General features: G+C 43.6%; 2 protein-coding genes and 1 pseudogene across 2 annotated transcripts; all 3 read left to right on the top strand.

The window, feature by feature from the left end:
- The first annotated feature begins 3,138 nt into the window (after positions 1-3,138).
- Positions 3,139-5,728, top strand: LOC105496964 (52 kDa repressor of the inhibitor of the protein kinase pseudogene; annotated as a pseudogene).
- Positions 5,729-29,213: 23,485 nt separating this feature from the next.
- LOC105496941 (small ribosomal subunit protein eS7-like) lies at positions 29,214-29,917 on the top strand. The gene has a single exon (XM_071088975.1). The coding sequence runs from the start codon at positions 29,214-29,216 to the stop codon at positions 29,796-29,798; it is 585 nt and encodes a 194-aa protein (XP_070945076.1). The 3' UTR covers positions 29,799-29,917.
- Positions 29,918-40,413: 10,496 nt separating this feature from the next.
- On the top strand, positions 40,414-140,929 carry LOC105496940 (solute carrier family 16 member 2). The gene is made up of 6 exons (XM_011767581.3): positions 40,414-41,014; positions 127,720-127,864; positions 131,409-131,859; positions 132,800-132,943; positions 136,248-136,476; positions 138,357-140,929. The coding sequence occupies exons 1-6, from the start codon at positions 40,591-40,593 to the stop codon at positions 138,575-138,577; spliced, it is 1,614 nt and encodes a 537-aa protein (XP_011765883.1). The 5' UTR covers positions 40,414-40,590; the 3' UTR covers positions 138,578-140,929.
- The last annotated feature ends 3,250 nt before the right edge of the window (positions 140,930-144,179 follow it).

The raw sequence follows: 144,179 nt of genomic DNA, 5'->3' as shown, positions 1-144,179 counted from the left end.
TTATATTATTGATGTCACAAATTACATTTTTAAAGATATGGGCTCTCGCTCTGTCACCCTGGCTGGGAGTACAGGTGTGCATCACCATTCCTGGTTAATGCTTTTTAACTGAATTTGCTTCATAGAGATGGGGTCTCACTATGTTGCCCAGGCTGGTCTCAAGCTACTGGCCTCAAGCAGTTCTCCAACTTTGACCTCCCAAAGTGCTGACATTACATGCGTGAGCCACCATGCCTGGCCATGTTTACTGTATGTCTTATTACGGGCTGAATTGTGGTTCCTCAACATTTATATGTTGAAAGCCTAACCCCCAGTACCTCAGATTATAACTGTATTTGCAATAGGGCCTTTGGGGTAAGTAAGTAAAAATGAGGCTATTAGGGTGGGCTCTGATCGAATCTGACTGATGTCCTTATTAGACTAAGACACACTGAGAGACACCAGGATGTGCATGCATAGAGAAAAGACCATGCGAGGATGCAACGGGAAGGAAGCCATCTGCAAGACAAGAAGAAAGGACTTAGGAGAAACTAAACCTGCTAACGCCTTGATCTTGAACTTCTAGACTCTGTAAGTGTGAGGAAACACAATTCTGTTGTTTAAACCACCCTTTATGTTATATTTTGTTATGGCAGCCCTAGCATACTAATATGTGTCTTTTATATATATAGTATTTTATATATATAGTATTTTATATATACATATATATTTATATGCCCTAGCATACTAATACATTATCTTTTTTGTTTCTCACTTCCTCCATTAGTGCTTCCTTTTGTGATTAATTGATTTTTTTTGTTAGTGTACCATTTGAATCCCTCTTTGTTTCTTTTTCTGTGTATTTTCAGTTTTTTCCTTGGTGATTATCCTGGGGATTACAATTGCTGTCTTAACTTTGTAACACTCAACTTTGAATTAATACTTAGCTTCAATAGTACTAGAAAACTCTGACCCCTTACAGCTCTGTCTCTCTTTTATGTTGTTATTGTCACAAATTACACCTTTATACATTGTGTACCCATTAGCATAACTTTAAAATTATTAATTTATATCTTTGTCCTTTAAATTCTACGGAATAAAATGGTTACAAACCAAATAAGCACTACTACTGGCTTTTTATACTTACCTATTATATTAGGTAGCTAGGGCTGTCATAACAAAGTATCACTGACTGAGTGGCTTAAACAATAAAAATTTATTTTCCAATGGTTATAGAGAATAGAAGTCCTGGATCTAGGTGTCGACCAGGTTAGTTCCTTTAGCAGCCTCTCTCCTTGGCTTGTAGATGGCCATCTTCTCCCTGTGTCTTTGCATAGTTTTTCTTCTGTTGGTATCTGTATTCTAATCTCTGCTTCCTATAAGGATACTAGTCATATGGGATTAAGTCCAACTCCAATGACCTTATTTTAACTTAATTACTTCTTAAATACTCTTTCTCCAAATATAGTCACATCCTGAAGTACTGGAAGCCAGGACTTTAATACATAAATTTTGGTGGACACAATTCAGTCAATAACACTTGTGTATCTACCTTTACCATTGTTCTTTATTTCTTTGGCTATCCTTGAATTACTTTCTGTTTTCCTTTTATTTCAGTCTGGAAGACTCTCTTTGGCTTTTTTTTTTTTTTTTTTTTTTTTTTTGAGACGGAGTACAAAAAAAAAAGGTACATCTTTCTGAAATGTACCCTTTAGTAGAAATATATTATTATAATTTCTACACAAAAACTAGGTTCCTTGCTTTTCTAAATGGTGAGTCAAGTTCATTTTCCATCTAGCCAATTGTGTTCAGCAAAGAAATATTAAACAGGGTGAAATTCAAAGTGGATCTTGTGGCACAGTGGATAAGGACAAGACAGTTGTGGTCAAATAAATCTGGAGTTGAGTTCCAGGTCTACCAGTTATTTAGGGTGTGACCCAGAATGGCTTCTTCCATTTTTCAAAAACAATAGACTTTACTTTTTAGAACAGTTTTAGGTTCACAGCAAAACTGAATGAAAAGTACAGGGAGATCCCACATACTCCTTCTCACACACATGCATAGCCTCCCTCACTATCAACGTTCCACACCAGAAGTGGTATATGTATTTCAAATTGATGAACCAACCTTTACACACCATTATCACTCACAGTCCATAGTTCAAATTTTCATTCTTGATTTTGTACATTCTATGGGCTTTGACAAATGTATACACTACTATAGCATCATACAGAATGAGTGTTGAATTTTCTCAAATGATTTTTCTGCATCTATGGATATGATCATACAATTTTTTCTTTTTAGCCTATAGACGTGATGGATTACGTCAATTGATTTTCAAATGTTGAACTAGCCTTGCATACATGGGATAAATCACACATGGTCAAGGTGCATAATTTTTATTCATTATGGATATTTACTAATATTTTGATGGGGATTTTTTGCATCTACATTCATGAGATGTTGGCCTATAGTTTTCTTTTCTTTCTTTTTTCTTTTTTTTTTGGGAGAAAGTCTAGCTCTTGTCCCCCAGGCTAGAGTGCAATGGCACGATCTCGGCTCACTGCAACCTCTGCCTCCCAGGTTCAAGCGATTCTGCTACCTCAGCCTCCTGAGTAGCTGGGATTACAGGCGCCTGCCACCACGCCTGGCTAAATCTTGTATTTTTTTTTTTGAGACAGAGTCTCGCTGTGTTGCCCAGGCAGGAGTGCAGTGGCCGGATCTCGGCTCACTGCAAGCTCTGCCTTCCAGGTTCACGCCATTCTCCTGCCTCCGCCTCCCGAGCAGCTGGGACTACAGGCGCCCGCCACCTCGCCCGGCTAGTTTTTTGTATTTTTTTAGTAATGGGGTTTTGCCATGTTGGCCAGGCTGGTCTCGACCTCTTGACCTCCAGGTGATCCGCCCGCCTAGGCCTCCCAAAGTGCTGGGATTACAGGCTTGAGCCACCGCACCCAGCCGGTTTTCTTTTCTTGTAATATCTTCATATGGTTTTGGTTCTTCGGTAATGGTGGTCTCATAGAATAAATTAGGAAGTGTTCCCTCTGCTTCTACCTCCTGGAAGAGACTGTAGAGAGTTTATATAATTTCTTCCTTAAATGTTTGGTGTAATTCACCAGTGACCCCTAGTGCCATCTGTTTGGGAAGGTTATTAATTATTGATTCAGTCCCCTCCACAGCCCCGATGGGCAGGCGGACTGCCCTGAGGCAAACTTCTGCGCTGCCCACAAGTGCACGCGGAAGAGCACGCAGTACAACCTGGCCTTCTTCAGGTTCCCGTGGGCCCCGGACAGATGCCAGAAGTGGGTGGAGAATTGTAGGAGAGCAGACTTAGAAGATAAAACACCTGATCAGCTAAATAAACATTATCGATTACGTGCCAAAGATTTTGAGACCTCCATGATCTGCCGAACTAGTCCTTATAGGACACTTCTTCGAGATAATGCAATACTAACAATATTTGACCTTACCAGTCATTTGAACAACCCACATAGTAGACACAGAAAAGAATAAAAGAACTGAGTGAAGACAAAATCAGGACACTGAAACAGAAAAAAAATTGATGAAACTTCTGAGCAGGAACAAAAACATAAAGAAACCAACAATAGCAATGCTCAGAACCCCAGTGAAGAAGAGGGTGAAGGGCAAGAATGAGGACATTTTACCTCTAACCCTTGAAGAGAAAGAAAACAAAGAATACCTAAAATCTCTATTTGAAATATTGATTCTGATGGGAAAGCAAAACATACCTCTGGATGGACATGAGGCTGACATAATCCCAGAAGGTCTCTTTACTCCAAATAACTTTCAGGCATTGCTGGAGTGCCGAATAAATTCTGGTGAAGAGGTTCTGAGAAAGCTGTTTGAGACAACAGCAGTTAACACGTTGTTTTGTTCAAAAAAACAGCAGAGGCAGATGCTAGAGATCTGTGAGAGCTGTATTCGAGAAGAAACTCACAGGGAAGTGAGAGACTCACACTTCTTTTCCATTATCGGTGATGATGTAGTGGACATAGCAGGGGAAGAGCACCTACCTGTGTTGGTGAGGTTTGTTGATGAATCTCATAACCTAAGAGAGGAATTTATAGGCTTCTTGCCTTATGAAACCGATACAGAAATTTTGGCTGTGAAGTTTCACACTATGATAACTGAGAAGTGGGGATTCAATATGGGGTATTGTCGTGGCCAGGCTTACATTGTGTCTAGCAGATTTTCTTCTTCTTTTTTCTTTTTCTTTTTTTTTCTTTTTATTTTATTTTTTATTTTTATTTTTATTTTTTGAGACGGAGTCTCTCTCTGTCGCCCAGGCTGGAGTGCAGTGGCGCAATCTTGGCTCACTGCAAGCTCCGCCTTCCGGGTTCGCGCCATTCTCCTGCCTGAGCCTCCCGAGTAGCTGGGACTATAGGCGCCCGCCACCGCGCCCAGCTAATTTTTTGTATTTTTAGTAGAGATGGGGTTTTGCCATGTTAGCCAGGATGGTCTCGATCTCCTGACCTCGTGATCCGCCTGCCTCAGTCTCCCGAAGTGCTGGGATTACAGGCGTGAGCCACCTCGCCCCGCGGATTTTCTTCCAAAATGAAAGTTGTTGCCTCTAGACGTTTAGAGAAAGATCCCCACGCTATCTACACACTCTGCTCTTCCTGTGCCTTAAATATGTGGTTGGCAAAATCAGTACCTGTTATGGGAGTATCTGTTGCATTAGGAACAATTGAGGAAGTTTGTTCTTTTTTCCATCGATCACCACAACTGCTTTTAGAACTTCACAATGTAATTTCTTTTTCAGAACAGTAAAGAAAGGGGTAAAGAACTGAAGGAAATCTGCCATTCTCAGTGAGAAATATTAGATGGAATAACTGTATAGCTGGCCGAGCATTTGTACTCTGCAGCGCAGTAACAGATTTTAATTTCATTGTTACTATTGTTGTTCTTAAAAATATCCTTTTATAAGAGCCTTTGGGAAAAATCTCCAGGGGCAAACCTCTGATGTCTTCTTTACAGGCGGTAGCTTGACTGCAGTACTGCATTCACTCAACGAAGTGATGGAAAATGTTGAAGTTTATAATGAATTTTGGTTTGAGGAAGCCACAAATTTGGCAACCAAACTTGATATTCAAATGAAACTCCCTGGGAAATTCCGCAGAGCTCACCAGGAATCTCAGTTAACCTCTGAGAGTTACTGTAAAGAAACCCTAAGTGTCCCAACAGTGGAGCACATTATTCAGGAACTTAAAGATATATTCTCAGAACAGCACCTCAAAGCTCTTAAATGTTTATCTCTGGTATCCTCAGTCATGGGACAACTGAAATTCAACACATCGGAGGAACACTATGCTGATGTGTACAGAAGCGACTTACCCAATTCCGACACACTGTCAGCTGAGCTTCATTGTTGGAGAATCAAATGGAAACACAGGGGGAAAGATACAGAGCTTCCATCCACCATCCATGAAGCCCTCCACCTTCCTGACATGAAGTTTTTTCCTAATGTGTATGCGTTGCTGAAGGTCCTGTGTATTCTTCCTGTGATGAAGGTTGAGAATGAGCAGTATGAAAATGGATGAAAGCTTCTTAAAGCATATTTGAGGATCATTTTGACAGACCAAAGGTTGAGTAACTTGGCTTTGCTTAACATAAATTTTGATATAAAACACGACCTGGATTTAATGGTGGACACATATATTAAACTCTACACAAGTAAGTCAGGGTTTCCCACAGATAATTCTGAAACCATGGAAAACACCTAAGAGACTTTTAAAAATAGGCTTTCTTATATTTGATATTTGGAAGAAAAGTCATACAGTGTATGTAGGTCACTTAATCACTAAATATCTTTGCCTATAGGGCTCCATTGAATACCTTAGCCATTGATAATCTACCTGTTTAAATGTCCCTGTTTGAACTCTCATACTTTGAAGACCTACCTGTTCTTCCAGAAGAGAACATTGAAAGTGCCACGCTTCCTTCTGTGTGATCTCTGTTGACAGCACTCTGGAATTGTTTTAGTTAAGTCATTTTAGACATAGCATTTATTGTCACTGTGGATCTCTACTTGTTGGGCATTATGAATTCTTTGAAGAAATATATTTTGAAGAGGTGTGGGAGGAAGGAATACATTTTATAAAATGTTATAGTGAAGCCCACAATTGACGTTTGACTAATAGGAGTTTTAAGTATGCCAAAAATCTATATTGGACAGTTACAAGAAATTACTGGAGAAAAGCTTGTGAGCTCACCAAACAATGATTTCAGTGTAGATTTTGTCTTTCTTGAACTTAAAGGAACAAATAACAAAGTTTGAATGGAAGAGCCTGCCGTTCTTCCACATCTCATTGTTGCTGCTTACATTCCTTTGTGGAGCCTACATCTTCCTAAGCTTTTAGCAGGTATATGTTGAACACTTCTGTTTCATGGTTAAGAGAGAATCAGAGGCCATGGATACTGACAACTGATTTGTCTGTTTTTTTTTTCTGTCTTTTTCCACGACTCTTATCTACTGCCTCATCTTGATTTATAAGAAAAACCTGGAAAACCTACAAAACTAAGTGTTGTGGTTTATCTAGAAAAATATGGAAAATATTGGTGTTATTTTTGGTGAGGAAAATCAATTTTGTATAGTTTATTTCAACCTAAATAAAATGTGAATTTTGCTTAAAAATTATTGATTCAATTTCTTTAATAGAGACAGGTCTAGTCAGATAGTTTATTTCTTCTCCTGTGAGTTTTTGCAGATTGTGTTGTACAAAGAATTAGTTCATTTCATCTAGGTTATCAAATTTGTGGGCATAAGCTGCTCATAATATTCCTTTTTTTTTTTTAACTCTCTCTAGACCTTTATAATACTACTACTAACTATAGTAGTATCTAATTTTACTAGGGCACAAAAACTCACAAATTCAACTTTTTCTTTCTTTTAACTTTAATTTTAAGTTCAGGAGTATATGTGCAGGTTTGTTATATAGGTAAACTTGTATCACGGGGGTTTGTTGTACAGATTATTTCATCATCCAGGTATTAAGCCTAGTGACCATTAGTTATTTTTCCTGATCTTCTCCCTCCTCCCATCCTCCACCCTCTGATAGGCCCCAGTGTCTATTATTCCCCTCTGTGTCCATGTGTTCTCATAATTTAGCTCTCATTTATAAGTGAGAACACGTGGTATTTGGTTTTCTGTTCCTGCATTAGTTTGCTAAGGATAATGACCTCCAGCTCCATCCATGTTTTTGCAAAGGACATGATCTCATTCCTCTTTATGGCTGCATGGTATCCCATGGTGTCTATGTACCACATTTTCTTAATCCAGTCTGCCATTGATAGGCATTTAGGTTGATTCCATGTCTTTGGTCTTGTGAATGGTGCTGCAATGTACATACACATGCATGTGTCTTTATGATAGAATGATTTATATCCCTTTGGGTATATACCCAGTGATGGGATTGTTAGGTCACATGGTGGTTCTGTCTTTAGGTCTTTGAGGAAAAACCGTACTGTTTTCCACAATGGTTGAACTAATTTACACTCCCACTAATGGTATATAAGCATTCCTTTATCTCTGCAACCTCACCAGAATCAGTTATTATTATTTTTTGACTTTTTAATAATATCCATGGTCTGGGCATTGTGGCTCATACCTGTAATCCTTTGGGAGCCTGAGGAAGGCAGATCACTTGAGATCAGGTCAAGACCAGCCTGGTCAACATGGTGAAACCCCATCTCTACTAAAAATATAAAAATTGGCCAGGCGTGGTGGCTCATGCCTGTAATCTCAGCACTTTGGGAGGCCAAGGCGGGTGCATCACCTGAGGTCGGGAGTTCGAGACCAGCCTGACCAACATGGAGAAACCCCATCTCTACTAAAAATACAAAAAATTAGCTGGGTGTGGTGCCACATGCCTGTAATCCCAGCTACTTGAGAGGCTGAGGCAGGAGAATCCCTTGAACCTGGGAGGTGGAGGTTGTGGTGAGCTGAGATCATGACATTGTACTCCAGCCTGGGCAATAAGAGAGAAACTCTGTCTCAAAAAGCATAAAAATAAAAATTAGCCTGGTGTGGTGGCAGGCACCTGTAATCCCAGCTACTCAGGAGGCTGAGGCAGGAGAATCACTTGAACCTGGGAAGCAGAAGTTGCAGTGAGCTGAGGTCATGCCACAACACTCCAGCCTGGGTGACAGAGTGAGACTCCATCTCATAATAATAATAATAATAATGGTCAGGTGCGGTAGCTCACCTCCCAAAGTAATCCCAGCACTTTGGGAGGCCAAGGTGGGCGGATCACGAGGTCAGGAGATTGAGACCATCCTGGCTAACACGGTGAAACCCTGTCTCTACTAAAAATACAAAAAATTAGCTGGGTGTGGTGGTGGGTGCCTGTAGTCCCAGGTCCTCGGGAGGCTGAGGCAGGAGAATGGTGTGAACTCAGGAGGTGGAGCTTGCAGTGAGCCGAGATGGCACCACTGCACTCCAGCCTGGGCAACAGAGTGAGACTCCATCTCAAAATAATAATAATAATAATAATAATAATAATAATAATAATAGTAGCCATTCTCACTGGTGTAAGGTGGTATCTCATTGTGGTTTTGATTTGCATTTCTCTAATGATCAGTGATGTTGAGCTTTTCTTCATATGCTTGTAGGTCATACGTATGTCTTCTTTCCAAAAGTGTCTGTTCATGTCCTTTGCCCACTTTTTAATGGGGTTGTTTATTTTTTCCTTGTAAATTTGTTTAAGTTCCTTATAGATGCTGGATATTAGATCTTTGTCAGCTGCATAGTTTGCAAAAATTTTCTCCCATTCTGTAGGTTGTCTGTTTACTCTGTTGATAGTTTCCTCGGCTGTGCAGAAATTCTTTAGTTTAATTAGATCCCATTTGTCAATTTTTCCTTTTGTTGCAGTTGCTTTTGGCGTCTTCATCATGAAATCTTTGCCTGTTCCTATGTCCAGAATGCTATTGCCTAGGTTGTCTTCTAGGGTTTTTATAGTTTTGGCTTTTAAGTCTTTAATCCCTCTTGAGTTAATTTTTGTATATGGTGTAAGGAAGTGGTCCAGTTTCAATCTTCTGAATATTGTTAGGCAGTTATACCAGCACCATTTATTGACTAGGGAATCCTTGCCCCATTGCTCATTTTTAAATTTTAATTGAATTTTAATTTTTTTTTTCTGAGGTAGGGTTTTATTCTGTAGCCCAGGCTGGAGTGCAGTGGTGCAATCATGGCTCGCTGCAGCCTTGACCTCCCAGGCACAAGCAGTGCTCCTGCCTCAGCCTCCTGAGTAGCTGTGTGCCACCATGCCCAACTAAGTTTTGAATTTTTGTAGAGATGGGGTATTCTCATGTTGCTCAGCCTGGTCCATTGCTTGTTTTTGTCAGCTTTGTCAAAGATCAGATAGTTGCAGCTATGTGGCCTCATTTCTGGGTTCTCTATTCTGTCCCATTAGTCTACGCGTCTGTTTTTGTACCAGTACCATGCTATTTTGCTTACCATAGCCCTGTATTATAGCTTAAAGTTGGGTAGCATGATGCCTCCAGCTTTGTTCTTTTTGCTTAGGATTACCTTGGCTATTTGGTCTCTTTTTTGATTCCACATGAATTTTTTGTTGTTGTTGTTGTTTTGAGATGGAGTTTCACTCTTGTCACCCAGGCTATAGTGCAATGGTGCAATCTCGGCTCACTGCAACCTTCGTCTCCTGGGTTAAAGCGATTCTCCTGCCGCAGCCTCATGAGTAGCTGGGATTACAGACACCTGCCACCATGCCCAGGTAATTTTTGTATTTTTAGTAGAGATGGGGTTTCACCACGTTGGCCCGGCTGGTCTCAAACTCCTGACCTCAGGTGATCTGCCCACCTCAGAGTCCCAAAGTGCTGGGATTACAGGTGTGAGCCACCTTGCCCAACCCATATGAATTTTAAAATAATTTTTCTAGTACTGTGATGAATGTCATTGGTAGTTTAACAGGAATAGCATTGAATCTATAAATTGCTTTGGGCAGTATGACCATTTTAGCGATATTGATTCTTCCTATCCATGAGTATGGAATGTTTTTCCATTTGTTTGTGTCATCTCTGATTTCTTTGAGCGGTGTTTTGTCGTTCTCTTCGTAGAGATTTTTCACCTCCCTGGTTAGCTGTATTCCTAGGTATTTTATTCTTTTTGTGGCAATCGTGAGTGGGAATACATTCCTGACTTGGCTCTTGGCTTGACTGTTGTTGGTGTATAGGAGTGTTAGTGAATTTTGCACATTAACTTTGTATCCCAAGACTTTGCTGAAGTTGTTAATCAATGTAAGGAGCTTTTGGGCCAAGACTATGGGACTTTTTCTAGATATAGAATCATGTTATCTGCAAACAGGGATAGTTTGACTTCATCTCTTCCTATTTGGGTGCTCTTTATTTCTTTCTCTTGCCTGATTGCCCTAGCCAAGACTTCCAACACTATGTTGAATAGGAGTGGTGGGAGAGAGCATCCTTGTCTTGTGCCAGTTTTCAAGGGGAATGCTTCCAGCTTTTGCCCTTTCAGTGTGATCTTGGCTGTTGGTCTGTCGTAGATGACTCTTATTTTGAGGTATGTCACTTCAATACCTAGTTTGTTCAGAGTTTTTAACATGAAAGGGTGTTGAATTTTATCAAAAGCCTTTTCAGTTCTGTATCTATTGAATCTATTGAAATAATCATGTGGTTTTTGTCTTTAGTTCTATTTATGTGATGAATCATATTTATTTATTTATTTATTGAGATGGAATTTCACTTTGTTGCCCAGGCTGGAGTGCAGTGGCGTGATGTCGGTTCACTACAACCTCCGCCTCCTAGGTTCAAGCAATTCTCGTGCCTCAGCCTCCTTAGTAGCTGGGATTACAGGTGCTCACCAGCATGCCTGGCTGATTTTTTTGTATCTTCAGTAGGGACGGGGTTTCACCATGTTGGCCAGGCTGGTCTCGAACTCCTGATTTCAGGTGATCTGCCCACAACAGCCTCCCAAAGAATATCGTCTGCTGCAATGAATGTTCCATGTGAGCTTGAGAAGAATGTGTATCTTGCTTTTGTTGGTTGAAGTAGTCTGTAGATGTCAATTACACCTATTTGATGATGCTCTTGGTTCAAGTACGTCCTTATTGATTTTTGACCTGCTGGATCAGTCTATTACTGATCGAGGGATGTTAAAGTCTGTAACTATAATAGTAGATCATCTATTTCACCTTGCAGTTCCATCAGTTTTTGACTCACATATTTTGGTGCTCTGCTATTAGGCACATACACATCAAGGACTGTTATTTCTTCTTGGAGAATTGACCTCTTTATCACCCTTCATCATGCTGTAATGCCTCTCATTATTCCTGACAATGTCCCTTGTCCCTTGGTTTGAAGTTGGCTGTGTCTGAAATTAATGTAGATATCCAAGATTTCTTTTTATTAGTTTTAGCATGATATATATTTCTTTTTTTTTTTTTTTTTTTTTTTTTTTTTGAGACAGAGTCTCGCTCTGTCGCCCAGGCTGGAGTGCAGTGGCCGGGTCTCAGCTCACTGCAAGCTCCGCCTCCCGGGTTCACGCCATTCTCCTGCCTCAGCCTCCGGAGTAGCTGGGACTACAGGCGCCCGCCACCTCGCCCGGCTAGTTTTTTTGTATTTTTAGTAGAGACGGGGTTTCACCATGTTAGCCAGGATGGTCTCGATCTCCTGACCTTGCGATCCGCCCGTCTCGGCCTCCCAAAGTGCTGGGATTACAGGCTTGAGCCACCGCGCCCGGCCGATATATATTTCTTTATTCCTTTACTTTTAATTTGTCTGTCTTTATGTTTCAGGTGGATTTCTTGTAAACAACATATAGTTGGGTCTCGTTTTTCTTTGTCCACTCCAAGTCTCATTGTTGTGATGATATTTGTTTATTTATCTGCCTATTTATTTATTTAAGAGATGGGGTCTTGCTATGTTGCCCAGGCTGGAGTGCATTGGCTGTTCACAGGTACAATCCCAGTACTGATCAGCACAGAAGTTTTGACCTCCTCCATTTCCAACCCGGGTCATTTCATCCCTCCTTAGGCAATCTGGTGGTCCCCTACTCCTGGGAGGTCACCATATTGATAGCAAACTTAGTGCAGACATTCAATCACCGTGCACACTATAGATCAGAACTCCTGGGCTCAAGGGATCCTCCTGCCTCAGCCTCCCAAGTAGCTGGGACTGCAGGCACATGTTACTGCACCTGGCTGTTGTGATGATTAAAGTGACTATTACTATATAGCTGGATTAATATTTATGATATTTGTTACTATTTTTAGTTTTTTACCCTTGTTCTTTGTTTCTATTTTTGTCTTCCAGTCTTTTTCTGCCTTTGATAGTTTTAACTGAGCATTTTATACTATTCCATTTTTGCTCCTTTCTTAGCATATCAATTATATTTCTTTTTAAAAAAAATTTTAATGGTTACCCTACAGTTTACAATATACATTTACAACTAATCCAAGTCCTCATTCAAATAATATACCACTTCATGGGTAGTGTAAGTACCTTATAAAAAGGATTCCTAATTCTTCCCCCCCATCCCTTGTATCATTGTTGTCATTCGTTTCACTTATGCATAAAGAATAAACATTGTGAACATTTTTGCTATTATTGTGAACAGTTTTTGTTAGATCAATTAAGAATGAGAAAAAGAAAAGTTTTTATTTTAACATCACTTATTCCCTTGCTAATGTTCTTCCTTTGTTTATGTAGATCCAAATTTATAACCTATATAATTTTTGTTCTTTCTGAGTTTCTTTTCTTCTAAGGAAGGTTTACCAGCAACAAATTCCCTCAATTTTTGTTTTTCTGAGAAAGTCTTTATTTCTTTTTCAGTTATGAAGAATAGTTTTATTGGATACAGAATTTGAGGTTGACGTTTTTTTCCCAGCATTTTAAATATTTCATCCTACTTTGTTCTTGCATGGTTTCTGAAGAAAAATCTAATGTAATTCTTTTTTTTTTTTTTTTTTTTTTTGAGACTGAGTCTCGCTCTGTCACCCAGGCTGGAGAGCAGTGGCGAGATCTCGGCTCACTGCAAGCTCTGCCTCCCGGGTTCATGCCATTCTCCTGCCTCAGCCTCCCGAGTAGCTGGGACTACAGGCGCCCACCACGACGCCCGGATAATTTGTTGTATTTTTAGTAGAGACAGGGTTTCACCGTGTTAGCCAGGAAGGTCTCGATCTCCTGACCTCGTGATCCACCTGCCTCGGCCTCCCAAAGGGCTGGGATTACAGGCGTGAGCCACCGCACCCGGCCAAATCTAATGTAATTCTTATCCTTGTTCTCCTATGGTAAAGATTCTTTCAAAAACATTTTTCGGTCTTTGATTTTCTGCAGTTTGAATGTTAAATGCCTACATGTAGATTTTTGGGCATTTATCTGGCTTGGTATTCTCTGAGTTTCCTAGGGTGGAGTTTGTTATCTTACATTAATTTGGGGGAATGTTTAGTCACTATTGCTTCAGATATTTCTCCTGTTTCTTTCTCTCTTTCTCTTCCTTTTTGTATCCTCATTATGCATATGTACACCCTTTATACTTGTCCCACAGTCCTTAGGTATTCTGTTCTGTGTTGTTTTTCATTATTTTTTCTCTTTGTTTTTCAGTTTGGGAAATTTCTATTACCATATCCTCAAGTTCACAGATTCCTCAGTTATGTCCAGTCTACTACTGAACCCATCAAATGCATTATTCACTTCTATTACAGTATTTTTTTGTTTCTAGCATTCCTTTTTTATTCATTTCTAGATTTTAATCTTTGGTTACATTACTCATCTGTTTTTGCATGTTTACTTTTTCCATTAGAGCCCTTAGCGTATTAATTATAGTTATTTAAAAATTTCATATCTGAGTCTGGTTCTGATGCTTGCTCTGTATCTTTAAACTGCAGGGACTTTTGCCTTTTAGTATGACATAATTTTTTATTGAGAACTGGAGATAATGTACTCTGTAAAAAAAATTGTGTGTAAATAGCCCTTGAGTGATGTGGTGGTAAGATGTGGGAAGAGGTGAATCATTCTGTAGACCTATGATTATATCTCAGTCTTTCAGTGAAATTCTTCCCCTGGACTGTGACCTTCCCAAATGCTTCTCAGGTTTTTCCTTCCCTCTGCAGGTCAGAAAGCCCAAAGGGTTATGGTGTTGGGTATTTCTCTCTCCCCAGGCTAGTCAGGCTCTTACAAAATTTTAGTAGGTTATATTCCGCTGAAATATTTGCTCTTGAAGGCAGGACTTGTTATGAAGAACAGAATATTCTGGGCATATTTCAAAATGGCTATTTTCATCCTTCCCCTATAGGAATCAGATGGGGATTTTTCTTCAGTTTTAACTGTGAGACTTTGGTAAGGCTCCTTGAGGTAAGACTAGTGAAAGTGTAGGGTCCCCCTAAACTGGGGTCTCAATGTGGACAAGTTTGAGAATTAAAAATTGTCATTGAATTTTCTCACTGAACCTCCAGCAATTCACCAATTAAAGTTTAGCATTTCCTACCCATGGGTGCTGGTTCACACGAAGGTTTCAGTGTGAGGGTTTCTGTAATTTGTATCTGTCAGTCTTTCCAATTTGGGGGCAGCATTTTGCCCCATGACCTAAATTCTCTGAGGAACCTAAGAATTGTTGGTTTTTAGTTTGTTCTACATTTTAATAGTTTTTTATTTGTTTGTTTCTCAGCTTCTCAGCCTCAGTCTGAGCTCAGTAGTAGACTGGACATGACTGAGGAATCTGTGAGCTTGAGGATATGGTAATAGAAATTTCCCAAACTGAAAAACAAAGAGAAAAAATAATGAAAAACAACACAGAACAGAATACCTAAGGACTGTGGGACAACTATAAAGGGTGTACATATGCATAATGAGGGTATAAAAAGGAAGAGAAAGAGAGAAAGAAACAGGAGAAATATCTGAAGCAATAGTGACTAAACATTCCCCCAAATTAATGTAAGATAACAAACTCCACCCTAGGAAACTCAGAGAATACCAAGCCAGATAAATGCCCAAAAATCTACATGTAGGCATTTAACATTCAAGCTGAAGAAAATCAAAGCTCTTGTCCCCTAGACTTGAGTGTAATGGCTCGATCTCAGCTCACTGCAACCTCCGCCACCCAGGTTCAAATGATTCTCCTGCCTCTGCCTCCCAAGTAGCTGGGATTAATGCACCTGCCACCACACCTGGCTAATTTTTGTATTTTTTAGTAGAGACAGGGTTTCACCATGTTGGCCAGGCTGGTCTCGAACTCCTGACCTCAGGTGATTCTCCCGCCTTGGCCTCCCAAAGTGCTGAGATTACAGGCTTGAGCCACTGCGCCTGGCCTACTTTTTAATTGTTTTAATTAAGACAAAGTGATAACTTCTAAGCTCCTTACAGACTGGACTGGAAACTGGAAGTCATTTTTATCTTCCTTCTTCTTCTATTTTTTTTTTTTCTTGAGATGGAGTCTCACTCTGTGGCCTATACTGAAGTGCAGTGGCATAATCTCAGCTCACTGCAACCTCCACCTCGCAGGATCAAACGATTCTCATGCCTCAGCTCCTGAGTAGCTGGGATTACAGGTGTGTGCCACCATGCCTGGCTAATTTTTTTGTACTTTTAGTAGAGATGGGGTTTCTCTATGTTGGCCGAGCTGCTCTCAAACTCCTGGCCTCAAGTAGTCTGCCTGCCTTGGCCTCCCAAAGTGCTGGGATTACAGGCGTGAGCCACCACACCTGGCCTTTTCTTAATTTTTAAAGTATAGTTTTGCTGGATATAGAATTCTTGTTTGATTTTTTTTTCTTTCAGCACTTTAAATATGCTACCTAATTGCCTTCTGACCTCTGTGATCTCTGATGAAAAACTGACTGTTAATATTATGGAAAATCCCTTTTATGTTTTGACTCACTTTGTTTTGTTTGTGTGTTTTCAAGAGTGTCTCTTTGCCTTTGGCTTTTGACAGTTTTATTAAAATGTGTGTCTGTGCAGATTTTTTTGAGTTTATCCTTCTTGGACTTCTTGAGCTTCTTGGATGTGTAGACTCATGTCTTTCCTCAAATTTGGGAAGTTCATGGTCATTATTTCTTCAGATATTTTCTCTACCTCTTTCTTGCTCTCTTCTTTTCCTGGGACCTTCTTCTCGGGCTATATGTAGGTATCTGACATGTCCCTTAGGGTCTGTTTATCTTTCTTCATTCTTTTTTTTCTACTCTCCAGACTAGATAATCTCAATTGACCTAACAAGTTAACTGATTTTTCTGCCTGTTCAAATCTGATGTTGAACCTCTCCAGTGAATCTTTCATTACAGTTATTGTATTTTTTTTTTGAGACAGAGTCTTGCTCTGTCACCCAGGCTAGAGTGCAGTGGTACAATCACAGCTTACTGCAACCTCTGCCTCCCAGGTTCAAGTGATTTTCGTGTCTCAACCTCCCAAGTAGCTGGGGTCACAGGCGTGTGACACCACACCCAGCTAATTTTTGTATTTTTAGTAGAGATGGAGTTTTGCCATGTTGGCCAGGCTGGTCTCGAACTCTTGGCCTGAAGCAATCCACCCTCCTCAGCCTCCCAAAGTGCTGGAATTACAGGTATGAGGCACCTTGCTCAGCCTGTTTTTTTTGTTGTTTTGTTTTTTGTTTTTTGTTTTTTTTTTGAGACAAGGTCTCACCTTATTACCCAGGCTGGAGTGCAGTGGCGTGATCATGGCTCACTGCAGCCTTGACCTACCAAGTTCAGGTGATTCTCCCACCCTCAGCCTCCTGGGTAACTGGGACTACAGGTGTGTGCCACCATGCCTGGCTAATTTTTTGTAATTTTTGTAGAGACAGGGTTTTGTCATGTTGCCCAGGCTGGTCTCAAACTCCTGGGCTCAAGCAATCTGCCTGCCTCAGCCTCCCAAAGTGCTGGAATTACAGGCGTGAGCAACCATGCCTGGCCAATTTGTATTTTTTAGATTCACAATTTATATTTGGTTTCTTTTTATAATTTCTCTATCTTTATCAACGGTCTCTATTTGTTGAGAAATCATTCTCCTGATTTCTTTCAGTTCTTTGTCCGTGGTTTCCTTGATCTCTTTGAGCATATTAAGAATGTAGGTCTAAAATCTTTGTCTACTTAAAAATAAAAAAACCATAAAATCATATGGCTATAGCCATTCCCACACTTACATTTCAAACATACTACGGCCACTTACATGTAAAATACTATATTATAATCAAATTGCATCCATCACATACATGTATGCCCCATAAACTTCAACTACACTAGGGCACAAGCTGATGACTAAAGAAAGAAAATATCATTACAAAGTGGCATTTGCTTAGGGAGACTGAGGCCATAAAATTGGGAGTGTGCTGGAGTTTCTACCATGACAGTATGCATGACCAAGAGGAAAAGCTGCCTTGCATTTTGTGCGGCATTGGTGAGGCTCTCTGTCTTCAAGGTCCAGTGGAGCATACCAGTTTCAGCATTGGGTGTGTAGATTTCCAGCACTATTAGTACTATAGAAGTTGAACTGTGTAGTAAGTTGGATTTGGGTAAATTTTCTATTTTATTTGTTTTATAAACTTAAAATATGTCAAAGTTTACACAGTCCTATAAAATTTTGTATATACATCCAACAGAAGGAGGAAATGTTACTCTTTTAGATTTTACCTTCAGGGTTTTTAAAAATATAAATGAAATTATTATGGTTAAAGTGCAAAAAAATAAATAAAGTCTTTGTCTAGTAAGTCCAATGTGTATGCTTCCTCATGGACATTTTCTATTAATTTCTCTTTTGTTTCTTTGCATGCTTCATTTTTTTTTTTTGAAAACTGGACATTTTGGGTATTATAAAATGACAACTCTGGAAACCAGATTCTTATCCCTCCCCAAGGTTTGTCTCTGTTGGCTATTGTGGGCTGTCATTGTATGCTTCTTTAGTGACTTTCCCAAACTACTTTAGTATTTTTTGTTGTATGTGACCACTGAGTTCTTTGTTCTGGTAGCCTACTGTTTGGCTGGTGTTTTGACAGAGTTCCCTTAAATGCCTAGGCTAAGAAATGAAAAAAAAAGAAAAGAAAAGAAAAGAAAAACAATCCTATTCAACAAATGGTTCTACAAGCCACATGTAGAAGAATGAAACTGGGTCCTCATCTCTCACCTTATACAAAAATCAACTCAAGGTGGATCGAAGACTTAAATCTAAGACCTAAAACCATAAAAATTCTAGAAGATAACATCAGAAAAACTCTTCTAGACATTGGCTTAGACAAAGAATTCATGACCAAGAACCCAATAGCAAATGTAACAAAAACAAAGATAAATAAATGGAATCTAATTAAACTAAAAAGCTTCTGCACAACAAAAGAAATTATCAGTAAACAGACAACCCATAGAGTAGGAGAAAATATTCGCAAACTATGTATCTGACAAAAGATTAACATCCAGAATCTGCAAGGAACTCAAACCAGCAAGGAAAAAACAACCCCATCAAAAAGTGGGCAAAGGACATGAATAGACAATTCTCAACAGAAAATATGCAAATGGCCAACAAACATATGAAAAATGCTCAACATCACTACCAGAGAAATGCAAATTAAAACCACAATGTGATATCACCTTACTCCTGCAAGAATGGTCATAATTTAAAAATAAAATAAATAGATGTTGGTGTGGATGTAGTGAAAAGGGAACACTTTCGCAATGCTGGTGGGAATGTAAACTAGTACAACCACTATGAAAAACAGTGCAGAGATTCCTTAAGGAGCTAAAAGCAGAACTACCATTTGATCCATCAATCCCATTACTGGGTATCTATCCAGAGGAAACGAAGTCATTGTATGGAAAAGACACTTGCACACACATGTTTATAGCAGCACAATTTGCAGTTGCAAAAATATGGAACCAACCTAAATGCCCATCAACGAACAAGTTGATAAAGAAAATGTGGTATATATACACCATGGAATATTACTTAGCTATAAATAAAATGAAATAATGGCATTTGCAGCAACATGGATGGAGTTGGAGACCATTATTTTAAGTGAAGTAACTCAGGAATGGAAAACCAAATACTGTATGTTCTCACTAAACTATGAGGATGCAAAGGCATAAGAATGATATAATGGACTTTGGGGACTAGGGGAATGGTAGAGGTCAGGTGAAGGATAAAAGACTACACACATTGTAAACAGTGTACACTGCTTGGGTGATGGGTGCACAAAAATCTCAGAAATCACCACTAAAGAACTTCTCCATGTAACCAAAAACTACCCATTGCCCCAAAACTATTGAAATAAAAATTAAAAAAGAAAAACCAAAAAAACAAGAAAGGGAAGAGTACTATCCCAATCTCTACATATTGGCCCTAACTCTGCCTCGGCTTTCCCTTCCTACATATGTGGAGCCTGAAGGCCTGCCTGAGGTGAAAGCTTAGGTTCTTCTCCGGTCTTTTCAAGCATGTGTCCTCCCCTGGGAGTGCATGTGGCTTTAATGATTCCCTGGTGTACACAGGAGCATTTAAAAATTCTTCTTCCCATACACATCTTCTGTCCCAATCTCTTCTTTCCCAGGCTTCTAGGTCTGTATATCATTTGTCTCAAGTGTTATCCCTCACCCCAGGCTGCTGTAGCCAATACCCGTGCCTTTAAATACTTTCAGTAACTGCCTCCCTGGAAGCCACTGGAGCCCTGCAAACACTCTTTAGTCAGGTGAAACTAAGGAAACCTTCCTAACAGTTTTTGAGGGAGCCTCCAGGCAGGTGGAGGCCCATACCACGATTCTTTGAGAGTAAGGTTCATATTGCTCCCTCTGGCACTAGCAACTTGCACCAAGAGTGCCATCTACTGTCCTCACAGCCACTGCTGATCTGGGGCATGGGGAATGATAAATGTGTGATTTAAAATGCAACACTCTCTTACCACAAAGCAACATCTTTCTTCACCAAGTATTCCCCTTGTTGTAAGTTTTTGACTAGATTCCAGCTTCCTTCAAAAGCTGATTCTGCTAGTTTTTCTAGCTCATTAGTTTCTTTTTAGGAGGAACGTAGACCTGGAGTTTCCTACTTTATTATTTTTGGTGGCTGATATACCCTAATCTTGAAAACATCTTGCTAGCCAAAGCAAAGAGTTATGAGTGCTACATGAAGCCTGAAATGGCTTCGGAATTTCCAAAGAGACAGTTTTTAAGGGTGGCAGGGGGTACTGGTTGGAGGAAGGGACTAGGGAATGATTTTTCAAGATATGTTTGCAAAAGCACATTACATAAATTTGAGAAAACACCAACTGTCGATATCATGGATATGTAAGTACTAATGTAAATTATGAGAGGAGGTGTTAAAACCTTCCCAGACCCCTCTTGGTGCTGTTGAACTAGCAAGTGGTTATTTGTTTGGAAATCTGCTTCTGAGACTACAGGTCAGGATGGGAAAATGAACCTGATGAGCCACCAATAGCCCCTTCTTGAGAGGACTTGGGAGTTAAGCAAACTGATCTGAATTTGGGGTTATGCCCAGAATTTACTGAGCCTTTTTCTATCATTCTGCTTTTGGGTTGAAGAAGGAGTATAGCCTGGTCAGGTATAATGGCCAGAACCATAGAGGGTTTTTAGGTTCATCCTCCTTTCCCCCTACCTACAAACTCACAGTCTCTGAGGCTGGTTGAGAAAAACCATGCTCTGGAATAGGTTGCCCTAAATGGATACCAATCTAGACCCAAAGGAACACTCTATCCATACCCCTTGATGCCTTTGGCCACTAGGGGGCAGCTGGACTCTGGAGACTATTACCCCACCCACACCCTTAAGAGTAACTTTGAAGGGCAGCTTCCTAATTTCTCCCCGTAACTTTGCCTGGAGCCTGTAGTGGACTGCAGGAAAGTGAGCAGCTTTCCATATCACTTGACTTAGAGTCATCAAGTTACCCCTCAGGCCAGAAGAACACCCAAGACGTGCTGTGGTGATTTAGTCTTAGAATGTCAGCACTGGAGGGACCTTCAGGATTTCCTGGGCCAAGGTTTTGGGGGTTCTTTTTGTTTCAGAGGATTTGTGTGTGTGTGTGTGTGTGCGCGCGTGTGATGGGGTCTCGCTGTGTCACCCAGGCTGGAGTGCAATGGCATGATCTCGGCTCACTGCAGCCTCGACCTCCAGGGCTCATGCGATCCTCCTGTCTCGACATCCCAAAGTGCTGGGATTATAGGCATGAGCCACCACGCCTGCTGCAAATGTTTTTTTAGCCACAAATTTCTTTCTTCAAATTAAAAGTGCGTGGTGGCCCCACGCTTGTAATCCCAGCTACTTGGTAGGTTGAGGCAGGAGGATCGCTTGAACCTGGGAAGCGGAGTTTGCGGTGAGCCAAGATCGCACCACTGCACTCCAGCCTGGATGACAGAGTGAGACTCCGTCTCAAAAAAAGAAAAAAAAAAAAGTTTAATTTGTGGCATTGGGAGGCCCTGGGCTCAACCCTGCTCTGAAGGGATGTTTCAGAATTCAAAAGCAGTGTTGCCTAACTTTCAGTTCTGCCCAAATCTCCCATATGATTTTTATATGTATATCTACCAGCCAGCGTGTTGTAGGGGCCAAGGGAAAGCTTCCCCTTTGCCCTCTGAAGGCCCGCAGAAAAATCAACTGAAAAAAGGTAGGTTAATAGGAGGAAAGGCATATGATTTACTAACGTGTAAGCATCACAGAGTGATTGCCCAACTCCCCCACTGGGGTGCAGAAGCTTGTATACCATCTTGAGGTTACAGAAAGAATGGGGCCCAGAGAATGGCCAAAAGAGGTAATGGTGGTAAATCAGTTTATAATGGCGAAATAGGTTATCGGAGGGAGAGAAGAGGAAGCCTGTCTAGCAAAAGTGTTCTCATTATGTAGATGAAACCTAACAGGTAGCAACCTCCAGAGAGAATAGATGGTAAATGTTTCTTTCGGATCTTTAAGGTGTCAGACTCTCAGTCTTTCCTAGATCTGGACAAGGGAAGGCCTGGCTGCATCAATGTAGATTCTCTACAAGTGCAAATCTCCCCCACAAAGGACAGCTTTGCGGGGCTACTTCTATTTGCTGGCCCCCTGACGGCCATCTCAAAATGTGTCAAAGAAATATATTTTGGGGTAAAATATTTTTAGTTCCTTCAGTGTTCATATTTAATATGTTTCTTTAAATTGACTCATTTTTTTCTTAAATAAATTCAGCCTCATCCTATGTAACATCACAGACTTAATGTTTTTGGTATATTTTTTTCTAATTCATATTAAAAATATATCCACAGCTATTGTAATTTAAAATTTGCTTCTGGCAAGAAGTTGTCTAATGTCCTTGTGTCACACTTTGAGAAATGATACTCTATGGTACCAAAGAGCACAGTTGGAAAAGTACTTAACCGAGTTCACTTTATTTTCAGGTGAAGACACCAAGAGATCCAGAAAGAGTAAGGGACTCACTCAAGGTCACTCAGTCAATGACAGTGGCAGTACTGGGATTTAAATCCAAGTCTACTGACTCCTAGCTCTTTAATCCTTTCGCTGTATTAAATTCTAAGGGCCTTAGGAAGCTCCTTCACCACCCAGACTACAATTGGAAGGAAGGAAAGAAGAAAGGAAGGGAGGGGAGGGAGAAAAGAACTATTTGCTTAGTGAATTGAAGCTGGTACAGAAGCTGTAGCTTAGGACGGCCAAGGTAAGATGTGGGGTAGAATGATTTCCCATGTCTCTTTGGACCAAAGTACTTATAAGGCTCCATCTTTCAAAGCCTAGGCTCATTTGCTTATACACACAACATGAACTTATTAGAGCACCCATCATGTGCCTGGGCACACAGAAAGGAGCTCACAATCCAGTGGTAAAACAGCTCAGCAAATAGCTGATTAGCTTGTAGTGGAGGAGGGAAGGACACTAGGCATAAGCCCTACCCTACACAAGTTCAGCAGCCCTAGTCCAAAGGCTCGATTTTCTCTTCTCTCAAGTATGGGAACTGACAGGTGTTAAATACCCTTCAGAGTCTGGGGGTGGCAACCCACTGCCAGCCAGAGGTCGTGGCCATGAAGTCCTTTGCTTTATTTTTTTTTAACTACTGACAATTGTCACCAATGCCCCGATCCTGGTCCATCATCTCATATGCAAACACAGAACCCACCCTCCAAAGGGGAATGGGCAAATTGAATATGGCCAGAAACTTAACCCCAACAGTACTGAGCTTTGGGCTGTGGTTCCTCCCGACCTCCTCTTCTTCCCAGACTTGTTTATGAAGCACTTCAAATAGAAAGTGTTGGAAATAGGTTTGTAACCACTTAGTGTTGTCTGATTCTTTTTTTTTTTTTTTTGAGATAGGATCTCGCTCTGTTGCCCAGGCTGGAGTGCAGTGGTGTGATCTCAGCTCACTGCAACCTCTGCCTCCTGGGTTCAAGCGATTCTCTTGCCTCTGCCTCCCAAATAGCTGGGATTACAGGCGCACACCACCAGACCCAGCTAATTTTTGTACTTTTAGTAGAGATGGGGTTTCACCATGTTGGCCAGGCTGGTCTCAAACTCCTGACCCCGAGTGATCTGCCTGCCTTGGCTTCCCAAAGTGCTGGGATTACAGGCGTGAGCCACCATGCCCGGACAGTGTTGTCTGATTGTGGTAGCTCTATTTGACTTCCCCTAGTTGGGTGAGGAACAGGAGACCCATTGCCACCTGCTTCACACATGTGGTGCTTCCCCAGGTATCTGGACACATGAACTTTGTTGCTGGTTGGTTGCTTCTAGTAGGGCCCCGAGGGCTATTTTTACCACCATCTCTGCCCCACACCTACGAAACAGAAACCCAGAAGCCCCTAAAGTTAAATCTTCTAATGCAAAGAAGGCTGGAAATATTGTTTCTTTCCCGAGTACCCGCTGGATTTGACCCCTCCCAGCCTGGCAAGTGTTCTCCCAGAGGGAGTTTTACTGATTGAGATAACAGGTTTGTCTTTGCCCCCATGACAAAACTGGTACTCATGAGGCAATGAGCAGGGGAAGAGGCGGACAAGCCACATCAGCACAAGATTAATCTTCAACTGTGCCTACCTCTCCCTTTAACATCCTTCTACAAGTTTGTAGTTTTCTCCCTTGTTCCTTCCCACTCCGTCCCCATCCACGGAGCCCTCAAGTACCCCCTACCCTAAACAACCTGAAAAATTCATTTGTGGTAGAAAAAGTTCTGGATGGAGATAAGAAAACCTGGGTTCAAGTATTAGCTTTTCCACCTACTAGCCAAGTAATGTGGAACAAAATAATCTCACCTCTCTGAGCCTCAATTTCCCCTCTGTGAATAGGCATGGTAATCCCTGACCTGCTTACCTCGGAAAATTGCTATACAGATCCAAAGGATACTGGCTATGAAATTGCTTTATGAAGAAACAATCACAATGCACATGTGAAAGACTGAGTGAGTGACCCACATTTGAAGAGTGGTATTTTGAAAGAGAATAACTTGAGGAAGAAGCCATTAATGCAGCATTTTAAATACAGGGTAAGAATAAGATCTATGGTGGAGGCTTGGGCCACTTTGTCAACTTTCTTATTCACTTAATAAACCAATTATTAAACATCTACTAGGTGTTAGGCACTCTTATAGATACTGGGGATAAAAATCCCTGCCCTCATGGAGCTGACATTCTAAGAGCATGGCAGGGGCCTAAGAAAAACAGTCCCTGTCCCTCCAGCCTAAGAAACAGTCTAATGTCCAGTTCAGAGCCTCAGGGCTACAGAAAAGCCTTCAGTGATTTGATTTTTCCCTTTTGCACAAAATCTGTTTCAGCATTAATTTGACAATATGAACAATTTGCTGAGGCCCTTTGCAGATCCAAAGTAATGTATGGCATGTATTCAACAACAAGCATTTCATTCAACAAATTTCTTGCTTCTTTCTTTCTTTCTTTCTTTTTTTTTTTTTTGAGATGGAGTTTCACTTTTGTTGCCCAGGCTGGAGTGCAATGGCGTGATCTCGGCTTACCACAACCTCCACCTCTTGGGTTCAAGTGATTCTCCTGCCTCAGCCTCCCTAGTAGCTGGGATTACAGGCATGTGCCACCACATCCGGCTAATTTTGTGTTTTTAGTAGACACGGGGTTTCTCCATGTTGGTCAGGCTGCTCTCAAACTCCTGACCTTAGGTGATCCGCCTGCCTTGGCCTCCCAAAGTGCTGGGATTACAGGCATGAGCCACCACGCCTGGCCTTCATTCAACAAATGTTTATTGAGTACCTACTATGCGCTTATCACTCTGTAAATGTGGGGATAATGAATAGAAAAGGTATACAGAATTAAACAAGGTCGAGTTTCAGCCCTTAAAGAGCTCCCATACCAGAAAGAAATAATTACAAAGAGATCGGCCCCATGACACAAAGCGGGGGTTGCTCTAACAAATATTCTAACCCAGTAATGGGTGAAAATAGATGCCTAGTAAGTGAAATATTACAATTAGTGAGAAGTGCTTATGTGAGCTCTGAGGAGATACTTATATGGCCTAGGATATGGAGAAAGCTTCAATGATAAGGTGACATTTGTGTAGGACCTTGAAAGTAGAATAGATTTTTAGTAAATAAAAAGGGAGGTGAATCACCTACCAGAACGGTAAAAAAGTAAAAAAATGACAATTCCAAGAGGATAACTAAATGTTTGATAAATACATGAAAAGATACTCAACCTTTTAATCAGGGAAATGCCACACTGTCATCTGCTACCAGCATAGATAAAATGAAAAAGACAATACCAAGTATTACCAAGGATGCGAAGCAACTACTAGTGAGGGTACATATTGAACTAATCACTTTAGAAAACTGTCAACATCTACTAAAATGCAGATATGCATGCCTTATGACTTAGTTGTTCTACTCCTAAATATACATCCATATGTATATTTATGCATACATGTGTACAACATACATGCATTGTTGTACAAATGCATACATATGTACAACAAAAGACGTGTTTATAGCTGCACCATTCATTACAGTCAAACACTGGAAACAACACAAATGTCCGTGTCCATGTAGTACATTCCTTCAATGAAAAATATGCAGCAATCAAAATGTATGAACTACTGCTAGACACGACATGGATGACTCTCATAAACTTAATATTGAGGGAAAGAAGCCAGACACAAAAGATTACACAATGTTTGATTCCATATATAAAGCATAAAAATTGATACAATCTATGCTATTAGGATAAGGAGGATGGTTACTGTTGCAACAGAAGAGGTTGTAACTGTAAGTAGGCAGGAAGGCGGCTTCTAGGATGCTGGTAATGCTACATTTCTTGATATGTTTGCTGGGATATAGGGATTGATTAAATGGGAGTGTTCCATTTGTGAAAATTGAGTGAGCTTACATATCCACTTTTCTATTTTTTTTTTTTTTTTTTTTTTTTTTGAGACGGAGTCTTGCTCTGTCACCCAGGCTGGAGTGCAGTGGCCAGATCTCAGCTCACTGCAAGCTCCGCCTCCCGGGTTCACGCCATTCTCCGGCCTCAGCCTCCCGAGTAGCTGGGACTACAGGCGCCCGCCACCTCGCCCGGCTAGTTTTTTGTATTTTTTAGTAGAGACGGGGTTTCACCGTGTTAGCCAGGATGGTCTCGATCTCCTGACCTCGTGATCCGCCCGTCTCGGCCTCCCAAAGTGCTGGGATTACAGGCTTGAGCCACCACGCCCGGCCTGAGCCACCGCGCCCGGCCCATATCCACTTTTCTAAATAAAAGAGCTAGAAATAAAAAAGTAAGGAGCGAAAACAATCAAATGGGGAAATGTAAGTCTTTTCAGCAAATGGTACAAGAATAACAGGCTATCCATATGAACAAAATGAACCTCAACTGTTACCTTAAACCATATAGGAAAATTAATTTGAGATGGAACATAAGCCCAACATAAAAGCCCAGACATAAAATCTGAAGTCATAAAGCTTTGAGAGGAAAACATAGGAGCATATGACTTGGGAATAGGCAGATTTCTGTATTTTATTTTATTTTATGTTATTTTATGTTTAGTAGAGACAGTCTTGCTATGTTGCCCAGGGTGGTCTCAAACTCCTGGGCTCAGGTGATCCTCCCTCCTTGGCCTCCCAAATTTCTGGGATTACAGGTGTGAACCACCACACCTGGCCGAAGATTTCTTAAACAAGTCACACCCAAACAAGAAAAATTAAAAGACTAAATTAGACTTCTTTAAAATTTAAAATGTCTGCTCATCAGAAGACATTGTCAAGAAAATTACTATTGAGTTTGAGAGTTCTTTATATACAAATTATTTGTCTGATATATGGTTTGTAAATACTGTATTGTCTCCTCACATAATTTTACTCATGTATTTGTGTGCTCTATGTCACTTTCTATCCTGTATTTTATTTTATTTTATTTTATTATTATTATTTTTTTTGAGACGGAGTCTCGCTCTGTCGCCCAGGCTGGAGTGCAGTGGCCAGATCTCAGCTCATTGCAAGCTCCGCCTCCCGGGTTCACGCCATTCTCCGGCCTCAGCCTCCCGAGTAGCTGGGACTACAGGCGCCCACCACCTCGCCCGGCTAGTTTTTTGTATTTCTTAATAGAGACAGGGTTTCACCGTGTTAGCCAGGATGGTTTCGATCTCCTGACCTCGTGATCCGCCCGTCTCGGCCTCCCAAAGTGCTGGGATTACAGGCTTGAGCCACCGCGCCCGGCCTCTATCCTGTATTTTAATTTTTTTTGAGACAGAGTCTCGCTCTGTTGCCCAGGCTGGAGTGCACTGGTGCAATCTCTGCTCACCGCAAGCTCTGCTTCCTGGGTTCAAGCAATTCTCCTGCCTCAGATTCCCGAGTAGCTGGGATTACAGGCACCTGCCATCATGCCCAGCTAATTTTTGTATTTTCAGTAGAGACGGGGTTTCCCCATGTTGGTCAGGCTGGTCTTGAACTCCTGACCTCAGGTGATCTGCCCGCCTCGGCCTCCCAAAGTGCTGGGATTACAGGTGTGAGCCACCGCACCCAGCCCTTGTATTTTAATATTAAATATATTTCTTCTAAAATAGACAAACAATAGACTGAGAGAAAATTTTTGTAAAACATATCTGACAAAGGAATGGTATCAAGTATATGTACAACTCAATAATATAAAACAAACAACCCAATTTTAAAATGCACAAAATATTTGAACAGATGCTTCAAAAAAGATGTATGAATGGCGGGCCAATAAGGATATGAAAAAAAATACTTAACGTTATAAGTCATCAGGGAACTGCAAGTTAGAATCACTACACCCCACTAGAATGACTACATTTAGTTTTAAAAATGAAAATACTATGCATTAGTGAGGATGTGGAGTAACTAGAACACTTATGTATTGCTGGTGGGAGTGTGAAGTGGAACATCTTTTTAATTGGTTCTGGCAGTTTCTTACATAGTTAAACATACACCTTAACCTATGACCTGATGGTTCCAGCTCAAAAGAAAACAAATGCAAAAGAAATGAAAATATGTCCATTAAAAGACTTGCATATAAATGTTCTTAGCAGCTTTATTTTTAATAGGCCCAAACTAGAAACAACTCAAACGTCCATCAATTGGTGAATGGATAAACAAATACAATGGAATTGTATTCAGCACAACATGGATTAACCTCAAAAACATTATGCTGTGAAGGATCTCAGACTCAAAATGCTACCTACCTACTGTATAATTCCATTTATATGGAACACACACAACTAATACATAGTGGTTCTCTCTGTAGGATGAGGTGAGGGTGAATTTGACTGAGAAGGGGCATGAGAGAAGTTTCTGAGGATGATGGTAATGTTTAATACCTTGACAGGGGTTTGGGTTATATAGGTGTATGCATTTGTCAAAATTCAGCAAATATTCCCTTAAGATTGTGTATTTCAGGCTGGACGCGGTGGCTTATGCCTGTAAACCCAGCACTTTGGGAGGCCAAGGCAGGCAGATCACCTGAGGTCAGCAGTTCCAGACCAGCCTGGCCAACATGGCAAAAACCCATCTCTACTGAAAATACAAAAATTAGCCAGGCGTGGCAGCGTGCACCTGTAATCCCAGCTACTCAGGAGGTTGAGGGAGGAGAATTGCTTGAAACCGGAAGGTGGAGGTTGCAGTGAGCAGAGATAGTGCCACTGCACTCCAGCCTGGGCAACAGAGCAAAACTCGGTCTCAAAATAAATAAATAAATAAATAAATAAATAAATAAATAAATAAATTGTATTTCAGTGTATGTAAATTTTAGCTCAAAAGAAAACAAATGCAAAAAATGGAACGCTAGTTAACAATATACATACACTCTTCCTAAGCCAGCGCTCAGCAAGGAGAAGACTATGTTCAGTTCAAGGGCCAAGATCGTGAAGCCCAATGGCAAGAAGCCGGACGAGTTGGAATCCGGCATCTCCCAGGCTCTTCTGGAGCTGGAGATGAACTTGGACCTCAAGGCTCAGCTAAGGAAGCTGAATATTACTGCAGTCAAGGAAATTGAAGTTGGTGTTGGTTGGAAAGCTATCATAATCTTTGTTCCCGTTCCTCAGCTGAAATCTTTCCAGAAAATCCAAGTCTGGCTAGTACACGAATTGAAGAAAAAGTTCAATGGGAAGCATATTTTCTTTATCGCTCAGAGGAGAATTCTGCCTAAGCCAACTCAAAAAAGCTGTACAAAAAATAAGCAAAAGCATCCCAGGAGTTGTACTCTGACAGCTGTGCATGATGCCATCCTTGAGGACTTGGTCTTCCCAAGCGAAATTGTGGGCAAGAGAATCCGTGTGAAACTGGATGGCAGCCACCTCATAAAGGTTCACTGGGACAAAGCACAGCAGAACAATGTGGAACACAAGGCTGAAACCTTTTCTGGTGTCTATAAGAAGCTCATTGGCAAGGATGTTAATTTTGAATTCCCAGAGTTTCAATTGTAAACAAAAAATGATTAAATAAAATATATATTCACAGTAAAAAAAAATACATAAGTATTGGGGGAGGGATGTGTGCTGATATCTTCAACTTACTTTGAAATGTATAAAAAATAAGTGGCTGGATCAATGGAAAGGTGGATAGATGGACAGATATGTGATGAAGCAAATATGGGAATTTTTTTTTTTTTTTAATTGAGAAGGAGTCTTGCTCTGTCACCCAGGCTGGAGTGCAATGACACGATCTCGGCTCACTGCAACCTCCGCCTCCTAGGTTCAAGCAATTCTCCTGCCTCAGCCTCCCAAGAAGCTGGGATTACAGGCATGTGCCACCATGCTCTGCTAATTTTTGTATTTTTTAGTAGAGGAGGGGTTTCACCATCTTGGCCAGGCTGGTCTCGAATGCCTGACCTCAGATGATCTGCCCACTTCGGCCTCCCACGGTGCTGGGATTACAGGCGTAAGCCACCGCGCCCAGCCAGGAAATTGTTAATGGTAGAATCCAGTGGTGAGTATATGAGTGATCACTGTAAATTTCTTTTAATTTGTTGCAGAGGCAGAGGGAGCAGTTAAGAAAAAGAAGACCAAGTAGACTTGGGGACAGTGACGTGGGAGAGAGCTCTGGGAGACTTGGGCTTAAATCTCATTATGGGAGGTAGTCTAGGAACCAATTGGAGAGTTTAACAGTGTCAGGATAATTAGGGTCCCAAGGTGGCACAAGAGTTCGTACTTTACCCTCTCAACAGTGAAAAATCATCTTAGATTTTTAAGCTGTGTATGACATAATAGGAGGCAGTATGGCATGGAGAAATGTAGGCAGTTAGGAGCTAAGGAGACAAAGGTTCTGGTCCCATTCACAGTATGTCCTTGGGTGAGTCAATTAATATCTCTAGGTTTCAACAAAATGTACTCTTCTTCCTTTGTCCCCTCCTCCATCCAAAAAGAGGCCCTGGAAAAACTAAGTCTAATTAGGCACAGAAGGAACTTTGTAAATATATACCGAAGGAGAAAAATAAACTACCTCCTCCTTGTCCCTCCGCTCCACGCGACTCTCTTGCCCCTGCCCCTTGCCCCCTTGCCCGGATCCATTTGAATGATTTTTCTTGCCCTTTAACTGGCTTTCCTCATCTGCAGGATCAGCAAGTTGGACTTGAAACATGGCCCTTGGGACAGAGCATACTAGTTACTCTACTCCAGCTCAGCTACTGATGCCTGATTCTAGATTCAAGGCCCAGCAATGTTTCATTCTTCTAGCTCTTGCTGTCTAGAAACTTACTGTACAAGGGTCTTGGGGTTCCTCAGGCCCTAGGTCTGTGGCTGTCTTAGAGCCAGAGAAGTCACCCTTAAAGAGGTGGGCCAGGGTCTGAGAATGCAGGCACACAAAGTACATACACTGCTAGCCTTTCCTCAGCTATCCTGAGCCCCACCGTGCCCCATCCCCAGGTCTCCCCTCATCGTTCCCTCCTATGGCCTGTTTAGCAGTTAGTGTCTACCGAAGACCTGGTACCAGGGGAGTTATCTTTCTGGATGTATATAATGACTGGTCTTTTTATTTAGACTGTGACTTCTTAGAAGGCCAAATGAGTGGGAAATAGGCAAAAGGGTATTGTAAGGCCAGGATACTTCCTAAATTGAAAAAAAAAAAAATCCTGCCAAATGCAATACCCCAAAGCTTTTACTAAAAGAAACCTCTCCAGATGGTGAGGGACTCCAGATTTTATCATATCTCTGGCACTTCACTTTCCCCATGAAGTTTCTCACTGGCTATTCTCCTTTAACTGCCTGGCCCCGGCATGGGCACAGAACCTCGTGCTCCTTAGAACAGATAAGACTAAGCTGAGGCCGGGCGCAGCGACTCACGCCTGTAATCCCAGCATTTTGGGAGGCCGAGGCGGGCGGATCACGAGGTCAGGAGATCGAGACCATCCTGGCTAACATGGTGAAACCCCGTCTCTACTAAAAATACAAAAAATTAGCTGGGTGTGGTGGTGGTCACCTGTAGTCCCAGCCACTCAGGAGGTGGAAGCAGGAGAATGGTGTGAACCTGGGACGTGGAGCTTGCAGTGAGCTGAGATTGCACCACTGCACTCCAGTCTGGGAGACAGAGTGAAACTCTGTCTCAGGAAAGAAAAAGAAAAAAAGAAAAGACTAAGCTGAAACACTAAATAAGACATTAGTAAAGAGAAGGCGATAACAGAAGGCAAATGAACACTAATAGCATTACAGAGCTAGATAACCTGGCTTCAAAGATAAGGCCTGCTCTCTGGGGCTAGCAAGTCCTGGTGTATAATAGGTGCCGAATACATATTTGTTAAATAAATAAATAACTATCCACAGTGGAAATCACACACTTCCTGCCCTCAAGGAGCTTAAGTTCTAGTGGGGAGACGTGTCAAAAGGGGCATTTTAATATAATTGTATAAGTGCTGTAATAGAGAAGTATAATGGTTAAAATCACAGACTCTGAAGCCAGACTGCTATACTGTGAATCGTAGGTCCTTAGGAAAATTATTTAACTTTTTTCCTTGTCAATTTCCTCATTTATAAAATGATGTCCCTAGCTCATATATATGTCTGTATGTTGTATCACTTTCCACAATGATTTGAGGTAATTACAAGGAAAAGTGTAGATAATTTAGATGTAACGTTAAGTAAATCCCTTTCCCTCTTTAGGCTTCAGTTTTCCCATCTGTAAAATGAGGAGTTTGGACTTTGTAGAAGGTCCCTTCCAGCTCTGATGCACTATTTTAGATTTTGGAATTGGACCAATGCCAAAGAACATACCAGGTTTTCTTTTCTCTTTTCAATAAAAGCTATCTTCAAACTATCTTATTGCTAACATTTATTGAGCACCTACTACATGATGGGTGCTGTACTAGGTGCTTTCCATACTTTACTTCTAATCCTCACAACAAACCTAAAAGATAGGCCTCATCTCTATTGTTTCTCGATGAAGAAACCAGGGCTTTATTACATCAAGTAGCGACATCAATTTATTTATCTACATATTGAACACCTCCTTTGTATAAGGCATCATGTTAAATGCTAAGGATACAAAAGCAAATAATGCTGATTCTATGCCCAAGGTCAGTCTATCAGAAGAGATTGAGATGTAGCAAGGGCAAAGCCCATCTTTATACTGCATCGTAACCATGTACCCAAGACACCTCTGTTCCAGTCCTACAAGGGTTCCACTTTTCAGAATGGGGAAATTCTTAGCACAATATTTAGCACATAATCAGCTTTCAATAAATATCTCTTAAATTATTTTTTATTTTTTATTTTTATTTTTATTTTTTTGAGATGGAGTCTCACTCTGCCACCCAGGCTGGAGGTGCAGTGGTGCGATCTCGGCTCACTGCAAGCTCTGCCTCCCGGGTTCACGCCATTCTCCTGCCTCAGCCTCCTGAGTGGCTGTGACTACAGGCGCCCACCACCACGCCCAGCTAATTTTTTGGATTTTTTTAGTAGAGATGTGGTTTCACCATGTTACCGAGGATGATCTCGATCTCCTGACCTCGTGATCCGCCCGCCTCGGCCTCCCAAAGTGCTGGGATTACAGGCCTGAGCCACCGCGCCCGGCTGAAATTATTTTTTGAAATGAATTAATAAAAGGCTAAAATAGGCCGGGCGCGGTGGCTCAAGCCTGTAATCCCAGCACTTTGGGAGGCCGAGACGGGCGGATCACGAGGTCAGGAGATCGAGACCATCCTGGCGAACACGGTGAAACCCCGTCTCTACTAAAGAAATACAAAAAACTAGCCGGGCGAGGTGGCGGGCGCCTGTAGTCCCAGCTACTCTGGAGGCTGAGGCCGGAGAATGGCGTGAACCCGGGAGGCGGAGCTTGCAGTGAGCTGAGATCCGGCCACTGCACTCCAGCCTGGGCTACAGAGCGAGACTCCGTCTCAAAAAAATAAATAAATAAATAAATAAAAGGCTAAAATAATATTCATTAAATTTCTCCCTTGGATAGGGTCAAGAAACCAATACATCACACATTTTCTCTCACTTCAAGCTCTGCTGTTCTATACTACCCTCAGAGGGTTAAGTATTTTCTATCTCTTTCTTTTCCATAATGCTCCTGCTGCTTCCGTCATCTTTCCCCCTCTATGCCTGCTCTAATAATAGACAAACTATTAAGCAGACTGCTTCCTTGGCATTCAGGAAGCAGGCTCCATGCACATAGCCAATTGATTTGTTTTTAATGTACCTATTATTATGAATAGGCTTCTGGCTCAAGCTGAAATCCGGCTATGTCCAATATCCTTTACCCTCCATGCTTCCACTTTGGCCATCTAAAGGTGTTGACATTCGAATCCATTTCCCAGTAATGTGGGTTCCTATCAGTACTCTTCCTGATTACAGGTAACAAAACCAAAGCCTTCTCTGTCTTTGGACTTCTTTTGCCACTATCAGAGCATCCTGGCTCCTTCTCACAATCCATCCCACTTGGCTCTTGAATCCAAGGTGATGCTGTGTCATCAGAACTCTTAAGTTACTCTTATAAAGATGAATCAATAAAAGGAGTAAAGGATAGAAAGATTATGTACTCACCTTCTTGAGAATGCTCTCATCATCCCTTCTCAAGTAGTTAGAATGATTTAGGGACAGGGCAGGGAGATGATGTGAATGATCTAGTGAATTCCATTCCAGCCAGAAAATCCTATTGGAGAATAGGAGACGCCCAAAGCAAAGATGTGCCTTTTGCCTAAAATAGAGAACTTCAGGGATAGAAAGGACTTTCAGAGGTCATCTGGTCCATGGAATCCCAAGCACTAATCTGCATACCCATGACAGTCTGTGACATTTTCATCAGTGTGCTGACACCCACGAGAAAAATTGTTATCAACTGACATATCTTGAGAAAGGCTTTTCTGAGTAAAAGACTGTTCTTTCCACACTTTCTAGATTTTGATGTTAAAATATCATTTCAGTAATAACATGATAGTGAAGAAACATGTCTTTACATGCCAGAAAGTTGGCATTACGTTGGTCCCCAAAGTTTCTGGAGAAACTTTAGAGAAATTTTACTGATCTTTCAGATTGAAATTTTGGGGAAGCATTGTTTTGGTTTTCTGGTTTCCAAACCTGGCAGTGCATTAATATTACTAGGGGCCTTGTCCAAACTATGTATTCCTGGGTCTCACCCCAAGATATTCCAATTCAGCAAGGGTAGAGTAGGACCTAGTAGCTGGTGCTTTTAGAAAAGTCTCTAGGGGATTTTTATGTGCAACCAGGTTAGGGAACCACTGCTATGCTTTACCCTCTAAAGTGAATAATCAAGGGCATAAGTAATTGGAATGATTCCATTGCAGGCTCATTTCTGTTAGAGACAGAAGGAAAGCACATTCTGTAACCTGCAATATGAATGACAGACATCTGCTAGGGTTTTTCCAAGGTCCACAGTCAGACAAGTAAAATAATGTAAAGGGCTACAGAAACCATGCCTTACTTACTTGTGAGCATGAGCCAAGCTGATTAATCTACACATGGTAGTAGTATTCTCTAAAGATCTGTTGTTGATGATGTTTATTGATCAAGCATGAGTTAGAGATTTATAGAGGAAACTTCATGCATCTTAAGACACTAGCCCTATTTCTACAACTTTACTCTCAACCTTGTCTCATCTTTTATATACTTCTATCTCAAAATGTCTTCACCTAATTTAGTAGAGTTACATTCAATAAATGGCAGTTATAATTATTAGTAGTTTCTACTACAATGTAAGCTCCATGAGGACAAGAACCATTGTACGTCCCCAGTGCCTAATATAGTGAATGGTACACATAGTTGCTTGATAACTATTTGGGAAATGAATGGCTGAGTGGTATGAGAAAGGCAAGTGACATGCTTCCTCAGTTCAAGACTAACTCTGCTATCTGTTTTGTTTAACCTACTCTGGAGAGTCAAGAAAGGTATAGAATCTCAACTGGAAGATAGTTAAGGGAATGGTTGGTGAAGGCTGAGAGACCAGCAGGTGCCCATAAGTCATGAAATGGTGGCTAACCAGTGTGTTGTAGCATGGTATGAAAGGGAGAAAAGGATGGGAAGAAAATGACAGGGAGTAATGCTAGAGTGGTTGAATATGAGCCTATCAGAAACAGGCACAACGTCTTTTATGTTTGTGTTTAGTATACAGTACAGAGCCTGACACATAGAGGTTCTCAGTAAATGATGAATGAATGAATGAATGAATGAATGAATGAATGAATAAATGAACAAATGAGGTTGGTCCCAAAGCACAAAGGACCTTTCATGCCTGGCTGAGGAATTTAAACTTGAAAGTCAAATGGAGAATCATTGAAGATTTGTAAAGTAGAGGAGTGTCATGATTAAAATAGTATTTTAGAGTTATAATTGACAGGATTGTTTGGGGGCCGGGGGAAAGAGACAGGAGGCCACAGGCACTTCAGAACTAATTCAGCTCCTAATTCCCAATCTCCATTAACACTATACCATCCTTTCCTTTACTCAAGCAAAAAACGTCAGTTTCTTCCCTTTCTCTCATTACACAAATCTTTTCTGTCAACTCTACCATAACAATAATGGACAGAGATATCCCTTTGTCTCCATTTCCATAGTCAGTGCCCTATTTCAGATGATCAGCATTTTTTTATTTTTCTTTTTTTGAGACAGAGTCTTACTCTGTCATTCAGGCTGGGGTGCAGTGGCTTGATCTCGGCTCACTGCAACCTCTCCCTCCTGGGTTTAAGCCATTCTCCTGCCTCAGCCTCCACCATGCCCTGCTAGTTTTTGTATTTTTAGTAGAGACGGGGTTTCACCATGTTGGCCAGGCTGGTCTCGAACTCCTGACCTCAAGTGATCTACCCACCTCGGTCTCCCAAAGTGCTGGGATTATAGGCATGAGCCACTGTGCCCACTCCAGATCATCAACTTTTTTTTTTTTTTTTTTTTTTTTTTACTTAGTCTATTGGTTCATTTCCTTACATCTTGTCTTTCCATGCCATCATCTAAACCAGCAGTCGCCAACGTTTTTGGCATCAGGGACTGGTTTCGTGGGAGACAATTTTTCCACGAAAATTGTCCCAGGGGTTGAGGGGGATGGTTTCAGGATGAAACCATTCCACCTCAGATCATCAAGCATTAGTTAGATTCTCATAAGGAATGCGCAACGTAGATCCCTTGCATGTGTAATTCACAATAGGGTACGCACTCCTATGAGAATCTAATGCTGAGGCAGATCTGACAGGAGGCAGAGCTCAGGTGGTAATGCTTGCTTGCCTGCCGCTCACCTGGTTCCTAACAGGCCATGGACCTGGTATCAGTCTGTGGCCCGGGGGTTGGGGACCCCTGATCTAAACTATCACCACAATGTTCTTTCTAAGATGCAGTTCTGATGTTATTCTCCTACTCAAAAATCTTCAGTGGTGATCTTGCATTATATATCAATAATAAAGCCTTTACCTCTTAGCATGGCATTTAATAACTCTGCAAAGTAGTTTGTAGATAAACTGAGGCTCAGAAAGGGAAAACAAATTGCTTAGGATCATACAGGCATGCAGTGGTAGAACCAAGGTTAAAACCCTGGTCTCCTGATGCCAGTGATTTAGCCATTATAAAGCACCTTCTAAAGAGGGGAGAAATGGCAGGTATTGCATATGTTACTAGAATGGTGAAATGGCAGTTACATAATTCTGTCTTCTGGGTGGGGCACATACTTTGAAACTCACACAAATGAGCAAATATCCCTGTTCTACCTCTTACTAGCTTTGTAGACTTAAAACAAGTAACTTAGTCTCTTGGAGCCTGTTTCCTCATTTATAAAATGGGAACAAACCATCCCAATCTTATAGTAATGTTATGAAGATTATATAAGATCTCATATATAAAGGGCCTACCACAGTGCTAGATTCATAGGAGATTCTCAGTGAGGGTCATCACCCACCCATACTCCCATTCCAGTGATCTAAAAACCAGTTTAAATAGTAAGGGAAGTAGAATTAAGATAGTAGGAATCTAGATGGGTGCAAGATTCCAGGGTCTATTCCTAGTTCTGGGGTTGGAAATAACTATTTTTAGGGTCTCAATCAGGTTCTCTGCAAGTGGATACCAAACTAGTGCTCTCCTGGGGCAACAGGTGGTCATATGTATGGTGAGACCCCTGATCAAAAAGCAAACCTTAAGCCCTGGTACTTGTCACTTCTCATAGCTGAAGAATTATGGATTTTTATTAAAATGCAAATGTTTCCTAGGAGAGGCAGACGCCATACATATTAACTTTCTGGCCTGATTAGCCTTCACTTCCCTCTTTCTGTGAGTAGAGTCTATGGCTCTGTGCTTTGAGCTCAAGGCATGCTCTGATGTAGGGGACCACCTTCCCCCACCCTTGGCCTTTTAAAATCCTACTCAGCATTCCAGGCCTTGCTGGAACGGTGGCTCACACCTGTAATCCCAACACTTTGGGAGGCCGAAGCAGGTGGATCACTTGAGGTCAGGAGTTTGAGACCAGCCTGACCAACATGGTGAAACCCCGTCTCTACTAAAAATACAAAAATTAGCGGGCGTGGTGGAGCACGACTGTAATCCCAGCTACTTGGGAGGCTGAGGCAGAAGAATCGCTTGAACCGGGGAGCGGCGGTGGCAGTGAGTCGAGATCATGCCACTGCACTCCAGCCTGGGCTACAGAGCGAGACTCTGTCTCAAAAAGAAAAAAAATTTCCAAGCCCATCTTGAACATCACCTCCTCCAGAAGCCCACCGTGATAGTTCTGCCAGATCCTGCCTTCCTTCCTCTGTGATAGTTCAGCCAGATTCTGCCTTCCCTCCTTTGTCTCCTCCCAGGGAGCCTGAAATCTTAGAGTCCTTTGGTGAAACAGGGAGCATGAAGTTTCGTTATATGGAGACCTGCCTTGAATTCTAGCTTGTCCTTGACTTGGCCCATTATCTTAGGCTAATAAATGCCTTGACCTCGTTGAGCCTCAGTTTTCGTGCAAAAAAAAGCAGGCAATAATAAACCTTAGGGCAATAAGGGACGTGCTCTATTTGGGCGATGCCTTCCCTGCTGAGTAGTGTGGCCCTGTGATTTGTGAATTTGACTGATTCCTCTTATATGGCGCCGCAAGTCCCTCAGGACATCTATATCCTTCCTCCCAGCTGGGCCAGCCCTCAGGTGCTTAATGACTGTATTTACAGGCATCTAGCTCAGCCACGCATCCCCGGAGCTGCATCACCTCTGGCTATGCAGTCTTTCACTTATCAGGAGTGTTAATGAGATGCAGGGTAGAAAGGTCTTGCCACTCGCCCGCCCGCTCGTGGAAGCCGAGTAGATTGGTAACCACACCACGACTTCACGTTTACTGCATTAGACGCGCAGACCCTTAGGGGAGGCAGGGCTTCCCGGTATCGCCGAGCGGGCCCTGAGTGCAGAGGCTGGGCGCCCCTGCACACCCCTGCTGAGAGCCTGGCCACCCGAAAGACAGATCCCCCACCTTTCCTTCTTCCTGACCCGGCGCGCTTCCTGGGGAACAAACTCTCCCTTACCCTCAGCGGGGCTGGGGCCTCAGTCTGCGACATACAGTGGGACTCCTATGTCTGCATGCCTGAGGTGGGCGGAAGGGGGCGGTGGGTGCTGGGAAGACGTCCGTCCGCTTGCAGCTCCGCTGAGTCTCCAGCACCTGAAAAGCCGCGGCCAAGGCCCGAGGGACCAGCCCAGCCGAGATATTGGGGGCGGGGCAGCCCAAACCCAAACTGGCGGCTGGACCCGGCTCCAACTCGTCCCTCCCCAGTCCGGGACAGAGAGTCGGGAGGAGCTTGAACTGAGCTTCGGCTCCCGACTGGGCCTGGGCCCGGCTCCCACTGGTGCCACTGCACCTCCCTCCCTTCCTGGCCCAGCTCCTGGCCCACACTCGGCCCTGGCCCGGCCCAGACCCGGCCCTCTGCGGCTCCTCTGGGCTCCAGGTTGGCGCAAACAAAGCCCTGATTGACTGCCCGGAGGGGCGGGCCTCGCTGCATGGCCGCCTCCTCCCCTCCCAGGCCGCCAGGGATTTGCCGGGAAGGGCGGGGGCAGGGGTAGACACCCGGGGGTGCGCAGGACCGCAGGGGGCCGAGTCCTCTGGCTCAAGAAGATTGTGTTCACCCGCTGTCCGAGGCCCAGGCTGTCCCCTCAGGTCGTCCTCCTCAAGTCCAAGGAGGGACATGGGAGCTCCTGAGGGCAGGGTGGGGTTCCTCGCAGGCCAGCTGTCGTCCTAGGGTCCCCGGGGCCACCTCAGTTGCGGGCTGCTTGTGAGGAAGGAGGGAATGGGAGCAAAGAACAGGAGGGGTCTCCCCGAGGCTAGGGGTTGATCAATGTCGGTTCTAGAGCTTGCGGGGAAAAAGAGGACAGGAGAACAGGATAGTTTGTGCTCTTTCTTTCCATTTTAACTTTTCCTCTAACGGGCGTCCGGGCAAGAACAGGGTTCAGTAGTTTGGGAAGGGAGCTCGGAGAGGCAGTGGCGGCTGGAGTAGGTAGGCGAGTAAAAGGAGGAGGAAGGGCTGGGGAGAAGAGCGAGGCTCTAGCGGCTGCCTGTTGAGGGAGGAAGAGGTGGGGGGTGTGGAGGAGGGGGAGGAGAGAGAGATGACATGGGGAGAGGAGGAGGGGGTTGGACGTGGGAGGAGGAGGAGAGGGCTCGAGGGACCGTCTGTCGCGGGACGGGCTGGCCAGCTGGGGCGCGGAGCCTGGAGGAGGAGGCAGCGCCAGCGGCAGCAGCAGCCCTCCGAGCAGCAGCAGTTGCAGCAGCAGAAACAAGTACCAGCCACACAGCGGCTCCTCTGGCCCAAGCAGCCACAGTCCCCCGGCCGCGATGGCGCTGCAAAGCCAGGCGAGCGAGGAAGCAAAGGGGCCCTGGCAGGAGGCAGACCAGGAACGGCCGGAGCCGGTGGGTAGCCCAGAACCGGAGCCTGAGCCGGAGCCTGAGCCCGAGCCCGTGCCGGTGCCCCCGCCCGAGCCCCAGCCGGAGCCCCAGCCCCTACCGGACCCCGCACCTCTGCCGGAGCTGGAGTTTGAGTCCGAGCGGGTGCACGAACCCGAGCCCACGCCTACGGTGGAGACCCGCGGCACCGCGCGCGGCTTCCAGCCTCCCGAAGGTGGCTTCGGCTGGGTGGTGGTGTTCGCTGCCACCTGGTGCAACGGCTCCATCTTCGGCATCCATAACTCTGTCGGGATCCTCTACTCCATGCTGCTAGAGGAGGAAAAGGAAAAAAATCGCCAAGTGGAGTTCCAAGCAGGTGAGTGGCCCCGCACACCCCACTTGGCATTTTGGGCAAAGGTGGCTGCTCCCGCTGCCACCGACCCCATACCTCCCGGTCCAAGGCGCCCCTCCAATGCACTTCTCCGACTCCTCCCCTTACCCCTTGCCCCTTTCCCCTTTCCCATGACTCTGCTAGGGTGCGGGTTGCGGGGCTCTGGGCAGCCTCGACTGGGGAGACTAGGTGCAAGGCTTCCCGGGGGTACGAACTGGGACATTCATTGATCATTGGCAAGCAATGGACTTTTTTGGCCCTGGGACAAATCCAGATGCACCTTTCGGGTTTGTTTAAGGTACCTTTGCCCGTGTGTGCTGGGGGAAAATATTTGCAGGACTTTTTTTTTTTTTTTGGAGGTGGGGAGAAGTCATGAGGAGAGGAGAAAGTTGAGAGGCGGGGCGGGGTCTGAGAGAAGCACTGTAACGCGGATCTCCGCAGCAGCCCCCCACCCCCACCCCCACCCCCCGGTTCCTTTGGGGAAGCGGAGGTGTTTTCTGTTAAAAACACTTTAGGAATCCTGATGACTATGAGCGAAGAGTCAAACACATGGCAGGCGTGCGTGTCTGTAGGAGAGAAAGGGAGGGAGGGAGTTAGAGTGGGGGTGTGCGTGCTTCTCTGGCTGCTGCAGTTACGGCCCAGCCGTGCCCGGCAGTCCTCTGCCGCCCGGCGGGAGTGAACGGATCTCCGTGCCCTATGAGCCGAGCCCCAAAGCGGGTGGGGAGGCGGTCTCCGCAGTCTCCTGCCAGAGAGGCGTGAGGCGGCAGGCAGACTGGGCCCTGCTGCTCACTCCGCACCGCCCCCAACCTCAGCCCTGCCTTTCCCCGCACCCCGCGCCTCTCTGCTACCGGTGGGGTGCCTCGTTCGGCCTACAGCCTGAATGCCAGACCCGCCACTCCAGCTTTCGCCTGGGGCTGACTTGATCTCAGAGTTGGGGGGCATAGCCCTCGCTCTCCAGGCCAGTGGACGCAAGACCCCAGGCGTGCGCGCTCTTCGCATTGAGGCCGCCTGTGAGCTGGGAGAAGTCAGAGGAACCATCTCGCTTTCCCAGCAAAGCCGCTGGCGAAATCCCTCAGCAGTTCTGGTGAGGGACTCAGACGAAGACGGGGGATTGGGATGCCCTCTCTGGCAAGGCTTGCTCCCTCTCGTGGCTCCTCAGGACAGCTCGACTCTTGCCACCAGCTCCAACTTCACAACTCAGAATATGTGGCTTTTCGTAGTGTTGCCCTAGGACTGAGGGGTTCCTTCCTCTCGCCAACCTCCAACCTCCACGTATTTCTCCTGCCATTTGAGGGGACCTGGGAATTACTAAGTGAACATAGAAACCTTGAATTCTGTAGTGTCCACCTGTGGATTCCCTGGGCCTTCTCCCACCAATTTCAACTGAGGACTTGTGGTTTTAGTTTGCAGCTTTGCTGGACTTCCCTGGCGGAAGGGGCTTTGGGGATCTTGGTGCCTCAGACCTTGTTGATTCATTGGCACAGCAGCAGTGTGCAGGCCCCGCTGAAGATAGTTCAAGTGTGCGTCAGTGGCTGTCAAAGGAAGTCTCTTGACTACCCAGGCCCACTGTGATGCTGGAGTGGAGGGGTCCTGGGCCAGTGTAGAGCAACTTCTGCAGGGAAGATGGCTGCCACACTCACCCCTGGGATCACCTTTTTTCCTGCTTTGATGCAGTTCAGGGGCCCTTGGGAAAGCAGGCAGTGTAGGGACTCATGCTGTTGCCTAGGTTACCGCCAAGGGCACCTGCTGAGCATTGCCCTGTGGTTGAAGGCAGGCTGTTGGCCTTCAGGATCAGTGAGTGGCAAAGTCTGAGTGAAACTTGATGAGAAGCAGTAGAGGCTAGGCTGAAGCTAGGCCCTGGCATTTATATGGTGTGAGGAGGCCTAGATCTGTGATCTTAGGAGTGTATAATAAAACTTGGAAAAACCACTATTTTACCAGGAAGAGGCTCACTGCTGGGGAACAGACTTCAAAGTAGGTGATCATAGGGGACTCAGGGGGAGGGCTGGCTGGGACTTTCCGGTCAAGACCTCACAGTGCAGCTAGAGGGTGGGGGTGGTAGTGGGGGTGCAGTGGGATATGCAGAGGTGTGGCTAGTGCATACTCTGACACAGACCAGGTCCACTGAGGGGCTGAGGTCACTGGTTTAAAGTATAGTGAGTATAGGTCAGGAAGAAACAGAAAGGAATTTGGTATGTCCCTAGGGTCTCAAAATACTTTGACTTGGGTCCTTGCTGTAGTGTATCTTGAACTCACTGACATTATTTTTGATACTAGAGGCTCTCAGGGATACCACAGTTTTTATTTCGGAAAAGTCAGGAACACTCTACCACATTATGGAGCTCCTAGAAAATCTCATCCTCAGTACTACCTTTCTTGAGCCCTTCAACTTTCCCAAGCAACCATTCAGATCCTGAGATTCTGAATGTGTCTTTGCCTGAAGACACTTTCTGCTGTTTACTCAAAATTTTCCCAGCCATCTGTGCCACAGCACTGGTGTCTCAAAGGGATAGAAGAAGCTAATCGAAGTTTGTATCATTTTTATCAGCCAGTATTTGTCCAATAGCCATTCTGGGAGAAACAGAATGTACACCCCCACACTCAAAGAATTTGGTGTGTAGTCCATTTTTATTAATGTTTGACATGACTTCCATCTCTAAAAGTCTATGAATTTAGTGTTTGGAGGCACCTCGTAACTCAATTTCTCTTTGACTAGGCCTAATATCTTCACAGACCTAAAGCTGTGTTGATTGGCTTAATGGGCGGAAGGTCCTGCAGATGATTGGGATTGTTGTGAGGAAGCCCCACAGAAAGGTAGTTTTTTGTACTTTATTTTTAGAGATGGGATCTTGCTCTGTTGCCCAGGCTGGAGTGCAGTGGCACAGTCATATTTCACTACACCCTCAAATTCCTGGGCGCAAGCAATCCTCCCACATCAGCCTCTCAAGTAGCTAGAACTACAGGCATGCACCACCACCCCTGGCTAATTTTTATTTGTTATTATTTTTTAAAAAAACAGACTCTTGCTGTGTTGCCCAGGCTGGTCTCAAACTCCTGGCCTCGAGCAATCCTACTGCCTCAGCCTCCCAAGTAGCTGGGAAGAAAGGTAGTTTTGATGTTTGAGGAACAGCTCCACATCAGAGTGCCTCTGGGCATGGGAAAAAGCCACAGAAATTAGAAGGGAAATGGGATTCAGGCCTTACTAGAGCATACAATGTGCAGTTTTTGTGGATCCTTTGATGTATGCAGTTTTGTGGTGTCACCAGCTGTATATCTTGTCCCCTCTCTTCACCAGTTTTGGAGGAAAGCCAACTTTCCCTGGGTCCTAGGCTTGGGTGGATTGGCAGGCAAAAGGTTCCTGAGAGGGAGGCAAGTAATCAAAGTCTGGTTTAGTGAAAAAAGAGAAAAGATCAGGAGGGAAATGAGCCTGTATTTCTTGCCAAGATCATGGGAAATTTGGGAGTTCCCCAACCCAGACCAAATAGCAGACAGGACAGGAGACAACCAGGCAATTCTGTGGAAAGTAGAGGCCCAAGCATAGCTTCCTAGGGTGGTAGGGGGGCCTTTTTGGAGAAAAGAGGGGAAAGAGAAGCAAGATGCCATTGGTTGTAGGCCCCAGCTCAATATTGGGAGCCTAAGTGAGTTGGAGCTGCAATAGGGTTAGGATTGGGAGTTCAGAAGACAAGGAAGAACAAGCCAGAATTGCTAACATTGGCTCTATGCTTAAGTCTTTTTAAAAGTACTCCAGAGTAAAACTTGACTGCCAGTCCACCATTGAGCCATAAAATATGGAAGGCATTTTTTTGTTGTTGTTGGGCAGTTTATAAGCATGGTCCTTGTAAGCTCCCAAGGGGGGTCAAGGCTGAGGCTTTCATTACCAGAGAAAGGGACAATGGTCAGGAAGGTTCACTACTAGGCACAAGATAGTTCAGGCTGATGCTCCACTCTGATGGAAACAGAATTTTCTAGGCATAGGGAAGAATGATACACACTGCCTTTGGGTGAACCAAGGGTCCCAAGGATGGGTGGGGCCAGGTAGAGCAGGCTGTCTTTCTCCTTCCCACCTTAGGGATTCATTGCTCAGTGTCTCACTGGACTGTAACACTAAATTGCTGACTTTGGGAGCAAAGTATATTTTGAGCAAATCTGCCCATCTGTTGACTTCAGCTGAAGGCTCTTGACTACTGTCCAGCAGAGCTAGATCAGGTTGGCTTAGCACCTGCTGTGGTGCTTCAAGCCACACAGCCCTTGGCCAGGCATCTCTCAAGTTGTTCCCCTGCCTCCTTTCCAACCAAACGGGATCTTGAACTATGACCATGACTCATACTGAAAGGGATGAGAATAAGAGATTGGGTCATTTGGAGGCCAACCAGGAGGATGCTTGTTTGAGTTGGGGTAGCTGGTTGAGGCTGGATGCCTGGCTCACTGTCCAGTGGCCTCAAATGCTCATTCTAAGTCTAAAAAAGCAAGACCCAGGGCCAAATCTGGACTCCCCAAAGCTGGCGGTCTCAGTGATACCAACTAGGCAGTAACTATGACTTACACAACTTGTGCCCCTAACTTGTTCTGTGACTTTGGACAGGCACTTCACCTCTCTGTATCTCAGTTTATCTATCTATAAAATGAGAGGGTTTGACTAAATAAACTTTCTATCCTTCTAAAATTACGTGATATCTTATTCTTTACTATTCATATGTCATACATTTTGACTCATTTAAGCAAATAAAAGTTTGTTAAGCTGCCTGAATGACAGTGAGGATGGGTTGGGAGAAGATTGGGAAAGCAAGGAAAAGCCATCATTTCCCCACATCATTTGTATTTAAAGACTATGGGGCTGCCCATGGGTATAGATGTGTTTAAAATTTACCCATTCCTTTTTACTCAGTATGTAAGGGCAACCCTGCATGTGGAGCTGCTTCTTCTAGAGTGTCCTGGTTGGTATGGAGCTGGGTCTCCAAGAGAACTCCCTCAATTTGGCCTGCTACAGGCAAGCAGGGTGGGTCTGTATGCTGCTGTTTTCCAGCATTTGAACCTGTTCCTCAAAAGCATTAAATTATAAACATTTCCTCAAGCCTCAGTTTGGACCCCTCTTCTGAAATTTAATTTCTCACAGCACAGTCTTATTTCTCAGAAATGCATAGTCAGTGTGACCTTGATTTGCTGTTACTTCCAGCTAGCAGAGGAAACGGATTCCTAGATGGGGTTCCCTTCAGAGGTCTTCAAACAGGGCATTTTGTTAGCTGGCTCAGGGCCACTGCCTGGATCCTGCTGTGGTGGGGTTGGGAAAGGTTGCTACTGTGATCCTGGAGAAGGCCCCATTAGATGTCCACAATCCCTGGTCAATTGCAGCATCAGGGCTTAACTGAGAGTGTGCTTAGGGAAGTAGTAGGCACAGAAGTCTCTTTCCTTTTCCTTGGATGTCATTGGCAGTATTGCCTCAAGCCCATGAAGAGTAAACAAGCAGCTGGACTGTCAACATTTGTAGAATTACATAAAGCATGCCATCTCAACCTTTTGAGCAGAGCAGTTTCCCAGGAAGATGCACTGCTTTTCCCACCAGCCTCATTTTATGGTTTTGTTGCATTTTGAAAAGGTAAAAACTATTCTTTTCAGATTGTGTGAACTATGGAGTGGGACGTCCTGTCTTGAAAGGAGTTGTCTCACCTGAGATTGAATGATTGAACCCTAGAGAAAAGGCTTTGTTCTACACATACACACATGTGTGCACGTGCACACACATACATATACATCCTATGCCCTATACCCTAAGCCATAGATTATGAATATTCTATCTGAAATAAGTCATTTCTCATCTGTTCATGGAATTAGGTGTACCAGAGGCTTCTATAAAGATTATGCTGGGGCCGGGCGCGGTGGCTCAAGCCTGTAATCCCAGCACTCTGGGAGGCCGAGGCAGGTGGATCAGGAGGTCAGGAGATCGAGACCATCCTGGCTAACACAGTGAAACCCCGTCTCTACTAAAAAATACAAAAAACTAGCCAGGCGAGGTGGCGGGCGCCTGTAGTCCCAGCTACTTGGGAGGCTGAGGCAGGAGAATGGCGTAAACCCGGGAGATGGAGCTTGCAGTGAGCTGAGATCTGGTCACTGCACTCCAGCCCGGGTGACAGAGCAAGACTCCGTCTCAAAAAGAAATAATAAATAATAAACAAATTTAAAAAAAAAAAGGCCGGGCGCAGTGGCTCACGCCTGTAATCCCAGCACTTTGGGAGGCCGAGGTGGGCGGATCACAAGGTCAGGAGATCGAGACCATGGTGAAACCCCGTCTCTACTAAAAATACAAAAAATTAGCCGGGCGCGGTGGCGGGTGCCTGTAGTCCCAGCTACTCAGGAGGCTGAGGCAGGAGAATGGCGTGAACCTGGGAGGCCGAGATCGCGCCACTGCACTCCAGCCTGGGTGACAGCGTGAGACTCCGTCTCAAAAAAAAAAAAAAAGATTATGCTGTACTAGTGCAAAGGAACCAGACTAAGAAGCTTGCTAGGTGAGGGTGATGAAGAGTATGGCCAGCCTGGGTTGTACCTCTTGAGTTGGACCCATTTGCAACTCCCCAGCAGTGGGACTGGGAAACTTTATTGCAAGTTTTTTTCTGCCTTCATCCTCCTGTATCTCTCCCAGTATTCAAAGATTACTGGGAAGCGGGTTTAGGCAACCCCAGCTCTCTCTGGCTTTAGGGGTGACAGAAGACTAAACCTAGGGAGATTTCATCACCTGCCTGAAGTTGGGTGCTACGGTAGATAATGTGAAATCGCTTGACACCTCCTTGTGGGTGGGGAATGTGGCCTGTTTGGGTGGCTTGAGGAAGTGCAGCCTCTTCACCCTAGGAGTCTCACCCTCTTTTATCCTCTGCTTTGCTCCAGTTTCCAGCATTGGTGGGAGAAGGGATGAAATTGGCTGTCCCAATCACATATTTTCTCAGCTTCTCCTACTTCCACAATGCATTTTTTATCATGTTTGCTATATGTGCCATACCCTTTTCTCCCAGTATTGTTCTCTCTCTTCTTTTTCTTCCTACTGCTCAGTTACAGGAACAATTGGGGTTTGGGATGTTGTATAGGCCCAACTCCTGCCAGAGTCACAGGCCCACTCCTACACATCCGACAGAGGCCTCCCTTCCCCCCTTCCCCTTCCTTTCCTCTCTTACTTTCCATTTTCTGGGTGAAGGGTGACTTTTGATGGAGCACTCAAGAGTGTGGAAGCCATCACCTCTGGATTTTTTGCATTAAGATAGCTGCTATGACACCCTTTTTGTCACTTCCACACCTCTTTCCACAGCCCTAGTAACCCAGCTCAGGAGATAGTATTGTAGAAAGTCTTACTCAATAATATTCAACAAATGTCCTCATTACTTGTGTTCCTTTCTTTTCAAATCCTGACTATCATTGTCCCCCATCTCCTGGGCCAACTGAACTTCCAGAGATTTCATATTGGTTTTTGGTAGCTTCAGTGTTTCTGGTTCATTCTGTTTTGAGCCCCCAACATCTATTTTCTTGCCAAAACTGCTGCACAATTGGTTGTAGAGGGGTCAGAGAAGGGAGAAGACAGACATTTAAGTCCTAACTAGAGTCAAAAGTGCCTTTACAGGAAGACTGCTCCAGCCCAGGAGGTTGAGGCTACAGTGAGCCATGATCACACCACTGCACTTGTCTCAAAAACAAAAAGAAAGAAAAAGAAAAAAATAAGCCGGGCCCAGTGACTCAAGCCTGCAATCCCAGCATTTTGGGAGGCTGAGGCAGGAAGATCACTTGAGTCCAGGAGTTTGAGGCCAGCCTGGGCAACAAAGGGATACCCTGTCTCTACAAATTTTTTTTTAAATCTAGCCTGGCATAGTGGCACATGCCTGTAGTCCCAGGTATTTGGAAGGCTGAGATACTAGGATCACTTGAGCCCAGGTAGTTGAGGTTGCAATGAGCCATGATCACACCACTGCACTCCAGCCTGGGTGACAAGTGAGACCCTGTCCAAAAAAAAAAAAAAAGTGCCTTCAGGGAGGGTGGAGCTGGAGGAGCGAAGCTCCCAGTTTAGTTGCTGTTCTGCTTTTACACAGCTGAAGGGGAAAAGAAAGGGAAATGTTGCCAAACAAGCAGTGCCCACACCATCTTTTTCCTCAACTTAACCCATGGATCTGCTCACCCACCCGCTTATCCAGACTGGAAGGATATATGCATGCACTCATGTGTCCAGACCTATGTGTGTGTGTGTACAGCAGGGTGTGCGATGTCTGTCCAAGCCAATTAGCACAGTTACTTAGAATATGGTGCCTATGAGACTGAGGTCACAGGTTCAGTCACTTGTTCAAGTAACTGAGCTTCATACAAAGAAAAGAGCTATTCCTTTGTTCATGGCCCATGTCACTTGTGTGGAGCTGTCACTAATGCTAGGGGAGACCAGGTAGAAGAATAGAGATGACTTCTTATAAGCCTTCCCTGCTACTGGGAAAAAAATGTGAAGCACACAGCCTAATGATGGCTGCTCTGCTGCATTCCACGGTGGAGTTTTGCTGACATTTACCTCCTTACATCTGCCTAATATTCACTCTAATAAGTATAATAATAGTGGCGGTAGTAATAGTAATAATAATTGCTAACATTTATTTTACATTTAGCAATTAAGTCTGTGCAAGGCACTATACTAAGCACTTTACATGTACCAACTCATTTTAGTTCTCAACAACCTTATGAAGTAGGTACCATTATTTCCTCTATTTCACAGATAAAGAGAAGCACACAAATTAAGTAACTTGCTCAAACTCATAGCAGATAATGGCTGAGCCAGGATTTGGACCCAAACAGTCTGAGTTTAGAACTCTTGCTTTTAGACCTCACCTAAGACATAGTGAAGATGTAGGGGGCAACTACCAAGGGAGTTGCAGTTTTTCATTCCTGTACCTTCCGGCATCCTTATGACTCAAGGATAAAAAGAGATGACCAAGAAGGGGTTAATAAATCAAAAGATTGATAGTTTCATGATACATGGCATACTCCTCTAACTACCCAGTTTACTCTACCCAGATTTGTACGCAAAGGGTCATAATTCTTGAGTCCAAAAAGTCCATAGAAACTCTCTTCAAAATGCAAATCAAAACCGCAATGAGATACCATCTCACACCAGTCAGAGTGACTATTATTAAAAAGTCAAAAAATAACAGATACTGGTAAGGTTGTGTAGAAAAAGGAACATTTATACACTGTTGGTGGAAATGTGAATTAGTTCAGCTGGAAACAGTTTGGAGTTTGCTGTTGTTGTTGTTGTTGTTGTTGTTGTTGTTGTTGTTGTTTTGAGACAGTGTCTCACTGTCGCCCAGGCTAGAGTGCAGTGGCGCGATCTCAGCTCATTGCAGCCTTGACCTCCCAGACTCAAGGGATCTTCCCACATCGGCCTCCCAAGTAGCTGGGACTACAGGTGCACACGACCATACCCAGCTAATTTTTGTATTTTTTGTAGAGATAGGGTTTCTTCATGTTGCCCAGGCTGATCTCAAACTCTTGGACTCAAGCCATCCACCCTCCTTGGCCTCCCAAAGTGCTGAGATTACAGGTGTGTGCCACTGCACCCAGCCTCAGTTTAAAACAGAACTACCGTTTGACCCAGAAATCCCATTACTGGGTTCATAGCCAAAGGAAAACAAATCATTCTACCAAAAATGACACATCCCTATGTATGTTCTTTGCAGCACTATTTACAGTAGCAAAGACATGGAATCAACCTAGGTGCTCATCAATGGTGGATCAGATAAACCAATTGTGGTAGATATACAACATGAAATATTATGCAGTCATAAAAAGAATGAAATTATGTCATTTGCAACAACATGGATGCAGCCAGAGACCATTATCTTAAGTGAATTAACAAACAGAAAACCAAATACTGCATGTTCTCACTTATAAGTGAGAGCAAAACATTGAGTATACATGGACATAAAGATGGGAACAATAGACACTGGAGACTACTAGATGGGGAAGGTTGGGAAGGGGATGAGAGTTTAAAAACTACCTATCAGGTACCATGCTCGCTACCTGGGTGACATGATCATTCATACGCCAAACCTCAGCAACGTGCAATTTACCCATGTAACAAACCTGCACATGTACACCTGAACCTAAAATAAAAGTGGAAAAAGAAACTGTCTCTTCTTGTTTAGCCCTGAACAAGTCACATAACTTTCTGGGCTTCAGTATTCTTATCTACAAAATAAGACAAACAGTATCTACTTTAATAAGACTATGAAGGGTCAAATGAAAGTGTGAGTATGTGAAAGATCTTTGTAAATTACGAAGTGGTTATTATTATTATTATTATCCTTTTCCAGCCTCTAAAAACAGAGTCCCTATACATTTCTCTAAATGTTTCTCTAAGTATTTCCTCCCCATCTCCCACCTTCCCACTCCATATTTTCCATCTCCCCACTGTATTCTTCTGCAATTTGACCCCTGTGTCCTGTAGCTAAATACTAGCTGTTTTCTTTGTTCCTCAGTTCTCTGAGAGCCCAGGGAGAGGAGGGGCCAGATCCTAGGTCATATACATTCAAGGAAGCAAGGCATGTTGAAATATTTACAGCACTTGGCAGGAGCTCACAAACCTCCCTACAAGTCAAGGACTGAGTTTTTTTAGTAGGAGTTGCTAGGGGTTGGGGGCAGATGGTGGGGTGGAGTTAGGGTGTCACTTCCTCCCGAGGATCTCTCACAGAGCCTCTGTTCTCCTGCAGGTAATGAAGAATAAGGAAAGGGATATTTAGGGTCAGAAGGTCTGGGCCAGGGGACATCAAGCATAGAAGGAGCTTTGCTCCTTTGTATTCAGCTTTGGAGTGGGCCAGTTTCCTTGTGTTCTAAACAGGATAGCCCCAGAGAACAGAGGCCACAGAATTGTGGCCTTCACAAAGAAGGACTGCAAAAGCAGTTTTGATTAAGCATTTCAATGGCCACTAAGGGAGTTTTCATTAAGACAAGCTAGTAGGCAAATCAGAACAAAAATGTTTTGCTTTTTTGTTGCAAACAACAAAACAAAATTCCTAAACCCGTCTTTAAGACTAAGATTTCAAGTATACTAGGACTCACCATATTGATTTTCAGTAATTTAAATGCCTTCTGATCTGGAAGGCATTTTAGAGATCACATAATCTTACTCCCTCTGGTTCCCATCTTAAAGGTGGAAAACAGACCTGGAAATACGTGACTTTAATCAGCACTGTGGGTAGACGCTTGTAATAGAGGTTGGTTTGTCAGAGGACTGGGGAATAAGGGGTAGGCTGCTGTCACATTAGGAGTTCCCCAACTCAATCACTGGCATTCTTCTTCCCTTTCTCTCTCCCTGAACTTTTCAAAGTCAATCCCCAGACACTACTTTGTGGAAAGAGATGGAGACAAAATTCAAAAGGTATGATGGTGAAAAGTCTCTTTCCCAGTCCTATCTCCCAGCCACCCTGTTTCCCTCCCTAAAGGCCACCAGTGTTATCTGGTGTGTCCCTTCAGAGATACTCTGTATACGTACAAGTAATTGTGTGTGTGCACACATGTGTGTGTATACTCTACCCTTAATACTTTCAACTTTTACTATAAAGAGCACACAGGCCAGACGTGGTAGCTCACACCTGTAATCCCAGAACTTTGAGAGGCCGAGGTGGGTGGATCACTTGAGGTCAGGAGGTTCAAGACCAGCCTAGCCAAAATGGTGAAATCCTGTCTCTACTAAAAAATATAGAAACTAGCCGGGCACGATGGTGTGCACCTGTAATCCCAGCTACTTGGGAGGCTGAGGCAGGAGAATTGCTTGAACCCAGGAAGCGGAGGTTGCAATGAGCTGAGATTGTGCCACTGCACTCCAGCCTTGGCAACACAGCGAGACTCTGTCTCAAAAAAAAAAAAAAAAAAAGTACCCGTGCAGATTTCTTACGTGGGTAAATTATGTGATGCTGAGGCTTGGGGTCTTAATGATCCTATCATCCAAGCCATAAGCATAGTACACAACAAGTGGTCCTTCAGCCCATGCACCCCTCCCTCCCCTGTCTAGTGATCCCCACTGTCGATTGTTCCCATCTTTACAATCATGTGTATTCAATGTTTAGCTCACACTTATAAGAACATGTGGTGTGCCCTACTTTTAAAGTACAAATGGTAGGCTACCATCCACCTTATCCTCCAGCTTGCTTTTCATACTTCGAACTATATTTTGGTACATTAAGTTCATAAAGTTTTCACTTTTTAAATGATTGTACCATATTCCATTTTATGGCCATATCACAATTTATTTAATAAACACCTTACATTCAGGCTGTTACTAACCTTTGACTATGGGGCTTTAGTGTCAAACAGTGCTAGATTCTGCTTACTTTCCGAATGACTTGCCTTGACAAAGTTTTTTTTTTTTTTTTTTTTTTTTTTTTTTTTTTTTTTTTTGAGACGGAGTCTTGCTCTGTCACCCAGGCTGGAGTGCAGTGGCCGGATCTCAGCTCACTGCAAGCTCCGCCTCCCGGGTTTACGCCATTCTCCTGCCTCAGCCTCCCGAGTAGCTGGGACTACAGGCGCCCGCCACCGCGCCCGGCTAGTTTTTTGTATTTTTAGTAGAGACGGGGTTTCACCGTGTTAGCCAGGATGGTCTCGATCTCCTGACCTCGTGATCCGCCCGCCTCGGCCTCCCAAAGTGCTGGGATTACAGGCTTGAGCCACCGCGCCCGGCGACAAAGTTTTTAAACTTCTTGGAGTCTAAGCTTTCTCATACATAAAATAAGTATAATAATACCATCTGTCATTGCTGGTGTGGAGATTAAATGAGATGAGGCATGTAAAACATCTAGCATACAGCCTGGCATGTACTAGGTGTTCACTAAGTGTTTGTGCTCTCCCTGCTCACAAGCCCTCCCTATACCTTCCACCTCCAATTCAATTAATATTGGTTCAATTCAAGTCAATAGGTCTTTGTTCTATGTTAGGCTGGACCTTGGATGCACCAGAGAAGGAAAAGTGTCCCTCAAGAAGTGTATGATTCCTTTGAGAAGACATAACACACCAAACAACTACAGTTGTGCTAAGTAGTTAAAAAAAAAAGTGTGTATATTACACTGAATGCAATTTTCATGTGGTGATCTGGAAGAAGAGAAATGATTGTGAGGGCATGAGGCATCAAGGCCCTGGTAGAGTTGGAATTTGAAATAGGATTTAGCTAAGTGGAGAATTGGGCAGTGGCAGAGTCGGGGCTGAGAATTGGACAGTTCGGCTGTTGCTTGGATTCTGGGTCTTTGCCCTCTGGCAGCCTAGTGAGTCACTGTTCCCCATTAGGCCTTACCCAGCAGGTGGGGTGGAGTGGCATGAGGAGAGGAAAATACTGAGGACATTTGGGGAGAAGGACATGGGGAGGGGGAATGTTTGGGCACTGGGCCACAGAATGAGGTGCCTACAGATGGTTTGTGGCACAGCCCACTCAGCCCACACCACCTGCTCTTCCATGTCAGCCACCCAAGTGCATTTCTAAGAGGTCCAGGGAAAAGAAGAGCATAAGTAGCAGCAGCTCTCAACCCCTCACTCTGTGTCCCAAACAGGTCCCCAGACTCGTAAGCCCTAGGAGAGGAAAGAATATTGAATGATAATAATCCCCTCTGTGTGTGGGATATTGTAGTTTACATCTTAGTTTGCATTGATACTTGCAACAGAGGCAGTTATGAAATAAAATACCCAATTGAATTTCATTATGTGCCAACATCTTTGGTCACATCAAGTGCTATGTTGGGAGTTTCTGGAAAATGAAAAGTCAATGTGGTTTGTATTAGTTAGGGAAAAGTTCACTGCAGTGAAGGACTGTATAGAGATTCATATTCCCACTTTACGGTTGCAGAAAGTGGATAGCATTTTCATTGAGGGCAAGTGAGTGCCCTGAGGTAATACATTTAATATTTAACAGACTGAGCCCAGGAGTTTGAGGCTGCAGTGAGCTCTAATGATGCCACTGCACCCTAGCCTGGACAAAAGGGCAAGATCCCATCTCTAATATTGGATCTGGGACTACAACCCAGGCTTCCCAATTCCATGTTCTATTGGGGGAAGAAATGTAGAAGCTACCTGAAAGGTGTACTAAAATTTTTCCTAAACTTAGTAGTAGCTTAAAGTTTAAGTGTATGGGTAAGAAGCAGTATAGTATGATGAAACAAAGAACTGAGAGTCTAAAAGTTCAGGGGCTCATGAAAGGAAAGATCTGGGCATAAATAATGCCTGCTGGCTGGGATCAAGAAAGAGCACTGGACTAAGAGTCAGGAGACCTGGGTTCTTGTTCTGGCTCTGTTACTGGTTATTTTTCTGACCCTGCCAAGTCCCTTCTCCTTTCTCAATTTCAAATTTCTCCACTTATGAATTGGGAAAGTTGAACTTCCCAGAGACTTCGTGACACTTAGAACCAATGGTACCTGTAAACCAAGGAGGCCTTGGGAGCTTCCTGACAAGGGGCTGAGGGTGATGGAGAGTGGTGAGGTCGTGAGTGGAAGAGAACTTCTCTGATGAAAATGGAAAACAGATCCTCTCAAATTTGAGCAAAGGTGAGTTTTGGAAAGGGTATCTATCTCATAGTCTCTATCCTATATCCTTGGAGAATTCTATCCAAGAGAGGGGAAAAAGAAAGAGTGTGTGTGTGTGTGTGTGTGTGTGTGCGTGCGTGCGTGCGCATGTGCAAGTGAGCAAGAATCTCAATGCGAAGCTGATATTTGGTGGGACAGATTGTGATATGCTGAGTCAATATCTCTGGAAATCTCTCTTTAATAATCTCCACTTTAAGATCACTTTTCTAAGATGTTGGTTTTACTTCTAGAAAGGGGTTTGTGTCTTATGGGTAAGATACTATTGAAAGTCCCCCTTTCATGGAGCCCACTTGAGTGAGCCATGCTGTCTGGATTAATCCTGGCTCCACCATTCATTAGCTGTATGTTGTGGTAAGGCACTTAAACTCTCTGTGCCTCTATTTCCTCATCTGTAACAGGAAGATAGCAAGAGTACTTACCGTGTAGAGTTGTTAAATGAGTTGATATCTGTATCTATATATGTATCTTCAGCTAGCTAGCTTAGAACAGTGCCCGGCATATGCAAAGTACTATGTAAATGTTTCCTATTCTTATTATCTACTGAGTAGACTACACCTCATGCATCTATACAGCTGGGTTTCACAGAGCAACTATGACCCCCAAGTGAGCCCAAAGGAGCTCAGTATTACCCAGTCAGAAATTTAGGGGGTTGGGGCTTGCTTATCAAGGTACCTTCTGGGCTGTTCTGATGTTGGCCACACCTAGGACCAGATTAAGATCTTTAGAGGTTCTAAATACTGTTTTACTGACGGCCAAATTCTGAAATAATTAAATCTATGTTTTTCTCATTTGATGGTGGTCCTGCTTCACTGGTACCCTAAGCTCATGCTCATCCATCTATTGGATAATCCTGTACTGGCCACGCCAGCCTGTATGCTCCTCCCTATGCTCTGGAGGGAACCAATGACTAAGAGGGGCCTACACATTCACAAAGAACAGTTTTGAACCCAAGCAGCTCCATCCACAGCGGGGTGCCCTGCATCCCAGCTTCTGAGAGCTTAACCTGCCAAGCCTCGTGACCTTCTTGCCGGTTGGGACCTCCCATCCTGTTACTTGGAAGGATGGTTTATCTTCTGGGGCCAGGGGAAGAGAAGGACAAATGCCTGGAAGTCCAAATAAGGTCCCCTGCAGGAAGCTCTAAATATTAGCAAGTTAAAGTTCTAGTGACAAGTTCAGATGACTGAACATGGTCATGATACAAAAGAGGAATGTGTGAGGCTCTTTTGCCTCCACATGACAAGGAGATCAAGCTTCTCCCCTGAACCCTAACTTGTTCAAGGATTTCAGATCAGTGTTCCTGGAAAACTTGGAGTCACTATCAGTATCTTCATTACCCTACACATCTTGGCCAGGTTCTAACCATCCAAATGGTGAAGAGCACAGTTTTATGTTCCAAGAGCCAGTGTTTTTTGCCTTAACCTAGATATTTTGCCTATGGAAAAACTAGTCAAAAGCAAGGTTTCCTTAGATCCACTGACCAAATAGCTGCAGGGACCTGGTGGCCTGGATAAGGGAGGTCAGCAGGACTCCAGACAGGTTTATGCTGCCTTGCCCAGGGATGTCGCCACTTACATTCAGGCCTGCCTTCCTCACAGAATATCTCAAACACGGAAAGCTCAAGTGAAACCGGTCAGACCAGATGTTGACAGCCTGCAGCTTTTAGGAAGAGAAGATAGATAGATCCACAGGCAGCCAGAAGAGAGAATAGGGAGGTAAAAAACCTAGTGTTCCAGCTCCTAATCACAGGACCCCCACCCCCATCACACACCTATGGGCTCCAGCATATCACTTGCTTAAGAAGGCAATGGCTCATCTGTGTCCCATGAGTACATCTGGTTATTATCTTCAGGTGAGACCACCCAACCTAAAGGCTACTTTCCAGGCCATGGCTCAACAGAGACTAACATTTGCCTTGAGGCTCTCTTTTTAAAAATGGAATCTGTTTTTAGCACTAACGGAAAAGTTGGCCTTGGAGTGGGAAGTCATAAAGAAGACCCCAATGTTCAACTCTCCTTTGCCTCACTTTTCCACATGCTTTGTGGTATAGGGTAAGGCACAAGATCTTATAACAGACAGACCAGTGTTAGAGTCCTGGATTTGCCATTTACCTGATCTGCAATCTTGACCAAGTCTGAGCCTCACTCCCTATCTGTGAAAAAGGGACAACGGGAGCATCATAATCCCTACCTCACAGTCTTATGATGAGGTTCAAATGAAAAGATGGATGTGAAAGCCCTTTGAAAACAGCTTTGAATTATCATCATGATTACCACATACATAAGTTTATCTGTAGACTTGCACATGTGCTTATGCATGTATAGCCAGATTGATATACCACCCATGACACACACATGCATAAGCAACCACTTATATGTACAAAACTACACATACATCTGATCTTAAGCCTGAACTCATGACATAGACAATTAAAAGTGCATACACATACACATTTATCCACGTGGATATCCTTTCTCCTTCTCTCACACACATATACTCACACAGACAAATGTATATGTATCTCTGTAAGTGTGTGCGTGCATATGTGCATACATCTACAGCCTCATAGCTATACATGTGAGTGTACCATACCCTTCACCTTCTCCCTAGACAATCCAGTTTTCTGGGGGTCTGACAAAGGCCCTGTTTGTAAATTCCTCCACTTGATACTAATAATATTTCTTTTGCCCTTGCTGACGCTTCTTCTCTGCCTCCACTTTGTTTGCAGAGTAGCACAGCTGCTGCAAAAATTCAAGCTGTAGTATGTGACATACACATGTCTGGAGAACATGGATCCTTGTCCAGTTGCTCTTTGAATAGCACTACGATTCTAGCCTGCACAACATATTTATAGCCATGTTTGCAAAGAGCTGACAGCATTTTCAGACTTTTTTCAAAACGTTGTTAATCCAGCCACAAAAATAGTCACTGGCCCACATGCCCCAAAGCTAAAAGAAATTGGGCAGCATGCCTAATGAAAATTAGTCACAGAGCCTCAATGAAGTTGAAGTTGAATCAAGCTCTCTCTCTCTCTCTCTCTCTATCTGGCTAGCTCTTTCTTTTATTTTCCTTCCTTCTTTCCTTCCTTCCTTCCTTCCTTCCTTCCTTCCTTCCTTCCTTCCTTCCTTCCTTCCTTCCTTCCTTCCTTTTTTTTGAGACAGGGCTCACTCTGTCCCCCAGGCTGGAGTGCAGTGGTGTGATCATGGTTTACTGCAGCCTTGATCACCTGGGCTCAGGTGATCCTTCCACCTCAGCCTCCTTGTGTAGCTGGGACTACAGACATACACCACCATGCCTGGCTAATTTTCTTTTTTTCTTTTTTTTTTTTCTTTTTTTTTTTGTAGAGATGAGGTCTCACTGGTCTCAAACTCTTAGGTTCAAGTGATCCTCCTGCCTCAGCCTCCCAAAGTGTTGGGATTACAGGTGTCACCCACCACACCCAGCCTCACTCTTGCGCTCTCTCTCTCTTTTCCCTTCCTGCCCTCTCTTTGCCACTGCTTTTTATTCTAAGGATCTCTAAGCCTAGGGTGTGTGTGGTAGCGGAGTGGGGGTGGTACCATGAAGTATATTTGCTTCAAAGAGGTGCTGGGGTCATTAGAGCCTAATGTTTTGGAGAGACAGGGAGGAGGAAGAGGGAAAAAAGAGGGAAAAGTAAGGGTATTGAGGATTATAAACAAGAGGAACATAGTTGGGGCATTAAATGAGGTGAGACAAAAAGGAGAAAAGTTACACCCACTTTGAGGCCAACTAGAATTTTGGTGGCTGGATAACTTCTCAAACCAAATGGCAGAGTCCTTCAGCCTCCCCTCAATCACTAGAATGTGGGCTAGAAAATTGTTTTGCTTATTTGCAAGGTTGGAACAAAAAAGAATTCTTAGTGATAGAGCTGAAAAGTTAAGCATGGTTAGAGAGCAAGATGGTTTCTCAGGAAGAGAGAGGCCTGGGCTTCATGTAATAGGCTCATCTTAGATGGCCCAGTCATGACCAGGGTGAGGAGGGTTTTAGAGAGGGAGTAGGATTATCATATCATTTATTGTCCAAATTGGGACACTTTTGAGGGTAAAAGAGAACACTATTAATATTTTTGTTGGAACCACAGGCATAAACTAGAATTGTCCCAGGAAAACCAAGATGTGTGTTCACTGTAAGTTTAGAACAAATTGCTCCAGCTTGCCAGGAAAGGGCAAACTATAAGGGCTCCTCGCAAGACGTCCTTCAAAAAGGTGCGTATGTGTTTTGTTTTGTTTTGTTTGTGTGTATATGTGTGTGTGTGTGTTGGTTTGGGCAGTAGAGAGTAGGGCAGGGAGATTATTCAGCTTTTTCAGCCTTGGGACTGGAGATTGTTTACTCTGAATATAAATTTCTTTTTCTTTCTTTTTTTTTTTTTTTTACTGCTGTACATAAATATGTAATGGAGCTCTTAGCCAAGTGTGTTTATTTCCTGGTCAACTTCAGAAGAGAAGAGAAGAGAGAGAGAGTCAACTGTGGTGTGTGGTTTTGTGTATTGTGTGTATGTGTTTGTGTCAAAGCTGTGAAAGTATGTATGTATATGAATGGGATTATAAGTATATCCAACTGTGTGTAACTATGGGCATGCATGTAGATGTGGATGTGTGTGGACGTGAACATGGATGTGGTAAGAATAAATGAGGGTGTGTGTGTGTGTTTGTGTGTGTGTGTGTGCACCTGCATGAGCATGGATAGGGTAGAGTCAGGTCTGACCCCTGGTTCACTGAGTTGTGGACTCCTTAACTTTCAAAGAGCAATCACATAGACGACCACTTCATTTTACACGTGAGGTAAAAGGCATGTGTAACGAGACCTACACACTTTGTTTTTTTTTTTTTTTTTTTTGAGACGGAGTCTGTCTTTGTTGCCCAGGCTGCAGTGCAGTGGCACGATCTCAGCTCACTGCAAGCTCCACCTCCTGGGTTTTTTTTTTTTTTTTTTTCGAGACGGAGTCTGTCTCTGTCGACCAGGCTAGAGTGCAGTGGCATGGTCTCGGCTCACTGCAAGCTCCGCCTCCCCAGTTCATACCATTCTCCTGCCTCAGCCTCCGGAGTAGTTGGGATTACAGGTGTTCGCCACCATGCCTGGCTAATTTTTGTATTTTTAGTAGAGACGGGGTTTCACCATGTTGGCCAGGCTGGTCTCGAACTCCTGACCTCAGGTAATCCACCTGCCTTGGCCTTCCAAAGTGCTGGGATTACAGGCATGAGCCACCACACCAGGCAGAGAGCTACACACTTTTACAATTTGCTTGGCAGTGATTGAGAGTATACTAGCAGCAGTCACAATAATCCTGATTGGGAACCAGCTGCTAATCCATGCATTGGAATAAAAGCCCAATATTTATTTAAGGTTTCTGCAAACAATGGGTGCTTGTCAAGGTGGAGTGAGGGAGCTGCCTAAGAGTAAGCTTGAGGTGTCTATAGGCCTAGACTTGAGCAGAAGGAGATTTGACAAATGGCTGATCCACCAGGCCTGTCTCCCTGAAGGACCATGTCCAGCAGTGGAAACTTTCCAGGGCTTTGAATGTATTCAACTCTCCACCTCACCAACACCACCACCTAGAGATGTGGTTTGCCTTGGAGACAAACCTTGATCTCTATTAGAGATCCACTAGAGGCCTTCACAGGATGCAGGCCAGACATAAGCTGAAAGTGTCCCCAGACTGGGCAATAAGAGACAGGAAAGCCTCCCCTCACCTCCAGTCTCTGACCTTCCTGTACCTGTCCTCATCACTTCAGGTTCTGGGGCAGGGGAAATGGCTAGAGATGCCCCAGGAGTGTCAGGGTTGGCTGTTGAAATGGGAATTTGCAGCTGGGCGTGGGCATGCCTGTAATCCCAGCACTTTGGGAGGCCGAGGTGGGTGGATCACCTGAGGTCGAGAGTTCAAGACCAGCCTGACCAACATGGAGAAACCCCATCTCTACTAAAAATACAAAATTAGCCGGGCGTAGTGGCGCATGCCTGTAATCCCAGCTACTCAGGAGGCTGAGGCAAGAGAATCACTTGAACCCAGGAGTCAGAGGTTATGGTGAGCCGAGATCACGCCATTGCACTCCAGCCTGGGCAACAAGAGTGAAATTCCATCCCCCCCAAAAAAGAAAAAATAAATAAAAGAAATGGGAATTTGTGCCCCCAGGAGAAGGGTAGGTGGCAGCCATTAACCTCATTAGTGTTGGCCGAGGAATTGGTCATGCAAGTTAGAGTAGCCCATTGCTAATGAAGCTGAAATCCAAAACCACTGTTCATTTCTCATCTGAACAAATTCATCTTGCTTGAACCTCTGTTTGGGATGTACCCATTTGTCTGACCAGTCACGCAAAAGATGAGACAAAGGAGTGTGGGGTACTGCAGCATAACTCTGAGAAAATAGTCCAGGTCTCATGCCCTAGTGATACACCAGTTCAGGTTCAGCCAATATTTATTGAGCATTTACTATGTACCTAACATGATGTTAGACTTTTACGTGTATTAATTATTTCATTGAATCCTTACAATAGCCCTGTGAAGTAGGATTAGTCCCATTAAGACACTCCAAGAGACCCGGACACGGCGGCTCACTCCTGTAATCCCAGCACTTTGGGAGGCCAAGGCGGGTGGATCATGAGGTCAGGAGTTCAAGACCAGCCTGGCCAATATGGTGAAAGCCCGTCTCTACTAAAAATACAAAAAAATTAGCCGGGCGCGGTGGCACGCGCCTGTAGTCCCAGCTACTCGGGAGGCTGAAGCAGGAGAATCACTTGAACCCAGGAGGTGGAGGTTGCAGTGAGCTGAGATTGTGCTACTGCACTCCAGCATGGGCAATAGAGGGAGACTTCGTCAAAAAAAAAAAAAAAAAAGAAAGAAAAAAAAGAAAAGACACTCCAAGAGGTGAAGTGGCTTGCTCAAAGTAAAACAGCTGGGAGTGGGGAATTGAGAATTCAGTCTTAACTCTGCTTGACTAAAAGAAATTACTGAGAGCCTACTGCTTGCTAGACATTATGCTAAAATGTTTCCATGGGTTATCTCACTTAGGCCTCAAAATAGCTTTATGAGGGGATATTCCTCCCTTTTTTTTTTCCACACATTAGAATATTGAGGAACAGAAATGTTAAGTGACTCATTCAAGGTCAAATGCTAGTATTCACAGTAGATCCAGGATTCAAATACAGACCTGTGACTCTCAAGCCTAGGGTCATCTCTTCCTTGCTCCTCTGAATATCTGATTCCATATCTAGATGATTCCTAAGGCCCCTTCCAGCTTTGACATTCCAGAGGTCAGCAACTCTATGGTAATCCTTCCCCATGAACTCAAGCAGCCTTGGGTCCCTTGGCTGTAATCTGCCATTCTCTCCTTCCCACTAGGCTCTCTCCATGTGTGGTGTAGAAGAAGAGTGGGCGAGTGGCTCCCAGTCAGCTTGGGCTGAGTTGGCCTGGGGATCTGACTCAGCTGCCTCACTCCTGGCCCCAGGACCCAGGTGAGGTACTTCTGTAACAGTATCCAGAAGGTGCTCTGGGTTCTAGGCCTGGGCCCTGTAACTATCTCCTTCCTGAGAAAAACAGGAAATATCTCCTTAAATTGGCAAATGAGAAATTCCTGCAAAATGGGCCCAGAGAAACCACTCCATTCCTTGTGTGATTGTGCCTGTGTTTGTGTGCATCCTTCTGTGAGTGCATTATACAGCTAGGAGGACTTGCAGACAGAGGCTAACCTTGATTCTGCATTGTCCACGGCCCTCCTGGGTGGGCTGAGATGAATATTTCTTCCCCTGCCCATCCCATCATACCTTTTCCTCTTGGAAGCTGCTGATGGATTTTCTATCCCTTTCTGCATCTTGAGCAGAAGAGGAAGGCAGCTTGGCTCACAAAGTAATACTGACCAGAGTCTGGTACCAGGTGTGTATGTGTGTGCATGTGTGTCTGGGGGCAGGGGCAGGAGGAGGTGGTGGTATTAGGCTGGCTCCAGCAGAGCACTGCTTAGGGTCTGGAATAAGCTAAGTTGCTTGTGGAGGCAACATCTGAGGGAAAGGAGTTTCCCTGGGAGACCCCTGAGTAGCACTTAGAAAATTAATATGGGGAAGGGGCTGTGGTTCAGATACAAAAACCACTCCTTCTTCATCTTCCCTCATCCTCATGCTCTCTGTATTCCCTCTCCATACTGCCTCCCTCTTCAATCCTGGCTGTCCTGGCACCAGATCCTGCCCCTGACTCCTCTACCCCTGTTATTTGTTACAGGGGAAGGAGCACACCACCAGGAATCAGAAAGCTTGGGTTCTACCACTATCTGCAAATTTTACCACTATCTCCCTCCCTGACTTTGGGAAAGGTGCTTTACTGCCCTGAACCTCAGTTCTCTCATTTGTAAAGACCAGCCTGGTTTTTAAAGTTTGACACAGGGTTAAATGGGGAAAATATATGGAAAAACATCTAGGAGATTTCTGTTGCTTGTTTTGAAGATCAGATGAGAGAATGACCTTGAAATACTTGGTGAGCCCTAAAGTACTGTTCAAAAAGGAGGAGTTGTTATTGTAAATATTCCCTACTACCTGACTGCCCTTCCATATACACAATAATGCAAATTTACTCAACCTGGTTAATGTCCTGTCCGCCTCCACTGTTTGCTGTAAGGACGAGGTGATCATTTGCTTCTGTAATGTCTATGTCCATGACAGAGAATCACACAGGATTCACACAGAGTCCTCTTTCCTCTTCCATGGACAAACATAGCTGGGCTTTTCTGCACAGAAAGGCCTTGTCATCACACCCACAGGAGCAGTGACAACCTCAAATCTATGCAAACCAGTAAGAGAGATCTATTTGGGAAGATGCAACTTGTCTCTGGATATTATTATTAGCCTATTATTTCAGATAAGGAAATTGAAGCGAAGAGAAGTGAAGTAAAGGGCACATAGATAATAAGTGGCAAGTTCTAAGTTGCGTGTGTGTGTGTGAGTGCGTGCACATGTGTGCATGCATTGAGGTGGGTAGGAAGTTTTTCTGGAAGCATATGAGAGGCAAGGGATCTGGATTCGCTATTAAGATAACCATCAGTCTCCACGAATCAAATAAAACCAGGCAGCAAGCCTAATAAAAATTAGGCAATGGATCAAAAAGATACTGACTGTGCACTACCTTTCTGCCTCCTTCTCTATTCGACTTGTGTTCCTGCAAGAAGATTTATTTCATTTCACTATATATAGCACATTTTGCTAGATGCTATGATAGGAGTGGGTTAAGGGGAGATAGAGAACGATGTCTCATGTCTGTATGTCTTATGTTATACTCAGTTGTTAGCTCTTACTGTTAGAGCTAACAATTGAGTATAATGCTTTATAAGGAGAGATATAGTGGTTCTAGCACCTAACACAATACACTATACATCATCGATAAATTTGTATTGAAATGAAATGAGGGCCAGGAGTGGGAGAACATGGGCATGTTTCGGGAAAGGCATTGTGGGCGAGAGGGGCCAAGTGGTTCATGCCTCTCACTCCAGGCATGCTGGGCAAAGCCAGGATCCACTGCTGACTTCTCAGACCTTATTTGCAAGGCTGCTTTAACGGTGTTTTGTGTTTGGGTTTGTTTTCTGACATCATTGTTCTTAGCAACCAAGGTCAGATTTTTAGCTTTTCCTTTGACTGCTAACCATGCCCCTCTGCCTAAGAAATCCCACAGGAAACCTCCAAGCTTCACTTTGCTCCTAGACACCTGGCAAATGACTCTCCTACTTCCTTGCCCTGTCTACAGACTCTGATTTTAGTTGTGGGGGCCAAGATTTTTTTGCCCCCTCCTCTTCCCCTGGGACCAATCAGGTTTCTGAACTCCAGGGTAGAGCCACACTCTCACTGATCCTCTGTCCAATTCTAGAATTCCCAAAGCATGGTCTGCCTCATCTGTGCTCCAGGTGCAACTGGGCAGGATAAATTTCTCACACATTGGTCCTGTCCTTCCCTGGGAAGCCTGGCCTTCCAACTACCACTTAGCTAAGTCAATTCTCTGCTTTAAGCCTGGGCACGGTTGCTCACATGTGTAATCCTAGGACTTTGGGAGGCTGAGGGTTGAGCCCAGGAGTTTGAGAACAGCCTGGGCAACATGATGAAACCCCATCTCTGCAAAAAAAAATACAAAAATTAGCCAGGTATCAGCACATGCCTGTAGTTCCACCTACTTAGGAGGCTGAGGTGGAAAGATCTCTTGAGCTGGGAGATCGAGGCTGCAGTGAGCCATGATCGTACCACTGCACTCTAGCCTGGGTGACAGAGTAAGACCCTGTTTCAAAACAAACAAACAAACAAACAAAACAAAAAAACAACCAAATAAACAAACCAAAATTCTCTGCTTTATTCCCCTTCATGAGAAAAGCTGGCAAGGTGAACAGACTTCTCTCTTGCTAGCCCACTGCCATCTTTGGATAGGTCAGGCAGATAGAATCTTGAGTTCCAGTAGATTCTGCCACATAATTATCCAGGATTCAATAATTTAAGCTTACCTACCTCTTATGCAAAGACCAGGGTACTGATGAAGTAAACTTGCAGCAGAAGAAAATTAAGAAAAAGAAAGAACTTCTCAACTTAGGATTCTAAAGCACTGTGACAGATACAGCGCTCCTTAAGCCTTTGGGTTCAACCTTCTGCCTCTGGCCACGCCAGAGAGATGAAGTTCTCTGTGGGAAGTTCAAATTTTGGCCTAAGGCCTGGGTGAAGATGAGGATGACAGAATGACGGAGTTACCTGTTTGCAACAGAGAATGCATTCCTCCCCACCCTGTCCTGCCCCAACATGTAATTGAATATCTTTCCTTTTGCCACCCCTCAACAGGCTTTTGCCCTTCTCTTCCTAAATAAGGTTATTAAGTTATTGACTTATTCAAATAAAAGATTGTCCAATATTAAAGAGACATTAAGTATGTTATTTGAGTCTGAACACGTGGTCAATTTCAATCTTTGTGAGTTTTCACAGAGGCCCACTAACTCCCTGTGTGAAAAAAGTACCCAGACGTAAGTCATATGAAGGGAGTCGCATGATAAAAAGCTTTTTGGAGGCCTGGTGTAGTGGCTCATGCCTGTAATCCCAATACTTTGGGAAGCTGAGGTGGGAGGATCACTTGAGGCCAGGAGTTCAAGAGCAGCCTGGGCAACATAGCGAGACCCTGTCTCTACAAAAAAATTTAAAAAGTAGCCAGGCATGGTGGCTCACACACCGTAGTCCTAGCTACACAGGAGGCTGGGGTGGGAGCATTACTTGAGCCCAGGAATTCAAGGCTGTAGTGAGCTATGAAGGCACCATTGCACTCCAGCCTGGGCAACAGAGTGAGAACCTGTTTCTGTGTATTTAAAAAAAAAAAAAAAAAGGCCAAGCACAGTGGCTCATGCCTGCAATCCCAACACTTTGGGAAGCTGAGGTGGGTGGATTTCTTGAGGCCAGAAGTTCAAGAACAGCCTAGCCAACATGACAAAACCCCGTCTCTACTAAAAATACAAAAATGAGCCAGGCATGATGGTGCATGCCTGTAATTTCAGCTACTTGGGAGGCTGAGGTGGGAGAATCACTTGAACTTGGGAGGCGGAGGTTGCAGTGAGCTGAGATCCCACCACTGCACTCCAGCCTGGGCGACAGAGTGAGACTCTGTCTCAAACAAACAAACAAACACACAAAAAAACCTTTTGGACAGTGACAGTGACATTGATATGATAAAGTACTTGGTCCAAACCTGCCATACAGGGCTAGAAAGTTCTCAGCAGTCATCCACCCCAACAGTTCCCAACCCTAGCTGACTATCAAAATCATGTAAGGAGTATGTTGAACATACAGCTTCCCTGGGACTCATGAAACCTACTGAATCAGAATTTCTGAGTTAAGGCCCCAAAGTCTGTATTTCAAACAATCTCATCAGGTGATTCTGATAATAGGACAGATTTGGGAACTATTTGTCTGGTTGAATCCTTTGGATTTTTTTTTTTTTTTTAAATGAGGAAAGCAGCCTCAAAGGGGCAGGAGCCTACAGCAAAGTGGCCAGACGGGAAAGTAAGGGCAGAGCACGTCTGCCTTGCTTCTCATCATCTCCTCTTTGCATAGAACACCTATATTATGTTCTCTCACCCTTTCTGATCAATTACTTGTCCTTCCATGTCTCTAGAACTGTGAGTACTTTGATGGTAGGACCATGTCAGATCCATCTCTGAGGACTCAGTCCTTGAGCTTGATCCTTAAAGCTAGGCTCCCAACTTACTAGGCAGGTATACATTCTTAGACCCTATGCCTCTGTTTCCAGGGACTATGGGTTGGGGCAGGAGTCATAGTGTCCCCTTTCCTTCAAAAAGCAAGGCAGGCTGCAAAGTTTGAAGTATGTGTGCTGACAGATCTGTCCAGAGCTGTGTGGGAGCTGTGTGGGAGGCCAGTTTTTGTGCCGAGGGAGCTGGAATGTCCAGTGGCACCAGGTTACCTGAAGCTTGGGCTGGGGCTGAGTGTTGATCTCAGGGGAATTTTGGCGTCATTCCCGTTACTATCGCTGGCAGCAGCCTTACGGGCAAGGATAATGGCATGCTTTGAAGAATGCCGCAAATGTCAATTACCCAGCATTGAGACAGCCCCTAGGAGTTGTTCTTTCATGCCCACATCTTTAGCTGTGCTTATCACTCTCATAGCACTGTGTTTCACCCTGCCTAATTGTGCAGGCCTGTCCGGAGCCTTGGTCTTCTGTTCTTGGAGCCAGGATAGGAAGTAGAATAAAAAGATGGCTGTGGGTGGCAAGGCAGGACTAACTGTTCGGTAGTTTGCATTTTTGTGCGTTGAGATGAGCTTGTGCCAAACTGGGGAGGGAAGTATGAAAGAAGCATTGACTGTCATTAGACCTGGGTTCTTACCTGTCATGTTCATTTGCTGTATGGCTGTGGACTAGGCCCTTACTCCTCTAAGCCTCCATTTCTGCACCTGTGCAATGAGTAGCTTGGACTCACAACCTTTCTGTTCTAATTGAGTGATGCTTATTTAAGGCCAAGCTAGAGGGTCAGGGGTGGGTACCTAATGAGTGATGCTCATTCCCTGCCCTCATTCATCGCATATCTTGAATCCAGTCTTGGAAAAGATATGTTGTTAGCCCCAAAGTCTCAAGATATAACCTCCAAAGCAACTTGCATAGTATATTTGCACCCTGCTGTGCTGGCTTTGTGCCGACAATGTCTCAACACAGCCTGTCTCCACTGCACTCTGGTTATGTCAACTTCTCAAAGGCAGTCAGATGCAATTAAAGACTGCTTTTCCCACTGGATGTGGGAGCCTGACAATGTAACTAACTCTGCTTTTCAGGGTCTCCTCCCTGGTCCTCTCTTGTTCAGCTCTGCAGCATCTGTGGGGCTTCTCAGTGCATTGACTCCTTTAGCCACATACCCCTCTAAGTAGGTTACCTACTGGCACTGGCTCAGTGCCAGCAGGCTGTGGTTTCTCTGACTGGAAAGGCCTTGATTCATCCTTGTTATGCGGAACTCTTTTAAGTTTGGCAGCTGTTTTACTCTGGGAATTTCTCCTCTGCCTAACCCTTCTCCCCTCAACAACCTTCCTTCCCTTCTTCCTTCCCACCTCCCTCAAAATGCCCTAGGGATAATGGGATGATCTTTGTCTTGAAACAGGGCACCACAGACTACCAGGAAGATCCATCCTTCCTTCACCACTACTGACAGCAACAAGGCTAACTTGGGGAATTTTAGCAACGCTCAAAGCCATGACTAATAAATAGATAATTTAAGCAAAACTCATGCACTTGCTATGCTAGCAAGCATCAAGACAAGTCCTTTAGTCACCTCCTTCCAACCAAATTGCTTTCCCTAAGCCCTTTCTATTGATAAATTATGGACCCTCCACCCCCATTATATGCCCCAGGGCCTAGCACAAGGGCTGGTAGGCACATAATAGATGCTCAATAAATACTTGTTGAATGAATAATGGCTGAACAGATGAAGACTAAACATACCTAAAAGCTAAAGGAAATAATGCTAGCTGAGTCAGGAGACCTGGATCAGCCACTAATCCATCTTGTAACCTTGAGTATGTTCCTCTCTTTGGGTCTAAGTCTCTTCCTCTGTAGGATTTTGCACTGAACTCAGTGATCCTTTAGGGGTCTTCCATTTCTGGCAGTTCATAATTCTGTGATCCATACTCTTGTACCAAATATCACTTGGCGCCACCACCCCCACCCAAAGAAGTAAAAGAAACTTCCATCTAGTCATCAGATAGTATTGGGATCATGTTGATAGGGAAAAGAATATAACTTGGGGTTTTGGAACAAGCCAATATCAGAGAAGCCACTGCTTCTCATTATGCCAATGGGGATTGCTGATTAGGTCTCATTCCTATGACTTAAAGGCACAACATTTAAAGTCCTCCGCTCCTTGCCTCCTCTGCCTTGTCTTTGATGTCCCATGAGAAGTATGTTGACCAAACAATGTCCCCTGGGCTCTGGTAGTGGTTGGAGTCAGTAGGCTGTTGGAGATCTGGGAGTCCTAGTCATTGCAGAACAAAATTCTTGTCCACTGTTATAAGCACATAGGTCTTGATTTTAAAAGTCTTATGCAATCATAAAAATATACACAGACCAACCTGCCTGGGATTAAAGGGAACTAGGCAGAAAACCAGAAAAGGTAACAATCTCTCTTAGTTGGCCTTTCCCTTCTCGTCTCTCTGAATTGGGTTTCCATGGGGCCCTATGGGTAAAGCATATGAACTTTAAATACTTTTTTAAAAAACTTAAAACGACATTTAAGAGACCTCCAATATTGGAAATCTTTTATTCTCTGATTCAAAATATGTAATCAGTAGACAGGTGGTTTGTTTTGTGTGTGTTCTTTTAGTGTGATGAGTCAGGCTGAAGCTGGGATTGGGCAGTGACTATGTGAGTATGTGGTAAATTTCAGAGGGCAAGTGCTATTTCAGGAAAGGCAAGCATATTTATCAGACAAAGAATGTATGAAGCCTAAAACATGTGTTCAATAATTTGAGAAACTGGTCACTCATACCTCCCTCCTCCTTGACACATACAGTTAGGCTTCATGATCAAACATCAGATTTAGGCTAGATAATCTTTGAGGTTTGTTCCAGTTCTGATGTTTTTTCTCTGACTGTGTGCGATTATTCAGACTTGCAAGTGCACTTTTCCAATGAATCCCCTGTGGTTACTTTCAATGTTTTATTCCAGGCAAGGAACAAATGACTGTAAAGTGGCTAAACCTCAGTAGGCTTGGCCATAAAGTAATATGGAAAATTGATAGTTAGTGATGGGCCATGAACTATGAAGTAGGGAGAACCCTTTGGATCCTCAAGACCCAATAGCTCAAAAATAGATCAAGAAGGAAGTGTGAACATGAGGGAAAATTGCTTATAGTGATGTGCCTATTTGCATTGAAATGTCATCCCCTGGGGGGGTCCCCCCACCTGTCATGGGACAAATGTCTTATAGGAGAATGTGACAGCAAATGTGCCACACTGATCAAATGCTTTTGGCATACTTGAGCCTTCCTGGTGTTATAAATAGGAGGGAATGAGCCTGGATTTAAATATGTCATGCTTTCAGAAAGAGAAGGGATATACTACCATTAGTAAGGGGCTTAGAGGATCCTATAGTTAAGAACCAAAGAGGCCCTCTATTTCGAGAAGGGAAAAGTTCAATGACCCTGTCCACTATCAGAGCACAATACGAGCTAAATTACTAGCAGTGGGTTGGTCCTTAACCCCTTTGGATTATAGTGAAATGATGATAATAGAGTTGGCAAGCCCCCAAGGCGCCCTCCAGACTGGACATGCATTGAGGTTGGGTCAGCCAGTTTCCACCACACTTCCAATTGCCAGTGTACTCTCCTCCTTGAAGCATTACCACTACACTCTCAGCAGGGTGGATTTGGGAAGTGGCCTGGAGGATGGCAGGCCTTCCCTCTCATCCTGCTGGGAATAGTCTTGTCCGTGTCCATTCTAGGAAAGAGAAGCAGAGAGATGCCCATGGCTCAGGTACCCTGTTGAATCAGAGGGTGAGCAGTGAGCAACACAGAAGAGTGAAGGCCTAGAGCATGTGGGGACTTCAAAGGTTATCTGGTAAAATGTTTTCAAAAATGTCCATTATAACCCATGAAATTAATTTAGAAGGTCACAATAGGCATTTTAAAAATAATATGCATTAGAAAATTTCAGAGTTTGTCACGCAGAGTAGGGATAATTAGTTTTGTGAAATTTGCTTGAGGTATATATGAAGATTATATATATAGTTTTAAATATATATCAGTTATATATGTGTACATTTTACATCATGACACATACATGACATATACATATACATTATTGCATATATAACTATACACAGATATATAAATATACACAGGTCTTCCTTCACTAATGGTCACTGACATAGTTTCAAGTGTCCTCAGTTTACAGTTCACTCTCCTCTGAACACAGTCAAGTTGATTCTAAAGTATGGGGTCCCAGAACCTCAGTAGCCCTTCAAGGTATAGTCTACTCAGAGCAGAGGAAAACATGACTATCTCCTCATTTGTTCTGACCAAGTACATTTTGAACAAGTCAGTTCAAGATTTCCAATAAGGTAGAATCTCACAACTTGATACTCATTGAACTTACAGTTGCCTAAAACTCCTAGGTATCTCTCACACATGTCACTGCTAAGCCCGAGCTCCCTTATCCTACTGCTGTGCAGGTTGCTTTTGTTTTTTTGTTTGTTTGTTTGTTTTGTTTTGTTTTGTTTTATTTTGTTTTGAGACAGGGTCTCTCTCTGCCGCCCAGGCTGGAGTGCAGTGGTACGATCTTGGCTTACTTCCGCCTCCTGGGTTCAAGCGATTCTCATGCCTCAGCCTCCTGAGTAGCTGGGATAACAGGTGCCATGCCTGGCTAATTTTTTAATTTTTGGTAGAGAAGGGGTGTCACTACGTTGGCCAGGTTGGTCTCGAATTCCTGACCTCAAGTGATCCACTCACCTCAGCCTCCCAAAGTGCTGGGATTACAAGCATGAGTCACCATGCCCGGCGGCAGGTTGCTTTTTAATCCTAGTACAGAAATTGTCATTTATCTTTGTTAGAGTTTACCTTTCACCTTGACTCACCTTTTTAAAATCCATTTACACATCCCATCCATGACCACCTCTATGCTTATGTAAATCTGGTTTCATTGGCTCAGAGGGAGCTGCATTTAAACCCCACATAGCTCTCTCTCAGAAGGTCATATTTATTTTTTTCAGACCATTCCCTTTAAAAAAAAAACTGGTTTTTTTCTATTTATTTATTTAGAAATAGGGTCTCACTATGTTTCCCAGCTTGGAGTGCAGTGGCTATTTATAGGCACAATCCCACTATTGATTAGCATGAGAGTTTTGACCTGCTCCATTTCTGACCTGGGCAGGTTCACCCCACCTTAGGCAACCCAGTGGTTCCCCGCTCCTGGGAGGTCACCATAACGATTCCAAACTTAATGCAGAAACCCAATCGGCACCAAGTGATCTTCACATGCCTCCCAAGTAACTGGGACCATAGGCATGTGCCACTGTGCCTGGCTTTTAACTATTTTTTTATTGATACATAATAATTGTACATATTTATGGGGTACTTGTGATATTTTGATATATGCATACAATGTGTAATGATCAAATCAGGGTAATTAGGTCACCTAAGACATTTATCATTTCTTCCTATTGGGGACAGACCATTCCTTTTATTGCTCATCTACTATTTTTCTGACTACCACGATGCCCCCATTCAAGCTAAGCCAGTGTCCTCTCTGTTTTCTTTCCTGTACCCGAGACACAATTCTACCACTGGGCTTTTGACTACACTAAGCCTTCACTTATGATACCCTCTTTGCCATAATCTGTCTTTCATGACCCAACTTAAGTCATTATATCCTCCATGATTCTTTATTCAGTAGCTCTAGATCATATTGATCTATCCTCTGGATTTGTAAATTTCAACTGTATTTCTTGTATATTGCATCACATTTAGTTTTGTATAAGAATATATATATATATTCTTATAAAAAATACATATAAATGTCTTATTATCTGCATTGTAAGTGCATGGCTGAGTCACACAAGTGGGCACTCCAAAACCAGAACGCCTGGGTTTGAATTCAGATGTACAATTCTATAATTTAGTAGTTGCGTGTACTTGTGCAAATTACTTAATCTCTGTATGTCTCAGTTTCTTCAAAATCAGGATAGCAATAGTATGTGTTGCATAAGGTTTGCTTGGTGTTTAAGGGAATTGATATATCTGAAGTACTTCAAACAGTGCCTGACACATATAAACACTCAATAAATATTAACTATGATTATGATTATATACTATATACTTTCATATATTTTATCTCGGGGGATGTTAGAGCAGGGATTGTCATCCCTGTTTTACAGATGAGTAACTAAAGTTTGAAAGGTTAAGTGACAGTGTAAGGTTACATAAGTGAGCTGTCTCAGGGTTATGTAACTATAAAGTAGAAAATACTAAAGGCAAAAGACCCCTAGGAATTTAGAAGCTCTTCTGGCTGGGGAGGGTAGGGAAGGCTTGCTGATGTCGATGAAGAAGCAATGAAGAAGGGGCAGGATAGGGTCAGCCTTGGTAAGTGCCCATCCAGAAATTTTAGTCAGAGAGGGCTCAAGTGGAGTAAGGTGTAGTGGAGGAGGTAGAGTGTGGATCCTCCTACATTTCGCTTCCAGTATAGAGGGCATGGTCAGAGGCAAGAGGAGAAAAAATCTGAAGAGGAGACATCTGGGCATGGCAGCCATGTGGGGAGCAGTAAGTAGTAGTTTTGTGGTATGTGCAGGAGTATAGTGTGTGGGAGACAGAGGAGAGCCTGCAGTGGCAAGACAAGGCTTTGGGCCTGTGTTCCAAAATACCTATTCACAAAATCCATGAATATTTGGCTACTGCTCTGGGCCCTTAGAATCCTTGGTTGATTCGCTCTGGCAACTTTATCAGATGAACCAGCTGACCTCTTTGAATGGCACCCACTGTTCACTCAGTTGTGTTAGGCTGTGGGGAACTGAAGAGAAGGAAGAAGCAAGGTCTCTTTCCCAAGGAAGTCCCAGTCTAGGTAATTGACTATAGTTGATTATGTGTGAGTTATGGTTGTTGCATGGAGAAATTAATATTTCATGGACTGTGTTCTAATTCATAAGTAGGGCTATCAGGGAGAGACAAGAAGTAGATAAAGAAACTGCCAGGTGGCAGGAGGGCACTGGCTAGGGAAAAGAAAGTGCAGAGAAGGGAGGTTAAGAGTTGGATTGAAGGTGAGAGAAGACATTTTGCTTCCTTCCCAACTGGGCAGCTAGCCATCCTTAGAGTCCAGTGTGTGGGCCAAGATTCTTGACCAGGCCCGAGCTTGGAAAATGGTGAATTGAAATATGAATTTCCATGTACCTTTCTACCTTAGTTCCCTGGGTCTTCATCTGCCCAGAGGAGATAAAAAGAATGAATAAGAGAGCAGTTGAGGTGATTTCAACTCCGTGGGATGCTGCTGCAGACACACTTGAGCTGTCATTATTATGGGATGAGAAAACTGGATGTCAAATTAAAATTATTATCACTGTGCAACTACTATTACTACTACTACTACTACTACTACTACTACTACTACTACTAAGAATAATAATAAACTCATGTGATGCTGCCAGCATTCTAAAGAGCCTACCTTTGGGCACTGCCCCTGCTTCATGGGCTCAAAATTGAGGAGAACCTGAAGACTGTTTCCATGCCTTTCAATCATGGATCTGCATAGGCAATTCCTTAGGACTAGCCCTTCCTAGTGAGCTGGGTTAGAAGTGCTCTTTTGCAACCCCCTGCAAGCCAAGCCTTGTCTGTGCAAAGCCACCGGGTCCCTTCTGTCTGATAAATTTCTAGAATGTTAAAGTACTTAGAAGGACCCTTAGAGGCCATCAAGTCTGACTCCTTTATTATACTGATAGAGATCTGAGGGTTCAGAGAGAAACAGGGACGTGACTAGGGTCACACAGTAATCCAGTGGCAGAAACGGCCCTAATCCAGGTCTCCCAGCTGACAAGCCAGCATGCACTTTCCACAGTATCCATTTCTCTCTACTTCCCATCCCTCTATCTCCACCAATTTCAGTCACTTGAGTTGTTACTGGTGGTTCTCAGCCCCAGTAGCCCATCAAAATCCTCTGGGGAGCTTAAAAAAATACTGATGTCCTGGCCCTGCCCCAGACCAACCGAATCATTGTCTCTGAGAGATTGAGTGATTTTTTTTTATTATATTTTAAGTTCTAGGGTACATGTGCACAACATGCAGGTTTGTTACATATGTATACATGTCCATCAATGATGGAGTGATATTTTTAAAAGCTCCCTAGGTGATTCTAATGTACAGTCAAGATCAAGGATCACCGTTCAGGAGAAAATTAGCATCATGTCTATGAGGAGACATAAAGGACAGACTCCCAATGAAGCAGACTTCCCAGCCTCCATTTACTTTGGGCCACTCTGCACCTCAGTAGGTCCCCAAACTCTGGTATGTGGAGGACGTAGGATTCTGAAAGTATGAATTTCAGGGTCACCAATGCTATCCTTGAGCTCCATTGACCCTCTTGTCATTGCCTTTCCCCTCATGCTAGCTCAGCAGTATTTTATTTCCAGACTTTTTACTTTTTCTTTACCCATCACAAAGGCCTCTGAGGAGACTGCCTGCCTCCAGTAGGCACAAACAATTTGCCCCAGCTTCTGCCTTTTTTGGGAGACACACACACACACACAGACACATACACAAGGAATGTCTCTTCTTTGGCTTCTTCCAGGGGGCTTGTACTGAGTATCTAGAACCACCTGCCAGCCCCCATTCCATCTGCTTGCCATTCCCACACATAAAGCTTGCCTCCTAAGAACCAGTCTTTGAGAGACAGCCAGCACAAAGCAGAGAGAAGGGAGGCACTGGGCACTGGGACGCCTAATGCTGTTCAGCATTTTGCCTCTTGTCTTGCTAGCTATGGGCCCATAGTTATGTATAAACTTGACTTGCCCAAGGATGAGTAAGTACAGATGTGTACCTTTTTCCACACCACCAGTGGTCTTTCTTTTTTCAGAATATAGGATTCACTGAAATATTCCACAAAACTAAACATTAGTCGTACTAAAGAAACAAAACATCCTCTTCAACGCATTACATAAACCTGCCCTCAAATAATCAGGCTAGAGGGGATTATCAATAATGTTTGGCAATATATAGTCACTTTGTTTTTTTAAGTGGCCTCCCCCTCATCCTAGCTTTATTGGCGCATAATTGACAATTAAAATTGTATATATTTAAGTTATACAAAGTCATGATTTTATATACATATACAGTCTGAAATTTACCACAGCCAAGTTAATTAACACATCCATCACCTCAAATAGTATTGTTTTGGTGTGGTGCAAACACTTAAGATTTACATTGGTTTTTTTTTTTTTTTTTTTTTTTTTTTTTTTTGAGACGGAGTTTCGCTCTTGTTGCCCAGGCTAGAGTGCAATGGCGCTATCTCAGCTCACTGCAACCTCCACCTCCTGAGTTCAAGCGATTCTCCTTCCTCAGCCTCCCAAGTAGCTGGGATTACAGGCATGCACCACCACACCTGGCTAATTTTGTATTTTTAGTAGAGACAGGGTTACTCCATGTTGGTCAGGCTGGTCTTGAACTCCCGACCTCAGATGATCCACCCGCCTCAGCCTCCCAAAGTGCTGGGATTACAGGCATGAGCCACCATACCTGGCAAGATTTACACTTAACAAATTTCAAGTACACAATACAGTACTATTAACTACAGTCACCATGCTGTACATTAGACCTCCAGAACTTGTTTTATAACTGAAATTTTGTACCCTTTAGCCAATATTTCCCCATTCCCCACAACCACCAGCCTTCAGTAACCACCATTCTAAACTCTGCTTCTATTAGTTTAACTTTTTTAGATTTCACACATAAGTGAGATCATACAGTATTTGTGGTCGTTTGATGCCCTCCCTTGGTAAGATTTTTAATCTTCCCTCTACCTCTTTCCATCTATGACTCAGTGTTCAGGAATTTCCTTGTTAAATCTCCTGGACTGGTGTTCTATGGGCTTTAAAATGTAAAATCAAAACTAGAGGAATAAAGAAATCCCTTTGGGCCAGTGTTGTGAAAGAATAACTTATTCTGTTCAGTGCAGTGGGTGGTGGATGGACTGGAGTGCCCAGAAAGCCCAGCTGGATCCCCTTAAGCCAGTTATAGACCTCTGCTCTGGCCTTTACCTGTAACTGAGCCATGACTCTGGTCTTGATCAACTGTGTTATTTAGCAGGGTGTGGTGGCCCTCAGCATGCATATGTACGTGTGTGTGTGTGTGTGTGTGTGTGTGTGTGTGTGTGTGTATCTCAAGAGTGTTCCCTGCCTCCTATCAAGTCTAGAAACTGAGAGGTATCCTGGGAAGAAGAGGCTGAGACCAGTGCCGCCTCAGGGCTGGAGTTGAGCTGAAGTCATGGCTGTCAGCAGACAGAAATGCCAACTAGTGGTGGCCTCCAGTGCAGGCCTCCTCTTGCAGGGAGAGGCTGTACCCCTGCCAGTCCCTGGAGTTTTGGAAGAGAAAACACTCATTGAAGGACAGAGTTTGAGTTCCCCCTCCCCACTGGGGCTCTGCCACTTAGAACTGTGTGACTGTGGGCAAGTGGCTTAGATACATTCTGTTTTCTCAGTCATCAAGCAGGTACACTTAATACCTATCAGTGCAGTTGTGTGTAGTAACGCAGGTTAAATATATAAAGGGGAGGTGCTCAAGAAAATGTTAGTTTCCTAACCCTTCCCTATCCTAGTCCCAATAGTCACACCCACTGTGGGAAGAAAATGATTGCATCTGACACTCTCTCCAACTCCTACTCCACCTCCTTGGCCTTTCTCCAGAATCGGGTGATTAAGAAGATAGAAAAGATAAGGAATATCTGGAGCACATAAGGGTCCATACATTCAGGGTACCTGTAAGGGCTTCTGGAGTATAATGACTTTGGTCAACAACTAGCATGGGTGGCATGAGCATGTTAGCCCATAACAGAACAAGTACTGGGATGTCAGGGCCGTGGAAGGAAAGAACCAAGACTCAAGGTGGTCTGACTTCAATGCATCAAGCAGAGGCTTACTGGTCCCTGTCCTCTCCTGTTCTCCTTTTTAAAGACTAAAGGTCCCTGTGGGTATGGGGAAGGCAGCTGCATCTGAGAAAAGTAGTAATGCAGTAGAAGCTAAAGATGGAGTTCTGTGGCACCCATGAGAATGTTCCTGGAAGACTCCCAACTACAGGGAGCATAATTGACCAGGGGTCTTGGCTGCTGCACTCTGAAATCATCCCAGCATTGTACTGAGGTCACACCTGCTACATGGCCAAGATACTAAGATACTAAGGTGGGCCTGTTCTTGGGAGACACAGAACTCCTCTGAATGCCAACTGACCTTGGTTTCATGAATGAATGATGGTGTTGCCAAACTTTCCTTAGAGTGCAGGGCAGACTAGGAAGCTTCCATCCAACCTTCCCTGATCCTCTCTTTCACTCAGGGTCAGACTTACATTGCAGTCTCACGTCTTTCCTAGCTTTCGCAGACTTCCTCTCTATCTGCTGTCATTTCTCTTAATAAATCCCTGCATATGCAATCCCATTTTATTATCTACTTCTCTGAGGTCCCAGACTAACACAAATTCTGACCAACATGAAATCAAATGTATTGGCCTAGAGCCTGGCCTGTACCCAGGGTCTAGACTTGGTCCCACTTTTAGAAAACATTCAACAGGTTTTTGTTTGTTTGTTTGTTTGTTTGTTTGTTTTTTGAGACGGAGAGTCTCACTCTGTCTTCCAGGCTGGAGTGCAGTGGTGCGATCTCGGCTCACTGCAAGCTCCATCTCTCAGGTTCACACCATTCTCCTGCCTCAGCCTCCTGAGTAGCTGGGACTACAGGCACCCGCCACCATACCCAACTAGGTCTTTTGTATTTTTAGTAGAGACGGGGTTTCACCGTGTTAGCCAGGATGGTCTCGATCTCCTGACCTCGTGATCCACCTGCCTCTGCCTTCCAAAATGCTGGGATTACAGGCATGAGCCACTGTACCCGGCCAACATTCAGCAGGTTTCTAAACATTGGAGAAATATCCCTAAAGTTTGGAAAGACTTCGTGAGTGGTATAATGTATTGCCCTGCTTTACTCTGAATGAATATCTCAGACAAATAAGTTTCTTTTATTTAATGTAGCAACTCAGTGTCTTATATGCCTTCTTATGGAAGATATTTCTTTAATCTAACTATAGTATTTCCCAGGAAGCACTCATTTTCTCCTGTTCTCCATTTTGGACTGAGAGTCAGAGAAATCTAGCTCCAGGTTTGCCAGTGGCAAACCGTGTCATATTGGACAAGTCCCTGTACTCTCTATAACCTTCCCTTTCTGAACCTCAGCTCTTATTTTTTTGTGACTACCACTTTTTCTGTTTCCTCAGTACCATTCCTCAGAACCAGTGTTCAGGTTTTCCTAAAGGACATTGGTATGTTAGCAAAGGAGAGAGAGAGAGAGAGAGAGTGTGTGTGTGCGTGTGTGTCTGTCTGTCTGTGAAAAAGAGGGAAGGAGGGAGAGGGAGAGGAAGAATTGGAGAGAAGGAAAGAAGCGGAGGGAGAGAGAGGGTGAAAGACGTCTCTGTGCAGCTTATTCCCAGCTCTGCTTGGCGGTTCCCTCACACGCAGTGCTAGGCAACACACATGGTGACCTACTTTTGCAAGAAGGTTCTTTTTGGGAGTTACAGTCTTCTTTACCTTCCTCCTTTGCCTGGGATGGGTCTGCCACTAAACAGCAGCTATAGATGTAAGGAACAGAGGATTGGTGGCTCTGGTATCATTACCAAATTTTAAAAATTGTAAGGATGAAAAGCATTCCAGCTCTTAGCTTTGTGTTACCAGAAACCACTCCAGAGATTTGAAACTTAATCACTTACAACTCCTCCTAGGAGGAATTCAGGCTTAATCCCATCTCCATCCCCATCTAGAGAGGCCAGGATGCTTTGTTCCAAGCCCCTGAATCCCTCAAATCTAACCTTGTCCCCTGCTGTGGCCACCACTCTCTCCTATTTCTTTGGAGTGTCTCCTGAGCCTTTCAGCCCAGTCCAGGCCAGCTCCTTAATAACTGCCCCTCCCTGTGAACTCCTTCTTCCTGCCTCCTCTTCCCTCCAGTGGCAGAAATCCCACCTCTGTTGGCCCAGCGTCTTTGAAGAGGGTCCTGAGATGCCCCTCGGAGTTTGGGTAGAGCCCTTGCAGGCATCCAGAGAACAACTGGAATCAAGGCCCTTTGTGCTTTCTGGTTCCCAAGCTCCTTTGGGGCTTGAGGTTCTCTTCATTAGCAGTGGATCTGAAGTATTTGTTTCTCGAGTAGCCTGACTGCTAGTGTTTCACCTAGAGTTTTTGGTTATAGTTTGGTGTTTGTTTGTTTGTTTGTTTGTTTTTGAGATGGAGTCTCGCCTTGTCACCCAGGCTGGAGTGCAATGGCACGATCATGGCTCACTGCAACCTCCGCCTCCTGGGTTCAAACGATTCTCCTGCCTCAGCCTCCTGAGTAGCTGGGATTACAGGCACCTGCCACCATGCCCAGCTAATTTTTGTATTTTCAGTAGAGATGGGGTTTCACCATGTTGGCCAGACTGGTCTCGAACTCCTGACCTCGTGATCCGCCCATCTCGGCCTCCCAAAGTGCTGGGATTACAGGCGTGAGCCACCGCGCCCAGCAGGTTTGGTGTTCTTACCCAGCATCTCACAACTTCTGTACTGAGCCTTCTATAGATCTTTGAAAAATGGGCTTCTCCAGAAGGTAGGGGGAAGGTTCACAGCCCTGGGAGACCGTGACCAAAGGGAAACAGGATTGAACGGGACAGAGGAGTAATTGTGCTTAGGACTAGTGTAGCAGAAATTCATTAGGGGGCTCAAGACATCTGTGAAAAAACTGAAGCAAAAATCCCATCAAAATAAAAGCCCTTCAGAAACACTGCCCACAGACTCAACAAAGGAATCTGGCCTGAGAAGCCCAAAACACTTGGGCCACCAACTTCTGCTTCTTTCTTGTGAGACCACATGCAGGTCTCTTCATCTCTTTATGGTTCAATTTACCCACTTATAAAATGAGGGGCCTGGACTCTATCATCTTTTGGGATAGTGAAAAGGTAGCTTGCCTGGGAAAGAAGAGATATGCACAACTCTAGAGATTCTTCAGATTTTTCCAAGGACTACTGCAGAGGGAGAGGATGGGAGGGACAAAATAAGTGAGAAAAAAAAATCAGTGGAGTTTTCAGTAGGCTGACAAGTGCCTCCATCACATCAGAGCATTCCTGCTTTTATATTCTTTATGCAATGGACTTCAGTATAAAATCGCAATTGGAAAGGAAAGGGGGTTCCATGGATTTAGAAAGGTTTTAACTTTCTAACTTCTAGCTGCAAGTGAATCTGAAAAAGTAAGAGTGTAGTTTTTATAGCTTTTGTAATGATGTTAGAAATAGAGAAGAGGGTTGAAAATAAGAATATTGAGTTAGTTCAACAGGATCCACTGCAATTAATATTTTTTGCTCTAAATCTGATTACTTTTTAGAGCTTATTAAGGCGTAACTGATGTACAATAAACTGCATATATTTAAAGTACATTATTTGGTCAATTTTGACAAATGTGTACATTCATGAAATCATTGCAGTAATCTAGATAATGAGCATGTACATCATCCTCAAAAGTATCTTCATGTCCTTTTTTAGTTCATCCCTCCCTCTACCACCATCCTCCGGCAATTACTGATCTGCTTTCTGTAACTGTAGATTAATTGGCATTTAGAATTATTTATATGTGGAATTATATAGTATTTACTCTTTTTGTCTAGAGATTTTCCACTTAGCATAATTATTTTGAGATTCAGAATAAGGTGTGTATCAACATTTTAATTCTTTGTATTGCTAAGTAGTATTACATTATGTTGATAACACAGTTTGTCTTATCTAATTACCTGTTGATGGGCAGTTGGGTTGTTTACAGTTTGGGGCTGTTACAAATAAAGCTGTTCTGAACATTTATGTACAAGTTGTTTACAAGTACTTTTAAAATTTAACTAATGACTTCCATTTTCAAAATGTTTCCAGCAGAAACTGACTTGGGAAATGTTGCATTTGTGTGTCTCTTTGTACTCAAGCTATTTTTTGGCAGTTTTTGTTGTTGTTATTTTATATCCTTTGATGTTATTACACACTGTTGATCCTACAGTTGCACCTCCCCAAGCATTGTGAATAGGTTTCTGAAAGCCTGTGTAAGAAGAATTTCAGTTGAATAATGTAAGACTTGTATAAGGAGTGTTCTTGAGGGGGACTGAAAGGCAAAAGCCCTTGTAAATATTTTATATTTACTAAAACAAACCACTAAATATAATACCAAATAAAGATGGTATTAATTTCCTTTTAAACCCACTGGCCTAGACAAAGGCTAGAGTCTTCACCCAGCTAGGGGTGACTGGAAGTCCATAAGTGGACAAAAGACACAACTCTAAAATATTCTGTTTCAGACCTAGGCTAGGTGTGGTGGCCTGTAATACCAGCACTTTGGGAGGAGGCTGAGGTGGGAGGATCACTTGAGGCCAGGAGTTTGAGACCAGTCTGGGCAACATAGCAAGATCCCATCTCAACAACAGCAACAAACAGACCTATTGCTCCTCCATGGAGCCAGGGAACATGGCAACACAGAGGATTCCCATCTCTAGTACTGGGCTGGCCTATGGCCAGCAAACAGCTGTTGTTTCAGGAAAGGGGTTCAGAGAGAAATTGCATGGTGTGAAAAACTGTTAATGAAACAGGATATGAGGTCCATCTCATGTCTTTCTTCCAGTAATGCCCAAAGAAATGGCCATACTTGTATTTCACTCTTATTTTATTTTATATTTCCTTAATAAAATTTTAAAAGGTTTCATGGGGCTATTTGGAAACCAAGGATGACTCTTTAGTCCATGAGGAGAGTGTGGCATGAGATTTTGCCACAGTATGGAAAGGAGAAGCCTGGAATGAGGAACCAAGCACAAAAGCTTTGTCCTGGGATCTGGAGTTCCTGCAAGTGTCCTTGAGAATGAACTACTGCAGAGAAAAGCAGGGGCAGAACCCTTCAGAGAGCATTGGCTCATCAGCTGCTACAACCTGATGAGCCAATCAGGTTCTTGCAGCTCTTGTCCACCCTTCACACTCTTTACCTGAGCCTCAAGGCCAGCTTGAGCAATATTTCGCTCTTCTGGGCTGCCCAGGGAGTTGGGGGTGGTGCTGAGCCCATTTTGTGGCTTGGAGACAGTGTGTGTGCACCAGGGTAGTCCCCACTAGAAGGCAGGAAAGAGCTGGAGAGGGTTGGAGAGAGGCCCAGTAAGAAGCATGCTGCAATTTTCTTCCACAACCAACCCCCAAATTGGGGTGACAATTCCAGGGAAATGGGATGCATTGTTCTCTACTTGCTGCTAGCCTCTGGGCGATGAACAAAGTAGTAAATTGGCCCTGTGAGGGAGGGGACACAAGGGGGAGGTGGTGGAGGATATGGGGACCAGGAGCCCCTGGGGCTGACTGATCTGCTTACAAACATCAGAGCTTCCCCTCTGTGACCCTCCCAGCCCCCAGGGAATGAGAACTGTTTTGCTCTCCTAGATCAGAAGGAACAAGATGTCCTTATCTGGTGGGAGAGGGCTGGTCAATACCACCTCCAAGGAGAGAAGAGAAGGGAACCAAGAGAACTGCAAGCCCAGCAGGAGGCATCATTCTTGGGGAAAGCCTAGAAAGAAGCAGGCAGGCTCCATCCCAGGCCCCCAGGGTTTCAGGAGTCCGGATGGGCGGTGGATTCAGACTCCATACTCTCCCACCAATGCTTCAAAGCCCTGGTGCTTGTGGCTGGTATGAATTTTTTGCTTTTATTGTGTTTATGAGCTTTTTCTAGACCTGGCTTCTAAAAAGCTATGAAAGCCAAACAGCTGCTCAGGCTACAGCATTCTCCACCCCCTTTCCTGACTCCCTATTTGCCATTCCTCTGATCTTCCTTGAGCACCTGCTTTACTGTGGGAGAATAGCCATCCCTCGGTATATGTGGGAGATTAGTTTCAGGACCCCTTGCAAACATCAAAATCCATAGATGCTCATGTCTCATGTCCTTTATAAAAAATGGTGTAGTATTTGCATATAACCTATACACATCCTCTCATAAACTTTATATCACTCTAGATTACTTATGATACCTAATACAATGTAAATGCTATGCAAATAGTTGTTATACTATATTATTTAAAGAGTAATGACAAAATCTGTACATGTTTAGCACAGACACAGTCATCCATTTTTTGTCAAACATTTTCGATCTGCTGTTGGTTAAACCCACTGATGCAGAACCCACTGATAAGGAGGCAAAAGATTCTGTCTGGGGTCTGCTGCAGACCCATGCTTCTTCCAGGGCTCTCAGTCTCTGTGACTTTCCTCATCTTAAAGTTGCCCTTTTGTGTCTGGTAAAAACAACGTTGCCCTTCCCTGAATTAATTTACCAACCTTGGTCCAGAAGCCCATGGCTTTGTCACAATATTCAATACTTAGTGATGCGGCCCTAGAGAGGTTTTAGACCTTCAGTCAAGGTTCTGGTATTTTTGATCTGATTCTACCTACCCAGATCATTTTATGGCCACAGAACCAAATGGAGCTAGACACTTTTCTGGCACAACTGGTGAGTTTTGTTCAATTCAACAAACCTTTCTTGAGCACCATGTCACCATATACCCAGATAGCTCTCAGCCAGAGAGAGAGGTATAAAGCCCTTTAAGGGCCCACCCCTCTCCTCCATCTTCCTGCCTTTTCCTGCCTTTCTGCTCTTCTTCTGCCCACATAGGCTCAGCTCTATCTAGAGAAAGCTAAGCTGGAAAGTGTTAAGGGGCCTTAGATATAATCTTTTCAGAACCCCTCATGATATAGACAGAGAAAGCAAGACCCAGAAGAGTAAGAAATTTGACCTAGGCTACACAGCAGATTAGCGGTAGAGCTTGGAGTTGGGGGTCTAAGGCTAAGGGGGGCTTCTAAAACAAAGAGAATCTCCCAAGTTAGTATGTGCATTGGGGTGGATGTGGGAACATGTGAAAAGCAGGTCAAGACCCATAACCTAGACTTTGTGGCCAATCTAGGGTTGGTTTGAAGGTTACTTTGTAGGGTCCTAGCACTCCCGCCCAAAGTACGTCTCAGAAACAGAAATGGTACCTCTGGGTAATTCTTTTGGAGCTTGAAGGCTGTGCACATTTAGTTTTCAAAAAATAAAATCCTAGTATAGGCAAAGCCTTGTAGGAACAAAGCCCTGAGGGAGGCAGCTCAGAAAAGACAATTAAGAAAACCCCCAGGGAGAGCCTTTGTAACTACATAGTACACAAAATTCTACCAGTTTGAAAAAGGTTTTCTTGCCTCCTTCCATATATTCTACAGACTGATTGTTGTCAGGCATGCTCCATGACATAGAAATCTGACTTTGTCAATGCCCAGCCCAGAAACCAGTCATGAATCCCATAGTCCTGGTGAGATTAGATTCAAACTCCTGGCCATGCCATTCAAGTTCCTGGGCAACTTTCCCAGGATCATCTTTTCCCACCCAACTCTTACCTAAACCACCCACACATACCTTCTTCATTCACACCATATCATTCACATTTCAAGTCTCCAAACCACTGTTCATGCTGTTCCATCAGCTTGAAATGCCTTTCTCTACTTTTTGATTATTAGATTATCCTTCAGGGCTCAACTCAAAGATCACCCTCTATTCTGTTAAACTTTTAAAAAAATAGCTTTATTGAGGCAAAATTTATTTGCCACACAATTAACCCAACTAAAGTATACAATTCAGTGGTCTTTAGTAAATTCACAGACTTTATAACCATTACCACAATCAATTTTAGAACATTGTCATCACCCGCAAAGAAACAGGTACCCTTTAGGCATCCCTACCACCACAATCTCCCCATCACTCCCTCACAGACCTTGGCAAATACTAATCCACTTTCTGTTTCTATAAATGTGCATGTTCTAGACATTTCATATAAGTGGAATTATATAATAAATGGTCTTTTGACTGACTTTTTTTCACTTAGCATAACGTTTTCAAGGTTCTTCTATATCATAGCATGTATTAGCAACAAATTTCTTTTTATGGCTGAATAATAGCTATTGTATGGATAAACTGTACCACATTTTGTTTATGCACTTACAAATTCATGGACATTTCGGTTGTTTCTACTTTTTGGCTATTATGACTAATGTTGCTAGGAGAAGTCCTGTACAAGTTTTTAAATTAGATGAACATTTTTATTTGTCTTGGTTATATACCTAACAGCAGAATTGTTGGATGATATGGTACCTCAATTTTTTTAAATTTTCAGTTTAATTTTTATGTATACATAATAGTTGCACTATTTATGGGGTACACGTGATATTTTGATACAAGCATACAATCTATAATGAGCAAATCAAGGTAACTGGGAAATCCATCACCTTAAACATTTATCATTTATTTGTGTTAAGAACATTCTAATTCCATTCTTCTAGTTATTTGGAAATACACAATATTTTTTTTAACTATAGGCACCCTATTGTGCTACCAAACACTAGATCTTACTCCTTCTATCTAACTATATTTTTGTAACCATTAGCCAACCCTTCTTTACCCCCACTCCCCATTACCCTTCCCAGCCTCTGGTAACCATCACTCTACCCTTTACTTTCGTGAAACCAATCAACCTTTTTAACTCCTATATATGAATAAGAACATGCAACATTTGTCTTTCTGTGCTTGGCTTATTACACTTAATAGAATGACTTCCAGTTCTATTCATGTTGCTGCAAGTGACAGGATTTCATTCTTTTTTATGCCTGAGTAATATTCCATTGTGTATATGTTATCACATTTTCTTTATCCATTCACCTGTTGATGGGTACTTAGGTTGATTCGATGTCTTAGCTATTGCATATAGTGCTGCAACAAACATGGGAGTGCAGACATCTCTTGGATATACTGATTTTTCTTCTTTTGGATATATACCCAGCAGTGGGAATGCTGGATCATATGGTGGTAACTTTATGTTTAATATTTTAAGGAACTGCCAAAATGTTTTGCAAAACAGCTAACCCATTTTACATTCCTACAAACAACACATGAAGATTTCAATTTCTGTACATCCTCACCAACACTTATTTTTTGTATTTTTTTTTTATAGCTATCCTAGTGGTTGTGAAGTGGTATCTCATTTTGGTTTTGATTTGCAGTTCCTTGGTGAATAAGATGTTAGGTATCTTTTCACGTGCTCATTGGCCATTTGTATATCTTCTTTAAAGAAATGTCTATTGAAACCCTTGGCCTGTTTTTTGTTTTTAAAGACGATTTTAGGGCAGTTTTAGGTTTGTAGCAAAATTGAGCAGAAGGTGCAGACATTTCCTGTATACCCGCTACCCCCCAGCACGCACAGCACCCCCACTATTAACTCCTTCACCAGAATAGTACTTTTGTTACAATTGATGAACCTACATTGACACATCACTGTTACCCAAAGTTCATAATTTACATTAGGTTCACTCTTGGTGTACATTCTGTAAGTTTTGTCAAATATATAATAACATGTGTCTACCATTTTAGTATCATACAGACTAGTTCCACTGCTCTGAAAAGTCCCTGTGCTTTACCTATTCATCTCACCATCCCCTGGCAACCACTGATCCTTTTACTGTCTCCATAGTTTTGCTTTTTCCAGAATATCATCTGATTGGAATCAGACAGTATGGAGGTTTTTCAGATTGGTGTCTTTCACTTAATAATATGCACTTAAGATTCCTCTATGTGTTTTCATGACCTGATAGCCAATTTCTTTTGAGTGCTGAACAATACTCCACTGTCTAGATGTACCAGAGTTTATTCATTCACCTACCAAAAGAAATCTTGGTTGCTTCCAAGTTTTGGCAATTATGAATAAAACTGCTATAAACAATAATGTGCAGGTTTTTGTGTGTGTGTGTGGACATAGGTTTTTGACCCACTTGGGTAAATACCAAGGAGCACAATTGCTGGATTGTATCATAAGAGCATGTTTAGCTTTGTAAGAAACTGCCAGACTGTCCTCCAAAGTGGGTGTACCATTTTGCATTCCCACCAGCACTAAATGAGAGTTCCTGTTGCTTCACATCATCACCAGCATTTGGTGTTGTCAGTGTTTTGGATTTTGGTTATTCTAATACGTGTGTAGTGGTATCTCGTTTCCATCTGCAATTCCCTCATGACATATGATACTGAGCATCTTTTCATATGCATATTCACCATCCATATATATTTTCTGGTGAAGTGTTCATTTAGATTTGCCTTTTAAAATATCAAGTTATGGGCCGGGCGCGGTGGCTCAAGCCTGTAATCCCAGCACTTTGGGAGGCCGAGACGGGCGGATCACGAGGTCAGGAGATCGAGACCATCCTGGCTAACACGGTGAAACCCCGTCTCTACTAAGAAATACAAAAAATAGCCGGGCGAGGTGGCAGCGCCTGTAGTCCCAGCTACTCGGGAGGCTGAGGCCGGAGAATGGCATGAACCCGGGAGGCGGAGCTTGCAGTGAGCTGAGATCCGGCCACTGCACTCCAGCCTGGGCTACAGAGCGAGACTCCGTCTCAAAAAAAAAAAAAATAAAAAAAAAAAAATATCAAGTTATGTATTTTCTTTTTGTTGAATTTTAAGAGTTCTTTGTATATATTATTAACAATTCTTTATCAGATACGTCATTTGCAAATATTTTCTCCCAATCTTCTCATTCACTTGATAGTGTCTTTCACAGAGCAGAAATTCTTAATTTTAATGAAGTCCAGTTTACAAATTGTAACTTTTATGAATTGCGCCTTTGTTGTTATATATAAAAAATTACCACCCAAGGTCACTGAAATTTTCTTTTATATTATCTTCTAGGAATTTCAGAGTTTTGCATTTTACATTTAGGTCTATGATTAGTTTTGTGTGAATTTTTGTGAAGGGTGTAAGCTCTGTGTTGTTACTGTTATTTTAGGATTAGGAATGAATGACAGTTATAATCCTGTGACCTCATTTCTCTGATGGCTCTAAGAACAGTGGTTTATTTTTCAGTTTGTTTAGCTTTTTATTTGTTGTTAAGACAGAATGATAACTTCCAAGCTCTTTACATGCCAGACTGGAAAACCTTTGCCCATTTGTAAATGTTATTTGTCTTTTTATTGTTGAATTATTCGAGTTTTAAATATATATTCTGGATACTCAACCCTTATCAGATAAATGATTTGAAAATATTTTCTCTCATTCTGTGTGTTGTCTTTTCACTTTCTTACTGGTATCGCTTGAAGTACAAGTTTTTCATTGTTTTATTGTGGTGAAATATACAGAACACAAAATTTATAATTTTAACCATTTTAATTGTACATTTCAGTGGCACTAAGTACATTTACGTTCTTGTGCAGGTATCACCACCATCCATCTCCAGTACTTTTTCATCTTCCCAAACTGAAACTCTGTATCTTTTAAACAATTACTCTCCATTTTCTCTTCTTCTCAGTCCTTGGCAACCACCATTCTACTTTCTGTCCCTATGGATTTGATGACTCTAGGTACATCATGTAAATGGAATCAGACAGTACTTACTTGTCTTTTTGTAACTGGCTTATTTCACTTAGCATAATGTCTTCCAGGTTCACCTATGTTGTAGCATGTGTCAGAATTTCCTTCCTTTTTAAGGGTGAATAATATTTCATTGTATATACACACATAGATGCATACATATGTATACATATACATTTTGTTTATCCAATCATCCATCAGTGGACATTTGGGTTGTTCCCACCTTTTGGCTATTGTGAATGATGCTGCTCTGAACTTTAGTGGACAAATGTCTGTTTGAGTCCCTGATTTCAATTATTTTGGGTATATACCCAGAAATATGTTTTTAATTTTTATGAACTCCAATTTATCTAGTTTTTTTTTGTTGGTTGTGCTTTTAAATTATTTCTAAAAGACTACTGCCTATTCTATTTACTTCTATGCTTTCTTCTAGGACTTCTATATTTTTAATTCTTATATGTAGGTATGTACTTCATTTTGAGCTAATTTCTATATATGGTGTCACGCAGGAATTCAACTTCATTCTTTCGTATGTGAATATCTAGTTGACCCATCACCATTTGCTGAAAAGACTGTTTTATCTGTATTGAATTATCTTGGCACCCTTGCTAATAATCAATTCACAGTAAACATAAAGGGATTTTTTAATGGACTCTCAATTTTGTTTCATTAATCTGTGTGTTCATTCTTATGCAAGTACCACACGGTTTTCATTACTGTACCTTTGTAGTAGATGTGAAATTAGGAAGTGTGAATCTTCCAACTTTGTTGTTCATTTTTCTTCTTTCTTTTTTTTTTATTAAAAAGACATTTATTCAGCATCATAATCAGACTATTACATTTAGCAATTAACAGCATGGGTGCAAAAAAAAAAAACTACATTAAAACCCTTGGTTGGAATGCTTTTCACTTTCCACGGAACAGAAACTAAAATAACCTGTTATACAATTAGTCACAAATACAATCCTTGAGTTTTTTTCCCATACATTGAGTATTTGTCTAAAACATGTCTGCTTTGTAGCAGTTAGGCCCTGCCACCACTGTGCTTGGCTAAATTCACAAATCCGTTGTAACCTGTAGCTTCCCTGCCACTTCTCTGGCTCTCCTCTCCTGCTAAGCTTTGTGTCCTAATTAAAATCTGCCACTGCCACAGCTACGGCTACTACTGGAACCACCATAGCCACCTTGGTTTTGTGGTTTGGCAAAGTATTGGCCTCCACCACCATAGGGGCCAGAGCTTCTGCCTCCAAAGTTTCATGGGTCCAAAATTTGAAGACTGATTGTTGTAATTGCCAAAATCATTGTAGCTTCCACCACCTCCAAAATTGCTTCCATCATTACCAAATCCATTATAGCCATCCCCACTGCCACCATAACCACCACCACCACGGCTGCCACCAAAGCCACCACCACCACTGAAGTTTTCTCCACGACCACCACCTCCATGACTGTGACCAAAGTTTCCAGAACCACTTCCACCTCTGGCTGGATGAAGCACTAGCCATCTCTTGCTTTGACAGGACTTTCCTAACTTCACAGTTGTGGCCATTCACACTATGGTATTTATGAATGACAGTCTTATCCACGGAGTCATTGTTGTCAAATGTTACAAAGGCAAAACCCCTTTTCTTACCACTGCCTCGGTCAGTCTTGATTTCAATCACTTCAATTTTTCCATACTATTCAAAATAATCTCTTAGTTGATGTTCTTCAGTGTCTTCTTTAATGCCAACAACAAATATCTTTTTCAAAGTTAAGTGGGCACCTGGTCTTTGAGAATCTTCTCTTGAGACAGCTCTTTTTGGTTCCACAACTCTTCCATCCACCTTGTGTGGCCGTGCATTCATGGCTGCATCCATCTCCCCCATGGTGTCATATGTGACAAACCCAAAGCCCCTGGAGGGCTTGGTGTTTGGATCACTCATTACCACACAGTCTGTGAGCATTCCCCATTGTTCAAAATGGCTCAACCATTTTGAGCCATTTTCAGGTTGTTTCAAAGCTCAACCCTCCAATGAAGAGCTTCCTCAGCTGTTCGGGCTCTTTAGGAGACACTGACTTAGACATGATGGCAGGGAGAAGACAGACTATAATGATGCTTCCTCAGCGGCGTCCATGGGCAGAAAGCCGTTGTTCATTTTTCAAGATTGTTTTTGCTATTCTAGTTCTCTTGCACTTTCATACAAATCTTAGGATCAGTTTGTCAATTTCTGCAAAGAAAATGCAGCCAGGGTTTTTACAGGGATATTGTTGAATCTTTAGGTAAATTTACAGAGATTGCCATCTTAATAATATTAAGTCTTCTGATCCATGAAAATGTAATGTTTCCACTTATTTAGATATTTTTTAATTTCCTCCAACAATATTTTGTAGCTTTCAGAGTATAAGTTTTATACTTCTTTTGTTAAATTTATTCCTAAGTAGTGTATACTTTTTGATGCTTTTGTAAATGGACTTGTTTTAATTTTATTTGAAAATTGTTTATTGCTGGTATATAGAAATATAATTCATCTTTGTATATTGATTTTCTATCTTGTAACTTTGCTAAACTAAGTTATTAGTTCTAGTAGGTGTTTTTGCAGATTCCTTAGTCTTTTCTATATAAAAGATCATGTCATCTGCAAACAGAAGTAGTTTTATTTTTTTCCTTTTCCAATCTAGATGACTTTTATTTCTTTTTCTTGTCTAAATGTCCTGGTTGAAACCTCAAGTACAGTGCTGAATAATAGATATGATGACAGCAAACATTCTTGTCTTGTTGTTGATCTTACGGGGGAAGCAGTCTTTCAGCAGTAAGTATGATATTAGCCTTGAGATTTTCATAGATGACCTTTATCATATTGAAAAAATTCCCTTCTATTCCTAGTTTGTTGAATGTTTTTATTGTGAAAGAATGTTATATTTTGTCAAATACTTTCTCTACATCTCTTGAAATAATCATGTGATCTTCTTTGTCTTTTATTCTATTGAGATAGTGTATTACATTGGTGGATTATCAAATGTTAACTCAACTTTACATTCCTGGGATAAACCCCATTTGGTCATGATTTATAATTTTTTCTATATGTAACTGGAGTTAATTTCCTAGATTTTGTCAATGATTTTATTTTTGCATGGATTTTCTTAAAAGATATCGGTCTGTAGTATTCTCTTCTTGTGATATCTTTGGCTGACTTCACAGGATGAGTTGGGAAATGTTCCCTCCTGTTCTAGAAGAGTTTGTGAAGAATTGGTATAATTATTTTCTTTTTTTTTTTTTTTTTTTTTTTTTTTTTTTTTTTTTTTGAGACGGAGTCTCACGCTGTTGCCCAGGCTGGAGTGCAGTGGCACGATCTCGGCTCACTGCAAGCTCCGCCTCCTGGGTTCACGCCATTCTCCTGCCTCAGCCTCCTGAGTAGCTGGGACTACAGGCACCCGCCACCGCGCCCGGCTAATTTTTTGTATTTTTAGTAGAGACGGGGTTTCACTGTGGTCTCGATCTCCTGACCTTGTGATCCGCCCGCCTCGGCCTCCCAAAGTGCTGGGATTACAGGCTTGAGCCACTGCGCCCGGCCGAAGAATTGGTATAATTATTTTCTAAATATTCGGTAAAATTCACCAGTGAAGACATTTGAGTTGGGGGTTTATTTAAGGGGAGCAGAGTATTTTAATTACTAATTCTATCTTTTTACTTGTTACAGTTAAATTCAGATTTTCTGTTTCTTGCATGGATTTTGGCAGTTTCTGTCTTTATAGAAATTTTTCCATTTCATTTAAGTAATTTAATTCAGTAGCACACAATTGTTCATAGTATTTCTTTACGTTCCTTTTATTTCTGTAAAGTTAGTACTGATGTCTCCTCTTCATTCTTAATTTTACTAATTTGCATCTTCTCATTATTTTTCTCGTTAAGTCTAATTAAAGGTTTGCCAGTTCTGTGGATCTTTTCACAAAACCAACTTATGATTTCATTTGATTTTCTCCGTTGTTTTTTGCTCTATTTTATCTGTTTCTGTGAAGTTTTTATTATTGCCTTCCTTCTGCTTGCTTTGGGTTTAGTCTGCTCTTCTTTTTCTAGTTTCTTTAGTTGGAATATTAGGTTACTGATTTGAGATGTTTTTAATTTTTTTATTGAGATAAAATTCATAGACCATAAAATTCACCCTTTAAAAGTGTACAATTCAGTGTTTTAAATGTATTTTCAATATCTTGCAACCATTACCATGATCTAATTCCACAACATTTCAAAACCGCCAAAATAAACCCTGTAACTAATAGCCGTTTCTCCCTTAGTGCCCCAGACCCTAGCTCCTAATGACCAATATCTACTCTCTGTATCTCTGAATTTTCCTATTCTGGATATTTCATATAAAATATTTTTGGTTGACAGTTTTTTCCTTTCATCATTTTGAATATGTCATCCCTCTATGCCTTTTAGCTTCTATTCTTTCTGGTAGAAGTCAGCCATAAATCTTATTGGAATTCCTCTTATACATGATAACTAATTTTCTCTTGCTGCTTTTAAAGTTTCTCTTGGTTTTTGGCTTCTGACATTTTGATATGGTGTTTCTGAAGTGTTTCTCCTTATGTTTATCCTATTTGTTATTTGTAGAGCTTCTTAGAGGTGTAGATTAATAACTTTCTTCAAATTTTGGAAGTTTTTCTTATTTTTGAATATTTTCTTCTGTTTATTTCTCTCTCTTCTCTTTTGGAATTCCATCGCATGTATATTGGTGTGCTTAATAATGCCCCACATTTCTCTGAGTCTCTGTTCATTATTCACCATTCTGTGTCCTCAATCTTCTTCAATTTGCACAATACGTATTGATCTATCTTCAAGTTTGCTAACTTTATTTCCTGTCTACTGTTGATCTCTTCTATGAAACTTTTTGTTTCAGTTATTGTATTTTTCAACACTAGACTTTCTTAATTTTGATCTCTTTATTGATTTTCTATTTGATGAAAAGAATTTCTCACAAATTCTTTTAGTTTTTTTTTTTTTTTTTTTTATTAGACAGGGTCTCCCTGGGTCACGCAGGGTGGAGTGCAGTGGTACAGTCTTGCCTCACTGCAGTCTTGACTTCCTGGGCTCAACTGATTCTCCCATCTCAGCCTCCCAAGTAGCTGGGACCACAGCCATCTGCCTCCACAAACAGTTAATTTTAGCTAATTTTATTTTTTGTAGAGATGGGCACTGTGTTGCCCAGGCTGGTCTTGAACTCCTGGACTCAAGTGATCCTCCTGCTTTGGCCTCTGAAAAGTGCTGGAATTACAGGCATGAGCCACCCTGCCTGACTCTTTCAGTTCTTTAAGCATAGCTTCCTTTAGGTCTTTGAACATATTTATAGTAGCTGCTTTGTCCTCTAAGTTCAGCATCTGGCGTAGTTCAGTGAAGTCTATTTCCCTGCAGCATACAGCCTCTGTGTCACTCCTCAGAGGTCACAGTCTTGGGCATGTACACAGTATCTACCACCAGTGATACTGTGATTTTAACTGGGCTCTCTGTCTCCTTACCTAAGATCCTCTTTGAGTTTCTGGATGATCTATCTCTAATAATATCACAACCAGCCTATTAGCCTCCACTTCTTAATTCCATTAGTGTTTTTAAACAATGCCGTGGGATACAAATGTTTCCACATTAAAATTGCGTCTTTTCAAGTCTTCAAGGCTTGCCCAGACCCTAAAAGGGTTTTTCTTAGTTTTTTCTCTGGTTCTCTCTGTTAAACTTCTAGCTGGTGAACCATTCTGCAGCTACTACTAGAATCGTAGAACTTCTGGTGCCCTCTTGATTGCTCACCACCAAGATTGTTGTTGTTCCTGATAATACCATAGACAAAAACTTCTTCACTCTCTTTTCCAAATAAAGATAGACTCCTTGGGGAGAGCTAAGGAGCTCTCCATTCTTAAAACTCATCTCACCTCATGGACAGAATCTCTGCTGTACTACACTAGACATTAGAGGTAGGAAGAGCAGCTTCTTTCTTCCAGAATGACACCCCTGCTGTATGAGCAGGGTGCTGGGCAGGAATGGTAGCTATGGCTTTTCTCAACTTGTTTTTTCTAGCATTGAACATGCACCCTATGAGTGAGCTGGGGCAGAGTGATCAGAGACACAATATTATTGGCCCACCATGCTTGAGGTAGAGATTCCATTTTACCAATGGGAACTGACTGGGGGAAGGGCTTCCCACTCCTCTTGGCCTCACCTAAGTGGAATAAAACTTCTGCAACATGGAGCTCGGTATTAGACGATGAGAGATTCCAGCAGACTACCCTCCTAAAGTCAAACTGTTGCCCTGTACTAGGAGCTAGAGGAAGAGAGAGCTCCATGTTACTGACTACACCCAACTAGAATGGAATTTCCATCATGCTAAACTAGGGGGTAGGGGTGTGTTGATGAAAAGAGTCAAACTCTGTAAAATATTTGAAGATATTTATTCTGAGCCAAATATGAGTGACCACAACCTGTGACACAGCCCTCAGAAGGTCTTGAGAACATGTGCCCAAGATGGTGAAAGTGCTGTTTAGTTTTATTCATTTTGGAGGGGCATAAAACATCAATCAAATACATTTAGGATATACCTTGGTTTGGTTCAGAAAGGCGAAACAACTTGAAGTTGGGGCTTCCAGGCTATAGGCAAATTTTTAAATTTCCTAGTTGATAATTGGTTGAGTTTGTTTAAGAACCTGGGATCAATAGAAAGGAAATGTTTGGGTTAAGATAAAGGATTGTGGAGACCAAAGTTTTATTGTGCAGAGGAAGCTTTTAGCTAGCAGGCTTCAGAGAGAATAGGTTGTAAAATGTTTCTTATCGGACTTAAAGTCTGTGTTGATATTAATACCAGAGAGATATAATGAGGCATGTTCGACTCCCATTTCCCATCATGGCCAGAAACAGTCTCTTAGGTTAAATTTTAAAAGAGTCCTGGCTGAGGAGGAAGTCCGTTCAGATGGTTGGGGAGCTTAGAATTTTATTTTTGGTTTACATTTTCCCCTTTTTGGTCAAGATTTGGCAGAGGAAACATTAAAGACCAGCAAATCTTTATTTTATCCCATAGCGTTGTCAGGGTGGCATGGCTGCCTGCACCAGGTCCATCCTGTCCCTTTGTGGGGCTCCTTATGGCCCAGGGCCTTAAGAGTCAAAAGACTTATAGCCGATTAATTGTTCTAGGCCAGATAGGAATGGATGTGGACAGGCATTTATTACCTCTTAAAATTCTTATTTTGGCCGGGTGCAGTAGCTCAGGCCTATAATCCCAGCAATTTGGGAGGCCGAGGCGGGCAGATCACCTGAGGTTGGGAGTTTGAGTCCAGCCTGACCAACATGGAGAAACCTCGTCTCTACTAAAAATACAAAATTATCTGGGTGCAGTGGCGCATGCCTGTAATCCCAGCTACTCAGGGGGCTTAGGCAGGATAATTGCTTGAACCTGGAAAGCGGAGGTTGCAGTGAGCCGAGATCGGGCCATTGCACTCCAGCCTGAGCAACGAGAGTGAAACACCATCTCAAATAAATATATATAAATATATATATATATATATTTTTTTTTAAGGAAAAAGCCAACAAACAAAAAAAGGCAAAGTTACAAAACTGACTTATTTTTAACTTCTATGTGTTGAGCTACAGTAAGCTTAGTTTTAGTTACAGACTTTTAGTAATTCGCTAAAGAAAACATAAGCATTGTTCTAGAAAAACATAGATGGATATCTATATCTATATCTATATCTGTATCTATATCTATCTTTGCAACTTGTAACTGGGAGTATTATACCCAGGAGGCCCTGTCACAAGGTATCTTTATCCTAATGTTACCAGGGGATCTTTGTTCTTAGAGCTCCCAAGATGGTGGCGGGCTGCTCCCAAGATGGGGCGGCTGCTCCCAAGATGGCAGCAAGCCTTTTGTTCTATGACCTGGGGTTCTTGGCCTCATGGATTCCAAAGAATGGAACCTTGGGCCATGCGGTGAGTGTTATAGCTCTATTAGAAGCCGTGGGTCGTGGAAAAGAACTGTGGAACCCAGCGAGTAGTGTTCACCTCGATTAGGACGAAACCGGGCACTTAGCCATGCAGGAACAATGGCGAGCCTCTAGCCCGATCTGGAGCAACAGTGGGCGCCTGGCTGGATCAGAAGCACAGCAGACACCCTGCCAGATCTGGAGGGGTGGAAGTCAGTGGTGGGTCTGCGATGGTGGCAAACAGCATTGGTGGACGACGAGCAAAAGCTCAGCTTGAGCCGTAACAAACACAGACCAGAAGAGTGTGCAGTTGCAAGATTTAATAGAGTGAAAACAGAGCTCCCATACAATGGGTGGGGACCCAAAAGGGGTTGCCCACTCCCAGCTCGAATGCCTGGGGTTTATATCCCAATCATTGTCCCTCCTGCTGTGCTCTCAGATGATAGATGATTTGACTATTTCTTTACCTCCTGCTTTTGGCCTAATTGGTATTTTAGTGAGCCCTCTTTACTACCTGATTGGTCAGGTGTGAGCTGAGTTACAAGCCCCTTGTTTAAAAGTGAGTGCAGTCACCTTCCCCAGCTAGGCTTAGGAATTCTTAGTCAGCCTAGGAAATCCAGCTAGTCCTGTCTCTCACTGTCAGTAAATATTTTTCTTTAATTCTGTAGGAAGCAGAAAATTATTTATGGTTGGGGTGGATGCAAATGTGACACATAATAGTTTAGAAGGCTTGTTTTATCAGCTGTTTAGGCATCCTTGTATCCTCTTTGATTTGGAGGGTGTGACCTTGACCTAATTTTATCCCTCAAAACTGGCCCTTAAAATTCCATGTGCTCATCATCACTGGCCATCAGAGAAATGCAAATCAAAACCACAATGAGATACCATCTCACACCAGTTAGAATGGCAATCATTAAAAAGTCAGGAAACCACAAGTGCTGGAGAGGATGTGGAGAAATAGGAACACTTTTACACTGTTGGTGGGACTATAAACTAGTTCAACCATTGTGGAAGACAGTGTGGCAATTCCTCAAGGATCTAGAACTAGAAATACCATTTGACCCAGTCATCCCATTACTGGGGATATACCCAAAGGATTACAGATCATGCTGCTGTAAAGACACATGCACACGTATGTTTATTGCTGCATTATTCACAATAGCAAAGACTTGGAAACAACCCAAATGTCCATCAATGACAGACTGGATTAAGAAAATGTGGCACATATACACCATGAAATACTATGCAGCCATAAAAAAGGATGAGTTCATGTCCTTTGCAGGGACATGGATGAAGCTGGAAGCCATCATTCTGACCAAACTATCACAAGGACAGAAAACCAAACACCACATGTTCTCACTCATAGGTAGGCATTGAACAATGAGAACACTTGGACACAGGGTGGGGAACACCACACACCGGGGCCTGTTGTAGGGTGAGGAGGAGGGGGAGGGATAGTATTAGGAGATATACCTAATGTAAATGATGAGTTAATGGGTGCAGCACACCAACATGGCACATGTATACATATGTAACAAACTGCACGTTGTGCACGTGTACCCTAGAACTTAAAGTACAATAATAATAATAATAAATTACACTAAAAAAAAATTTCATGTGCCCACCTCTTCCATGACAGTTCCTGGGCCTAGAGGGAGGGTGCTTGTATAGTGTCAGCAGCTGGACATTTGCAGTGAATAACAGATCCGGGCCCAGTGGAATACCAAATGAGGGAGAAGCATCTCTGGTCTTTAGAATACAATGATTTTGGTTTCCTTGGAAATAAAACAAGGAGAGATAAGTAACATTTATAGTTTGACAATTAAAAGAGTATTTGTGTGTCAGAACAGAAAAAGGGACCTATTATATCAGGGTACCAACTAAAAATATGAAGAAAAATTATAATCTGGTACTCTCTAGGATTATTGTAGCCAAGAAATAATCCATGATTCAATCTGCACTTTAAAAAAAAGTTAGGGTTGAAAGTTTTACACTTTCCTTTGAAACAATTTTCCTAGCCCCCCTACTCTTTTTTGTCTATTAAAGATAAATTGTAGTAAGACCAATTTGTGTGCAAAGTAAGTTTTAGGCTTATTATACTTGGCCTGATTATTTACATAAAATGCAGCAAGAATTTATTGTCCATATAGGTTTTAGGTTGGCTTTGCTGGAACTTTACCTAAAAATATACTATTTTAGTTAAAGTTTTGGTAAAATAACAGGTGTCTCCAATTGTTCTGTTTTAAAGGACTTTTATTGAATGTATGCAAATAAGTATATTGTTATAAAATCACAATCTGAATTTTGGGAAACTTAGAAAGGTACATCTGGTTACAAAAACATACTTCACCCAGATAACTCAAAAGAAAAAAAATTTTCGACTCTTCTTTAATCAGAGCAGCAGCTTTCAAACAAGATGTTTGTTTATCTTGGAAATGCCATTCAGAAGCCAAATAGTTCATGAGAGCTGTCTATCAAGAACTGTAAAATCTAACAACTCCTCACAGAGTTAGAATTAGTAGTCCTAGGAAAGAGGCTCCCTTCTTATCAGTAACACCTCTTTATATTCCCAGGTAGCAAGATTCTATGTAAACCATTTTTATTTTATTATGGAACTCGTTTGGGCAACATTATCTCCATTAAAATAGGGATAGCTTCAGTTAACATTCCAGATTCAGACAGTAAATGCCCCTCTAATGGAAATTCTCTAGTTTAGTCATTGTCATTGGGAAGTACTCACAGTCTTTTGCCATTACCCCCAGGAAATGCTCCACGAAGGGCTTTAAAGTGGAGGATTTGTCTGGACTAGCACTCCAACTTCTATACTTTGTGGACTTAGGCAATTTTACTAGTTCCCATTTAGTGTGTCCAATTACCATTCCTCAAAAGAGGAGATTTACATGCCTTCAGTTTATAGTAGAAAACGGGAAACATCCCCCAGTCAGATGCAGTACCCATTTAGGTAAAGGGGTTGCAACTACGTTACATAAAGCTTGTTTAAACATCTTAAATTTTGTAATTCTATTAACCTGTAGGTTTTTATGTTCTGGTCCCAGGAACTTTATTTTATTTTATTTTTTTTACCCTGAGATCATTGTTCCCAGCAGAGAGTTGCATTTGTAAGACCCATTGAGGGACAACAAATTCTATAAGGCTTCTCAAACTGTTCTATGATTCTGTGGGAGGGGCACCCATGTAAAAAGGGGTCCCTTAACCCCCAAATTTACCATGACCTGGGTAACAGGCCTGTTCGGTGGGAGGATATCCCAGTCATTATAAAGCTAGTTCCACATGGCTACCATATGAAACATATTAACTGATTCATCTGGGGTGCTCTACTTGGTGTTTTATAGGGAGAGCTGGGTAATCCCCTTTACAGGGCAAACAGACCTTACAGTGGCATTTATCTGGCCCACTACACTGATCATTCTCTCAGAAATAACCCCCTGTGCATTCGGATCACATGTACTTATCAGTGATTGTTTAATAGTGAGTTGTGGGTCCTGCATTAACCCAAACAAGCTCTTAGTTTCTGCAGCATTTAAAATTAAGGATTTTGTCCTTAAAGTGGTTATTTTTACAATCCACTATAGTAAAGTTTTTTTTAAGAAGTAGATGATACCAATTTACAAAATGGAACAGTCCCTTTACATTATACTCTCTGATTTTAAAAGTGACTTGGTTTTGCCCTTCCTCCACATCGACTTTTTGGTAGCCACAGGTCTCAGAGTTAACTTTTGTTGCCCTGGCATAATTGTTGGGGGTTTTTTTCCGTTCAGTTTTATCTGTATAATTTTTCCTTCATTTTAAAGCAACTCTTAAATAGTTTAGAAACAAACACATTTTTTAAAGAAAAATCAACATCCTTGTGTTTTATAAACTTCACCAAAAACATATTTTATGCATTTACTATTTTAACTTGTAGTAACCAAAATTCCCAGTGAAAATTCTCAGTTATGTTTTAACATAACATGACTTTCAGATTTTAAATTACTGGAGAGAGTTGAGATTAAATTTACCAAAATAATTTTACCAAAGATTACCAAAGTCATGTGAATTAAAAGGCATCTGAGCTAGCCTCTACCAGTCTAATAAGCACTTACTTTCAAAAAAATGACTTGATTAGAGCTCTTCCGTGTAGTTTGGTAGTGAAATGTTACTTCTGTATGACACATATAAAGATAGAGATATAACAGGCATGCGGAATAAAAAGACAGGTCCAAAATATATTTTATTTGCCTGTTTTTAAAAAAATTATCTCCCTTACTTTAGGTAATTAATAAAAGTTACAGGAGCCAACAAAAGGTGAAGGAGAGAGCTATTATCCAAGGCCTTTTTAAAAGAGAAAGAGTTGAACCTTTGAGATGTTTTCTGAAGACTTTTAAACAGACAGATTATAGAACTTAAGAACTAAAAACTTCTTGCATTAAGAATAAGTCAATATTTTAAATAAAATCTTGTTTTAACCAATTATTTAGTTTTGCATTAGTGTATATTAGTGTATATATTTTTAATACCAAAGACTCATCTCTAGAAAGACTATTATAATTTCTTCTTAATCGTAGTCAACTAAATTATACAACCCTTTTCTTTAAACAAAATTCCTTTTTACTAACATTATTACGACTTGCATAGACTATTCACAACATGTTTGGATTTTCTGTTTTGTCCTACATGTCTCTCTTTCTTTCTTTTTTTTTTTTTTTTTTTTTTTTTGAGACGGAGTCTCGCTCTGTCACCCAGGCTGGAGTGCAGTGGCCGGATCTCAGCTCACTGCAAGCTCCGCCTCCCGGGTTCACGCCATTCTCCTGCCTCAGCCTCCCGAGTAGCTGGGACTACAGGCGCCTGCCACCTCGCCCGGCTAAGTTTTTGTATTTTTAGTAGAGACGGGGTTTCACTGTGTTAGCCAGGATGGTCTCGATCTCCTGACCTCGTGATCCGCCCGTCTCGGCCTCCCAAAGTGCTGGGATTACAGGCTTGAGCCACCTCGCCTGGCCTCTTTCTTGAACAACCCAGTAATTTTATTTTAGGACAAAAATTCACCACACAATCTTCTTTTTTTTTTTTTTTTTTTGAGACGGAGTCTCTCTCTGTCCCCCAGGCAGGAGTGCAGTGGCGTGATCTCGGCTCACTGCAAGTTCCGCCTGCCGGGTTCACACCATTCTCTTGCCTCAGCCTCCCAAGTAGCTGGGACTACAGGTGCCTGCCACCATGCCCAGCTAGTTTTTGTATTTTTAGTAGAGATGGCGTTTCACCATGTTAGCCAGGACGCTCTCGATCTCCTGACCTTGTGATCTACCAGTCTCGGCCTCCCGAAGTGCTGGGTTTACAGGCGTGAACCACCACACCCGGTCTCACCACGCAAGATTCTTATGTAAAATTACTTTCATTTTTACCTTCTTTACTGAAAAATACCTCTTTATATCTTTAACTTTCTTTCCATCTGTTATTTTCTGGTTCCTTTTACCTTGTTTTATACATAACCCTTAAATAAACTTAGAATTAGATGAAGATATTTACCTTTATATAAGAACACTTTAGGCCGGGCGCGGTGGCTCAAGCCTGTAATCCCAGCACTTTGGGAGGCCGAGATGGGCGGATCACAAGGTCAGGAGATCAAGACCATCCTGGCTAACACGATGAAACCCCGTCTCTACTAAAAAATACAAAAATCTAGCCGGGCGAGGTGGCGGGTGCCTGTAGTCCCAGCTACTGGGGAGGCTGAGGCAGGAGAATGGCGTAAACCTGGGAGGCGGAGCTTGCAGTGAGCTGAGATCTGGCCACTGCACTCCAGCCTGGGTGACACAGGGAGACTCCGCCTCAAAAAAAAAAAAAAAAAAAAAGAACACTTTAAAAAATGTTTTACTATAGTTTTTAAATTGGAAATGACTCAGATACTTAATATTTATTAATAACCTTAGATCCTAAATTATATGACGTTTGTTTACAAGCATTTCTTTCATTATCTTTACCTGATTGGTTGATTGATTTAATAGTTTACCTAGATTATTTACAAAAACTGTGACAGTCATTCCTTAAGTTACTTCCCAGTTAACCTTTTTGATAACTGTGAATTTCAGGTGTTTCCTTAAGTAACAACCTTAGGGTTAAATATAAGGGTATTTTTACCAATAACTCAGGATTTAGCTGTTTTCATTAAACCAGCAATATTCCATCTTACTTATCAAAAATTATACAAGCAAAGATCATTCTGTCTTTGACTGGGTTTTATAGTTTTATAACGCTTATAACTAATCGTGTATTCTGGAGGAATAAGCATGAAAGCACTTGATCAATAAACACAAACAAAATTGCTAACAATTCTTAAAACATTTCTAATGTTATTTTACCAATAATTTTAAAGCCAACTTATTTATTAAAGATTTTACTCAAGTGATATGAACTTCAAAAAGCATTTGACTAGTCTTTTTTGATAAAATATTTTATTTAAGCATTTGTTTTTCTTTAAGCCAATTAATTAGAGCACTTTTATATATTTTTAGTAGTGGAACATTGTTTACACAACATAGAAATACATAGATGTATTAGGCATGCCAATAGAAGTACATCTTATAGATTCATAAGACCTCACTGTTTCCTAACTTAGACTTTTAAATTCTTGATAACCTGTTTCATCAACCTAGACAGTTGTCAGCTAAATAGCCCTACATTTGCCTATTAAAGGAAACAACTCTTAGGTGAAAAATCAAATAGCAAAATTTACATCTCAAGGTACCAAGAGAGAAAGCCTGATGTGCTAGAGGAAAATTAAAACAGATTTAATTTGCCAATTAAACATAAAATTATAGAAGTCTATTATAAAGGTCTTTTAAAATACATATTCACATACATACACACACAAACACACACACACACACAAAGATCCTATGGCTTTTACTTCAGAACTTTAGCCATGAAATAAATACAAATTCTCTGGATTGCAATGAAAAAAAAAATAGTTAGATCCAAGTAGTGGTTGTTATCTCAGTAGAAAGGTAACAGCAGATTTAAAGCAGGCAGAAAAGAAAATAGAGGAAAAGAGAACTTAGGAACTTTACAGTTTGCAGATTGACCTTAGGATTCTTTTTCCTTAACATAAATGTGCACAACGACCATACTATTTTCATTTTACATAAACTTTAGCAAATAGAGGTGCCATAAAACCAATGGAGTGCCCCAAAGGGGTTAATTCTTGTTTTCTCCTCATTCTTAGATTATTTGTTTCCCACACTTTTTTTTTTCTTTTTTTTAAAAAGAAAGGAGGAACTGAGCTGTGGCCTGGGGCTTGTGTGGAGTGGGTTGAAGTGGGCTGCTTGCAGGCAGGACTTCACAGTGTGTCACCACTGAGTCATTGTGCCCTCTTACTTATCTCAGTTTTCCTCTCTGGAGGTCTAAGCCCCTCCAGGAGGGCTCAAATCGTGGAGTGACCAGCTCCTATAGGTGTTTCCTGAATAAGCCTTTTTTAAAACTAATTTTGTTGGGGATTCCCTGTAGGACCACTGCACATCATGGGGGTTAACCCCCACCAGACACTCCCATGAGGCCCCTGGTCACCCAGGGGCACCTTTTACCTGGGAGAAGCAAAAGTATTTTCTCTTCAACAGTTTCTCATTTACCTATAAAAACAACAGTATAATTTATCATGCAAATGCACACAGACAAGCCAAATTAAGATTAATTTTGGGAGAAAATGCAATGGAGAAGATTATTTAGAATGCACCTCTGAACTGGAAGTAGGATCTTTAAACAACTTCCTAGGAGAAAAATTAAAAAGCTCTGAATAAATCAAGTACCATTAACCAAAGGGAGGGTCAAGGCTCAGGAGGACTTACCAGTTCCACCATAGGAGAAGCTTGAAGTCAGGGAGGCTTCAATGGGCCTCTGCTGGTACCTTAGCTCTGGGTTTGGGCAACTTCCCTCATGGTCCTGAGTCTTCTCTGAGGTCCCACGTTGGGTGCCAAATTATTGTCAATGAAAAGAGTCAAACTGTAAAATATTTGAAGAGACTTATTCTGAGCCAAATATAAATGACCAGGGCCCGTGACACAGCCCTCAGAAGGTCTTGAGAACATTTGTCCAAGATGGTCTGGGTGCAGTTTGGTTTTGTACATTTTAGAGGGGCATGAAACATCAATCAAATACATTTAAGATATACATTGGTTTGGTTCAGAAAGGTGAAACAACTTGAAGCTAGGGCTTTCAGGCTATAGGTAAATTTTTAAATTTCCTGGTTGGCAATTGTGCTTAAGGACTTGTGATCAATAGAAAGGAAATGTTTGGGCTAAGATAAAGGATTGTGGAGACCAAAGTTTAATTGTGCAGAGGAAGCTTTTAGCTAGCAGGCTTCAGAGAGAATACATTGTAAATGTTTCTTATCAGACTTAAAGTCTGTGTTGATGTTAATACCAGATAGGTATAATGAGGCATGTTCGACTCCCACTTCCCATGGTGACCTGAAACAGTCTCTCAGATTAAATTCTAAAAGAGCCCTGACTGAGGAGGAAGTCCATTCAGATGGTTGGGGAGCGTTAGAATTTTATTTTTGGTTTACAGATGGGAGCAGGTTATGGCTCAAATACCAGAGACTCTTGCTATTCTTACCGAGACTTATTAGAGTTTCTTGAATAAATGTTCCTTCATTTGCTGTAGACAATTAGGACAATGTCCAGAAAGTTTGAGTAGTTGATATTTAAATGAATTTTGCCAGTTGCAGTTTTTCCTTTTGGGTCCACAGGGCTCCTCATACTCCTATTCTGGAACTGGAAGCCTCTCTGTTAAGTTTGTAAACACTTCCTCCCCCCCAAACACAGATTTCTTCAATCTCTCTAACCCAAAAACACTGCCCTGGGACAGGATGTCCCTACATAAACAGGACAGTGGCAGAAGCCTGGAATATTTAAGGCCCAAATTGGGTCTACACATTCTTGGCAAATGTATCTATCCTAGTGACTTGCCATTTAAAAAGGCTAAACACAAGGTGGGACACAGGGGATCAGAAGGGAGCAAGTGAGGCCACCCCCGCCCACCCCTTACTCCCTAACCTGAGTCTCTCCCCTAAGAGATGAATAGAGGTGGTAGGAGGGGGACTCATAGAAGAGAGAGGCTACAGCTCTCTATAGCAAAGCAGACTGGAGTAGCTCCGTTTGTCCCCTAGGCAAGGAGCCTCAGGGAGGCTGACTTGGGTTTCACAATCAAAAGTGCATTCTAAGGGTAAAGTACATAAAGGGCTGCCTCAGGAAGAAGTGAACTCCCTGTCATCACTGAGGTTATCTAAGTAAAAGGTAGAGGGCCACATGTCCAGGACCCTCTATCATTCATCTAGAGTTAGAATCCGAGGACCCTTGGGAGACCATTGACCCTAAAATGCATTGATCCTGTGTTTGGAGAAGGAACTCTGCCCAGCTTTGTCTAGCCAAGTCAGGTGATTCCCAGGATTTTTGACATAATAAGAGTTCAGAAACACCCCAGGGACCACAGGCCTTTCCTGGGGTTTTGCAAAAGAGCAGAATTAGCATTCATTACTCATTCATTACTGCTCTAATCAGCATCTTAATTGCCAGTCTTACTCTCAGTCTTTATACTGAGTACTTGGTGCATATTCACTCCCCACCCACGACATTCAGCTAAGCTTGGGGGCAAACATGAGATTCCCTAGACCATCTGCATTCCACCTTCTCTCCCTCCTGCTTTTAGAGAGCTCAGGAAATTGGTTTTAATCCAACAGGCTCCCGTTGCTTAGTAACAGAAGCGCCTGCTCCTAGCAACCAGGAGCCTCAAAGATGCTGCAGAAAGAGGGGGCTGTCTGGGCCCTGCTCTTGCTCAGCTATAGACAGCTGGCCTCCCCGATGTTTTCCTCATTCAGCACAGACACTCTGTCTCAGATGCCTGTTCTTGAAAAGCTGATCTCTGGGGCAGCTGCTGACCTCACCCCACAACCAGACTGCCTGGAGTCCCTCTGAATCCCACCTCCCAGGCCACCAGGAGGCAGCTCATGATCACAACAGGGTGGCTCTGGGACGTGCCCTCACTGAACAGGGACAGAGGTAACCAACTGTGTTGGTTTCTTAAGTCTGGCCTGGTGGGTGAGAGTAGGGTGTGCCACACAGTCTCCTATAACCCTGGGTGAGAGCGGTTCCTGCCCAGGGTGGTGGTTGGGAAGCATGTTGTAATCCAGTCCATTTGAGCGTGAAGAGAGGCAAGAGACCATATAAGATAATTCCCTCCTAGAGATCAGGAAACTGAGAGTCAGGACAGGCTCGGGCCCACACAGCCCTTCGGTGACAGCCGGGTCTGAAGCAATGCCAGAACGTGGGGCTCCCCAACCTAGTCAGCACCCATGAGACTGCCAGCCCACTGTGCAGCGCCAGAGGCTTCTGCTTCCCCTCCCCGAAGGACAGGAAGAACACGTTTCTCCACTGCCTAAGAAGACCCCTGCCCTCTTGCCTTCTGGGATGGCCCCAGTTCAGGGTGATCACCAATGCAGATTTTTCCATTTGACGAGCTGCTTTCCTAGAATTGTTGAAATAATAAGAGTTTAGAAGTACCCAGGAGAGGTCTGTCCAGAGCTCTCTGTGGACTGGTGCTAATTGGCATCTTCCTTAGTCACAGATCTCCCTGACCTTCACAGGAGGTGCAGGTGCGTGCATTCCCTCTCCGTCTCTCTGGGGCTTCAAGCTCTGAAAGTGGGGCTGTTCCCTAGGAGTAAACCACGGAAAGTGGGGGTTGTGAGGACCTTACCCCCATTCCCTTCCCCTCACCCCTGGGCCAGACTCTCAGGCGGGAACAAGCCTTCCGACTGTGAGCTTCTTTCTTGCTTCTCCCCTCCCTCTCCCCTTTCTTCCTCCCAAGAAAAGGGCTTCTGGTCTCTGCCTTCCATTGCCTGGCAACCAAACCAGCTGCCACAGGCTGAGAGGAGCAGCACAGATGCTGCTCAATGAGGGGCTGAAATGAGGGGGCACAGTTGCTGTCTCCAGTCACAAGCACCCATCGGCAATGGCGCTGGTGCTCACAAATTGGATACAAGGCTTTTCTTATATTTGCCAGTGTTATGTGTATTTGAAAAGTCTTCCAAAGGACAGTCATGCCACAGTTGGGTAAACTGCTCCACCATTCGCTATTTCATATTTAAAACATATCGTTATGGAAAATTTCAAGCCTATACACAAGTGGAAGGGCATAGTGAGCCCTTCTATACACAGCATCCAGCTTCAGCAATTATCAGCGCCTGGCCAGTCACACATCATTGGATCCATAAGTATTTCAGTATGGAGCTCTAAAAGATAAGGACCCCTTTCAGCATAACTACAGTGTCGCTACAACACCTAAAGTAATTAGTAATCATTTCATAATATCATCAAATACCCAGGGAATGTCTAAACTTTAAATGTTTCATGTCTCATCAATGTTACGGAGGGTTTATGTTATTGTGTTTTTTCCACTTTATTGTAGTCAGGATGTAAATAAAGTCCACACATTAATCTACGAGTTCCTCCTCAGGAATATCCTGAAATTACAAGGAACTAGGATTGTCCTGGAAACCATTGATCTGCAGGCTCTTCCTGAGACCCCTGTGAGCTCCACTTTGAGTTACAGAAGGTATTGTTAGTTCCCAAATATTGAGATGAGACTGAGATTCAAGACAGTGAAATGAGGAGCTCAGTGTCACCCAGCTACTGAGGGACTGGGTCAGGTTGTTAACTCATATCAGGAGTCCAAACTCCTATGTGTGCCGTGATGACCACACTCTGACACCCCTACCTGCCCTACCTCCAGAAAGGTGAGGGAAGCCTTTAGGAAGGGGGCAGTAAAGGCCTCCACCACTCCTGCCCCTACCCTCATACTAGTCCAGGTCCTACCCGGGATCTGTCAAGACCAGTGCAATCCCACCTTCTGTGATCTCCCTGGCCCATTTCTCTCCTCTCAGGTGACTGCCCTTGCGTGTGTGTACCTCAGTCTCCCTCTCACCCAGAAGAAGCCTTGATTCCTAAATATCTGTGCCCCACACCCCAGGTGAGCCCTTTGGAAGCAGCTCCTCAAAGATGTGCTGACTGCACGAGTGAGGGGCCTTCTGTGTGTGTGTGTGTGTGTGTGTGTGTGTGTGTGTGTGTGTGTGGCAGGGGAGGGTGCACTGCAAGTACAGGAAAGTCTTTGGGGAGAGATCCCAGACCCCAGTCAGGGAGCCAGCCATCAGACACCCCAGAGTGACGTGTCCTTCTTGTCCTCAGCAGGGGCAAGGGAGGGTCCAGGCAACATCCTGGGCCTGAGCATCCTGAGGATAGGGTCTTTGGCCTCACCTCTCCCTCCCATAGGCCTTTTACCCTCTGGGGGCCACAAGAAGTTCTCATCTGTACAGCAAAGACACTTGAGAAAATCAGCCGGGCTGTCCTGTGGTTGAAGGAAGCCTCTCAGCTTGGAGTAATGGAAACTGATCTGGCCAGAGAGTCCTAGCATCAGGTCTTGGTCTCTGCTCTTACATTATGCAGCTCCGTGACCCCGGGCAGGGACCTTCTTTTGTGGGTCTCAGTTTTCTTATCTATACAATGAAGGGGCTGGACCAGCTGCTCTCTGGGGGCCCACTAGCTTCCAGGTTTCTATAATCTCCAGGAAAAGGAGACCCATACTTTCCTTGGTAAATGGTTTCTGGTCTTAATTACATTTACTGTCAGGAAGGTCTTCCTGCCTGTTTCCTTCTGTCTCTGAGCCTTCTTTCCTTTGGCCAAGGCCCTTGTCTAGATAAGTATGTTTATTGTCCCAGAAGTGCCTGGGCGGGCAACAGACATTTTCCTCCCCACAACTCAAGTTACCATGGAGGGAGAGTGGGGTCTAGACCCCGCCAAGTCCCTGCTCCCGATCCCCAAGGTGTTCAGGAGGGGGCAGTGTTCAGGCCACAGGTAAATGAGAGATCATGGAACCGACTGGCTCCTTGCTCTTCAAGGAGCCCAACTCCCCGATCTTCCAGATAAGGAAGCAGGAACTTTCCCCAGGAAACACAGAGCCGGAGAAGGGAATAGCTGGGGACCCCTCAGGAGGGATCTTTCCTGGGCAAGGGTGGAGATGGTGAAGAGGAGAGTCAGTCACCTAAGGAGCAGAGTTGGGGCATTAACTAAAACCAGTTTATCAAACACATCCTCAGGGAGCTCCTGGGGCCTCCTCAGGGAAAAGAGAAAACACACACACACCCACCCCACAGGAGAAGAGATTACAAGCATATCTGACTACCAGGTACCTGAGATGGGACTCTTACTTGACCATCCCACCCAGGGGCCATGAGTCTCCCAGCAGCGTCATGTATTCGACAAATGGTGACTGAATTACTGGACATCAAACAGTAAACAAGAGGGACATGGTCTCAGCCCTCTCTCTCAGGAACTTGCAGCCTAGCTTGGCAGGGGGCAGGTGCTCAAGAGAGGATTCTGACCCAGGGAGCTACCCCAGGCTGAAGTAAGCCAGGGCACTGTGGGAACCCAGAACAGCCCATCTCAGGTGCTCAAGAACCATCCTGTGCTGCAGGCTGTGTCCTGGTGAAGCTCAATTAGACCCTCTGCTTTGTCACAAGGACAGAGAACTATCTGTGTCCTGGGTTCTTGCCTTGGTATACCAAAAGAATCGGATCACACCTGGGCTTGGAGAATGAATGCAAGGTTTTAGTGAGTGGAGGTGGCTCTCAGCAGATGGGGGAAGCCAGAAGGAGCTAGAGTGGGAGGGTTTTCCCCTGGAGTTGGGCCGCTCAGTGGCCTGGGCTCTCCTCTGAGTGTCCCAGCCAAACTCCGTGTTGTTCTGCTGGTCAGGGCTGGTCAGGGCCTGCCAGTATGCCACTGCCTGTCAGTGCATTCCTCTGGACTTCCAGCTACCGATGTGTTCCTCTGCTGATGTGCTCCTCTCTGTGTTTAGCTGCCTGTGTCTTTTTCTGCTGATCTGCTCCTGTGACGTCCCGCAGCTTGTGCCTGCTAGGGTCTCAGGGTTCTTATAGGCACAGGATAGGGGCATGGCAGGCCAGGGGCGGTCTTGGGAAATGCAACATTTGGGCAGGTAAACAAAAATGCCTGTCCTCTCTTAGGTCCATAGGCACAGGTCTGGGGTGGAGCCTTAGCCAGGGACGAGGCCCTTAACCCCTTGTATCATTTAAAGGGTCCACACTCTTTCCTTCTCAGCACTTCCATATCACTGGCTGTGCTCATTTCTGGGGGAGTCAGTTCTGGTTGCTTAGAGATGGTAGCCTTAGGGAGCAATTGGTCTCCCCTCTTCAGGACGAAGAAGGTTGAGGATGTGGATGACCTTCCAGCGCTTTTTGTCATCTCAGCGAGAATTGGGCAGTTTCTGGGGCTTGGAGTAGAGCTGAGGCTACCCTTCTTTAGACTAGGGGTTCTCAAAGTTTTTTGGTTTTGGTTCTCAACTTTTTGGGGTTGGTACCCCAAAGCTCATGGTTAAAGCTTCAGTAGTTTTTCCAAGCAGAAATTGCATATTGAAACTGGATGCCCTTTCTCTTGCTGGCTGTGGGGATGTAAAGTATGGGCTGTAGGGCCTCAGATAATGGCACAATTTCTGTCAATTGTTATGTAAAACATTTTCTTCTCCTCCCTGCTGATGCAGAGGGCCAAAATGTTACCTTCTTCAAACCAGTGTCTGTGATTTAGCTTTCATTGACATTGATAATGAACATAAAGGTCCCTGAGCAAGGCTGCCCCTTTTGTACATCCTTGCTGCTCTTCTCCTATGTATGGGGGTGGGGGGTGGAAAGACACTGGAAGGAAGGGGGAATGAATGAGAAAATGTCCTGTGGATTCTATATTTAATGTGTTCAGTGACATGCAGAGACGTTTAAGTGGGATTTTTGTAACCACCTTTGCAAAATGATGACAGTAAGAGAAATCTGACATAGCTGAGTCCATCTTGCTTCTAACCTCCAAGCAGTCCTTGGTCACTCCTGGGTATAGGCCAAGCTAACTTTGGGAGGAATTTAGTTTATGGTTTAACCTTAAAGCAAGGATGATAATAGCCTTTCCCAAAACTAAGCAGCCTTTGTAAAACTAATGAAAGGCCACAAGGTTAGGATTATGAGGAGCCTGACTTCTGCTAAGATGTAGGGTATAGTTAGACAATAACCAACCATTGTTCTGGAGGTCACAAGATTTGTAACTTCTCCAATTATTCCTGTGGATAACATCACTATTGTAGAACCTAAGATTGGTCTTCTGAGATATTTTTCAGACTTTTACATTCTGACAACCAACCGACTCCACCAGAAGTGGACTCGAGACTCATGACCTAACTGATCCTGTGCAACCCCCTCAACCAGAGGCAGTCTCAGCACATGACCATAGTTTTCCACACCTCTATGATTGGATCCCAAATCAGTCAGCAGCATGCATTCTCTAGTCCCCTGTCCACCAAACTATCCTTGGAAAAACTCTAACCTCTGAGCCTTTGGGGAGACTGATTTGAGTAATAACTCTGTCTTCTGCATGGCTGACCTTGTGTTAATAAAGCTTATTTCTCTACTGCAATAGCATGGTCTCAGTGAACTGGTTTTGTCTGTGTAATGGGCAGGAAGAACCCACTGGTTGAGTGCACTTTCAAGGAAATACTAAGGAAATGCCTTATTTTAGCTGCCTGGTGAGTCCCATTGTTTGGGTTTCTGGGTCTTCCTCTTTTCAAGGCTGGTTTGTAAATCCTGAGCTATTGAGGGGCTGTATGTTTTCTCAAAAGAGCAGATGGGCCCTCTGGTCCCCGGCATGACCCCCTCCTTCACTGACTCTTCATCCACCTGGGGGTTTTTGCTCTTGGCTACTGGGTCAGGTAAGAGGCCTGTGCCCATGGAAAACAGTGGGTCTCCAGTCCTTTGGGGTTCAGGGTTCCACCTCCCTTCTCTCTCCTAAGCCAGACTCCACCCCAGTCAGACTTTGGATGAGGGAGAAGGCACAAGCATGGTGGCATTGGCAACAAATCTCTTTGGAATCAAATTTTAGTCAGGCTCTTCTAAGTCCTCTTCTTGACTGTATCTGGACCTTGCCCTCATCCTTGCCACACCTGCATAGCCCCAATTTGCAGTAATCCGGCAAAGTCAGTTCAGAGAGAATCCCCTCATTCTTAATATCTAATTACTCTAGCCTGCTCTCAGAAAGAGTCCTGTTTGGTCAATCTAACAAGAATCCTCCCTATCCTTGATGTCTCTTATCAATTGCACCCCCTGGCTGCACCCGTCACTACTCTTCTCCTTGACCAAGCATTCCCAGCCCCACAGAATTCAATATTCAGCTCTTCCTCAATATTCAGAATTGGGCCCAGTTCCATACTGAGGTTTTCTTCTCTTGTAATAGTTTCTTTTTTCTTTTCTTTCTTTCTTTGTTTTGTTTTTTTTTTTTCCAGATAGAGTATCACTCTGTCACCCAGGCTGGAGTTCAGTGGCCCAATCTCAGCTCACTGCAACCTCCACTTCCCAGGTTAAAGCAATGATTGTGCCTCAGCCACCCAAGTAGCTGGGATTGCAAGCATGCGCCACCACATCTGGCTAAGTTTTGTACTTTTCGTAGAGATGGGGTTTTGCCATGTTGGCCGGGCTAGTCTCAACCTCTGGGCCTCAAGTGATCTGCCCACCTTGGCCTCCCAAAGTGCTGGGATTACAGGTGTGAGCCGCCACACCCCATCGTCTCTTGTAATAGTTTTTGAATAAAATATTTTTCGCTGGTATTATCCAAAAAACCACCAGGATGGCTACATAGTGGAAAGGACAACTTTATTAGCAATATCGGTCTGCAAGCTGGGAAGAGAAAGTCTCCAGCAAAGAGAGAGCTCAAAGGCACTCTCTCTCCAAAGAACGGAAGGACAGATTGGGTCTTATGCCTCACAGGACTGGTATTTTACATATTCAGTAGGTTTGAGGGGAAAGCTATACATATTTATGAGAGGAGCCAAGCGCATGCACATTGGCTAAACATATATGTAACATACATCCCGTGTTCAATGTGGGGTGAGGTTTTGGCATTAAAATGAGGTAGAATTTGGCTTTTTATGTCAAAATTTAAATTATGGGACACAAGACAGTTTGTGCACATTCTCCATAAACTGGCTAAAACTGGCGTAAGGTCTGCCCCACCCCCATCAGACTTTGGATGAGGGAGGAAACACGGGTATGGTGACATCCTGTCCCTTATTTCTCAGAGCTGATAATTGAGGTCCAGGGAACACAGGGCACTTGACCCTCTTCCAGAAACCAGAAAGCTGGAAACTCCTGTATTACTCAGTTGCTAGTAATTTAAAACAGTGCTTATTGCAGGGCTATTATCTGGAATAGAATGTACATTTTTAAAAAATTTTCCATGAGTTATTGGGGTACAGGTGGTATTTGGTTACCTGAGTAATTTCTTTAGTGGTGATTTGTGAGATTTTGGTGCACCCATCACCCAAGCAGTATACACTGCACCATATATATAGTCTTTTATTCCTCGCTCCCCTCCTTCCCCCGAAGTCCCCAAAGTCCATTGTGTCATTCTTATGCCTTTGTATCCTTATCGCTTAGCTCGCACATATCAGTGAGAACATACGATGTTTAGTTTTCCAAAAGGTACAAGTTTTTATGAATCTCTCAGAGGCAATTATCAACCTCAATGTAATTCTGAGCTTCCCCCTTGCACCCTGTTTACTTTGTTTCACAATTGGACAAAATGAGTTCTAGAGAACAAAGGTCATTTGCACAAAGTTCTACAGCAATCAATTGCAGAACTTAAAGTAAGGTTCTCTTAATAATAGGTTTCCTTTATAAATAGAATGACTGGATATTCCAGTTTATAAATATTGTCCCATTCTAATTATTAAAAGTCCTTCTCAAAATTAGCATGGTACATATAATAAAATATGTTTCCCCCCATTTATATGTCATTAATTTTTCTTCATATATTAGATTGGTGCAAAAGTAACTGCAGTTTTCGCCACTGTGAGTAATGGCAAAACTGCAATTACTTTTGCACCAACCTATATTGCTTCATATAGTCTTTATGATAACCCTACAATGTGACAATTTCTCTCTCTCTTTTTTTTTTTTTTTTTTTTTTGTGACGGAGTCTTGCTCTGTCGCCCGGGGGGAGTGCAGTGGCGCAATCTCGGCTTACTGCAAGCTCCGCCTCCCGAGTTCACGCCATTCTCCTGCCTCAGCCTCCCGAGTAGCTGGGCTACAGGCGCCCACCACCACGCTCGGCTAATTTTTTTGTATTTTTAGTAGAGATGGAGTTTCACCGTGTTAGCCAGGATGGTCTCAATCTCCTGACCTCGTGATCCACCCACCTCGGCCTCCCAAAGTGCTGGGATTACAGGCATGAGCCACCACGCCCGGCCCAATTTCTCCCATTTTACAGAGTAGGAAATTACATTTGAAACATTTTAGTTACCTACCTGAAGAAATATAAATGGTAAATGGTGAGCCAGGCTTCTGATTCAGGTTTTGTGGTTCTAGAACTGGGCACTCAGTTGCCATATTATTCTTTAGTGTCGACCAAACTCTCCCCAGAGAGACCTGTAGTATGACCAGAACAGTTTGGCCTCTACTTGTGCCCCAGTGGACATGATATTTACCTGAGATTGGCAGACAGTACAGAGAACAAAGAGCCTAAGGTGGGAGGAGGGCAGAAGGCTTACAATCCCCAGGCCTGGTGATGAAAAGACTTTTCAGAGGCAACTGATGACAAAACACTAGCCAGTTTCATGGGGAGGTTGTAGAAGATGTAACTATAACCCTGGAGCAGGTAGGGCATGGAACAAGAACCCAGTGCTGCCACTGCTGTTTCTGATGGGCCCCACCTCTGCGCCAGCAAAAGTTACCACGTGGACACCATTAGCCAGAGCCCAGACCAACCCCTGGCCCACTGCATGGAAAGTGCCTCTGGGGTATTCCATGCCTCAGGCCTAAGGGTACGGCCTCAGCAACTCTCTTCAAAGTGTTCCCCCAAATCCTGTCTGCCCTCCACAGGGACGGGAGGGTACAGAAAACATTTTTGGGGTCCTGTGTTCAAGCACTATCTGGGATCTAGGTATAGGCTTAAGCATTAGGAGATATACTTAATGTAAATGATGAATTAATGGGTGCAGTACACCAACATGGCACATGTGTACATATTAACAAACCTGCACATTGTGCACATGTACCTTGGAACTTAAAGTATAATAATAATAATAAAGAATATATTAACTTGAGCATAAAAAGAAAAACCTTGTAGTCCTTCTCAGCTATCACCTCTCCCCTCTGCAGACAGACTCTTGTCTCTTTTGATATCTTAAATCTTTGTGTAGTAGAAAAATACAGTGTGTTACTTTAGGTTCTGGTACTAACAGATTTGTGACTTTGGGTGATATCATTTAATCTTCCTGGGCCTCAGTTCCTCCACATGTAAAATGAGGAGGTTAGTCTAGACGTGCACTGTGTTGTTACTGCAAACTCTTGTGTATGTGATTCAGTCTTACCTCTGCTACCATTCAGTAGGTCCCCAGACCAGGCTCCTTCCTACCCTCCCTAAAAAATTCAGACACCAGCCTCGTCAGTGGCAGCTTCCAGTCCTGCCTCCATACCCTTGTGGATATAATAACCACAGTCATAGTTTTACATTCCACTAGGACTTGTGTGGGTTCTCCAGTACCTAAAGGTCCAAGTGCATTTCTTGACCTTGTCATTCAAAGATCTCTACACTCAGGAGTTGGTGGAAGGCTCACAACATGTTTATTTTGTGAGGTTCTCTGGATATATGTAAATGAAGAAATGCCAAAATACAGTCTCAAAAATTGTGGTACTTTTGAAATACTTACTTTTAACAACTAAACATTGTAACACATATCATGGAAATACAATGCAATAGATGGCATTCACAAGATAATTACAGGATAAAGTCTATACTAGAGATCTTTTGTGAATGAGAACTCTAGCCAGATGGTCCCTCTAACCTTCTTCTGCTACTCTTCTCATTCCCCACAATGGACCCTGACAATCGACAATAATAGTTGATCCAATCCATTGCCTCTCAAACCTGGCAGTGCCCTCGTATTACCCACATGGTGCAGATGCAGCTAGTCAAGCATGGTCCACGGGCTGGCATTTGGGATCACCAAACAGGCTTCCTTTACATGTGTGTTAGCCTTCTGCTTGGACTGGCCAGATCTTTGGATTACATTACTCCATAGTCACTATAACCCCTGCACTAGCCCCAAATCCTGGCAGGTTCTTAGTGTTGATTTCAGAGCTGAGGACCTGGGTGGAAATGTGTTTGTAACCTTTCCTGTACTCCTAATCTCTCCCCACCCTCTTTAGAGCCATGTAGTTACCAAAGTAAATGGGCTTAGAGTGTCTGAGTGCTGGAAGAAAGAGCTTTTCAACACAGTGTTTGTCAGAAAATGGAAAAAGGTTTGGAAGAAGCTTCCCTGAGCAAGAGTGTTTCATCTATTCACTGGACAGACAGTTATGTAGCACTTAACTCTGGGCCCTGCCCAAGGCCAGGGAAATAATTAATAAATGAAGCTCAGCTGGAGGTCACTCTTCTGGTGAGCCACAGAGATAAGGGCTCCTGTTATCTCAGTCCCCAAAGAAGAACAGAGTGTTGGGTTTCTTCCCTCTGGAGCTCCCCAGCTGATCCCTGAAGTGCCTTCACCTACATCCTCCTTTTAAATATGTTTCACCAATTCTTTCAGTCATCTGACTAATGTGTGCTCACCACCTGGCTGGATGTGCCAGCATAAGTCATCACAGTCCAGAGCTGCCTGCTACCTACTGCACACTGTCCCCATGCCGTACCAACACCATTCCAACTATCCCATTTCTCCAAACTAGATGTAGACACATCACCATGTTCTGGGAACTCTGAAGAGGTATGATGATGGGGCAGAAGCAGATGAATATTTCTGGCAACACAGAATCCAACTCATGGTGCCATTCTCTCCACTCAGCACTGGGTATAGCAGTTGGATAGCTTAGCCTTAGAACCTGGCCTCTTAATCCTATTTGCTATTCTTTCACTGTACTGTGCATCTTGTCAGGAAGTAGAGGCTCTTGAATAGAGCCATCTCTGCCCCTGTGTCACTCACCTTATCTCTCTTCCTATCTACCCTTGACCTAGCTTTGACCCTTATTTGACTTTGCACCATCATTCCCTCATTTGAGCTTTTGTTAGTTCCCCACAATAACAGGAATTTATGAAAGCTTGTAATGTATTTGGAGAGTTTGGCTCTTGGAGTACCCCATCTCTCTCTTACAACTAAGAGGAGGATAGCTCAGAGAGCTTGGCTTTCAGCAGCCAAGGAGTGAGGAATCTGGTCTCACACCTGAATTATTTTCTGAGAAGTCTGCTATACTACAAAGACATTAGCCTGAGTGTCTGGGTAAGGAGCCAAGGCACTAATTGAGTATTTGATTAAAAAGACTTTGAGGATGAGGAAGTTCGAGGGCCAACAGATCCAGGATAGTGCTGGAAAAGCAGAGTTCTGGCCTTGTGCTGCCCAGGTCCAACAGAAATCTAGTTAGATATGGGTGCTTTGAGGAGGAAAGTAGGGGTGCCTGCTGAATACAGACATATGTTCACTTAGATACAGGCCTTTTGGGGCCAAGTCTCACTCCATGATACCATAGGAGAGGGGTAGGCCTTGTTACTGCTGAGAGGGGAAGGTTAAGGTTGAAAATAACTCTGGGAACCACTGAGGAAAAGTGTGAATGGTATAATAATTATATCATTGAATTATGTGAATTATAATAGTTCATCCTCAAAATCCAAGGATCTGTTGAACACAAAATTTATTAGTCAGGAATCAGATACTTGCTCAGCACTTATGCACTGTGGGTTAAAAATAATGCTTTCTGCCTGATGGAATGTTATAGGGTTCCACCTCTGATTTTACCAAGTCTGTTTAGAAAGATAAGTCTGTACATTGCCTGTTGAAATCCACCCAACTCTCCCACATATCTAGCTGCTTCACTGAAATCTCTTTGTCTTCCCCATGTAAGAGCAGGGGTAATTACAGGGAAGAAAAGAAACTCCTAGCTTTGAGTCCAAGAATTGTTAGAATTCTAGAAAGCCTCTACCTACTCTTTGCATTTTCCAAAATGGGAAACTGAGTATAAGAAAGGCAAAGGATAACCAATAACACCCAATAACACCTATCTATTATCAATATGGTTATAATTGTCATCATAATTGTTATCATGACTATTAGTTCTTCTTTTTTAATATGGTCATTGCTTGATTATTTTTCTCTTACTAAAATTTTTTGATAACCTATCCCACTAACAGTCCCTTAAGTCACTTCTCTTATATAATGCTATTCTTCTTCAGTCACAATCTAGTTATTAGATTACCTTTCTCTCCCTTTATAGAAAATTTTCTCTCACTTGGAGTTTCTGACCTCTCTGAAAATCTTTAAATAAAAAATTTCATTCTGGCCTTGAACCATGAGGTTCATAAATTTTATTACCCTACTTTTAAAAAAAATGTGTTCCCTACTCTACTGTGAGATCCTTGAAGTCAAATACCATATGTCACTCATTTAACATCTTGAATGCCTATGGGATAGACATGTATCTGGGCCAGAGAGAATGTTAAATAACTGTTGAATAAATTAATATAACATATGAATTACTTCATTTTAAAATATATACATTTAGTATTAAAAACTATATTAAGGCACTTTTCTCTATAATTCCAATGAAGTACAGCTAAAAATGGTGGACTTTATATCTAAAACAAATGTAACAAGATTGAAAAGTGGAGAGAAGAAGGCAGATGGGCTAGGAAACTTGGGATCTAACGAAAAAACGTAACAGAAAACCTGAGTTTTCTTTTTGCTTCACATATCTTAGACCTGGAGCTGAAGAAGCCAGCAACCGAGAAATGCCAATGGAAGCAGACAAAAAAAAAAAAGTTTGATTTGTCTAGCCAAAAGACAGGAAAAGGGGCAGCCTAGCAAAACAAAAAACCTTTAAACAATAACCCCTCTACTCCAGCCAAACACCATGGGGAAAAATGCACCCCACTTGACCTTTGCCAACAAAGGCCTACTGGGGAGCCAAGACTTCTATGCTCACCCAGCTGTAACGAGGTGCTCCAACCTTCCCCCCTCCCATGCTGAGGTGGTGTCAGAGAAAACTTAGTAGGGAGCCAGGAATTTCTTCCCCTCTCAGCAGTAACAAGGCCTACCCCTCCCCCATGGTGTCAGTAGAGACCACATAGGGAGCCTGGACTTTCACCCTTGCAGAGTATAACCTCCAACCACCTCTCCCACTCCTGGCAAGGTGCCAAGGTGGTGTCAGTGAAAGCCAAGTAGGAAACTGGGACTTTCACCATCACTCACTGAGGTAAGACCACATGGGAAACAGTAACAAGGAACTCCTACTCCTCCCAACCAAGAAGATATCAAAAGAAGCCTAGTAGGGATCTTGAATACCCACCCCTGCTCAGCAATAACAAGGTACCCTTCCTTCTCAGAGTGTCAATAGAAGCTAAGCATGGAACCTGGACTTCCAACCCCATCTGGTAGTAACGAAGTGGTCCCTCAATGGCACAGTATCAGAAGAGGCCTGCTAAAACACAAGATTTAAATAAGATCCAGAGTCTCATATCTAAAATTCCCAGAATACAATAGAAAATCATGAATCACACCAAGGACCAGGGAAATCTTGACTTCAACAAGAAAAGACTATCAACTGACACTAACATGAAGATGACACAGAAATTGAATTATTTGGCAAGGATTTTAAAGCAGCTATCAAAAAATGTTTTAACAAATCATTACAAGCATACTTGGAACAAATAAAAAAATATTAAGTCTCAGCAGATAAATAGAAGATATAAAGATGAAATAAATGGAAAATTTTGGAGCTGAAAAATATAGAACCAAAAATAAAATAAGCCCACTGGATGGGCCCCACAGCAGACGAGAGAAGACAGAAGAGGAATCAGTGAACTTGAAGGCAGAACAATAAATAATTATCCAATCTGAACCACAGAGAGAAAATAGATTGAAACAAATGGAAAGAGCCTCAGATGCCTGTGAGGTTATAACAAAATATTTAACATTTCTGTCATCAGAGGAGTCCCAGAAGAGGAAGAAGGCAGGGCTGAAAAGGTACTTGAAGAAATAATTGCTGAAAACTTCCCAAATCTGGTAAAAACATAAGACTGTAGATTTAAGAAACTGAGCAAATCCCAAAGAGAATAAACTCAAAGAACTCTATGACACATCATAGTCAAACTTTCAAAAACTAAACACACACACATGCACATGCATGCACACACACACACACATCTTGAAAACAGTAAGAGAGAAATGACACCTTAACTCTAGGGGAAAAACAATTAAAATGACAGAAGATTTCTCATCAGAAACCATGGAAGGCAAAGTGCTGAAATAAAAACTCTCTTAGCTCAGAACTGTATATCCAGTGAAAATGTCCTTCAGGAATGAATGAGGAAATCAATACATTCTCAAATGAAGGAAAACTAAGAGAATTTGTCACAACAGACCTACCCTAAAAGAATAGTAAAGGAAATTATTTAACCAGAAAAGAAACAATAGAAGAAGGAATCTTGGAACATCAGAAAGAAAGAACAGTGGAAAAAGTAAAATTATAAGTAAATACAACAGATATTATAATTGATTTATTATAATAAAATAGATTTCTTCTCCTTTTGCATTGTTTTCTTTTTCTTTCTGTCACCCAGGCTGGAGTGCAGTGGCACAATCATGGCTCACTGCAGCAGCCTCAACTTCCTGGGCTCAGGTGATCCTCCCACCTCAGCCTCCTGAGTAGCTGGGACTACAGGTGTGCACCACATGCCCAGCTAATTTTTTGTAGAGATGGAGTTTTGCCATGTTACCCACGCTGGTCTCAAACTCCTAGACTCAAGTGATCTGCCCACCTTGGCCTCCCAAAGTGCTGAGATTACAGGCATGAGCCATTGTGCCTGGCCCCTTTTGTGTTTTCTAAATTAGGTTTAACAGTTGAAGAAAAATTATAATAATGCCTAATGTGATTATTAATAGATGTAGAGGAAATATTTAAGACAATTTTATTATAAATGGGGGAGGGTGAGGAGACATAAGGGAGGTTAGGTTTCTACACTCCTCTCAAACTAGTAAAATGTCGACACCAATAACGGATACATATGATGTGATACCATTATATACATATAATGTGATTTATTTGAGTACATTTTTCAGTGGCCACTAAAAAAGGTATACACTTAAAAGCACAATAAAGAAAGTGGAATTCTAAAAACTTTTAAAGTAACCCACAGGCAGGCAGGATAAAAGAAAACAGAGAAAGTAAAAACAGAAAACAAACAGTAAACAAAGATAAAATTGCCCTAATGTATCAATGAGTACATCAAATGTAAATGATCTATATGTATCAGTTCAAAGACAGAGATTGGCAGAGTGGATAGAAAAAAAAAATCGTGACACAGCTATATGTTGTCTACAAGAAACTCACTTCAAATATGTATTTCCAGGGAATTATGCTGGGTAAAAAAAAGAAAGTCAATTTCAAAAGGCTACACATTGTATGATTCCATTTATATAACTTTCTTCAAATTCATGATTGCTAGGAGTTATGGGTGGTGGGGAAGTGGGCTGAGTGTGACTGTAACACAAAGGAGATCTTTGTGGTGATGAAATAGTTCTGTATCTTTATTACAATGGTGGTTTCAGGAATCTACCCATGATTAAATGATATAGAACTATATGCACATATTGTGCCACTCCCAATTTTCTGGTTTTGATATCATACTATAGTTACATAAAGGGAAAGTCGGTGAAGAGTTCAAGGTACCGCTCTGGACTATCTTGGCTATTTCCTGTGAATCTATAATTATTTCACAACTTAAAATGTTTTTTTTTAAATCAAACAGATTAATTTTTAAAAGCTATATCAAACATAATATAAACTTTCTTTGACTGTACAAAAAATTCCTTATAAGAATAATCATCAGTTTTCATTATACCATAGACATTCAGAAGGGCCAAGTAATAGTGAGTTCTAGTTATAAAATGTCAGTAAAATGATTTGCTAAATTTAATTATTTTTTTCTCTTTGACAATACAACTGAGCTACTTTTTTACTCTGGCCGGAATAAAGATACATATATCATAAATGAGATCTTGCACTGGCACTTTCTGCTTTCCTGCCTTCTCCCTGCCTTTAAAAATAACATCAGATTTATTGAGATATAATTACATATGGTAATATTCACCCTTTGTATATGCTCAGTTCTGTGAATTTTGACAAAAGAATACCACCACCATAATCAAGATATATAACATATAAAGCTTAGGAAAGAGAGACTCAAGATGAAACTTGATAACATTTTCATTACCCCCAAAAAGTTTCTTCTGGCCCTTCTGTAGTTAATTGTCTCCCTCATCCCTCTTCCTGGCACCTACTGATTTGTTTTTCTATCCCCATAATTTTGTCTTTTCCAGAATTTCCTGTAAGTGGAAGGAATAATTTGAGTCGTTTACTTAGCATAACGCCTTTGAGATTGTTCAAGTTTCAGTAGTTCATTCCTGTCTATTGCTGTGTTGTATTCCATTGTATTAATGTGTATTCATTTGTTTATCCATTCACCAGTTGAAGTACATTTGGGTTGTTTCCAGATTTGGGCAATTATGAAAACAAGCTAGTGTAACCATCTAGGTACAGGTTTTCGTGTGAACATAAGTTTTCATTCATCTTGAGCTAATATCTGGCAGTGGGTTTTCAGGATCATGGTAAATGTATGCCTAACTTCACAGGAAGCTGCCAACCTGTTTTCCAAAGTGAGTACTGTTTTGCATTGCCACCAGCAGCGTATTACATTTCCAGTACCTCCATATCCTCCCCAGTACTAGGTATTATCATTTTTTAAAAGCCTTTCTTTGCTGGGCACCATGGCTTATGCCTATAATCCCAGCATTTTTGGAGACTGAGGCAGGTGGATCACTTGAGGCCAGGAGTTTGAGACCAGCTTGGCCATCATGGTGAAACCCCGTCTCTACTAAAAATACAAAAAATTAGTTAGGCATGGTGGCGTGAGTCTGTAATTCCAGCTACCCAGGAGGCTGAGGCACGAGAATTGCTTGAACCTGGGAGGCAGAGGTGGCAGTGAACCAAGATTGTGCCTCTGCACTTCAGCCTGGAGACAGAGTTTTACTCTGTCTCAAAAAAAAAAAAAAAAAAAAAGAAAAAGAAAAGAAAAAACCCTTTCTTGGTAAGGGCTGTCTCATTGTGGTTTTAATATGTGTTTCTCAACTGATTAGTGATGTTGAGCATCTTTTTATATGCTTAATTACTATTCATATCATAAATGTATGTGCACATGTGTAATTGTGTAATCTCTGTTCTTTTGCCCGTATTTTAAGTTAGATTGTTTGCTTTATTATTGAGTTGTGAGACTCAACTCACTCTTGTATGGTGGATACCAGCCTATTGTCAGATTTTGTGTGCTGCAAAATTTTTCCGTCTGTGGCTTGCCTTTTCATTTTCATAACTATTTTTGAAAAGCAGAAGTTTTCAATTTTGATCAAGTCTAATATATCAAATATTTTCTTTTATGGATCATACTTTTTGTGAATATCTACAAAATCTTTGCCTAACCAAAGGCCAGGAAGATTTTTTTCCTATATGTTCTTCTAGAAGTTTTATAGTTTTAAGTTTTACATTAAGTCTATGATCCATTTTGCATTGATTTTTAAACATGATGTGATTATTGATATTTATAAAGTTCTCTTATACATATAATTATATTTGATTTTGTTTTTCTTGAGACAGAGTCTCACTCTATCACCCAGGCTGGAGTGCAGTGGCGTGATCTCGGCTCACTGCAAGCTCCGCTTCCTGGGTTCAGGCGATTCTCCTGCCTCAGCCTCCTGAGTAGCTGGAACTACAGGCACCTGCCACCACACCCAGCTAATTTTTTATATTTTGAGTAGAGATGGGGTTTCACTGTGTTAGCCAGGATGGTCTTGATCTCCTGACCTCGTGATCTGCCCGCCCTGGCCTCCCAAAGTTCTGGGATTACAGGCGTGAGCCACCGCACCCGGCCCTGATCTTCAGCAGATCACGAGGTCAGAATATTGAGACCATCCTGGCCAACACGGTGAAACCCTGTCTCTACTAAAAATACAAAAAAAAAAAATTAGCCGGGGGTGGTGGCGGGCACCTGTAGCCCCAGCTACTCAGGAAGCTGAGGCAGGAGAATGGCAAGAACCCAGGAGGCGGACCTTGCAGTGAGCAGAGATTGGGCCACTGCACTCCAGCCTGGGCAACAAAGCGAGACAACGTCTCAAAAAAAGAAAAAAAGAAAAAGAAATGTTTGAGGCAGGTGCAAGCAGAAATTTTAATCTCCATTTCAGATGAGAAAACTGAGGATTAGAGAAATGCTGTGTGACTTCTCAAGATCTCACAGCTGATAGGAGATGAAATGGCAAGGTAAGAGGTAAAATTGTGATAAAAAGTTAAGGTCTCCTGCTGTCCCAGGCTAGTACTTTTGAAGCCAGGCAGAGAGGGCTCAGGGTAGGGCTCCAACAAAGTAAAGATTCCCAATGGGAAGCTGAGCAACCTATTTGGCACTGAGGTAAGAGACACAGCCAGTTGACTAGCCCCAGACTGACTTCCTTTGGCCCACTGGGGCTCCACAATTGGAGACAGCCAGAAGTTGGCCCAGTGCCTAGCTCATGTGTCACTCAATGAATGCTCTTTGAGGATGATGATGAAGAGTTGGAAGTGTTCAAAGGAGAGTTCTGAAATTAATTTCAGAGTTAGAAATTAAAGCTAAGAGGAAAAGTTAAGGGAACTAAGATTATTTGGCGGAGAAAAGAGAGGCTCAAGATGACACTTGATAACAGCCTTCAGACAAAAAAAAAAAAAAAAAAAAAAAGCTTGAACTTTCCTTCTGAGGGCTGAGCAAAGGGAAACGGACTGGAAGAATCTAAGTAAAAGGGCAAGTTCCTTTCTCCTTAGTGAGGATTGTTATAGACACTTAAGAGCCTTTAGAAACAGGATAACATCTTCTTGAGTTTGAAGTCAGGAATTTGCCAAACATGGGCTCTGATGACGGATTTCAGCTTGAGGGTTACATGACTCTCTTGCACAGTGGCCTTAGAAATCTTTAGGTGGCCCATGAACCTGCCTTGTATCCTAGTACAATTCCAGGAGGCTTTTGTCTGTGGCCTTCTCTGCTCCTTAGTCTTATCATCTTCACAGGGTTGTTCTAATGTGGGAGACAAGCCTGACCTTAGCTCCTGAAAGCTTAACCCCAATGTTTTTTGCCCGTGAAGCCAAGTGGCTTAGAACCTAAGGCTATAGATCTGGCTTAGCATCCCCGGAAAGGCCTGAAATATCGACTAGTCCAAATCTTACCCCAGTGATAGAATCCCCTGTTTCGTATCTAGTCTCTTCTTGCAAAACTCTCTGATCATTGGGGACTAGCAAGCTGGCAATGCAGACCAATGCAATGCCCCCTGTGAAAGGCCAGAGAAGAAGAGCTGAGATACCAGCAGTACCACTAGGCACTACACTAAGCTAAAGTGTCTTTGTGCTTGTTTTCTCTGCAGCATGGGTAGGAGCCCTCGCGATGGGTATGATCTTCTTCTGTTCTCCCATTGTGAGTATATTCACTGACCGTTTGGGCTGCCGAATCACAGCAACCGCGGGGGCTGCCGTTGCTTTCATTGGCCTCCATACCAGCTCCTTCACCAGGTAAGGCTAGGAGTTGGTGGTTATTTCCCCAAGGCTGAGGGTTGGTTTTTTCTGGGCTTTAGCTAGGGTTACTTTTCTCACTGCAGAATCCCGTGGCCGTGGTCATGTAGGGCCCTAAAAGATCCTGCACCCTGGATTCAGAATCCAGTGAACTCATTTAGGTAGGTTCCCCAGGACACATTGGTAGGAAGTATCCCCAGAGAGGACCCAAGAGTTCCAAAGTGGTAAGAGTACTCTAAGCCTGATAGTTCATAGAGCTGGGCCCAAGTCCAGTTTTGGCCACTGAATGGCAATAGAACAACTGATGAGTACCATTGCTCTCTCTGTGCCTCAATTTCTACATCTGTAACAGGAGGGGATTTGACCATATGGTCTTTTTACGTCTCAACTCTGCTATTCGATTCCCCTTCAGTGTGCCACACATCTCACGACCTCACTTTCCATCCCAAGGCTGAGCTTCTCAAGTGAGCCCATGTGAACACCTAGCACAGGATTCCCAAAGGAATCTTATGCTGAAAAAGAGGTCAACTGAGCCCAAGGATGTTTAGCATTTCTGACTCTTTTCCAGATAGCTCAGGCTGCTGACATATGGATGATTTGGGACAGAAAATGATTTACATCATGGGCATCAGAAGGATGATTAGCAATATCCCTCACTGAGATACAAACCCAGAACCCAGCTACCCAGCTAGGCCTGGGCTAAATGGAAACCCTAGTCCCACTGGTTCCACTGGCAGAACTTGGCAGTGTCAGGTGAGAAGCAGGCTCTAGGTTCATTTTCTGCTTTCTTTTCTGCCAGCCTGAAGAAGAATGTGTGTAGGGTAAGGGAAAATAAATACCCTATACCACAGCCTGAGGAATACGGAATTCCTAAAGAACTCTGTTGACTTTCTGCTAAAGACACTTTGGAAGTTATGGCACCTCCTACTTCCAATCTGCTTGGGCCATTGTAGGGGAATGCCAGCCTGGAAACATGGAAATGAGAAATGGCCATGGTGACATGTCTAGGATGAGGTCAGAGCTAGTCAGAGACGTGCTTTCTGAGCTGAGTTACCCAGAAAAGCACCATGGCTCTCTAGGCCTAAGGTTCCACTCACAGTAGAGAATGATAATTGTGTTTTGCCTTAACTGGGCCCTGTGAGGTAAGCCAACTTTCTTTATGACTTGAGCATTTCCAGCTGCCCAGCCTACCCTCCAGCAGAGCTTGGATTTGGCTGCAGTCATTTCTTGGCTTCGTCCCATCCAACTGGGACAGAAAAGGGAAAATCCATGTCCTGCCTGGAAACTACTCAGCACTCCCAGGGCAGCAGCTCCAAACCTTTTCAGAACCCCTCTGGTGGTCAGCCTCATTCACCCCCAGCAAGCTGGTGCCTGGCTCCTTGTGGGGAGGAGCTAGGCTTCAGAAGCAGCTCCAGTCTCAGCACTACACAGCAAAGGTCTGTTTTTTAAGACCAAGCAGAGCAAAGTGTAAACGAATTAGCAATATATGGATCCCATTTCCCTTCCAATCCACATGGGCTCAATTACAGGAGGGGAAGGAGCTCAGATGTGGTGTTTTCTTCTGGCACGCTTCTGTAGGCACATTGGAGTAGGCGTTCTGTTCTCCAGCCCCTAACCTTCTTCTCTACCCGCTTTGTTCTTTCTGTAAGAGGATCTTCAGAGCCAAGAAACTTTCTGGATGGCTTCACATCCAGTGGAAAAATGGTTCTGCTCATGGTTAGAGCTCCAAATCATCCTTCCTGTTGTCTCACTTAGGGCTCTGAGTTCCTCCGAATGACATGGAATGGGGCAGGATGCAGACAGGGCTGGTGGGGCTTTGGAAAACCCAAACAATGGGTCTCCAGTCCTGGGGCCCAGCTAGAAGTAGATCCACCACACAGCACCCTAAACCAAATCCTATGTTTTGCCCCCACTGGCCCCTTCCCTGAAGGTCTAACACAAGGCCCCTTGGATAAGGCCCCCAAGCCAGGCCAATCTCATAGGGTACTTACAATCTAATGGGTACAGGCCCAAAGGAACCCGACAGAAGAGGAGCAGTTGGCTTAGCTATGTGTTCCAAGCAGAGACAACCCTTTCAAAACCAAATCCTTGCTCATGTCCAGTGAATACCAGCAGATGGAAAGCAATAATGATAGCTATCTTAGAATCATAGGTGCTAGCACCACATCTTCTCTGTAGCTTAGGCCCAGTCCTTTAGTATGAGGACTGGGTCTATCTCCAGAGAAGAACCGCCTGACCAAGAAGAGTATTAGGTAATTTAGTGGCCAGATAAGAACTATTGCAAAATATATTGAGGCATCAAAAAGAAAACAAAATTCTTTACTAAGTTGTGCCAATATTATCTGGGGGCATATGGCTGGCCAAGCTGACCTTCCTATTGCCTTTACCTTTCTGACCCTTTACTTTATGTTTCAGAGGCGTATGGCCACAGCAGGGCCTATGAGTTTTAAGCCAGGACCTGTCTTACTTGGCCAGGCCCACAAATTCTTTGAGGCTCCACTTCCTGTCAAGGAGCCAGGCTACTCTAGGGAACAAATCTAAACCATATCCAGAAACAAAGGCAGGACTCTAAAAGTTAAAGAGACTCCTACCGAATGATCCCCACGGAGATCATCCAGGGCCTAGTGTAAAGGGTCTTGGGATAAGCAGACCTTCGGCAGGGTTGAGGAGAGCGTATGTCTCAGAAGATCATCAGCCATTCTCTGAAATATTAATGGCCTTAGCATGGAGAAAGACACTGAAGAGTCCCATGGAAGGTTTCAATCTTCCAGGATTTTGACTTCTTGCAGACCTTTGTTGCTACCTGGGATAAAGCTTTGGCCACCACCAATAGTAAAGTGAGACTATTCTCTCTAAGACAATGACTCCCTGTAGCCCCTCATCCAGCTTTTATATGGGCTAGTTCTGGCTTTCCTTTGAACAGTCCTCTTTGATGGGGTGCTGTGAGTCATGCTAGAGTCACACAGACCTGGATTCAAGTCCAAGTTTTGCTGATTCCCAGTTACGTTACCTTGGGCCAATTATTTTACCTCTCTGAGCCTCTGCTTCCCCATCTGCAACACAGGGATCAGAAGGCCCTCTTCTTTGTCTGCTCTGAGGGTCAGTGGCAAGTGGGGCTGTGGGTTAAGGGTGGAGGAATGAGGCCGGGCGCGGTGGCTCAAGCCTGTAATCCCAGCACTTTGGGAGGTCGAGACGGGCGGATCACGAGGTCAGGAGATCGAGACCATCCTGGCTAATACAGTGAAACCCCGTCTATACTAAAAAAAATACAAAAAAAAAACTAGCTGGGCAATGTGGCGGGCGCCTGTAGTCCCAGCTACTTGGGAGGCTGAGGCAGGAGAATGGCGTAAACCCGGGAGGCAGAGCTTGCAGTGAGCTGAGATCCGGCCACTGCACTCCAGCCTGGGTGACAGAGCGAGACTCCGTCTCAAAAAAAAAAAAAAAAAAAAAAGGTGGAGGAATGGAAGTCTCAGGAAGCTGACAGGGAGGGCAGGTAGATTGCTGGTCAGGCTGCTGAGGACAGCTCTTGGTGTTTCTCCCACAGCTCCCTAAGCCTGCGCTACTTCACCTACGGGATTCTCTTTGGTTGTGGCTGTTCCTTCGCCTTTCAGCCATCCCTCGTCATCCTGGGCCACTACTTTCAACGCCGCCTGGGTCTGGCCAATGGTGTGGTGTCTGCTGGGAGTAGCATTTTCTCCATGTCCTTCCCCTTCCTCATCAGAATGCTGGGGGATAAGATCAAGCTGGCCCAAACCTTCCAGGTGCTGAGTACCTTCATGTTTGTTCTTATGCTGCTTTCACTCACCTACCGGCCCCTCCTGCCCAGCTCCCAGGACACCCCAAGCAAGAGAGGTGTCCGCACCCTGCACCAGCGCTTTCTGGCTCAGCTCAGGAAGTACTTCAACATGCGAGTGTTTCGCCAACGCACTTACCGCATCTGGGCCTTCGGGATTGCTGCTGCTGCCCTTGGCTACTTTGTTCCCTATGTACACCTGGTGAGGAATACCAGGGTGGGCCCACCCCACCTGGCCCCAAGAAGCTACCCTCAACCTGCCTAGATTCCAGAGGGTGGGGGTGGGAGACATTGAAAGGGCAGAGCTGGGACCTTTGGGAAAAGAAACAAAATATTGGTTGGAGAGATCTAGAGAGGGAAAAAGAGAGGCTGAGGGAAGACCTTAGTGGAAAATGGGGGCAATTCCACAGGGGGAAGCCCATGGACCATGGCTTCTCCCACAGTAAAAATTTAGATAGATTTTGAGGAGATACGCATTGCCAGGATGCAGGAGACCGGCCTGGGTGACCCAAGACAGGATTCTGTGGAATGCTGGTCTTTGTGGTCAAATGATTTTGTTTAGGAAGTAACATATACTGGATCTCTCTAACTTCATAATGTGTAGTAATCCCTTAAAGGGACTAAAAAAAAATTTGTAGGAAAGAAACCCATTCAGCTTTGTTTAACTAACCATCCACCAAACTTATGCAGCTACAGAACTGTTGGTTGTAGTCCAGCTGTTATCCTCCACAGGCTTCATGTTTCTTAAAACACACTTTGGAAGAGTTGCCTGGAAGTTGGTGGATTCTTCTCCCTTGGTGATTTGATGTTGCCTTAGGCTGTCAGTTTGGGGTAAGGGAATGGGGAGATAGTAGAGAAACCCTTGGATTTTCTCAATCATTTAGACTATTTTCTGTCCTGCTGGGGCTTAGAAGGGGCGTGGATGTACCCACCCTCCTCAGCTGTTGCTCAGAAGTCCAGAATCCATAGAACCAAGGGATAAGCAGCCAGAGAGCTTGTCATGGAGGTAGGGCTACAGGAGAGGGGGTTTCTGTCCTGCTTCAGGAAAGTAACCAGTAGAGGATTCTGGATACGCCTACAGTTAACCAGTCAGCTCCTCTTTCTCCTCCTGTTTCTGGGGGTCCTTGTGCTATGCTTTTCAGATGAAGTACGTGGAAGAGGAGTTCTCAGAAATCAAGGAGACCTGGGTGCTCTTGGTGTGTATTGGGGCTACCTCAGGCCTTGGGCGTCTTGTGTCAGGCCACATCAGTGACTCCATCCCTGGACTTAAGAAGATCTACTTGCAGGTGAGTGTGACCACCTGTCCACTGTGAGGAGAAACAGCCTGCCACAAATGCAAGGTTATCCACAGCCTTTGGTATAGAATGGTAGCTTGTTGTGTAGCATGGGAAAGTCAATCAAATTTCACCTGCTTTTAAACAAAGAAAATCATCCTCGTTCTGCCTCTTTTACCAAGATTGAGTGAGGATTCTGTGAGAGCAGTGTATATGGAACCTATTAGAACACATGTAAAGGAAGATTTTATTAATAATGGCTCTCCATGCTCCAAGGCTATTTTCTGTGTGAACTAGGCTCTGGTCCGGTCTGAATACAGGCCACTGTTCAGGCTGTCAGTCTTTGTCTACCTGGCAGCAGTATTGCCTTTCTTACCTGACTTATGATCCTGCAGGTGGGTTTATGAAGACGTACCCAAGTGCAGAACCCTGTGAAGGGGCAAAGATAGCCCCCAAAATCAAGTAGTCACAAATAATCTATCAGGAAGGTGATTGAGTTCTGACTCATTTATCTCCTGGGAAAGCCCTAAAAGCACTTGCAAGGGGTCCTGGCTACACTCACAGTGGTGATTTCTCTGTCTATGATAGCCCCAAGTGCTCTCCTAAGTACCCTCTAATATCTTGGATGAAAATATGATTAACTTTTCCTTAACTTTTTTGCTGTTAGATTGCAAGAGTTGGTAAATCTGCTTTGTCAGAGGCAGGGTTGCTTTTAAGGTCCATCCAATCCAACCTCATTACAATGGTGGAGAAACAGAGGGAAAGGCTCACGCAGACAGTAGTAGGAGAGCTGAACTCCTATGCAACACACTTCTTATATTCTACCTTGCCCTAAGTGATGGCAGAGCCAAGTCTCAGAGATAAGTGACTTGACTAAGTCAAACCAAGAGATAATCTTGTGATTGAGATAAACCAATTGAAATTTTGAATTCCTGTGCAAATATCAGCAAGTGCTTTATCTGGGTAGCTATTTGCATAGTAGTATGTGTGGCTTTCCCAGCCTCACCCACATGACACCCCTGTGAGTCTTCCCTGCCAGTATTAGCAGCTCCAAGATGCCAAAGAGTTCTGGAAATCAGGGTAATCTGGCATTGGGCCAGGGCTTTATCTTGAGAAGAGACAGCAGCCCTTGCCTAGTCATATAACTCATGTGATTCTTATCACAGTCCCTAGGAGAAAGGTAGAGCCTCAGCAGCTTTTGCTTTCTGTTACACAGTTGGAGTTCCAAGGGACAGGGAGGCATTAGCCAGTTAGAGGCCAAGATAGGCTTAGGACCCAGTGCCTCTGCTGACCACCCACCCACTGCTCCTGCCCCTTTTCCTTACTCTTACTTCACTGAGTTTTACCACTTACAATAATATAAAATAATCTTAGAACATTATAGCTGAAACGTATCTTCATCAACTAGTAGTTCAACTTCCTCATTTTACAAATTCAGTGTCTTGGGCCAAGAGCACAAGACAATGGATGAACTTCTTTCTCTTGAGTTTGTTAAGATACTCCATCACAGGAATTTGCCTCCCTCTCTCCCTGCATGTAATGCAGGAGTACAGGCCTGGGGGAGGAAAGGAGTGTACACACCTTCAGGTTCTGAAGAGCTATCTACTAGACTCTGTGGCTCCTACTGTTGGTAAAGACAGGCACATGTCTCTGGCATCAAGCCCCTGGACAGTCTGCTGGAAAGGAAATAGTGACAGGCTGCAGGACAGCCTCACTTTGTGCCAATTCTTGAGGCCTGTTTCTCACATCCAAGAGGGATTTTAAATTTCTGAATCTTGAGGCCTGTTTCTCACGTCCAAGAGGGATTTCAAATTTCTGAACCTTGGCAAAGCCTCATGGAGGATGTTTAACAGACAGCTAGATACAATAGGTAATACTTAGACCTGATTAAAATCAGTTAATAGGGTTCTTTGTGTTATATAATGGTATTAACTTTCAATTTCCATAATGGGCTTTATTGATAGGTGTGTCTGGTTTTATCTTATTGTTGTGTGTGAATCTCTTAAAGGAGAAGCTCAGGTACTGGGGTTCTTATTCCTAGCTTCTGCCTAGCTACCTCAAAACTGCCTGGGCAAAGTTCAAAGTCTCCCAACAAAAAGATGTCCTCAGATGGCATTATCCTCTCCAAAAACCAACTGATCAACCTAACAAACCCACTGCCAGCAACAACATAGAAAATCTTTAGGGCACCAAATAGCCATGTCCCCCACTCCTTCCGTATGTTCTTGGCTAAGTTGGCTTGCTGGTGTGAACTATTGGAAAATCCTTGGGCCTATTAAGGCCTTGATAAAGAGATCAGATCTTAGCCCTGACCCTGGGATGACCTGGCTCTGACCTAGCTCTACTGGCTGCAGGGGGTTGGCAGCAGCGGGATGGGGGCGGGGTTCTTTTCTCTGCCTGCAGCCCAGGTCTTCAGTCTAGCTGGCCAACACAGGTTGCAAATGAAGACCAGCTGTGTTTGCAGTGGCCCTTTTCTCTGTGGAGAAGGAAAAAAAAAAAAAACCTCTGGAAAGGCAGTTTTTTCATTTTGGAGTCATTTTGCTTAGCCCAAAGAAAGCCCAGTGGCTAGTCAGTGTTCCTGGGCTGGCTTCATTCTCCCTAGACACACACCTTCCCAGTGGCTTGGTTCTCGTAAAAGGTTCCTTTTTTGCCTTCTCAGGGTGTCCAGTTGCCCAGAGGCCCCCAGAGCCACGTGTCTGAGATGTCTGAGCTAGGCAGTGCAGTCCATGTCCTAAAGCATAGGAACCTGGGTGAACGTCCCAATAGTTTCCTTTATGCCAAGCTATTTTATAAAATCAGCCCCCACAAAAATGGGCACTGGCTCCTTCCCCATTTCAAGAAGCTGTGCCTTCCACTTACAACCCCATCTGATCATCATGCAAGCCATCCTCATGCCCTCCCTTCCCTCTTTCCATACTTTACTTGGATCTGAGAACACCAGTATGGCCTGATCCCAGACCTTGATCCCTGGGTAAGCCAAATACAGGCTCAGAAAGCAGAAACAACAATTCCTTTTATCTTAGGGTCTAGTGCAAAGACAAACTTCTTGAGGCCAGGGGCCAAGTATCCCCCAACTTTTTTTTTTTTTTAATCCCGACAGAATCACAGTTAAGTAGGGCCTTTCTTGGACTTTGAATCCCTCAGTGCAAGACTTAGAAAGGGCCTAACTATTCAGTCCAACTGCTCTCTCTGTTGACACCCTCTCCTTCCCATCACCCCATTGTATAGATGGAGGAAATGAAGACTTGAGAAAGGAGATGTGATGCTATGTGGTCTTGGCTGGCCAGCACGTGACCTCAGGCCCTTGTTTCTCCAGGTCCTTTCCTTCCTGCTCCTGGGCCTGATGTCCATGATGATTCCCCTGTGCCGGGACTTCGGGGGCCTTATCGTCGTCTGTCTTTTCCTGGGCCTTTGCGATGGCTTCTTCATCACCATAATGGCCCCCATTGCATTTGAGCTGGTGGGCCCAATGCAGGCCTCACAGGCCATTGGCTACCTCCTGGGCATGATGGCCCTGCCAATGATTGCTGGGCCCCCCATTGCAGGTGAGACTGATATTCCAGGGAGGGCATGAATTAGGGAGTCCTGTTTTCCCTGGATACTGGCTCTCCTGAGCACCTCTTCAGGCCCCTTTTCCTCTTATCCTCTATTTAAACAGCTTTGTCAGAGTGCATGAAACCCCTTATCACTACTGGTGGAAGAGATTAAACACATGCACGGATCCATTCTGAGGGATGAATTTTCCATGGCGGTATATCTGTTTCAATAGGGTTTTATCTCAGACAGCGTGGATCCTTCCAGGGGGGTGGAGAGAAAAATGAGTTTGGCCTTCCGACGATTCCACTGATCTAGTATCCTCTCACTCTCTCCACAGGCATGTGATTATTTGCAAGGTTGGGTAGGAAAAGAAGAGAAAGCAATCTCTGGTTTTATTAAAACCTAGGGACATCCTCCTCCTCCTCTGCTGGCTTCTGAACTGAGCCTATAGAAGATATTTGATTAAAGTAACACACCAGAATTAAGCCAGTGAGGCTCACCTTCAGCAGGAAGTGTTGACTTGCCATCTTTCAGCACTCCTGGTTTCTCCCTTCATTTTCCCAGAAGGGCACTGTTGGTATCCCAGGGAACAGGGAACAGAAAACCAATGACAAGGGAACTCCATTTCTTTTCCTTTTTTTTTTTTTTTGAGACAGAGTCTTGCTCTGTCACCAGGCTGGAGTGCAGTGGTGCGATCTCAGCTATCTCGGCTCATTGCAACCTCCGCCTCCCAGGTTCAAGTGATTCTCCTGCCTCAGTCTCCCGAGTAGCTGGGAGTACAGGTGCGTGCCACCACGCCCAGCTAATTTTTTGTATTTTTAGTAGAGACGGGGTTTCACTGTGTTAGCCAGGATGGTCTCGATCTCCTGACCTCGTGATCCACCCACCTTGGCCTCCCAAAGTGCTGGGATTACAGGTGTGAGCCACTGTGCCTGGCAACTCTGTTTCTTTTCTATAGGATTTATTGCAAACATTGATTCATGCATTAGCTTCTCCTAGGCTGGTGAGGTGGGTTAATTCAACAAATATTCTTCGAACACAAATTATGTACAAGGTGATATGAGGGCACTGTGTGACAGTGGCAAAAGCTTTCACTCAGGCTCCCGGGCAACAGCCACACTACCCGTTGGGGGAAGGGGGCCTCTACTCACCTCCTGATCCAAACAGTGCCCCAGAATCCACATTTCTTTCCAATTTGCTTAACTCCTGAGTAAGCAAAAGGCCAAGGGCCTTTTTGCCTTTCCTGAATACTGTTTCTGGGCTCTGAGGTACTATGAGGTACCACACATTAGCTTCTGGAAATGAGTAGGGAAGGCCTTGCATCTCATGTCAAACATATCCTTGGTTTGGCAGCTTGGAGAAAACCAGAGGGGATAACCATATATGTAACTGAAAGGAACACATATAGCCTCTTGCTAGGACAAATGGAACTTCAGAGAAGGGTCACTTCAGAGAAAAGGAAAATAAGAACTCATCTGAAATGTACCACAGGAACCATTTGTTGGGTGGGCGGGGGTACGGGGCTGGGAAATATCACTGTGGACCAAGACAATACTTGGCCATCTTCTGTGGAGTTCTTTTAAACTAGGTTTCCTCCTAACTCTGTAACTAGGTGTGACTAGAACTTAGATTGATGAAAGTCATAAATGGAGAAACTTTAAGAGAAGCTTCATTAGCTCCTTTCATAATGAGCATTCACTCAAGGGCCTGCAGCCCCAGTGCCTTCGGGAGGAGTCACCTGCCCTTGAAGTTGAGGGAGCTCCTGAGTCAAGGCAATACAGGCCAAGATTATCTGGATAGGCACTGTGAGGGCCCCTAGAAGGGGCTGAGAGCACCTTTGGACAGTAGGGCAAAGCTGAGCTTGACTTGTCTCTCTTGACTGTTTCAGGCCTGCTCCGAAACTGTTTTGGGGACTACCATGTGGCCTTCTACTTTGCCGGTGTGCCCCCCATCATCGGGGCTGTAATCCTCTTCTTCGTCCCTCTGATGCATCAAAGGATGTTCAAGAAAGAGCAGAGAGATTCCAGCAAGGATAAGATGTTGGCCCCTGATCCAGACCCCAATGGGGAGCTACTGCCAGGCTCCCCCAATCCTGAGGAACCAATCTAATGCCTTTCTTGCCATTGTGTGCTCTTTCCCAGCTCTTCCCCTTCATCCCACCCTGCTCAGCATTTACATTTTTGCCACCAGCACACTTGTTCCCAGACCTGCGCACACAGCATTTCAGCCACCTGACAATCTCCTTGGAGCCAAAGCTCCAGATGTTCCAAACTCATTAACTAAATTCTCCCCAGAATGCCTTTAAATTTGACAGGTCTTTTCTCCTCCCAGGATCTGGGAAAGCTTGGGGTCACCCCCTGGCCTTTGGAATCTCTCCATATACTTTCTAAGCCCTGGAGGAGGAGGAGGATGGGACCTCCTGGCCCCAGCTTGTTAGTCACCCACTATAATCAACTGCCAAAGGTGCTACCATGTCCCCAGGAGCTTAATAGGGTAGGCCCAAGTCTCTGTTTGCTGAGGAGGTCATTGCCATCCATATTTGGGAGCCACTGGGTGGAGGGGCAGGGAGGTAAAATGAGACAAGTAGCCTTGGTTAGCCTTAGAGTTGCTGATGGCTGTGGCTTCCAAGAACTGGGTACAGGCAGCGCCCTTATCGTTTGGTTGGTTAACAGTCTGCTCCCCTCTTCCCTTCCTTCTTTTTTTTTCCTCTACTGACTTCTCTCCATACTCTTTCCCCTCTATTTCTTTGTATGACTGTCATAGACACATGGGTGCTTGGAGAAAGGAGAGACCTGGAACTTGGGCCAATCAACCTTACCTTGGCCCCATCCACTCCTAACACTAGCATCAGTCCCACTCATCTCAGGCTGAGCCACATCTCACTTTTTGGCTCAAGCTATATAATCCCACACTGGAAGAGTAGAATAATATATAGGGAAGAAACCTTAAACACCACAGTGTTCCATGTTCCAGTCACTGATTTTTACAAATTTTACAGACCAAGGCATTAACCTCGATGCCCTCCCAGCTCCCCATTCTTGTATACACATGGCAAAATGTGAAGAAACTCCTTTCATCTCAGCAGGCAGAGGGGGACTGATGACACGAGCTGCCATGGTGGGAGGAGGGGCAGTGGACCAGCCCCATCTCTCAGTTTTCATGACAGGTCTTTATTTCCACCTGGGCCAGGCCAGAAAAGGGACTATTTAAGAAAAAAACCCAACTCCCAGCCTGGATCCCAAAAAAGGTACAGGCAGCAGTTGCACATAGGGTTGGACAATTTCTTTTGGGAAGGTGAAGCCATCCTAGCCTTTACCACCCAATGTGTCTCCCATGCTGGGCAGGCATCCTACGCCACTTTGCTTAGAGGGCATTAAAGGTGCCATGAAAGGTAGACTCTGAACCACTTTGATCCCTCTGAAGTAGGTGACTGATGCTTCCTTATGCCCAGGCTCTGGCAACAATCTTACTGAAGAACATTCCCAGTGCCCCTGGCTAGGGGCAGAGGGCACAGCCAGGCTGTGTTCAGTTAGCACAGCTCACCTCATTAGGAGCTCAGCCTCTCTCCTCACTCTGCCTCTGTGTCTCTTTTTCCCCTCTCTGAGCCTTTGTCTATTGTGTTCCTGTCACCCACCCTGTCACCATTTTTGCCAAGCATTCCTGGCTGTCACTTGGAGCCAACAGTAACTTGCCACCCTAAGCCAGGGTCATCCCAGGGCCAGGAGGATGAGGTTGTCCTGAGGGGCTCCAAAGAAGATAATAGTTCCCACTCATGATTTTCCGTTACAAACAGGCAGCTGGGGCATGGTTGGCCACCGATGATTTCATTCAAGGCCAAAGTCCTGAGCCCCCTCCGCTGGTCCCAGTCCAGCTCTTATCAACTCCCCAAAGGAAAACTCACTGGTTCTTAGCTCTGTGGGTAGGAAGGGGCCCTAGAAAGGGCCTAGTTCCTATCCTGTCAGTTCTAACAGTAGTGGAACAGGATAATCTGGGCCCTAGGAGCCCTGTAACTCCCAGGAGAGACCACTGAAAATTCTGGAGCAACAATGCCCCTGCTTCCATTCCTCCCCGCCTCACTCTCACTGAGTCACCAGAGGGTGATTCTGCAGGACCTCTTTTGTTGCTCAAGGTGCAGATAGCTCTTAAGAATCAGGCAGTCGTCCTCTTCTCTCCAGATGAAGGAAAGACATTCATAAGTCCCAAATCTGCCCATTCAGATGTCACATAACATGGTGGGGTATCAATTTACTTCTTCCACACATGTGGATGTGCACATGTGAGCTTGTGTGCTTTTGGAGAGAATGTTGATTGGCAAAAGCAGCATAGTATTAATATTTAGAGTAGGATGCAGCCTCTTATGCACCACAGTTAAATCTAGAAGGAATAAAATTTCAGAGCTCAAGACATGGGACATTTAAATCCTCAAGGAGTTTGGAACAAAATAAACAGATCTAAAAATTCGGTTTGGGTATGTATGTTGCCTACAAGGGAGAAATAGTCTTAACCTGATTAATAGCAGGAAGTTTGACTTCAGAGCTGAAGTCTCATTTCAAATCAAATTTCTGCCAGATTCTATGCTCTCTGTGAGAGCAGAAATTAGAAAAAGAGCTATATAGGGGTTTGGAGTTGGTCAACAATTTGAGATTGGATTTTTAAGCTCTGAAGTGGAAAAGCGGTTACTTCACAAAATGAAAATGTGCTTACTTGCTGAGATGGACTGGAGGCCCCACCAAGGCCACAGCCTTGCTACAAATGTGCCATACTGAAAACTGGCATTAACAATAATCCTATTCGGTTCTCCTTCCCTCTCCCTTATGTTATTTATGGGGAACCTAAAGGGACTTACATGGCTGGCTGACACAGCCTGGCAGTGACAGAGCCTGGAATTAAGGATGATGCAGGAGACAGGCCTGTAAGAATGACAAAGCTGAGAGTAACCTTAAAGTCTCCCTTGTCCATAGTCTGCATTGAATTTAAGTGGAGAGACTGAGGCCTAGAGGTAGAAGAGACTGCAATAGGTTCACACAGTTCATCAGTGACACAACAAGATGAGACTTGAACTCATGTCATTGACTCTTCCAATACAGTTTACACCCCTGGTTTTACAGATGAAGAAACTGGCTCTAGGAGGGATAAATTACTTGCCCACTTCATTCAACAACTGTGTACCAAACCCATTTCCGTAAGTGTGTCAGCAGGACCAGCTCTGAGCAAAAATGAAAGTTTAGCAAAGTTTAACTTTTAGCATACCCCATGTCTTCATGATTACTCTCACCCGCAACTGACACATACTTTTGGTATTCTGTCTCCCAGTCACTCCAGACCTTCATGCAATCTTGGCTTGGAGACCTGGTTTCACCTACTGTCCCTCCACCTCCAGCAACCCAAGAGGTACAAAAAAGTCCATCTCCAAATGGCCACACACTGGGCAGGGCAGGGGCAAAGAGAAGTGACTGGTTTCCTGTTGGAAGAAGGTGGTTTACCACCCAGCTCTTGGCTATTGTTTCTCCTCGGACTCAGTGTAGACACCCTCAGGCTGGTTTCCTCATCTCCTCCCACTGAGGCTAATTACTCTGTCCCATTGCAGGGCCCCAGGCTCTCCCATCTAAGGTCTGCCCCGCCCCCACCCCCCAGCCCCTTCCCCAGCAACTCCAAGGGCCCAGTCTGTGTTTGATCACTCAGGATTATTAGATTTCAAAGCTGTGGAATCCCATAATTTTTATGAGCATATGCTCTCCTCCAGGGCCTTTTCATGTCTGAAAAGGCAGCCAGCAGCTCCCTGCTACTTCTCCACAGTAGCAGTGCAGGCCAGCTGACAAGGATTACAAATCCCTAGTGTCTCATAGCTGGCGCCTAGATAGGGTGGGTGACAGGTAGAATAAGAGCCCTTGAAGCAAGTTCTGAAATTCTAATAAGCCGAAATGCAGCAGAGACTGCAGAGGCACAAGGAAAGGGATTAGATACCCAACTCCTGCAGGGGTTCAGGAGGCTGTGCTTCAAAGTCCCTTTGATTCCTGCCTTTCAGCTCTCTCTAGCGGTCACCAAGCGCAAAGTTACATGCCTGGCTTTCAAGCCATTGAAGCAGTCTTTTCTAGAGACCTGCTGCGTGTCAGACACTCTGCTAGAATCCGGGAACTTCAGAATGAAAGGAACATAAGTAGAAAAAACAGAAGAACACAAAGAGTTTGTACTACCTAACTTCCAAGACACGCTTTTCTTCTCTGGGCGCCAGTGCCCAGAGAGTACCGACCTTCGCGCCAAAATTCGGTCCTCTCTGAGGCAGAGCAGGAGCCACCACGCCCCCAGTGAAATGGAGGCGGCAGGAATCCCACCCCCAACCCCCCTTCCTCTCCCCACGACTGTCCTCCCGGGGGCGAGAGTCGCCCGGAAGAACTACCCGCGCCTCGGCGTTGGTTTCCTGCTGAGCCCCAGCCGGATAAAATTAGTCGATTGCTCACACTAACAAGTGTCAGAGTTCGCGTCCAGCTGAAGGGGGGGGGGACAGCAGCACTGGGCCGGGCCGCACTCCCGCCCCGGCCTGTCAGACCAGCGGACAGACAGCACCTGTCGTGGGCCTCCTCGTTCCCTCACTCCTGCCAGAGCCTGTGGCCCCGCCGCAGAGGCCGGGGACTACAGACCGGCGGGACTACACTTGGGAGCATCTTTCCCCAACTCTCGTCCCCGCAGAGACCGCGCCGAGCCCACATGCAAAATATGAATACACTGAATGCCAGGGGAGGGGAAAAGAAGGTTGCACTTCTACTCTCCTTTCCCACCACACACCCACCCCCCACTGACCTCGCCACGACTGGGCCCTGGCATCAGGGTCTGGGGGTGCTAATCGACACTATTTCCCGCCAGGTACCCATGCCCACTCCACACTCCGGGACTGCCTGGGGATGGAGATGGCCCTGGCGGTCGCTCCTGGTCCTGCCGTTGGCCTCCGGCCTCCTTGGGCGGGGACGCGGAGAATGGGGTTGGCTCCTCCCCCTCTGCGGGTCTCCAACCATTTCCCCATTTGGGAGGAGTAATAACGCGGGAGCCCCTCCACGGAAATGCATCTGCCCCTGCTACTCAGACGGGAATCCGCCCGCCCAGTACAACCGCCCTTCCCGCCTAGGGGAAGGGGGCGGGAAGACCTAGCTTCGGGCCCTGCCAACTGCCAGCAAGTCAGACGGACAGACAGCAGCTGCCGCGTGTCCGAGCTCAGCTCCTCCTCGATTCTCCGCCCTCTACCTCCCTGCTCGCGCCACCGACACCAGGGGCCGTAGCGGCGACGGCGCCCCACCCCCAGCGCTCGGTCGGGAGCCCTCGAGGTGATCCAGGCTGGGCCTGTCGAGGATCCCTTACAAGCGGCGGCCCCCTATTCTTTCCCGACCAGCCTCGTCCCTAGCGTCCCAAGGGCGGGATCAGGCCGCTGCTAGCGAAAGACCTACAGGAGCCCAGACTCGAGGCCCATCAGGATGCAGAGACTGAGGGCGGGTTCGGCCTCCAGGAAGCGCTCCCCCCGGGGCAGCCATCCTCCTCCGCCCTCCTCTGCGACCTCCAACCCCGGAAGGCCCTGCGGGGCCTCCCGCTCCACACAGTGGGTCAGCCCAGTGGGGCTGCTTTCTGCCAAAGACTTGGCCCACCCTTCAAGCGCCCCTTACCCCAGTCTCCATAAAAACTCTTTCAGAACTCCGGGGAATCAACCATGCTGGTGGGAGCTCCC

The sequence above is a fragment of the Macaca nemestrina genome, chromosome X, assembly GCF_043159975.1.
Source record: "Macaca nemestrina isolate mMacNem1 chromosome X, mMacNem.hap1, whole genome shotgun sequence".
In the NCBI taxonomy this organism is placed as follows: Eukaryota; Metazoa; Chordata; class Mammalia; order Primates; family Cercopithecidae; genus Macaca; species Macaca nemestrina.
The sequence above is the reverse complement of the archived record's forward strand: the minus strand, read 5'-3'. Positions and strand labels throughout refer to the sequence as shown.

Coding starts and splice junctions, on each gene's coding strand:
- LOC105496941 (XM_071088975.1), top strand. CDS start 29,214: ATGTTCAGTTCAAGGGCCAAGATCGTGAAGCCCAATGGCAAGAAGCCG.
- LOC105496940 (XM_011767581.3), top strand. CDS start 40,591: ATGGCGCTGCAAAGCCAGGCGAGCGAGGAAGCAAAGGGGCCCTGGCAG. Junction 41,015..127,719: donor CCAAGTGGAGTTCCAAGCAG/GTGAGTGGCCCC, acceptor TTTTCTCTGCAG/CATGGGTAGGAGCCCTCGCG. Junction 136,477..138,356: donor TGCTGGGCCCCCCATTGCAG/GTGAGACTGATA, acceptor TGACTGTTTCAG/GCCTGCTCCGAAACTGTTTT.